Source organism: Coregonus clupeaformis, chromosome 27 (genome assembly GCF_020615455.1).
Source record: "Coregonus clupeaformis isolate EN_2021a chromosome 27, ASM2061545v1, whole genome shotgun sequence".
NCBI classification, from domain to species: domain Eukaryota; kingdom Metazoa; phylum Chordata; class Actinopteri; order Salmoniformes; family Salmonidae; genus Coregonus; species Coregonus clupeaformis.
In genome coordinates this window covers 48961772-49103283 of record NC_059218.1, presented here as the reverse complement: position 1 = coordinate 49103283, position 141512 = coordinate 48961772, and the positions used below count along the sequence as shown (strand labels likewise).

Sequence of the window (141512 nt, the reverse complement as noted above, 5' to 3'; positions counted from 1 at the left end):
TATATAGAATACACCTGTTAGTATAGAATATACCTGTTATATAGAATATACCTGTTATATAGAATAAACCTGTTATATAGAAGATACCTGTTATATAGAATATACCTGTTATATAGAATATACCTGTTAGTTGATGATCATTATTTATACAACGCTCTCTCTCTCTCTCTCTCTCTCTCTCTCTCTCTCTCTCTCTCTCTCTCTCTCTCTCTCTCTCTCTCTCCCCCTCTCTCCCTCTCTCTCTCTCTCTCTCTCTCTCTCTCTCTCTCTCTCTCTCTCTCTCTCTCTCTCTCTCTCTCTCAGATCAGAACTGTAAACCTGACCGACACCAACGGATTCAACGCTCCTCCCCCTCCTCTTCCTCCTCTTCCTCTCTCTGTCAACACAGCTTCACTGCCCCCCTGGTTCCCGCCCTCCTCAGATTGGTACAGTCTGCTATTAAGACAGACAGTCAGTCCTAGTGTACATATCCACTATATATAGTGTATGGGGCAGTAAGGGCCAGCTGTGAGTGTTGAGATGTATTATAATATAAACAGGGTTTTTAAAGCATCAGTTTGCCTGTATTAAAGGTTGGCAGTTTCTTTCAGGACCAAGCTGTATTCTGATCAGTGTTGTTTTGATGTCATTGTGACTGTTGTTTTGATTGACTGTTTTGTTTTCTATGGGTCATCCTGTCTTATGATTGGTTGATCATCACACCTCCTCCTCTTCATCCTCCAATCACGTTGTTTTTATTCCCCATCTTCTTCATATCAACCGTTAAACGATAGATGTGGCCCCAAAAAAAAAAAGTGGCAGGTAGGCGGAGCTTATACCTCACGGCCAATAGAACGGTTCAAAAGGGAGAAACTCCGCCTACCTGGCCTGCGGTGGGTGGAGGGTGAAGTTGCCCCTAGAAGCTGATCTTGGTTTCCTCAGTAATGGTTAAGGTTCAAATCAAATCAAATTGTATTTGTCACGTGCTTGGTAAACAACAGCCGTAGACTAACAGTGAAATGCTTCCTTACTTCCCAACAACGCAGAGACAAAAAATGAGAAATAATATACATTGAATAAATACTCAATGAGTAACGATAACTTGGCTATATACACGGGGTACCGGTACCCAGTGGTATAAAGTACTTAAGTAAAAATACTTTGAAGTACTAGATAAGTCGTTTTTTTTCTGTACTTTACTATTTATATTTTGGACAACTTTTACTTTTACTTCACTACATTCCTAAAGAAAATAATGTACTTTTTACTCCATAAATTTTCCCTGACACCCAAATGTACTCGTTACATTTTGAATGCTTGGCAGGGAAGGAAAATTGCCCAATTCACACACTTAAAGAGAACATCCCTGGTCATCCCTACTGCCTCTGATCTGGACTCACTGAACACAAACGCTTTGTTGGTAAATGGTGTCAGTGTTGGAGTGCGCCCCTGGCTATACGTCTGAGTGTTGGGGTGTGCCCCTGGCTATACGTCAATTTAAAAAACAAGAAAATCGTGCCGTCTGGTTTGCTTAATATAAGGAATTTGAAATTATTTACTTTTTATATATTTTAGCAATTACATTTACTTTTGATAATTAAGTACATTTAACAGACGCTCTTATCCAGAGCGACTTACAGTTAGTGAGTGCATACATTATTTTAAAAAATTTCATACTGGCCCCCCGTGGGAATCGACCCCACAACCCTGGCGTTGCAAACGCCATGCTCTACCAACTGAGCTACATCCCTGCCGGCCATTCCCTCCCCTACCCTAGACGACGCTGGGCCAATTGTGCACCGCCCCATGGGTCTCCCGGTCTCGGCCGGCTACGACAGAGCCTGGATTAGAACCAGGATCTCTAGTGGCACAGCTAGCACTGCGATGCAGTGCCTTAGACCACTGCACCACTTTTAGACTTTTACTCAAGTAGTATTTTACTAGGTGACCTTTACTTTTACTTGAGTCATTTTCTATTAAGGTATCATTACTTTTACTCAAGTATGACAATTGGGTACTTTTTCCATCACTGAGTTCATGAAAGTCTGTACACCCTACAGTACCGAGTCAATGTGCAGGGGTACGATGTAGTTGAGGTAGATATGTACATATAGGTATGGATAAAGTGACTAGACAACAGGATAGATAATAGACAGTAGCAGCAGTGTATGTGATGAGTCAAAAATGTTAGTGCAATAAGGATCAATGCAGATAGTCCGGGTAGCTATTTGGTTAACTATTTAACTCACTATTTAGCAATCTTATGACTTGGGGGTAGAAGCTGTTCAGGGTCCTGTTGGTTCCAGACTTGGTGCATCGGTACCGCTTGCCGTGCGGTAGCAGAGAGAACAGTCTATGACTAGGGTGGCTGGAGTATTTGACAATTTTTAGGGCCTTCCTCTGACACCGCCTGGTATAGAGGTCCTGGATGGCAGGAAGCTTGGCCCCAGTGATGTACTGGGCCGTACGCACTACCCTCTGTAGTGCCTTGCAGTCGGAGGCTGAGCAGTTGACGTTCCAGGCGGTGATGCAACCAGTCAGGATGCTCTCGATGGTGCAGCTGTAGAACCTTTTGAGGATCTGAGGGCCCATGCCAAATCTTTTCAGCCTCCTGAGGGGGAAGAGGTGTTGTCGTGCCCTCTTCACGACTGTGTTAGTGTGTGTGGACCATGATAATTCCTTAGTGATGTGGACACCTAGGAACTTTAAGCACTCAACTCGCTCCACTACAGCCCTGTCGATGTGGATGGGGGCGTGCTCGGCCCTCTGTTTCCTGTAGTCCACGATCAGCTCCTTTGTCTTGCTGACGTTGAGGGAGAGGTTGTTGTCCTGGCACCACACTACCAGGTCACTGACCATCCTATAGGCTGTCTCATTGTTGTCGTGATCAGGCCAACCACCATTGTGTCGTCAGTAAACCTAATAATGGTGTTGGAGTCATGCGCGGCCATGCAATCATGGGTGAACAGGGAGTACAGGAGGGGACTAAGCACGCACCTCTGAGGGGCACCCGTGTTGAGGGTCAGCGTGGCAGATGTGTTGTTACCTACCCTTACCACCTTGGGGCAGCCCGTCAGGAAGTCCAGGATCCAGTTGCAGAGGGAGGTGTTCAGTCCCAGGAGGGCACTGTGGTGTTGAACGCTGAGCTATAGTAAATGTAGTAGTCAATGAACAGCAGGTTCCTCCAGGTGTTAGAGGGGCAGTGTGGAGCGCAATAGAGATTGCGTAATCTGTGGATCTGTTGGGGCGGTGTGCGAATTGGAGTGGGTCCGGGGTGTCTGGGATGATGGTGTTGATGTGAGCCATGACCAGTCTTTCAAAGCATTTCATGGCTACAGATGTGAGTGCTACGGGGCTATAGTCATTTAGACAGGTTAATTGGTGTTCTTGTCTACAGGGACTATGGTGGTCTGCTTGAAACATGTTGGTATTACAGACTCAGTCAGGGACATGTTGAAAATGTCAGTAAAGAGACTTGCCAGTTGGTCAGCGCATGCTCTGAGTACACGTCCTGGTAATCCGTCTGGCCCCGTGGAATTGTGAATGTTAATCTGTTTAAGGCTACTGAGAGCAAGATCACACAGTCGTCCGGAACAACTGGTGCTCTCATGCATGGTTTAGTATTGCTTGCCTCGAAGTGAGCGTAGAAGCAATTTAGCTCATCTGGTTGGCTCGCGTCACTGGGCAGTTCAAGGCTGGGTTTCCCTTTGTAATACGTGATAGTTTGCCATCCCTGCCACATCCGACGAGCATCAGAGCCGGCGTAGTAGGATTCGAACTTAGTCCTGTATTGACGATTTGCCTGTTTGATGGTTCATCGGACGTCGTAGCGGGATTTCTTATAAGCGTCTGGATTAGTGTCCCGCTCCTTAAAAGTTGCAGCTCTAGCCTTTAGCTCAGTGTGGATGTTGCCTTTAATCCATGGCTTCTGGTTGGGGTATGTACGTACGGTCACTGTGGGAACGACATTGTCGATGCACTTATTAATGAATCCAGTGACTGATGTGATAAACTTCTCAATGTTATCGGATGAATCCCGGAACATATTCCAGTCTGCACTGGCGAAACAGTCCTGTAGCTTAGCATCCGCTTCATCAGACCACTTCCGTATTGTGAGCGCGTCACTGGTACTTCCTGTTTGAGTTTTTGCTTGTAAGCAGGAATCAGGAGGATAGAGTTATGGTCATATTTGCCAAATGGAGGGCGAGGGAGAGCTTTGTATGCATCTCTGTGTGTGGAGTAAAGGTGATCTAGAGTTTTTTCACCTCTAGTTGCAGAGGTGACATGCTGGTAAAAATGAGGTAAAACGGATTTCAGTTTTCCTGCTTTAAAATCACTGGCCATGAGAAACGCCACCTCTGGATTTGCATTTCCTTGTTTGTTGTGGCCCTATATAGTTCGTTGAGTGCGGTCTTAGTGCCAGCATCGGTTTGTGGTGGTAAATAGACAGCTATGAAAAATATAGATGAAAACTCTCTTGGTAGACAGTGTGGTCTACAGCTTATCGTGAGGTAGTCTAACTCAGGTGAGCTAAACCTTGAGACTTCCTTAACATTAGAGATTGCGCACCAGCAATTGTTAACAAATAAACACACAACTCCCCCTTCACCTCACCCGAAGCTGCCGTTCGGTCTTGACGATGCATAGAAAAACCAGATAGAACAAAACATTAAGAACACCATCCTAATATTGCGTCACACCCCCACCCCCCGCCTTTTGCCCTCAGAACAGCCTCAGTTTGTCGGGGCATGGACTCTACAAGGTGTTGAAAGCGTTCCACAGGGATGCTGGCCCATGGTGACTCCCACAGTTGTGTCAAGTTGGCTGAATGTCCTTTGGGTGGTGCACCATTCTTGATACACACAGGAAACTGTTGAGTGTGAAAAACCCAGCAGCGTTGCAGTTCTTGACACAAACCGGTGCGCCTGGCACCTACTACCACACCCCGTTCAAAGGCACTTCAATCTTTAGTCTTGCCCATTCACCCTCTGAATGGCACACATACACAATCGATGTCTCAGTTGTCTCAAGGCTTAAAAATCCCTCTTTAACCCGTCTCCTCCCCTTCATCTACACTGATTGAAGTGGATTTAACAAGTGACATCAATAAGGGATCATAGCTTTCACCTGGATTCACCTGGTCAGTCTATGTCATGGAAAGAGCAGGTGTTCCTAATGTTTTGTACACTCAGTGGATATTTTCCATGTCCTTGTTCAGTCATGAGCATAGTATATTCCAGTCCTTCAGGTCCCGTTGATAGGATAGTCTGGAATGGATCTGGTCCGTTGATAGGATAGTCTGGAATGGATCTGGTCCAGTTTGTTCTCCAGTGTTGGTACGTTCACCAATAGAACAGAGGGTAGAGGCGTTTTATTTACTCACTGACGTAGTGTCTTCAGGGAGCCCGTCTCTTCCTCTTTCTAGTCCTGGTTCAGAATGAGCACTACATCCACAGCTGCCGACTCGTTGAAGTAGAAATCTTAATCCAAGTTAGTGATCGCTGTTCTGATGTCCAGAAGCTGCTGTTTTCGGTCATAGGAAATTATCTGGGAAACATCACGTCATAGGAAATGATCTGGGAAACATCACGTAAAGGAAATAATCTGGGAAACATCACGTAAAGGAAATGATCTGGGAAACATCACGAAAAAAAAAAAAAAGTTAAGACCAGCATTTTTTTTTGGCAGAATTGGTCAGGAGCAAGACGCCAGCTTTCCACTGCAACACCATCATTATTATCGCAATCAGTTAGGATCGGGGGAGGGGAAGCTGATCCTAGATCTGTCCATAGCTGAAACTTCACCCTGGAGCAGTGCGGTTGGAACTGAATCAAGTGCATCCAATCCCTCCCCCTCCTCACCACCATAAGCCCCACCCACTGTAAGGGATGCTGGGAGTTGTAGGCGTCTGTTTGGAGTGTGTGACTGCAGCTGTGTGTGTCTTCTCCTGTTTTCTCTGCTGTATCCAGCGATAGCAATAATTCCCCTCACTCTACCTGTCTCTCTCTTTCTCTCTCTCTCTCTCTCTCTCTCTCTCTCTCTCTCTCTCTCTCTCTCTCTCTCTCTCTCTCTCTCTCTCTCTCTCTCTCTCTCTCTCTCTCTCTCTCTCTCTCTCTCTCTCTCTCCCCCCTCCCTCTCTCCCCCCCTCTCTCTCTCTCTCTCTCTATCTCGCCTCCCCTCTCTCTCTCTCTCTCCCCCCTGTCCCCCCCCTCTCTCTCTCTCTGCCTCTCTCTCTCTCTCTGCCTCTCTCTCTCCCTCTCCCTCTCCCTCTCCCTCTCTCTCTCTCTCTCTCTCTCTCCCTCTCCCTCTCCCTCTCCCTCTCCCTCTCCCTCTCTCTCTCCCTCTCTCTCTCTCTCTCTCTCTCTCTCTCTCTCTGCCTCTCCCTCTCCCTCTCTCTCTCTCTCTCTCTCTCTCTCTCTCTCTCTCATTCTTCTGTTATTGTCAATCTTCTTCTTCCCCCCATCCTTCTCGATCACAGCCCAGGCTAGGTTTGGTTCCTGTAGTGGTGTGATGTGTGTGTGTGTTTGGTGTAGCTGTCTGTATTACAGTATTTCTTCTGTTTAGGGGGAGGTAGAGGGGAGTGGGGGGGAGGTAGAGGGGAGGTGGGAGGTTGTAGGTAGGGCGGGGAGTAGAGGGGGGGTGAGGAGGAGTGTTTTGGGTGTGTGGGTTAGTCTCCTCCTCTCCTCCTCTCTTCCTCCTCTTCTCCCCCTCTCCTCCTCCTCCTCCCCCTCTCCTCCTCCTCCTTCTCCTTCTCCTCCTCTCCTCCCCCTCTCCTCCTCCTCCTCCTCCTCTCCTCCTCCTCTCCTCCTCCTCCTCCTCCTCCTCTCCCTCCTCCTCTCCTCCCCCTCTCCTCCTCCTCCTCCTCCTGTTCCTCCTCCTCCTCCTCCTCTCCTCCTCCCCCCTCTCCTCCTCCTCCCCCTCTCCTCCTCTCCTCCTCCTCTCCTCCTCCCCCTTCCCATCCTCCTCTCCTCCTCCTCCTCCTTCTCCCCCTCTCCTCCTCCTCTCCTCCTCCTCCCCCTCTCCTCCTCCTCCCCCTCTCCTCCTCCTCATCTCCTACCCCTCTCCTCCTCCTCCTCCTCCTCTCCTCCTCCCACTCCCCCTCTCCTCCTCCTCCTCCTCCTCCTCCTCCCCATCTCCTCCTCCTCCTCCCCATCTCCTCCTCCCCCTCTCTCCTCCTCCCTCCTCCTCTCCTCCTCCTCTCCTCCTCCTCCCCCTCTCCTCCTCCTCTCCTCCTCCCCCCTCTCCTCCTCCTCCCCCTCTCCTCCTCCTCCTCCTCCTCTCCTCCTCCCCCTCTCCTCCTCCTCTCCTCCTCCTCCCCATCTCCTCCTCCTCTCCTCCTCCTCTCCTCCTCCCCCCTCTCCTCCTCCTCTCCTCCTCCTCCTCTCCTCCTCCCCCTCTCCTCCTCCTCCCCCTCTCCTCCTCCTCTTTCTCTAGATCCTTCTCTTCCTCCATCAACACTGTACAAACGTTTTAACAATATTCTACCTTTCTCTGTCCATCTCGCCGTCCATCTCTCCATCCATCGAGCGTCTCCAGTTGTCTTCTGTGTGATATTCTGTATTTACTGATATTGTATATGTAAATTAAATTAATGTAGATGAACACACACACATATATATATATATCTATCTATCTATATGTCCCACTGTCCTGCCAGACCTACAGCACACCCATCCCCTCTACTCCCTAGCCCATACACCCTACTCCCTAGCCCCTACACCCTACTCCCTAGCCCCTACACCCTACTCCCTAGCCCATACACCCTACTCCCTAGCCCCTACACCCTAGCCCCTACACCCTACTCCCTACTCCCTACTCCCTAAACCCTACTCCCTAACCCTACACTGCTCCCTTCTATCCCAGGGACCACCTCTTGTTGGCAGGACGGTGTATAGATATATTTTTATTCTGAATGTTGTAGTACCTCTGTCATTACTCTGAGCCGCTAACATCTCTCACTTAAAGGGGAAGTCCAGATGGTGACTTAAAGGGGAAGTCCAGAGCTGGTCTCTTAAAGGGGAAGTCCAGAGACTGTCACTTAAAGAGGGAGTCCAGGTGGTCACTTAAAAAGTCCAGATGGTCACAAATAAAGTCCAGATGGTCACTTAAAAAGTCCAGATGGTCACTTAAAAAGTCCAGATGGTCACTTAAAAAGGAAGTCCAGAGCTGGTGAGTTGTAGGGGTAGTCTGGTTCAGAACGGGGATGTGTCACAAATGGGACCCTATTCCCTATATAGTGCACTACTTTAGACCAGACAATGGCACCCTATTCCCTGTATAGTGCACTACTTTAGACCAGAGAATGGCACCCTATTCCCTATATAGTGCACTACTTTAGACCAGAGAATGGCACCCTATTCCCTAAATAGTGCACTACTTTAGACCAGAGAATGGCACCCTATTCCCTATATAGTGCACTACTTTAGACCAGGGGCCATTGGGCTCTGGTCTAAAGGAAGTTACTATATAGGGAATAGGGTCCCATTTGGTAGGGAACTCTAGTCCGTTAAAGAGAAGTGCTCGGGAAAAGGAGGAGGGCCTAGATGAGGTCTGAGATGGTCTAAAACAGAATGATGATGTCCCAGGCTGACTACATCAACCAATGGTTGTGTGCCACGTCAATGACTGCTCAGTCAGATTGTTATATCATATGATGTGGTTAGCTGACATGTTAAACACCTATCCAGGCATTGTGAGATCTGGCAGGTGTCTGGCAATGTAGTCAGGCTGGAATGTGACAAGTGGTTTAGCTCTACTGTAGGACTAACTTGGGCCCAGTCCCAAACGGGGCCCTGGTATTTAGGGGCCCGTAGAGTCAGAAGACTCCCTTCACCTGGTGAGAGATGGTGGCTGACAGAGAGAGACAACCTCATAGATATTCTTGTTAGTTCCCTGGGTTTGTAAACAGAATAAATAATGATTTCAGAACCCCAGATTATTGATAATGAGTTCAGAAACCCAGACTGTTGATTTTTGTCTTCTCTCTCTCTCTCTCTCTCTCTCTCTCTCTCTCTCTCTCTCTCTCTCTCTCTCTCTCTCTCTCTCTCTCTCTCTCTCTCTCTCTCTCTCTCTCTCTCTCTCTCTCTCTCTCTCTCTCTCTCTCTCTCTCTCTCTCTCTCTCTCTCTCTCTCTCTCTCTCTCTCTCTCTCTCTCTCTCTCTCTCGCTCTCTCTCTCACTCCCTCGTTTCTGTTTCTTTTACTGTGAATTTGTGCCTTTTTGTCATCTTCTCTTCTCTTCCAATTACACTACATTGGAAATGTGAAAAAGTCAATAAAATAATCAAAAAGAGGACAGGTTGTATTGTTCATTAAGACTGGACTGTCCGGTTGATGTTCTGATTGGTTCTCTTCAGCAGCAGCATTACTCATCGTCATGGTTACCCCCCTCCCACCTTAGACCCGGTGCGACGCCAGAGAAGATCCCCCCCTGAATCATGTTCCTCCTCTTCCAATGTTCCCCCCACTGGAATGTCACATGACTCGGCAGCACACTCTATACCCTAACAGCTACACTCCTTCTCTCTCTCTCTCTCTCTCTCTCTCTCTCTCTCTCTCTCTCTCTCTCTCTCTCTCTCTCTCTCTCTCTCTCTCTCTCTCTCTCTCTCTCTCTCTCTCTCTCTCTCTCTCTCTCTCTCTCTCTCTCTCTCTCTCTCTCTCTCTCTCTCTCTCTCTCTCTCTCTCTCTCTCTCTCTCTCTCTCTCTCTCTCTCTCTCTCTCTCTCTCTCTCTCTCTCTCTCTCTCTCTCTCTCTCTCTCTCTCTCTCTCTCTCTCTCTCTCTCTCTCTCTCTCTCTCTCTCTCTCTCTCTCTCTCTCTCTCTCTCTCTCTCTCTCTCTCTCTCTCTCTCTCTCTCTCTCTCTCTCTCTCTCTCTCTCTCTCTCTCTCTCTCTCTCTCTCTCTCTCTCTCTCTCTCTCTCTCTCTCTCTCTCTCTCTCTCTCTCTCTCTCTCTCTCTCTCTCTCTCTCTCTCTCTCTCTCTCTCTCTCTCTCTCTCTCTCTCTCTCTCTCTCTCTCTCTCTCTCTCTCTCTCTCTCTCTCTCTCTCTCTCTCTCTCTCTCTCTCTCTCTCTCTCTCTCTCTCTCTCTCTCTCTCTCTCTCTCTCTCTCTCTCTCTCTCTCTCTCTCTGTGCCCAAATCATTCCCAATCAGTCAGGTCAGGGAGGAGGGTGGGAGGGAGCCTGGAGGACCCAGAGAGAGAGAGAGGAATCAGGATGGACCAGCAGAGAGATTACTCTAAACCCTGATTAGAGAGAGAGTGGTGAAGGGTGGGAGGAGAGGAGGGGGGAGGGAGGGAGGAGTTGGCATGATTTGACAATTTGTCAGGATTTTGTGAAAAAAGTTTTGACGTTATTGCCATGGCAACTCTGGGGCGAAGGGTCGGCTGTGAGGTCATATTGTGTATTTAAGCAATAAGGCCCGAGGGGATGTGGTATATGGCCAATATATTCTTACGCACGACGCAACGCAGAGTGCCTGGATACAGCCCTTAGCCGTGGTATATTGGCCATATACCACAAACCCCAGAGGTGCCTTATTGCTATTATAAACTGGTTACCAACGTAATTAGAGCAGTAAAAATAAATGTTTTGTCATATCCGTGGTACATGGTCTGATATACCATGGCTGTCAGCCAATCAGCATTCAGGGCTCGAACGACCCAGTTTATAATTACAGAAAGAGAGACAAAAACTAAAACCTAGCAGTATGTGGTCTGTCCTGGCAGACTGGAGCTGTGCCCGTATCTCTCTCTGAGTCTTGTAAGATGTGCCCTTGAGCAAGGCACTTAACCATAATTTGCTCCGGGGAGCCTTACTTCTATGGCTGACCCTGTAAAACAACACATTTCACCGCACCTATTATTATTATGTGATAATAAAACATATTTTTTTTATTGACATTTTTTATGCTAAAAATAATGTACAGGCAGTCCTAGTGGACTAGACCTAATAAATGCAAATCACAGGATTTCAAAATAAGAGTCCTGTGTTCTTAGAATGTAAGGATCTCATTGGGCAACTCCACAAGTGGAGGCTGCCGAGGGGAGGACGGCTCATAATAATGGCTGGAACAGAGCAAATGGAATGGCATCAAACACCTGGAACAGAGCAAATGGAATGGCATCAAACACCTGGAACAGAGCAAATGGAATGGCATCAAACACCTGGAACAGAGCAAATGGAATGGCATCAAACACCTGGAACAGAGCAAATGGAATGGCATCAAACACCTGGAACAGAGCAAATGGAATGGCATCAAACACCTGGAACAGAGCAAATGGAATGGCATCAAACACCTGGAACAGAGCAAATGGAATGGCATCAAACACCTGGAAACCATGTACTTGATACTATTCCACTTTTTTTCCGCTCCAGCCATTATCACGAGCCGGTTCTCCCCAATTGAGGTGCCACCAACCTCCTGTGAACTCCACGTGTACTAAATACTAAATAACAACCTGTCCAGTTAGAGAAACCCTTTATAGGATCACTGAGGAGTCATATAATTCATAACAGAACAACACATACAGTGACTTCAGAAAGAATTCACACCCCTAGACTTTTTCCACATTTTCTTGTTTGTGTTACAACTTGAATTTAAAATGGATTCAATTGAGATTTTGTGTCACATACCCCCATAATGTCAGTGTGGAATGATGTTTTTTCAATTCTTTTACAAATTAAATAAAAAAACGAAAAGCTGAAATATCTTGAGTCAATAAGTATTCAACCCCTTTGTTATGGCAAGACTAAAGAAGTTCAGGAGTAGAAACAAAATGTGTTAAACAAGTCACATAATAAGTTACATGTACTCACTGTGTGCAATAATAGTGTAAAACACGATTTTGAATGACTACCTCCCTCATCTCTGTACCCCACACATACAATTATCTTTAAGGTATCTCAGTCGAGCTGTAACGTATACGCTTGGAGTCAGGAAGCAGGTGCAGAAGGTAAGTTTAATGATAAGAAAGATAGATGAACAAAAACAGGAGAAGCGTACTGAACGTGAACAAAACCAATACTGCTTGAAGACTGAGGCTACTGAGGGCTACTGAAGGACGTTTTCCATTCATCCCCCTCCCGGATGCACTCCGCAGGTCCAGTTTAGTAAAACAAAACAGGCCCCCGCGGAGCTGGTCAATGGCGGCCAGCACCAACGGGAGAGGGTAGCGGTACTTGGTGGTGATGGAATTGAGGCCTCTGTAGTCGATGCACGGACTTAGACCTCCATCCTTCTTGGCCACGAAGAAGAAGCCTGCAAGCAGGTCAATGGCACAGTCCCAGGGGCGATGAGGAGGGAGTGGTGTAATAATGTTATATGATGTACTGTTTTATCTTTTGTTTTATATGTAATGAAAGTGCTTTAATATGTTTGGACCCCAGGAAGAGTAGCTAATGGGGATCCCTAATAAATACACAAATACAAATACAGGTGGCGTGGGTCTTGGAGAAAACCTCCCGGAGATCCTGGTAAACCTCTGGGATGTCGGGCTGGACCACAGGACTCTCAACCGCCGTGGAACCACAGGGTAAGGGAAAGCAGGTCTTCCGGCATCCGGGTGCCCAGGCAGGGATTTTCATCCTCGACCAGGAGATGGTGGGGTCATGACGTTGGAGCCACGGTAGGCCGAGGATGACATTGTATACGGGTGCGTTGATGATGAGGAAGGGAAGGCTTTCCTGGTGCCACGGTGAGGGTGAGGGGTGCTGTGATGTGGAGCCAGATCCCCAATGGTCGATTATCCAGGGCTTGGACCGGAAAAGGAGAGGAGAGCGGGTACGAGGTGATGTTCAGGGAGGAGGCGAGGGCCTGGCGCCAGAGTCCACTAGAGCTTTAGAAACAACACATGAGGGACAGCCAGCCAGTGAAATGGAAACCAGGAATGGTTTGGCGGAAAGCGAGGATGATGCAATACTCATGCCTACCCCGGGAGACGGATGATCACAGGGCTGCCCCTCTGTCCACCGGACACCACTGAAGCTGATGCCCCTCCTGCCCTTAAACAGCCAAACTGCATTCACACATCGAGTCTTCTCTTGAGTTGGACTCGGGATGGAACTACTGTTGACTATTTGAGCTTGTGTGTGGTTGTGGGGGTGGGGGTGGGGGTGGGGGTGGGGGTGGGGTTGTGTATGTGGGTGGGGGTGGGGGAGTGTAGGTCGATCTATGGGTGGAAGGGGAGAGAGGGGCAGAGGAGTTTGTTTGGGAGGGGTTGGGTGAGTGAGTGTCCCACATCTGTTGAATGCACTCACTATTGTAAGTCGCTAAATGGCTCAAATGTAATGGTTGACAAAAATGTCGAATTCCTACTTCATAGAAGTGCTTATATTATGGGGCCTCCCAAGTGGCGCAGCGCAGTGCTAGAGGCGTTACTGCAGACCTGGATTCATTCCCGGGCTGTGCCACAACATGGCGCACAATTGGAGGGTGACGCTTTGGGGCTTTGCGGTGGGGCTTTACTTGGCTCATCGCGCTCTAGCGACTCCTTGTGGCGGGCCGGGTGCCTACGGGCTGACCCCGGTCGCCAGTTGAACGGTGTTTCCTTTGAGACATAGGTGCGGCTGACTTCTGGGTTAAGCTGGCGGGTCTTAAGGAACGCGGTTAGGCGGGTCATGTTTCGGGGGACGCAAGACTCCACCTTCGCCTCTCCCGAGTCCGTTGGGGAGTTGCAGAGATTAGACAAGATAGAAAACGATGCAGTAGAACCAAGCCGAAGGCGTTAGAAATTATGTTGGCTGTGGATTGGGCTCTCCCACTCCGCGGTAGCCCAGGAAAGGGCCCGACCCGTCAACAGAGTGATAACGTAGGCCACCCGGCCCTGCTCCGTCGGGAAGGAGGAGGGTTGTAGGCTAAATATAAGGGAACACTGGGTGAAGAATTCCCTGCAGCCCTCTGGACGTCTGTCGTACCTCTCCGGAGGTGGTAGGCGGGGTTCCCGCGATGTCGCAGGCGAGACTGGAGACGCTGCTGCCGCGGCTTCAGCTCCGCCGGCTGCCGGGGGCTGGTCGGGTGTCCACCCGGCTCTGCACGGCGATCGTCAGCTGCCGGAGATTCTCAGTGATCTGCTGCAGTCTGCAAACGTGCTGGTTCAGCATGGCTCCCTGTGCTGCCTCTGCTGGGTCCATATTGGCTCAGTTTTCTGTAAGGGTTGGTGTGAGGTGTGACCCAGGTGCGGTGCAGGATAGACAGTAGGCTGTAGGCAAAGATGGTGAAACAAGGATCTTTACTGGTGGTCCCAAAAGCCAGGATACAAAACAATGGACTATTCACGAAAACAAATGAGGAGCACATTGGTCTACAAAAAACAGGCTGACAGCAAACAATACAAAATACTAACTATAACTGAAAACCACAAAGACACAGGGCGAACACTTCTCGAGAACCTGTACTTCCGTCTCGTGATCAGACACTGATACGTACTGCTTGACATCAAGGAACTAGCAGAGAAAACTGAGCAAGGGAACCCAGGGAAGTGAGGGCATAAATACACAGGTGAATCAGATAGACACAGGTGACACCAATAGGAAGACGATTAGTCCCGACTGAGTGAGGAGGTGCCTAAGGTTGTCGGAGGATGACACCTAGTGGGTCGCTCCGGAACTGCGACCCACTTCTGTAACAACCCAGATGGTAAATATAAAGATCCAGTCCATTTAAAAAACTGGAGACCCCTTACATTTCAGTGATGTGATGCCAAAATCCTAGCAAAATGCATAGCACATAGAGTTGAAAAGGTATTGTTGGGTATTATTCAGCCTAATCAGACAGGTTTTTTACATGGACAATACATTGGAGATAATATAACACATGTACAGGAAACAATAGAACACTATGAAAAAGTCCTGTGTAGCTCAGTTGGTAGAGCATGGCACTTGCAACGCCAGGGTTGTGGGTTCGATTCCCACGGGGGACCAGTATGAAAACATTATTTTTTTTAAATGTATGCGCTCACTAACTGTAAGTCGCTCTGGATAAGAGCGTCTGCTAAAATGACTAAAATGTAAAATGTAAAAAAACATGGGAAACCAGGCCTGGAATTCATAGCTGACTTTGAAAAGGCCTTTGATAAAGTATGACTGGAATTTATATATAAATGCCTGAACTATTTTAGCTTCGGAGAATCTCTTATACAATGGGTTAAAGTTATGTATAGTAACCCTAGGTGTAAAATTGTAAATAATGGCTACTTCTCAGAAAGTATTAAACTGTCAAGAGGAGTGAAACAAGGTTGTCCACTATCAGCATATCTATTTATTATGACCATCAAAATGCTATTAAAATCAGATCCAACAATAATAAGGAGCTAGAAAACGTAAAGACAAAGGTGTCATTGTGACTCATAGAGGATCTAGATCATTTTTCTAACCTCTCTGGATTAAAACCAAATTAGTGCACCATATTACGCATTGGATCTCTGAAAAATACAACTTTTACATTACCGTGTAGTTTACCAATAAAATTGTCAGATGGTGAAGTGGACATACTCGGTATTCAAATCCCGAAATAAATAAATTATCGCATTACAATACATTTGAATAGAAAGTTAGCCAAATTAGATAAGATTTTGCTACCATGCAAAGGAAAATACCTGTCAATTGGTGGAAAAATCACCCTGATAATTTATTTAGTCATTTCCCAGTTTACCTGTTTACTTATGACCCTGCCTACACCTAACGACTTGTTTTTTAAATGAGCAAAGATATTCCACTTTATTTGTAATGTCAAGCCAGACAAAATTAAACGGGCCTATTTATATAATGACTATGAATTCAGAGGGCAGAAATTATTAAATATTAAAGCATTAGCTCTCTCACTAAAGGCTTCAGTCATACAAAAACAATACATAAATTCGAACTGGTTTTCTAGCAGATTAGTAAGAATGGCTCACCCTGTGTTTCATGAATGGCCTTTTTCCCTTCATTCAGATTACAACCTCTCACTTTCGGTTATTTAAAAATGAAATAATCTCCAAAATATCACTATTTTTAAAACAAGCAATAGAAAGCTGGTTGGAATTTCAATTTAATCCACCAGAAAATATATAACAAATATTAGCACAAATACAGTATTATGGTTAAACTCAAATATACTAATTGATAAAGAAGTATTATTTTTGGACAAAATATAATCTTTGTAAATGATATTATGAGTGGCGACCCGTCATGCAGAGCCCCACCTGTTTTGAGCCCCACCTGTTTAGCCCAATTTATTTATTTTAAACTCAGTCACCGTTTCAGTGTAGTTGTCTAAATTATTTTCGCAAGCTACCCGGAACATATCCCAGTCCGCGTGATCAAAACAATTTTGAAGTGTGGATTCCGATTGGTCAGACCAGCATTGAATAGTCCTTAGCACGGGTACTTCCTGTTTGAGTTTCTGCCTATAGGAAGGGAGGAGCAAAATGGAGTCGTGGTCAGATTTGCCAAAAGGAGGGCGGGGGAGGGCCATATAACCATCCCGGAAGTTCGAATAGAAATGGTCGAGGATTTTAGCAGGGCGAGTACAACAGTCGATATGTTGATAGATAGGGTGGACTCCGGACTCTCCACTGACGTGGAACAACAAACCACCGGCAGGCAGATCTTCCAGGATGCTGACCTTCTAGGCAGAGTTGCAAAGAAAAAGTCCAGTGTTCTTTTGCTCATCTTAAACTTTTCTTTTTATTGGCCAGTCTGAGATATGGCTTTTTCTTTGCAACTCTGCCTAGAAGGTCAGCATACCGGAGTCACCTCTTCACTGTTGACATTGAGACTGGTGTTTTGCGGGTACTATTTAATGAAGCTGCCAGTTGAGGACCTGTGAGGCGTCTGTTTCTCAAACTAGACACTAATGTATTTGTCCTCTTGCTCAGTTGTGCACCGGGGCCTCCCACTCCTCTTTCTATTCTGGTTAGAGCCAGTTTGCGCTGTTCTGTGAAGGGAGTAGTAAAGAGCGTTGTACGAGCTCTTCAGTTTCTTGGCAATTTCTCACATGGAATAGCCTTCATTTCTCAGAACAAGAATAGACTGACGAGTTTCAGAAGAAAGTTATTTGTTTCTGGCCATTTTGAGCCTGTAATCGAACCCACAATTGCTGATGCTCCAGATACTCAACTAGTCTCAAGAAGGTCAGTTTTATTGCTTCTTTAATCAGCACAACAGTTTTCAGCTTTGCTAACATAATTGCAAAAGGGTTTTCTAATGATCAATTAGCCTTTTAAAATGATAAACTTGGATTAGCAAACACAACGTGCCATTGGAACAGAGGACTGATGGTTGCTGATAATGGGCCTCTGTACGCCTATGTAGATATTGCATTAAAAATCAGCCGTTTCCAGCTACATTAGCCATTTACAACATTAACAATGTTTACACTGTATTTCTGATCAATTTGATGTTATTTTAATGGACAAAAACATTGCTTTTCTTTCGAAAACAAGGAAATGTCTAAGTGACCCCAAACTTTTGAATGGTAGTGTACATCTGCACCATACGGGTTGCTAAATAGTTGGGGGGAGATTTTCAGTGTACCGATTCCACATGGTTTATACTGATACACAAAACGATGCCGGATTCAAAACGTAGAGTTTTTTAATAATAAATAATATGCCATTTAGCAGACGCTTTTATCCAAAGCGACTTACAGTCATGCGTGCATACATTTTTGTGTATGGGTGGTCCCGGGGATCGAACCCACTACCTTGGCGTTACAAGCGCCGTGCTCTACCAGCTGAGCTACAGAGGACCACAATATATATTATTATACAATATTCTTGCAACCAATAGAATGTTATATATATGGGGGATACAACCATCCCAACTCTGCAGATTTTGCTGCGATTAGACAGAATCATTAGATCACAGCTTGTTTTTGGTCGCAGGTTCAGGAATGGCTAAACAAATTCAACATTTACTTGGAGCTAACTCTACAAATAGCACTGCTGGGTGATTTGATAAGTCATGGTCAATCGATCAATCATATAATAATACCCTTAGCAAAGGTGTTTATCTTTAATTTACAATCTGTAGAAACTATGAGAATAGAAAGGTTCAGAAAGTTTGTGAAACATCCTAGCACAGTGGAAAAATATTTTGCTGCTTGAAATCAAAACTGGATGGTCTTCAGAGATAGATGAGAGGGGTTGACGGTAGCTGAAGGCTGGGACTAAAAACAAACAAAAGATAACTAATGTAAAATATGCTGTCCATGAAATGTATGTATGGGTGGTCCTCTGTAGCTCAATTGGTAGAGCATATTATTATATTATTATGTAGTATGTAGAAGCTGGAAGTGGAAGCCTAAGTATTGTTGTCCATTAGTTTACTCCAATTATGGGAGGGGTGGGAGGGTTAGGGGAAAATAATAAAGGAAAATATACAATGCCAAGAGTGTGCAAAGCTGTCATCAAGGCAAAGGGTAGCTATTTGAAGAATCTCAAATATAAAATATATTTTGATTTGTTTAACACTTTTTTGGTTACTACATGACTCCATATGTGTTATTTCATGGTTTTAATATCTTCACTATTATTCTACAATGTAGAAAATAGTAAAAAAATAAAGAAAAACCCTTGAATGAGTAGGTGTGTCCAACCTTTTGACTGGTATTGTATATGTAGGGGATTGGAAATGATGCAGACAATTAATTACATTGATAGAAGCCACAATCTATCTGCAATATTAAAGCTGAACTACCCCTAAACAAAATAATAAAAAATAAAAATAACAAAAAGACTCACAGCTGTAATCGTTGCCAAATGTCAATAACATGTATTGACTCAGGGGGTTGAATACTTATGTAATCAAGATATATTAGTGTGTTATTTTTCATAAATGTTTTTACCAATGTTAGAATTTTTCTTTCACTGACAGAGTATTGTGTCGTTGACAAAAAAATGACAATTAAATCTATTTTAATCCAAAATGTGGAAAAGGTCTGTATATTCTCTGAAGGCTCTGTACCCTGCGTTGGATTGTCTAGTTAACCCAATAGCTGGTGTATAATAACCCATTGATACTATTATTTATAGTTTTATTTACTTTTTTTTTTCTTCATTATTTCATAATAATAATAATAATAAACATTAAAAAACCTGTCGTTTTTAACAGTCACATATTCAGATACTAATGACAAATGACAGTGCTTTGTTTTGCAAAAAATGCATTCATTAAAAAGCTAACAAATAAATAATTACATTTCATATTCATTTTATGCATTTAAATAATAGCATTTCATTTCTGACAATCAAATCTGTCCCCTATACATTTTAGATTTATGGGGCATTACTACAACATACCAGTTAAATGAATACCTACTAGGAAATGAATGTGAAGGCAGCCAACACAGGGGCCTTCTTTATAAACACACAGACAGAGAAACACACACCGTCGAGACATTGGGAAAATTCTGGAAGGAAGGCTCCAGAAAATGGTCTTATAATAGTTAAGCTCTCACTAATGGTTCGAACAAATACAGCCTCTTACAAGGCACGCCTCAAAATATGTTACTGACCTAGAAACAACAACGCACCAACTATTGGTCAAAAGGTTTTTGGTGCTCCAAAATATGCTACGGTGCTGTATTTACATTTACATCATTTAGCAGACGCTCTTATCCAGAGCGACTTACAGTGAGAGAGTGCATACATGTTTTCATACTGGCCCCCGTGGGAATCGAACCCACAACGCTGGCGTTGCAAGCACCATGCTCTACCAACTGAGCTACACGGGACTGTATTGGTGGTGTTTGTCTCAGAGGTGACTCTGTTGAAGATAAGGAAAGCCTGGGAGCAGTGGTGTTTGTCTCAGAGGTGACTCTGTTGAAGATAAGGAAAGCCTGGGAGCAGTGGTGTTTGTCTCAGAGGTGACTGTTGAAGATAAGGAAAGCCTGGGAGCAGTGGTGTTTGTCTCAGAGGTGACTGTTGAAGATAAGGAAAGCCTGGGAGCAGTGGTGTTTGTCTCAGAGGTGACTGTTGAAGATAAGGAAAGCCTGGGAGCAGTGGTGTTTGTCTCAGAGGTGACTGTTGAAAATAAGGAAAGCCTGGGAGCAGTGGTGTTTGTCTCAGAGGTGACTGTTGAAGATAAGGAAAGCCTGGGAGCAGTGGTGTTTGTCTCAGAGGTGACTGTTGAAGATAAGGAAAGCCTGGGAGCAGTGGTGTTTGTCTCAGAGGTGACTCTGTTGAAGATAAGGAAAGCCTGGGAGTAGTGGTGTTTGTCTCAGAGGTGACTGTTGAAGATAAGGAAAGCCTGGGAGCAGTGGTGTTTGTCTCAGAGGTGACTGTTGAAGATAAGGAAAGCCTGGGAGCAATGGTGTTTGTCGCCCAACTGCAGGACAAAGAGCTCCTCCCTCCTCGCTGACTGCTCCAGATACTGCACCATGTTGGTTCAGACCTGGAAAAGTGCATCTGTCAAATATCTAACAGAGGTCAACTTTGTTTTAGACTATTATTTATGGCCCTCATCAACTGTCCAACAAAGCATGGAGGTAATCACTATTGAACTGCCTTCTTTTCCAAACATCCATCTGTAGAATGTGCAGGTTGGCAGCATTGTAGAGATTGGTATTGGATGCTGATTGGCTATTACTTCATTATTGTTTAACACTTACAGCTTGGCCACCTCACAGATGGGGAGAATAGTTTTACCGTCCGTACGGATCACCTTCAGGGCCACATTACACTTACGTTACATTGGATTAATTTATCAGATGCTCTTATCCAGAACGACTTACAGGAGCAATTAGGGTTAAATGCGTTCCACATGCGTCTGGGTGAAAACAACAGAATCAGAAGGTAGAACAAAAGCAGCAGAAGAAAGAGAAACTCCTCCCCAGATCACATGATGTCTTACCCAAGGTTTCTCAGGGTCTGGGTCACATGATGTCTTACCCAAGGTTTCCTCAGGGTCTGGGTCACATGATGTCTTACCCAAGGTTTCCTCAGGGTCTGGGTCACATGATGTCTTACCCAAGCTTTCCTCAGGGTCTGGGTCACATGATGTCTTACCCAAGCTCTCCTCAGGGTCTGGGTCACATGATGTCTTACCCAAGCTTTCCTCAGGGTCTGGGTCACATGATGTCTTACCCAAGCTTTCCTCAGGGTCTGGGTCACATGATGTCTTACCCAAGCTTTCCTCAGGGTCTGGGTCACATGATGTCTTACCCAAGCTCTCCTCAGGGTCTGGGTCACATGATGTCTTACCCAAGCTTTCCTCAGGGTCTGGGTCACATGATGTCTTACCCAAGCTTTCCTCAGGGTCTGGGTCACATTATGTCTTACCCAAGGTTTCCTCAGGGTCTGGGTCACATGATGTCTTACCCAAGGTTTCCTCAGGGTCTGGGTCACATGATGTCTTACCCAAGGTTTCCTCAGGGTCTGGGTCACATGATGTCTTACCCAAGCTTTCCTCAGGGTCTGGGTCACATGATGTCTTACCCAAGCTTTCCTCAGGGTCTGGGTCACATGATGCCTTACCCAAGCTTTCCTCAGGGTCTGGGTCACATGATGTCTTACCCAAGGTTTCCTCAGGGTCTGGGTCACATGATGTCTTACCCAAGGTTTCCTCAGGGTCTGGGTCACATGATGTCTTACCCAAGGTTTCCTCAGGGTCTGGGTCACATGATGTCTTACCAAAGGTTTCCTCAGGGTCTGGGTCACATGATGTCGTACCCAAGGTTTCCTCAGGGTCTGGGTCACATGATGTCTTACCCAAGGTTTCCTCAGGGTCTGGGTCACATGATGTCTTACCCAAGGTTTCCTCAGGGTCTGGGTCACATGATGTCCTACCCAAGCTTTCCTCAGGGTCTGGGTCACATGATGTCTTACCCAAGGTTTCCTCAGGGTCTGGGTCACATGATGTCTTACCCAAGGTTTCCTCAGGGTCTGGGTCACATGATGTCTTACCCAAGCTTTCCTCAGGGTCTGGGTCACATGATGTCTTACCCAAGGTTTCCTCAGGGTCTGGGTCACATGATGTCTTACCCAAGGTTTCCTCAGGGTCTGGGTCACATGATGTCTTACCCAAGGTTTCCTCAGGGTCTGGGTCACATGATGTCTTACCCAAGGTTTCCTCAGGGTCTGGGTCACATGATGTCTTACCCAAGGTTTCCTCAGGGTCTGGGTCACATGATGTCTTACCCAAGCTTTCCTCAGGGTCTGGGTCACATGATGTCTTACCCAAGGTTTCCTCAGGGTCTGGGTCACATGATGTCTTACCCAAGGTTTCCTCAGGGTCTGGGTCACATGATGTCTTACCCAAGCTTTCCTCAGGGTCTGGGTCACATGATGTCTTACCCAAGGTTTCCTCAGGGTCTGGGTCACATGATGTCTTACCCAAGGTTTCCTCAGGGTCTGGGTCACATGATGTCTTACCCAAGGTTTCCTCAGGGTCTGGGTCACATGATGTCTTACCCAAGGTTTCCTCAGGGTCTGGGTCACATGATGTCTTACCCAAGCTTTCCTCAGGGTCTGGGTCACATGATGTCTTACCCAAGCTTTCCTCAGGGTCTGGGTCACATGATGTCTTACCCAAGGTTTCCTCAGGGTCTGGGTCACATGATGTCCTACCCAAGCTTTCCTCAGGGTCTGGGTCACATGATGTCTTACCCAAGGTTTCCTCAGGGTCTGGGTCACATGATGTCTTACCCAAGGTTTCCTCAGGGTCTGGGTCACATGATGTCTTACCCAAGGTTTCCTCAGGGTCTGGATCACATGATGTCTTACCCAAGCTTTCCTCAGGGTCTGGGTCACATGATGTCTTACCCAAGCTTTCCTCAGGGTCTGGGTCACATGATGTCTTACCCAAGCTTTCCTCAGGGTCTGGATCACATTATGTCTTACCCAAGGTTTCCTCAGGGTCTGGGTTACATGATGTCTTACCCAAGCTTTCCTCAGGGTCTGGGTCACATGATGTCTTACCCAAGGTTTCCTCAGGGTCTGGGTCAGGTTTTACCCAGTGTCAAGGTTTCCTCAGGGTCTCTTCTCCTTTTTGGCAAAGAGGAGGACCTTCTCCACTGTCACTGGGAGCCAAAACTCATACAGCTGGTGGTTCGCCTCCTGGAACAAAATGTCAAAGTTCTGTTGTAACGAAATTGACATTTTGAACATGAAATTAGAACAGGTTACCTAATTACACATCTGGAATATATACACTAATAATTTACCATTGATTAATAAATTCAAGTTATACTAACCATTCCTCGGGTGTCATAGATTCTCGGCCACTCCAGCATTATCTCCTGTAGGGTTTTTCTGCTGTTCTCCCAAATCCATGCTGCATAATGTATTACGGTGGCCCTCATAAATGCTCTGACCTGGTTTGGTGAATCTCGCTGCCCTTTAGCCATTCCCTCATGCAGAACACCTCCGACTCTGTCAACTCTGATGGTGAGGGAAAACACAATCCTTATTACAAATGAATGATTTACTCTGAATACCTTATGGGTATTTAAAAAAAAACAAATTGTCAAGAGCTCTCATCTGGCATGGTAACTAAAATAGCAAATTCCTGAGAGGATTCCCTCTTCTCTGTCTGCACAGTATGAAAATGTATGCACCCACTAACTGTAAGTCGCTCTGGATAAGAGCGTCTGCTAAATGACTAAAAATGTAAAAAAAAATGTAATGCGCTCCCTTCCAAGGGCTCTCAGCTATTTCCTTCTGTTCCTCAGCTTGTCCTTTAAGTAGCCGGTGCCAGGATGTCGGTAGGCCAGGAGCGTACCACACCTCCTGTATGTTCATGAAGAAACAGAGGAAGAACCAGTCCAGAAACATGTCCATGTCCCTCGTTGTCTTTCAGAGATCAGTGCCAGGGACATGTCTTTTCTGGTGTCCGAAGTCTTAGTGTCTTAGTGGATAAATAATTATATCAGTCATTGCACACACGTTAAGCTATTTGATCAAGTGATCATTCAGGGATCCTTGTTAAGTGATCATTCAGGGATCCTTGTTAAGTTATCATTCAGTTATCCTTTTAAGTGATAATTCATGGATCCTTGTTAGGTGATAATTAATGGATCCTTGTTATATAATATAATATAATATGCCATTTAGCAGACGCTTTTATCCAAAGCGACTTACAGTCATGCGTACATACATATTTTATTGTGTATGGGTGGTCCCGGGGATCGAACCCACTACCTTGGCGTTACAAGCTCTACCAGCTGAGCTACTCACACCATGGAGGCCTCTTAGGACTGTCACCGGAATCACCTGGAATCGTCTGATTGCACTCGAAACAAGTTAAGCACATTTAGCAAAGTACAAGTACAGCGAGTGTACAAACGTTTATGTCTGAATTTAATTCTGTGAATAAGGTCGCAGATGCAGGAAACGGCCTTGATCTATCTCCTCCTCTGTTTCAATATTATTATTATTATTATTATTTTTTATTCCATAGAAAACATCCCACTCCTCTTCAATGGCTGTGCGAAGTTACTGATATTGACGGGAACTGGAACATGCTTTTTTAAATTTATTATTTCACCTTTATTTAACCAGGTAAGCCAGTTGAGAACAAGTTCTCATTTACAACTGCGACCTGGCCAAGATAAAGCAAAGCAGTGCGATAAAAACAACAACAGAGTTACATATGGGGTAAACAAAACATAAAGTCAAAAATACAACAGAAAATCTATATACAGTGTGTGCGAATGTAGTAAGTTATGGAGGTAAGGCAATAAATAGGCCATAGTGCAAAATAATTACAATTTCGTATTAACACTGGAATGATAGATGTGCAAAAGATGATGTGCAAATAGAGATACTGGGGTGCAAATTAGCAAAATGAATAACAATATGGGGATGAGGTAGTTGGGTGGGCTAATTTCAGAAAGGCTGTGTACAGGTGCAGTGATCGGTAAGCTGCTCTGACAACTGATGCTTAAAGTTAGTGAGGGAGATAAGTGTCTCCAGCTTCAGAGATTTTTGCAGTTCGTTCCAGTCATTGGCAGCAGAGAACTGGAAGGAATGGCGGCCAAAGGAGGTGTTGGCTTTGGGGATGACCAGTGAGATATACCTGCTGGAGCGCAGACTACGGGTGGGTGTTGCTATGGTGACCAGTGAGCTAAGATAAGACAGGGATTTGCCTAGCAGTGATTTATAGATGACCTGGAGCTTGTGGGTTTGGCGACGAATATGTAGTGAGGGCCAGCCAACAAGAGCGTACAGGTCACAATGGTGGGTAGTATATGGGGCTTTGGTGACAAAACGGATGGCACTGTGATAGACTACATCCAATTTGCTGAGTAGAGTGTTGGAGGCTATTTTGTAAATGACATTGCCGAAGTCAAGGATCGGTAGGATAGTCAGTTTTACGAGGGCATGTTTGGCAGCATGAGTGAAGGAGGCTTTGTTGCAAAATAGGAAGCCGATTCTAGATCAAACTTTTGATTGGAGATTCTTTATGTGAGTCTGGAAGGAGAGTTTACAGTCTAACCAGACACCTAGGTATTTGTAGTTGTCCACATACTCTAGGTCAGACCCACCGAGAGTAGTGATTCTAGTCGGGTGGGCGGGTGCAAGCAGCGTTCGGTTGAAGAGCATGCATTTAGTTTTACTAGTGTTTAAGAGCAGTTGGAGGCTACTGAAGGAGTGTTGTATGGCATTGAAGCTCGTTTGGAGGTTTGTTAACACAGTGTCCAATGAAGGGCCAGATGTATACAAAATGGTGTCGTCCGCATAGAGGTGGATCCGAGCGTCACCAGCAGCAAGAGCGACATCATTGATATACACAGAGAATAGAGTCGGCCCGAGAATTGAACCCTGTGGCACCCCCATAGAGACGGCCAGAGGTCCAGACAACAGGCCCTTCAATTTGACACATTGAACTCTATCTGAGAAGTAGTTGGTGAACCAGGCGAGGCAGTCATTAGAGAAACCAAGGCTATTTAGTCTGCCAATAAGAATGCGGTGGTTGACAGAGTCGAAAGCCTTGGCCAGGTCGATGAAGACGGCTGCGCAGTACTGTCTTTTATCGATCGCGTTTATAATATCGTTTAGGACCTTGAGCATGGCTGAGGTGCACCCATGACCAGCTCGGAAACCAGATTGCATAGCGGAGAAGGTACGGTGGGATTCGAAATGGTCGGTGATCTGTTTGTTAACTTGGCTTTCAAATACTTTCGAAAGGCAGGGCAGGATGGATATAGGTCTGTAACAGTTTGGATCTAGAGTGTCACCCCCTTTGAAGAGGGGGATGACTGCGGCAGCTTTCCAATCTCTGGGGATCTCAGACGATACGAAAGAGAGGTTGAACAGGCTAGTAATAGGGGTTGCGACAAATTCGACGGCTAATTTTAGAAAGAAAGGGTCCAGATTGTCTAGCCCAGCTGATTTGTAGGGGTCCAGATTTTTCAGCTCTTTCAGAACATCAGCTGTCTGAATTTGTGTGAAGGAGAAGCGGGGGGGGCATGGGCAAGTTGCAGTGGAGGGTGCAGAGCTGGTGGCCGGGGTAGTGGTAGCCAGGTGGAAAGCATGGCCAGCCGTAGCAAAATGCTTGTTGAAATTCTCGATTATTGTAGATTTATCGGTGGTGACAGTGTTTCCTAGCCTCAGTGCAGTGGGCAGTTGGGAAGGGGGGGCTCTTATTTTCCATGGACTTTACAGTGTCCCAAAACTTTTTGGAGTTAGTGCTACAGGATGCAAATTTCTGTTTGAAAAAGCTAGCCGTTGCTTTCCTAACTGATTGTGTATATTGGTTCCTGACTTCCCTAAAAAGTTGCATATCGTGGGGGCTGTTCGATGCTAATGCAGTACGCCACAGGATGTTTTTGTGCTGGTCAAGGGCAGTCAAGTCTGAGGAGAACCAGGGACTATATCTGTTTTTAGTTCTGAATTTTTTGAATGGGGCATGCTTATTTAAGATTGAGAGGAATGCACTTTTAAAGAACAACCAGGCATCCTCTACTGACGGAATGAGGTCAATATCCATCCAGGATACCTGGGCCAGGTCAATTAGAAAGGCCAGCGTTTGACAGTGATGAGGGGTGGTCGTTTGATCGCGGACCCATTACGGACGCAGGCAATAAGGCAGTGATTGCTGAGATCCTGGTTGAAGACAGCGGAAGTGTATTTAGAGGGTACATTTGTCAGGATGATATCTATGAGGGTGCCCATGTTTACAGATTTAGGGTTGTACCTGGTAGGTTCGTTGATAATTTGTGTGAGATTGAGGGCATCTAGTTTAGATTGTAGGTTGGCCGGGGTTTTAAGCATATCCCAGTTTAGGTCACCAAGCAGTACGAACTCTGAGGATAGATGGGGGGCAATCAGTTCACATATGGTGTCCAGGGCACAGCTCGGGGCTGAGGGGGGTCTGTAGCAAGCGGCATCAGTGAGAGACTTATTTCTGGAAAGGTGGATTTTTAGAAGTAGAAGCTCAAACTGTTTGGGCACAGACCTGGATAGTACAATACAGCTCTGCAGGCTATTTCTACAGTAGATTGCAACCCCACCCCCTTTGGCAGTTCTATCGAGACGGAAAATGTTGTAGTTGGGGATGGACATTTCTGAATTTTTGGTGGCCTTCCTAAGCCAGGATTCAGACACTGCTAGAACATCAGGGTTGGCAGAGTGTGCTAACGCAGTGAATAACTCAAACTTAGGGAGGAGGCTTCGGATGTTAACGTGCAAGAAACCAAGGCTTTTACGGTTACAGAAGTCAACAAATGATAACGCCTGGGGAGTAGGAGGGATACTGGGGGCTACAGGGCCTGGGTTAACCTCTACATCACCAGAGGAACAGAGGAGGAGTAGAATAAGGATATGGCTAAAGGCTATAAGAACTGGTCTTCTAGTGCGTTGGGTACAGAGAAAAAAGGGGCAGGTTTCCGGGCGTTGTAGAATAGATTCAGGGCATTATGTACAGAAAAGGATATGGAAGGATATGAGTACAGTGGAGGTTAACCTAAGCGTTGGGTAACGATGAAAGAGATAGCATCACTGGAGGCACCGATTGAGTCGGTCTCCGCGTGTATGGGGGGGTGGGACAAAGGAGCTATCTAAGGCAGGTTGAGCTGGGCTGGGGGATCTACAGTGAAATAGTACAATAAGAAATAACCGAAACAGCAATAAGCAAGGCATATTGACATGGGAGAGAGGCATAAAGCAATCACAGGTGTAATTCGAGAGAGCTAAGACAACAGTTGGTAATGGCGACAAGTTTGGGCTGAGGCTAAACATAAACAGGATGCAGTACAATAAAAAACGAACAGTCCAGCAGGCATCAGCTGTATAGCTGAGTTGTCATAAGGTCCGGTGAACAGCAATAGGATAGTTTGGAGGTAGTTCGGGGGCTGCTAAAGCACTAGCGAGCGAGAGGCCACGGCTAGCGTGTGCTAGCGGGCCGGGGCTAGCAGATGGATCTTCGTGGTCGACGTCGTAACGGGAAGCCTGTTGTAACCACATCAGACGATTTCGTCGGCAGACCAGTCGTGTTGGATCGGCGGGGCTCCGTGTCAACACTAGGAGGTCCCGTCCATTTGACAAAGAGGTAGATAGCCGGGAGATGGGCCTGGCTCAAGGCTAACTCAGGGCTGATTAGCCAACCACAAAACTTCTGTTTGGTTGCAGCTAGCTAGCTAGTAGTGATGAATCCGGTGTTAAAGGTTCAGTGATTCCGGCAGAAAAAAAGATATGTTCAGGGTCGATAACGCGCTGTGCAGACAGTGCAGACAGGCCGAATAATGGTCCAGGCTAGAGCTGGCTGGCTGGTAGGTAGTGCAGGCCACAGCCACGGACAATGGTGAAGACCGCTAACGATGGCTAATAGCAAGTAGCTAGTTAGCTGGCTAGCGATGATCCGGTGTTAAGGTCCAGTGGTTCCGGCAGAAAATCCGATATGCTCTGGCTCGATAGCGCGATGTGCAGCCTGGCCGACAATTGTCCAGGCTAGAGCTGGCTGGTAGGTAGTGCAGGCCATGGCCACGGACAATGGTGAAGACCGCTAATGGTGGCTAATAGCAAGTAGCTAGTTAGCTGGCTAGTTTCAGCCAGAGGTTCTGGATAAAAATGTATGAAGAAACAACAGAATCCGTTTCACATTGGGTGAGGCGGGTTGCAGGAAAGTATATTTAGTTAAAGGATGGAAAGTGAGATTCAGAAATACATACGAAAAAGACTAAAAAACTAAAAAACTAAAAAACAGGCTATTTACATAAAGGACACTACAGAAAACACGACCGTACTGCTATGCCATCTTGGATGCTGTCGTACACATTGATTCAGAGCATCCCAAACATGCTCAATGGGTGACATGTCTGGTGAGTATGCAGGCCATGGAAGAACTGGGACATTTTCAGCTTCCAATAATTTTTTACAGATCCTTGCGACATGGGGCCTTGCATTATCATGCTGAAACATGAGGTGATGGCGGCGGATGAATGGCACGACAGTGGGCCTCAGGATCTCGTCACGGTATCTCTGTGCATTCAAATTGCCATAGATAATATGCAATTGTGTTCGTTGTCCGTAGCTTATGCCTGCCCATACCATAACCCCACCGCCACCAAGGGGCACTCTGTTCACAATGTTGGCATCTGCAAACCACTCGCCCACATGACGGCATACACGCTGTCAGCCATCTGCCCGGTACAGTTAAAACCGGGGTTCATCCGTCAAGAGCACACTTCTCCAGCATGCCAGTGGCCATCGAAGGTGAGCATTTCCCCACTGAAGTCGGTTACGACGCCGAACTGTAGTCAGGGCAAGACCCTGGTGAGGACGATGAGCACGCAGATGAGCTTCTCTGAGACGGTTTCTGACAGTTTGTGCAGAAATTCTTCAGTTGTGCAAACCCACAGTTTCTCAGCTGTCCAGGTGGCTGATCTCAGACGACCCCGCAGGTGAAGAAGCCGGATGTGGTGGTCAATTCTGAACATTCAATTCAAACTCTGGCAACAGCTCTGGTGGACATTCCTGCAGTCAGGATGCCAATTGCACTCAAAACTTGAGACATCTGTGGCATTGTGTTGTGTGACAAAACTGCACATTTTAGAGTGGCCTTTTATTGTCCCCAGCACAAGGTGCACCTGTGTAATGATCACGCTGTTTAATCAGCTTCTTGATATGCCACACCTGTCAGGTGGATCAATTATCTTGGGAAAGGAGAAATGCTCAGTAACAGGGATGTAAACAAATTTGTGCACAGAATATGAGAGAAGAGAGAAAGAAGCCTTTTGTGTGTATGGAAAATTTCTGGGATCTTTAATTTCAGCTCATGAAACATGGGACCAACACTTCACATGTTGCGTTTATATTTTTGTTCAGTATGGAAACGTAGCTACAGTCCACTTAGCTAGCTAGGTAAGGTGAACTCTGATGGTGGGAGTAAGCTAATGTTAGCTAGGTTTACCCCAGCAGTTTCATGATAGCAATCTGGATAGCAATCTGGCCTTAATGGGCATGTATTATCCAGAAGAGGACTGGCCACCCCTCAGAGCCTGGTTCCTCTCTAGGTTTCTTCCTAGGTTCCTGCCTTTCTAGGGAGTTTTTCCTAGCCACCGTGCTTCTACATCTGCATTGCTCGCTGTTTGGGGTTTTAGGCTGGGTTTCTGTATAGCACTTAGTGACATCTGCTGATGTAAAAAGGGATTTATAAATACATTTGATTGATTGATAGTTAATGGCATCAACCTCATCAATCATTTATTGCCTTACCTCCTACATTCGCACACTCCGTATATATATTTCTGTTGTATTTTTGACTTTATGTTTTGCTTACCCCATATGTAACTCTGTGTTGTTGTTTTTATCGCACTGCTTTGCTTTATCTTGGCCAGGTCGCAGTTGTAAATGAGAACTTGTTCTCAACTGGCTTACCTGGTTAAATAAAGGTTTTTATTTTTTTATTTTTGTTTTTTTATCAGATGAAAGCTGGCAAATATATTAGTTCACCTATGTGTCCCTGGTAGCAGCTAGCTGACCCAAATTTTCGATGCCTGGAGATTCGTTTTTTTTTTCCTCCACACGGAAAAGCAGGAAATCTGGAGATTAGTTGTTTTCGGTAGCGGCCAGCACTGCCAAGATAGCAACAATAACAATTAGCCACAATAACAATTAGCAACAATAACAATTAGCAACAATAACAATTAGCCACAATAACAATTAGCAACAATAACAATTAGCAACAATAACAATTAGCCACAATAACAATTAGCAACAATAACAATTAGCAACAATAACAATTAGCAACAATAACAATTAGCCACAAAAGTGGAATTAGCGGTTCACCTTCAAAATAAAAATAAAAGTCCAGTATTGAAACTGATGCAAGCAGATACAAATAGTGGAATCATGCCATATTTGGACTAGATAGCTTAACAAGTTTGGAATATTGTTATATAAATTCAACAGAAGACAATAATTTGTTAATTTGAAGAAGAAGAAAAAAGGACAAATCAGTTGAAATCGCACTGTGGATGTATTAGACTTCAGAATTGCATTGGGGGAATAATTATATTTCACTGTACAGCCTCACCTGTGGAATGTGGATCAATTAAATGGGGTATCAGCCTATTCAGTGACACCCACAGAACACAACTGTATTATCCAAATCAAATCAAATCAAGCTTTATTGATACAGCACGTGCTTCACAGGAAAAAAACGAATAACAAACAAAAAGCTGAAATACTTACGACACAACAAACATAAAAAAACTAAGATAAAAAAACAAAAGAATGACACAAGCTGACTAAAAACCTTCAAGACAAGCAAAGCTACAAAGGTGTGTGTTAAGATCTTTAAAAAATTATGTCCATAGTTCTCAGGTTCTCTGGCAGACTATTCCAGAAGCTGGGGGCATAATAACTAAAGGCTGCCTCCCCATGCCTCTTGGTCCTAGACTTTGGGAGAATTAAAAGGCCAGTGCCAGAGGTCCTGAGGGACCTACTGGGTACATAACTTAAAAGCATGTCTGACATGTATTGGGGTGCACGATCATGGATTTATTTAAAAACCAATAGAAGAATCAAATCATTAATTCTAAAACTCACAGGCAGCCAGTGCAGAGACCTTAAAACCGGTGTAATGTGTGCTCTCCACCTGGTCTTGGTCAGTACCCGTGCAGCAGCATTCTGTATGTTTTGCAGTTGACCAATGGCTTTCTTAGGTAGACCAGCATTACAGTAGTCAAGCCTGCTCGGTCTTGATTTAGCTGGAGGAAGTTGTGAGTCATCCATGTATATAAATCACTAATACAGTCTAATCACTTATCCGTGCAGCTAAAATCCCCTGGTTACACAGAAATGTAAAGTTGTGTATCGTCTGCGTAGCAGTGAAAACCAATGCTGTGCTTTCTGATAACGCTGCCAAGGGGTAATATATATAAACTGAACAGTACCGGACCACATGGTCAACAGTGTTGAATGCCGCACTTAAATCTAAGAGTACAAGGACAGAGAGCTGTTTGGCATCTATGTTGGCTCTAAGATCATTTACCACTTTAACTAAGGCTCTGTGCTGTGGTCAGCCCCAAAACCAGATTGGACATTTTTTTTAATTGAGTTGCACTTAAAAAATAATTTTGCTGTTTGAAAACCAATTCCTCCAGACTTCTGCTTAAGAATGGAAGGTTGGAGATTGTCTGAAAAATGCTAAGAGCTGAATAATCTTTTTAGTGGAGTGGGGAAAGTGCCTGTGAAGCAGGGAGTGATTAACAATAGCTTGCACTTCTTCAGAAATGCAATTAAAAACTGTTTTGAAGAAGGTGGTGGGGATAGGATCGAGAAGGCAGGTAGAAGGCTTAAGTTGTGATATCACTTTCCTGAGCATGTCTGTGTCAACCAGGGAGAATAAATCCATAGTGCCTTTGCGTGGTAGGCTAGGGCACATATCATCAAAACTTCTCATCAGGTCTTGCTTGACTGATACCCAGCCTAACGTTGGTTATCTTATCTCTGAAATATGCGGGGGTAGGATTTATCAGGCCATCCAATGGTCGAGAAGAGAACTCAGAAATGATTCTTATTAATAGTGAGACTTCCAGATATGTACTTTAGGAATAGCTACTTTTTTAAAGTTTCTGTCAATCCATAATTATCGCAATGCTCCTAGAACAAAATACATGTTTGTGTTGGGCCTGTAAGCAAGATTAACCACTTAATCTTAACTGTATTAAGATTAAGTCATGGAATTAGGCAACAGAACATTCCCTAGCTGTACTGCTTGTTTGTAAGTCGGATTTTAGGTATAGGAAAGTATGCACTAACTGTAAAGTCGCTCTGGATAAGAGCGTCTGCTAAATTACTAAAATGTAAATGTCAAATGTCAAATAAAGTTAGAAAAATTAGCCCGTCTGGCATTTCATTTACTATTAAAATTATCAACTAAATCATCACAAGAGGAAGGCAGAATAGGTGATGGAGTGTTGTTCATACACTCAATAAAAATCTGTAGCAACTTCAGACGTAAGACAGCGTTCCCTAATAATGCGTTCAGTATTACCCTGTGTTGCTATGGGCAACAAGGTAGTAAAAAAATACACAGTGGTGATCAGATAAAGCAACATCAACAATAGAGGATATGTCAATAGAAAGCCCCTTGGTAATAACCAGGTCCAGAGTATGGCCGTAGAGGATATGTCAATAGAAAGCCCCTTGGTAATAACCAGGTCCAGAGTATGGCCATAGAGGATATGTCAATAGAAAGCCCCTTGGTAATAACCAGGTCCAGAGTATGGCCGTAGAGGATATGTCAATAGAAAGCCCCTTGGTAATAACCAGGTCCAGAGTATGGCCGTAGAGGATATGTCAACAGAAAGCCCCTTGGTAATAACCAGGTCCAGAGTATGGCCGTAGAGGATATGTCAACAGAAAGCCCCTTGGTAATAACCAGGTCCAGAGTATGGCCGTAGAGGATATGTTAATAGAAAGCCCCTTGGTAATAACCAGGTCCAGAGTATGGCCGTAGAGGATATGTCAATAGAAAGCCCCTTGGTAATAACCAGGTCCAGAGTATGGCCGTAGAGGATATGTCAATAGAAAGCCCCTTGGTAATAACCAGGTCCAGAGGATGGCCGTGGTTATGGGTGGGCCCAGTAACATGTTGGATAAAGTCCATAGAGCTCAAAAGATTCAGAAATTCAATGGCCTTGGAGTCAGCCTCTCCGTCAACATCAATATTAAAATCGCCCAACACAATGATTTTATCATAGTTTTCAAGGACAATAGACAATAGTTCAGATAAATCAGTAAAGAAAGTGGGGCAGTGCTTTGGTGGCCTATACAGGGTTATAGCCAGCACTGGTGGCTGACATTTAAACAGTATAGCATGACGCTCAAAAGACCCAAAGTCGCCAAACAAAATGTCCTGACAGCTGAGAGCATTAGTAAAAATAGAGGCTGTCCCCTCACCCTTTTTGCCTTTTCTGATAGAGTATGAAAAGCTGTAGTCTGGGGGGAGGCTTCAATAAGAGCGGCACTACAGTCTGAAGACAGCCATGTTTCAGTGAGAAACATGCAATCAACTTTGCGCTCAGTAATGAGGTCATTCACGAGAAAGGTTTTACTAGTGATTGCTCAAACATTTAAAAGCGCCATATTCAATGAGTGTCGGCCGCTCCGCCCCCTGGGGCATCTGCCTCGAGGTAACCAATGGAATAACAACCAAATTAGTAACGTTACAACCACGTTTTCTGACAGTCTCCAATCCATCAGAATGGTAGGAGATGACAGTTTGTATAAACTGACTAGAAGGCGGAGTTAAAGGAACATAAATTAGGTTACTCACAATAGCCATAGTTTCTCCAGGAGTTGATATGCTTTCCAAGTCTTCTGTTGCTTATTCTGACATGGGGTATCTGCCGACTCAGTGAAACCCACAGAACACAACTGTGAAGAGTTTACACAAATATTAGCTTTGTAACTCTTATTGCAGGACTTTGACTGTGGAAAATCACCTCACTATTCCGCCTATTGACCGGTGGGCTAATGTGGCTCATTTCACATTGGTGTTACAGTCCTGCAGTAAGAGCTACGACCTTAATATGTGTGTAAACTCTTCACAGTTGTGAACATTTCATGGACCCAAGATCCTAGGCAAGGATGTACAATGCATACTGTATGCCCCCAATTCAATTCTGAAGTCTAACACATCCACAGTGCGATTTCAACTGATTTTAATTGTTTTTGTCAAATTAAGTAATTATGTCTTTTGTTGAATTTATATAACAATATTCCAAACGTGTTAAGCATGATCTGGTCCAAATATGGCCCACTATTTGTATCTGTTTGCGTCAGTTTCAATGCAGGACTTTTATTTTGAAGGCAAACTGCAAATTTCACTAGTGTGGCTAATCATTTTTGTGGCTATCTTCACATAGGGTGGTGCAAAAGCGGGCAAAGGCGAGCAAGCAACACCAGGTGACATGGATCATCCAATGGTGTGTTAGATACCACCCACAGACATTTTATTGACACGCCCTCATTATCATATTGGAGGAAGAAATACAGGAATATATAAATTAATAAAATAAATAAAAGTTTTAATAATTAGATAATACATAGATAAATAATTAAATACATACAGATACTTAGAGAAAATGAAAGTCAGTATTTTTGTATTTCCTTGCTTATTTATTTAATTATGTGTGCATTTATTTAGTTATTATTGTGACAGGTGCGGTCCTCCATATGGAGTAAAACATCCATTTAAAATGTCAGAAGCAAACATTTTACATTTCTTTCAGGAGCCTACTCAACTTAAACCCAACTTGTTGTGTTATTTCTAAAACAACCCAACAAGCCGAAATTAACCCAACAGAGCGTTACGGTATTATAACAGCCTGCAGACGCTGGTGTCACGCATATGTTAGTCAGGCGGTGGTATCAAGACACGTCAGTCAGACGTCCAGTGGTAGGTGACCGTAGCTCACTCGTCAGTCAGACGTCCAGTGGTAGGTGACCGTAGCTCACTCGTCAGTCAGACGTCCAGTGGTAGGTGACCGTAGCTCACTCGTCAGTCAGACGTCCAGTGGTAGGTGACCGTAGCTCACTCGGCTCATTATCGTTTATCACTCAGGACGACACTGGTTATCTGCGTGCAGCGAGTCATCCGTTTTTACCGGACACCGCGGGACACACTCCACACACACACCCAGGTAGGCTAAGCACGCACGGGCGTGTGTTCATGTTGTCTTCGTGTTTTGTTGCAGCTGTAGTTTATATAATTGTTGATAATAGTTGTTGGAGAGTCCTCCCAAAATCGGATTTGGGAGAATGCAGAGAAGTTGATGCGCTCTAGTGGAGTTGCTACTCTCTCGTCTCTACTGTTAAAGTAACTATTTTCACAAGTCAGGGACCAGGAGAAACATATAGGAGAGACACGGTATGGCCTTATGGGGTATTATAGAGCGAATACCTATCCATGGTATGGATGATTATGTTATTGTTGTCTGTGTGAGCAGTATACCAATCAGGCCCACAGAGAAGAGAGAGAGGTGTGGGAGCATGATACTGTAAAGCAACAGTATCAACACAAGTCTTATCGTTCAACAGTATCAACACACGTCTTATCGTTCAACAGTACAGTGGTTCCTCATTTCAAAGATGCATCATACTGCAGTATAGTATGGGACGCTAAAGCATGCAGTGATATGCTTCGGTTGAGTCGCAGAGCTTGTAATGCTCAATTGAAACACCAGAGGGCATCTTTGAGCACATCTACTCCACCTAGACTTTTATTAAGGAAAACACTAAGATGTTGATGAACAAATACTGTATGCTTATTCTAGCGATATACAGTATATACATCATTACCTATTAGAAGGTTGTTAATGATTCATATGTGGATTATAATAGGGAGGCAGGTAGCTTAGTGGGTAAGAGCGTTGTGCCAGTAACCGAAAGGTCGCTGGTTCTAATCCCAGAGCCGACTAGGTGAAACATCTGCCGACGTGCCCTTAAGCAAGGCACTTAACCCTAATTGCTCCTGTAAGTCGCTCTGGATAAGAGTGTCTGCTAAATGACTAAAATGTAAAAATAATACATTGACATACTGTATTTGCAGGGGGTTGATACATTTCCATCAGGTGTGTGATATTGAGTTAGAAATGTCAAACTTGTGTCAGGTGAACTGTCTTTTGCTCTGATACTTTAGTTCAATGATTTGTAGTCAATGAACAGCGTTCTCACGTAAGTGTTCCTCTTGTCCAGGTGGGAAAGGGCAGTGTGGAGTGCAATAGAGATCTGTGGATCTGTTGGGGCGGTATGCAAATTGGAGTGGGTCTAGGGTTTCTGGGATAATGGTGTTGATGTGAGCCATAACCAGCCTTTCAAAGCACTTCATCTCCACAGAGGAACTCTTTCGCTTTGTCATTATGGGGTATTGTGTGTAGATTGATGAGGGAAAAAAATAATTTAATCCATTTTAGAATAAGGCTGTAATGTAACAAAATGTGGAAAAAGTCAAGGGGTCTGAATACTTTCCGAATGCACTGTATATACTGTATATGTAATTAAAAGTCTCGTGATAGTTTGGCTACATTTTCAGGGGCCTCCCTCATATCAGCATCGGTCTGGACATGACAGACTGTAGCCAATACCATAGACTATCACCTACACTTTGACATGACAGACTGTAGCCAATACCATAGACTATCACCTACACTGACATGACAGACTGTAGTCAATACCATAGACTATCACCTACACTTTGACATGACAGACTGTAGCCAATACCATAGACTATCACCTACACTTTGACATGACAGACTGTAGCCAATACCATAGACTATCACCTACACTTTGACATGACAGACTGTAGCCAATACCATAGACTATCACCTACACTTTGACATGACAGACTGTAGTCAATACCATAGACTATCACCTAGACTGACATGACAGACTGTAGTCAATACCATAGACTATCACCTACACTTTGACATGACAGACTGTAGTCAATACCATAGACTATCACCTAGACTGACATGACAGACTGTAGTCAATACCATAGACTATCACCTACACTTTGACATGACAGACTGTAGTCAATACCATAGACTATCACCTACACTTTGACATGACAGACTGTAGCCAATACCATAGACTATCACCTACACTTTGACATGACAGACTGTAGCCAATACCATAGACTATCACCTAGACTGACATGACAGACTGTAGTCAATACCATAGACTATCACCTACACTTTGACATGACAGACTGTAGCCAATACCATAGACTATCACCTACACTTTGACATGACAGACTGTAGTCAATACCATAGACTATCACCTACACTTTGACATGACAGACTGTAGTCAATACCATAGACTATCACCTAGACTGACATGACAGACTGTAGCCAATACCATAGACTATCACCTACACTTTGACATGACAGACTGTAGCCAATACCATAGACTATCACCTAGACTGACATGACAGACTGTAGTCAATACCATAGACTATCACCTACACTTTGACATGACAGACTGTAGTCAATACCATAGACTATCACCTACACTTTGACATGACAGACTGTAGTCAATACCATAGACTATCACCTACACTTTGACATGACAGACTGTAGCCAATACCATAGACTATCACCTAGACTGACATGACAGACTGTAGTCAATACCATAGACTATCACCTAGACTGACATGACAGACTGTAGTCAATACCATAGACTATCACCTAGACTGACATGACAGACTGTAGCCAATACCATAGACTATCACCTACACTTTGACATGACAGACTGTAGCCAATACCATAGACTATCACCTAGACTGACATGACAGACTGTAGTCAATACCATAGACTATCACCTAGACTGACATGACATACTGTAGCCAATACCATAGACTATCACCTACACTTTGACATGACAGACTGTAGTCAATACCATAGACTATCACCTAGACTGACATGACAGACTGTAGCCAATACCATAGACTATCACCTACACTTTGACATGACAGACTGTAGTCAATACCATAGACTATCACCTACACTTTGACATGACAGACTGTAGCCAATACCATAGACTATCACCTAGACTGACATGACAGACTGTAGTCAATACCATAGACTATCACCTACACTTTGACATGACAGACTGTAGTTAATACCATAGACTATCACCTAGACTGACATGGCAGACTGTAGCCAATACCATAGACTATCACCTACACTTTGACATGACAGACTGTAGTCAATACCATAGACTATCACCTACACTTTGACATGACAGACTGTAGTCAATACCATAGACTATCACCTAGACTGACATGACAGACTGTAGTCAATACCATAGACTATCACCTACACTTTGACATGACAGACTGTAGTCAATACCATAGACTATCACCTAGACTGACATGACAGACTGTAGTCAATACCATAGACTATCACCTACACTTTGACATGACAGACTGTAGCCAATACCATAGACTATCACCTAGACTGACATGACAGACTGTAGTCAATACCATAGACTATCACCTACACTTTGACATGACAGACTGTAGCCAATACCATAGACTATCACCTAGACTGACATGACAGACTGTAGCCAATACCATAGACTATCACCTACACTTTGACATGACAGACTGTAGCCAATACCATAGACTATCACCTACACTTTGACATGACAGACTGTAGTCAATACCATAGACTATCACCTACACTTTGACATGACAGACTGTAGCCAATACCATAGACTATCACCTACACTTTGACATGACAGACTGTAGCCAATACCATAGACTATCACCTAGACTGACATGACAGACTGTAGTCAATACCATAGACTATCACATAGACTGACATGACAGACTGTAGCCAATACCATAGACTATCACCTACACTTTGACATGACAGACTGTAACCAATACCATAGACTATCACCTACACTTTGACATGACAGACTGTAGCCAATACCATAGACTATCACCTAGACTGACATGACAGACTGTAGCCAATACCATAGACTATCACCTACACTTTGACATGACAGACTGTAGTCAATACCATAGACTATCACCTACACTTTGACATGACAGACTGTAGTCAATACCATAGACTATCACCTAGACTGACATGACAGACTGTAGTCAATACCATAGACTATCACCTAGACTGACATGACAGACTGTAGCCAATACCATAGACTATCACCTACACTTTGACATGACAGACTGTAGTCAATACCATAGACTATCACCTACACTTTGACATGACAGACTGTAGTCAATACCATAGACTATCACCTAGACTGACATGACAGACTGTAGCCAATACCATAGACTATCACCTACACTTTGACATGACAGACTGTAGCCAATACCATAGACTATCACCTACACTTTGACATGACAGACTGTAGTCAATACCATAGACTATCACCTAGACTGACATGACAGACTGTAGCCAATACCATAGACTATCACCTACACTTTGACATGACAGACTGTAGCCAATACCATAGACTATCACCTACACTTTGACATGACAGACTGTAGTCAATACCATAGACTATCACCTAGACTGACATGACAGACTGTAGTCAATACCATAGACTATCACCTAGACTGACATGACAGACTGTAGCCAATACCATAGACTATCACCTACACTTTGACATGACAGACTGTAGTCAATACCATAGACTATCACCTACACTTTGACATGACAGACTGTAGTCAATACCATAGACTATCACCTAGACTGACATGACAGACTGTAGCCAATACCATAGACTATCACCTACACTTTGACATGACAGACTGTAGTCAATACCATAGACTATCACCTACACTTTGACATGACAGACTGTAGCCAATACCATAGACTATCACCTAGACTGACATGACAGACTGTAGCCAATACCATAGACTATCACCTACACTTTGACATGACAGACTGTAGCCAATACCATAGACTATCACCTAGACTGACATGACAGACTGTAGTCAATACCATAGACTATCACCTACACTTTGACATGACAGACTGTAGCCAATACCATAGACTATCACCTAGACTGACATGACAGACTGTAGTCAATACCATAGACTATCACCTACACTTTGACATGACAGACTGTAGTCAATACCATAGACTATCACCTACACTTTGACATGACAGACTGTAGCCAATACCATAGACTATCACCTAGACTGACATGACAGACTGTAGTCAATACCATAGACTATCACCTACACTTTGACATGACAGACTGTAGTCAATACCATAGACTATCACCTACACTTTGACATGACAGACTGTAGCCAATACCATAGACTATCACCTACACTTTGACATGACAGACTGTAGCCAATACCATAGACTATCACCTAGACTGACATGACAGACTGTAGCCAATACCATAGACTATCACCTACACTTTGACATGACAGACTGTAGTCAATACCATAGACTATCACCTACACTTTGACATGACAGACTGTAGCCAATACCATAGACTATCACCTAGACTGACATGACAGACTGTAGTCAATACCATAGACTATCACCTACACTTTGACATGACAGACTGTAGTCAATACCATAGACTATCACCTAGACTGACATGACAGACTGTAGTCAATACCATAGACTATCACCTACACTTTGACATGACAGACTGTAGTCAATACCATAGACTATCACCTACACTTTGACATGACAGACTGTAGTCAATACCATAGACTATCACCTACACTTTGACATGACAGACTGTAGCCAATACCATAGACTATCACCTAGACTGACATGACAGACTGTAGTCAATACCATAGACTATCACCTACACTTTGACATGACAGACTGTAGCCAATACCATAGACTATCACCTAGACTGACATGACAGACTGTAGTCAATACCATAGACTATCACCTACACTTTGACATGACAGACTGTAGCCAATACCATAGACTATCACCTAGACTGACATGACAGACTGTAGTCAATACCATAGACTATCACCTACACTTTGACATGACAGACTGTAGTCAATACCATAGACTATCACCTACACTTTGACATGACAGACTGTAGCCAATACCATAGACTATCACCTACACTTTGACATGACAGACTGTAGTCAATACCATAGACTATCACCTACACTTTGACATGACAGACTGTAGTCAATACCATAGACTATCACCTACACTTTGACATGACAGACTGTAGCCAATACCATAGACTATCACCTACACTTTGACATGACAGACTGTAGCCAATACCATAGACTATCACCTAGACTGACATGACAGACTGTAGCCAATACCATAGACTATCACCTACACTTTGACATGACAGACTGTAGTCAATACCATAGACTATCACCTACACTTTGACATGACAGACTGTAGTCAATACCATAGACTATCACCTACACTTTGACATGACAGACTGTAGCCAATACCATAGACTATCACCTACACTTTGACATGACAGACTGTAGTCAATACCATAGACTATCACCTACACTTTGACATGACAGACTGTAGTCAATACCATAGACTATCACCTACACTTTGACATGGCAGACTGTAGTCAATACCATAGACTATCACCTAGACTGACATGACAGACTGTAGTCAATACCATAGACTATCACCTACACTTTGACATGGCAGACTGTAGTCAATACCATAGACTATCACCTAGACTGACATGACAGACTGTAGTCAATACCATAGACTATAACCTACACTTTGACATGGCAGACTGTAGTCAATACCATAGACTATCACCTACACTTTGACATGGCAGACTGTAGTCAATACCATAGACTATCACCTAGACTGACATGACAGACTGTAGTCAATACCATAGACTATCACCTACACTTTGACATGACAGACTGTAGTCAATACCATAGACTATCACCTACACTTTGACATGGCAGACTGTAGTCAATACCATAGACTATCACCTACACTTTGACATGGCAGACTGTAGTCAATACCATAGACTATCACCTACACTTTGACATGGCAGACTGTAGTCAATACCATAGACTATCACCTACACTTTGACATGGCAGACTGTAGTCAATACCATAGACTATCACCTACACTTTGACATGACAGACTGTAGCCAATACCATAGACTATCACCTACACTTTGACATGACAGACTGTAGTCAATACCATAGACTATCACCTACACTTTGACATGACAGACTGTAGCCAATACCATAGACTATCACCTACACTTTGACATGACAGACTGTAGTCAATACCATAGACTATCACCTAGACTGACATGACAGACTGTAGCCAATACCATAGACTATCAGCTACACTTTGACATGACAGACTGTAGTCAATACCATAGACTATCAGCTACACTTTGACATGACAGACTGTAGTCAATACCATAGACTATCACCTACACTTTGACATGACAGACTGTAGTCAATACCATAGACTATCACCTACACTTTGACATGACAGACTGTAGTCAATACCATAGACTATCACCCTAGACTGACACGACAGACTGTAGCCAATACCATAGACTATCACCTACACTGACATGACAGACTGTAGTCAATACCATAGACTATCACCTACACTTTGACATGACAGACTGTAGCCAATACCATAGACTATCATCTACACTTTGACATGACAGACTGTAGCCAATACCATAGACTATCAGCTACACTTTGACATGACAGACTGTAGTCAATACCATAGACTATCAGCTACACTTTGACATGACAGACTGTAGTCAATACCATAGACTATCACCTACACTTTGACATGACAGACTGTAGTCAATACCATAGACTATCACCTACACTTTGACATGACAGACTGTAGTCAATACCATAGACTATCACCTAGACTGACACGACAGACTGTAGCCAATACCATAGACTATCACCTACACTGACATGACAGACTGTAGTCAATACCATAGACTATCACCTACACTTTGACATGACAGACTGTAGCCAATACCATAGACTATCACCTACACTTTGACATGACAGACTGTAGTCAATACCATAGACTATCACCTACACTTTGACATGACAGACTGTAGCCAATACCATAGACTATCACCTACACTTTGACATGACAGACTGTAGCCAATACCATAGACTATCACCTACACTTTGACATGACAGACTGTAGTCAATACCATAGACTATCACCTACACTTTGACATGACAGACTGTAGTCAATACCATAGACTATCACCTACACTTTGACATGACAGACTGTAGTCAATACCATAGACTATCACCTACACTTTGACATGACAGACTGTAGTCAATACCATAGACTATCACCTACACTTTGACATGACAGACTGTAGTCAATACCATAGACTATCACCTACACTTTGACATGACAGACTGTAGTCAATACCATAGACTATCACCTACACTTTGACATGACAGACTGTAGTCAATACCATAGACTATCACCTACACTTTGACACGACAGACTGTAGTCAATACCATAGACTATCACCTACACTTTGACATGACAGACTGTAGTCAATACCATAGACTATCACCTACACTTTGACACGACAGACTGTAGTCAATACCATAGACTATCACCTAGACTGACATGACAGACTGTAGTCAATACCATAGACTATCACCTACACTTTGACATGACAGACTGTAGCCAATACCATAGACTATCACCTAGACTGACATGACAGACTGTAGCCAATACCACAGACTATCACCTACACTTTGACATGACAGACTGTAGTCAATACCATAGACTATCACCTACACTTTGACACGACAGACTGTAGCCAATACCATAGACTATCACCTAGACTGACATGACAGACTGTAGTCAATACCATAGACTATCACCTACACTTTGACATGACAGACTGTAGTTAATACCATAGACTATCACCTAGACTGACATGGCAGACTGTAGCCAATACCATAGACTATCACCTACACTTTGACATGACAGACTGTAGTCAATACCATAGACTATCACCTACACTTTGACATGACAGACTGTAGTCAATACCATAGACTATCACCTAGACTGACATGACAGACTGTAGTCAATACCATAGACTATCACCTACACTTTGACATGACAGACTGTAGTCAATACCATAGACTATCACCTAGACTGACATGACAGACTGTAGTCAATACCATAGACTATCACCTACACTTTGACATGACAGACTGTAGCCAATACCATAGACTATCACCTAGACTGACATGACAGACTGTAGTCAATACCATAGACTATCACCTACACTTTGACATGACAGACTGTAGCCAATACCATAGACTATCACCTAGACTGACATGACAGACTGTAGCCAATACCATAGACTATCACCTACACTTTGACATGACAGACTGTAGCCAATACCATAGACTATCACCTACACTTTGACATGACAGACTGTAGTCAATACCATAGACTATCACCTACACTTTGACATGACAGACTGTAGCCAATACCATAGACTATCACCTACACTTTGACATGACAGACTGTAGCCAATACCACAGACTATCACCTAGACTGACATGACAGACTGTAGTCAATACCATCGACTATCACATAGACTGACATGACAGACTGTAGCCAATACCATAGACTATCACCTACACTTTGACATGACAGACTGTAACCAATACCATAGACTATCACCTACACTTTGACATGACAGACTGTAGCCAATACCATAGACTATCACCTACACTTTGACATGGCAGACTGTAGCCAATACCATAGACTATCACCTAGACTGACATGACAGACTGTAGCCAATACCATAGACTATCACCTACACTTTGACATGACAGACTGTAGCCAATACCATAGACTATCACCTAGACTGACATGACAGACTGTAGCCAATACCATAGACTATCACCTACACTTTGACATGACAGACTGTAGTCAATACCACAGACTATCACCTAGACTGACATGACAGACTGTAGTCAATACCATAGACTATCACCTAGACTGACATGACAGACTGTAGTCAATACCATAGACTATCACCTACACTTTGACATGACAGACTGTAGCCAATACCATAGACTATCACCTAGACTGACATGACAGACTGTAGCCAATACCATAGACTATCACCTACACTTTGACATGACAGACTGCAGTCAATACCATAGACTATCACCTACACTTTGACATGACAGACTGTAGTCAATACCATAGACTATCACCTAGACTGACATGACAGACTGTAGTCAATACCATAGACTATCACCTAGACTGACATGACAGACTGTAGCCAATACCATAGACTATCACCTACACTTTGACATGACAGACTGTAGTCAATACCATAGACTATCACCTACACTTTGACATGACAGACTGTAGTCAATACCATAGACTATCACCTAGACTGACATGACAGACTGTAGCCAATACCATAGACTATCACCTACACTTTGACATGACAGACTGTAGCCAATACCATAGACTATCACCTACACTTTGACATGACAGACTGTAGTCAATACCATAGACTATCACCTAGACTGACATGACAGACTGTAGCCAATACCATAGACTATCACCTACACTTTGACATGACAGACTGTAGCCAATACCATAGACTATCACCTACACTTTGACATGACAGACTGTAGTCAATACCATAGACTATCACCTAGACTGACATGACAGACTGTAGTCAATACCATAGACTATCACCTAGACTGACATGACAGACTGTAGCCAATACCATAGACTATCACCTACACTTTGACATGACAGACTGTAGTCAATACCATAGACTATCACCTACACTTTGACATGACAGACTGTAGTCAATACCATAGACTATCACCTAGACTGACATGACAGACTGTAGCCAATACCATAGACTATCACCTACACTTTGACATGACAGACTGTAGTCAATACCATAGACTATCACCTACACTTTGACATGACAGACTGTAGCCAATACCATAGACTATCACCTAGACTGACATGACAGACTGTAGTCAATACCATAGACTATCACCTACACTTTGACATGACAGACTGTAGCCAATACCATAGACTATCACCTAGACTGACATGACAGACTGTAGTCAATACCATAGACTATCACCTACACTTTGACATGACAGACTGTAGCCAATACCATAGACTATCACCTAGACTGACATGACAGACTGTAGTCAATACCATAGACTATCACCTACACTTTGACATGACAGACTGTAGTCAATACCATAGACTATCACCTACACTTTGACATGACAGACTGTAGCCAATACCATAGACTATCACCTAGACTGACATGACAGACTGTAGCCAATACCATAGACTATCACCTACACTTTGACATGACAGACTGTAGTCAATACCATAGACTATCACCTACACTTTGACATGACAGACTGTAGCCAATACCATAGACTATCACCTACACTTTGACATGACAGACTGTAGCCAATACCATAGACTATCACCTAGACTGACATGACAGACTGTAGCCAATACCATAGACTATCACCTACACTTTGACATGACAGACTGTAGTCAATACCATAGACTATCACCTACACTTTGACATGACAGACTGTAGCCAATACCATAGACTATCACCTAGACTGACATGACAGACTGTAGTCAATACCATAGACTATCACCTACACTTTGACATGACAGACTGTAGTCAATACCATAGACTATCACCTAGACTGACATGACAGACTGTAGTCAATACCATAGACTATCACCTACACTTTGACATGACAGACTGTAGTCAATACCATAGACTATCACCTACACTTTGACATGACAGACTGTAGTCAATACCATAGACTATCACCTACACTTTGACATGACAGACTGTAGCCAATACCATAGACTATCACCTAGACTGACATGACAGACTGTAGTCAATACCATAGACTATCACCTACACTTTGACATGACAGACTGTAGCCAATACCATAGACTATCACCTAGACTGACATGACAGACTGTAGTCAATACCATAGACTATCACCTACACTTTGACATGACAGACTGTAGCCAATACCATAGACTATCACCTAGACTGACATGACAGACTGTAGTCAATACCATAGACTATCACCTACACTTTGACATGACAGACTGTAGTCAATACCATAGACTATCACCTACACTTTGACATGACAGACTGTAGCCAATACCATAGACTATCACCTACACTTTGACATGACAGACTGTAGTCAATACCATAGACTATCACCTACACTTTGACATGACAGACTGTAGTCAATACCATAGACTATCACCTACACTTTGACATGACAGACTGTAGCCAATACCATAGACTATCACCTACACTTTGACATGACAGACTGTAGCCAATACCATAGACTATCACCTAGACTGACATGACAGACTGTAGCCAATACCATAGACTATCACCTACACTTTGACATGACAGACTGTAGTCAATACCATAGACTATCACCTACACTTTGACATGACAGACTGTAGCCAATACCATAGACTATCACCTAGACTGACATGACAGACTGTAGTCAATACCATAGACTATCACCTACACTTTGACATGACAGACTGTAGTCAATACCATAGACTATCACCTAGACTGACATGACAGACTGTAGTCAATACCATAGACTATCACCTACACTTTGACATGACAGACTGTAGTCAATACCATAGACTATCACCTACACTTTGACATGACAGACTGTAGTCAATACCATAGACTATCACCTACACTTTGACATGACAGACTGTAGTCAATACCATAGACTATCACCTAGACTGACATGACAGACTGTAGCCAATACCATAGACTATCACCTACACTTTGACATGACAGACTGTAGCCAATACCATAGACTATCACCTACACTTTGACATGACAGACTGTAGTCAATACCATAGACTATCACCTAGACTGACATGACAGACTGTAGCCAATACCATAGACTATCACCTACACTTTGACATGACAGACTGTAGTCAATACCATAGACTATCACCTACACTTTGACATGACAGACTGTAGTCAATACCATAGACTATCACCTAGACTGACATGACAGACTGTAGCCAATACCATAGACTATCACCTACACTTTGACATGACAGACTGTAGTCAATACCATAGACTATCACCTACACTTTGACATGACAGACTGTAGCCAATACCATAGACTATCACCTAGACTGACATGACAGACTGTAGTCAATACCATAGACTATCACCTACACTTTGACATGACAGACTGTAGCCAATACCATAGACTATCACCTAGACTGACATGACAGACTGTAGCCAATACCATAGACTATCACCTACACTTTGACATGACAGACTGTAGTCAATACCATAGACTATCACCTAGACTGACATGACAGACTGTAGCCAATACCATAGACTATCACCTAGACTGACATGACAGACTGTAGTCAATACCATAGACTATCACCTAGACTGACATGACAGACTGTAGTCAATACCATAGACTATCACCTACACTTTGACATGACAGACTGTAGTCAATACCATAGACTATCACCTAGACTGACATGACAGACTGTAGCCAATACCATAGACTATCACCTAGACTGACATGACAGACTGTAGTCAATACCATAGACTATCACCTAGACTGACATGACAGACTGTAGTCAATACCATAGACTATCACCTACACTTTGACATGACAGACTGTAGTCAATACCATAGACTATCACCTAGACTGACATGACAGACTGTAGCCAATACCATAGACTATCACCTACACTTTGACATGACAGACTGTAGTCAATACCATAGACTATCACCTACACTTTGACATGACAGACTGCAGCTAATACCATAGACTATCACCTAGACTGACATGACAGACTGTAGCCAATACCATAGACTATCACCTACACTTTGACATGTAGGCTAATTATTTATGTACATTTACAAACATTTGTTTTTTTCTTAAGAGAATAGCCGCTGTTTTTTGGTTAATGGCCTTGGTGCCCTGGCAGATGGCCTTGGTGCCCTGGCAGATGGCACCTCTTGAAGGCCAAATGGCCTTGCCCCTAAAATCACAAAATTCCAGGCCTGGCTATACCTAAAACATCAATTTAAAGTCCCTAACAATATAAACCAACTCAACAAGTCCACTGTCCTGCTGATAGCCCATCAGGGGTGGATGGCTTCTTTTGTATTCCAATAATAGGTCAGGCTTCCGAACGGTTTACACCTGGCCCACAGATGAACAGTTTACACCTGGCCCACAGATGAACAGTTTACACCTGGCCCACAGATGAACGGTTTACACCTGGCCCACAGATGAACGGTTTACACCTGGCCCACAGATGAACAGTTTACACCTGGCCCACAGATGAACGGTTTACACCTGGCCCACAGATGAACAGTTTACACCTGGCCCACAGATGAACGGTTACACCTGGCCCACAGATGAACGATTTAAACCTGGCCCACAGATGAACGATTTAAACCTGGCCCACAGATGAACGATTTACACCTGGCCCACAGATGAACGGTTTACACCTGGCCCACAGATGAACGATTTACACCTGGCCCACAGATGAACGGTTCACACCTGGCCCACAAATGAACGGTTTACACCTGGCCCACAGATGAACGGTTTACACCTGGCCCACAGATGAACGGTTTACACCTGGCCCACAGATGAACGGTTTACACCTGGCCCACAGATGAACGCTTTACACCTGGCCCACAGATGAACAGTTTACACCTGGCCCACAGATGAACAGTTTACAGATGAGGCATCGCCAGCTGTGAACTCCACATCATGCTTCAGACAACCGAGGTGAATGTGACTGCAATGGTAAAACATTTCATAACTATAACTGCTAGCCCCGGCCCGCTAGCACACGCAATCAACAGCCGTGCTTCCTGCTCGTCTGTGCTGTAGCAGCCATTCAAACTGCTCCCAGTCTCACCAATTGCTGTTCACTGGACCTTATGATCACTCAGCTGCACAGCTGATGCCTGCTGGACTGTTCCTTTACACGGTACCCTGTCCTGTTTATCTGTTTAGCCTCAGCCCAAACTTTTGTCGCCATTACCAGTTGTTGTCTTAGCTCTCTCGAAAAACACCTGTGATTGCTTTATGCCTCTCTCCCATGTCAATATGCCTTGCTTATTGCTGTTTCGGTTATTTCTTATTGTACTATTTGACTGTAGAGCCCCCAGTCCAGCTCAACCTGCCTTAGATAGCTCCTTTGTCCCACCCCCCCATACAAGCGGAGACCGACTCAATCGGTGCCTCCAGTGATGCTATGTCTTTCATCGTTACCCAACGCTTAGGTTTACCTCCACTGTACTCATATCCTTTCATATCCTTTTCTGTACATAATGCCCTGAATCTATTCTACAACGCCCGGAAACCTGCCCCTTTTTTCTCTGTACCCAACGCACTAGAAGACCAGTTCTTAAAGCCTTTAGCCGTATCCTTATTCTACTCCTCCTCTGTTCCTCTGGTGATGTAGAGGCTAACCCAGGCCCTGTAGCCCCCAGTATCACCAAAAATTCAGAAATGTCCATCCCCAACTACAAAATGTTCCGTCTCGATAGAACTGCCAAAGGGGGTGGGGTTGCAATCTACTGTAGAGATAGCCTGCAGAGCTGTATCGTACTATCCAGGTCTGTGCCCAAACAGTTTGAGCTTCTACTTCTAAAAATCCACCTTTCCAGAAATAAGTCTATCACTGTTGCCGCTTGCTACAGACCCCCCTCAGCCCCCAGCTGTGCTCTGGACACCATATGTGAATTCATTGCCCCCCATCTATCCTCAGAGTTCGTACTGCTTGGTGACCTAAACTGGGATATGCATAACACCCCGGCCATCCTACAATCCAAACTAGATGCCCTCAATCTCACACAAATTATCAAGGAACCTACCAGGTACAACCCTAAATCCGTAAACATGGGCACCCTCATAGATATCATCCTGACAAATGTACCCTCTAAATACACCTCCGCTGTCTTCAACCAGGATCTCAGCGATCACTGCCTTATTGCCTGCGTCCGTAACGGGTCCGCGGTCAAACGACCAACCCTCATCACTGTCAAACGCTCCCTAAAACACTTTAGCGAGCAGGCCTTTCTAATTGACCTGGCCTGGGTATCCTGGATGGATATTGACCTCATTCCGTCAGTAGAGGATGCCTGATTGTTCTTTAAAAACGAAGAACAGATATAGCCCCTGGTTCACCCCAGACTTGACTGCCCTTAGCATCGAACAGCCCCCGCGATATGCAACTTTTCAGGGAAGTCAGGAAACAATATACACAATCAGTTAGGAAAGCAAAGGCTAGCTTTTTCAAACAGAAATTTGCATCCTGTAGCACTAACTCCAAAACATTTTGGGAGACTGTAAAGTCCATGGAGAATAAGAGCACCTCCTCCCAGCTGCCCACTGCACTGAGGCTAGGAAACACTGTCACCACCGATAAATCTACGATAATCGAGAATTTCAATAAGCATTTTGCTACGGCTGGCCATGCTTTCCACCTGGCTACCCCTACCCCAGCCACCAGCTCTGCCCCCTGCTGCAACCCCTGCGGCCAACGCAGCCGTCTTCATCGACCTGGCCAAGGCTTTCGACTCTGTCAATCACTGCATTCTTATTGGCACACTAAATAGCCTTGGTTTCTCAAATGACTGCCTCGCCTGGTTTACCAACTACTTCTCAGAGTTCAATGTGTCAAATCGGAGGGCCTGTTGTCTGGACCTCTGGCAGTCTCTATGGGGGTGCCACAGGGTTCAATTCTCGGGCCGACTCTATTCTCTGTGTATATCAATGATGTCGCTCTTGCTGCTGGTGACTCTCAGATCCACCTCTATGCAGACGACACCATTTTGTATACATCTGGCCCTTCATTGGACACTGTGTTAACAAACCTTCAAACAAGCTTCAATGCCATACAACACTCCTTCCGTAGCCTCCAACTGCTCCCAAACGCTAGTAAAACTAAATGCATGCTCTTCAATTGAACACTGCTTGCACCCGCCTGCCCGACTAGAATCCTAGGTGTCTGGTTAGACTGTAAACTCTCCTTCCAGACTCACATTAAGCATCTCCAATCCAAAGTTAAATCTAGAATCGGTTTCCTATTTCGCAACAAAGCCTCCTTCACTCATGCTGCCAAACATGCCCTCGTAAAACTGACTATCCTACCGATCCTTGACTTCGGCAATGTCATTTACAAAATAGCCTCCAACACTCTACTCAGCAAATTGGATGTAGTCTATCACAGTGCCATCCGTTTTGTCACCAAAGCCCCATATACTACCCACCATTGTGACCTGTACGCTCTCGTTGGCTGGCCCTCACTACATATTCGTCGCCAAACCCACTGGCTCCACGTCATCTATAAATCACTGCTAGGCAAATCCCCGCCTTATCTTAGCTAATTGGTCCCCATAGCAACACCCACCCGTCTGCGCTCCAGCAGGTATATCTCACTGATCATTCCCAAAGCCAACACCTCCTTTGGCCGCCATTCCTTCCAGTTCTCTGCTGCTAATGACTGGAACGAACTGCAAAAATCTCTGAAGCTGGAGACTCTTATCTCCATCACTAACTTTAAGCATCAGTTGTCAGAGCAGCTTACCGATCACTGCACCTGTACACAGCCCATCTGAAATTAGTCCACCCAACTACCTCATCCCCATATTGTTATTTATTTTGCTAATTTGCACCCCAGTATCTCTATTTGCACATCTTCTTCTGCACATCTATCATTCCAGTGTTAATACTAATTGTAACTATTTTGCACTATGGCCTATTTATTGCCTTACTGTCACGCTCTGGTTCCGGGACGTTGTTATTGAACCAGGGTGTGTTTGTATTGTTGGTTGTTGTGTGGGTTAGGTTGGGGATAGGGTGTGTTCGTTTTGTTGTGTGCTGTTTGGTTGGGGTGTCTAGGTGGTTGTCTTCCTTGTTTGTATTCATGTGACTCCCAATCGGAGGTAACGAGTGACAGCTGTCGGCTCGTTATCTCTGATTGGGAGCCATATTTAAACTGTGTGGTTTCACCTTGTATTTTGTGGGTTTTTGTTCCTTTCAGTCAGTGTTGCTGTTGGACTTCATTTGAGTCGTCTTTTGTTTTGGATACGTTATTTAATAAAGTCATGTTTCTTGGACACGCTGCGCCTTGGTCCGCTTCCTCTATTTATGACGACCGTGACAGAAAAACCCACCACAAAAAGACCAAGCAGCGTGTCAAGCGGCAACAGGACCTACCTACACAGGATTTATGGACTCCCCATAAAGGATTCATGGACATGGGAGGAGATTCTGGATGGTGAGGGGCCTTGGGATCAACCGGGAGAATATCGCCGTCCTCGTGAAGAGCGGGAGGCAGCTAAAGCCGAGAGCGGCGAGTATGAGGAGGCAGCACGGAGGCAAGGCTGGAAGCCCGAGAGTATTACCCAAAAATTTCTTGGGGGGGCTAGAAGGGAGTGTGGCGAAGTCAGGTAGGAGACCTGCGCCTACTCCCTGGACTGACCGTGGAGAGCGAGAGTACGGGCAGACACCGTGTTACGCAGTAGAGCGCATGGTGTCTCCTGTACGCAGGCATAGCCCGAGTTCGGTACATTCCGGCTCCACGTATCGGCCGGGCTAGACTGAGCATTGAGCCAGATGTCATGAGGCCGGCCCCACGCATCCGGTCACCAGTGCGTCTCCTCGGGCCGGCTTACATGGCACCAGCCTTACGCATGGTGTCCCCGGTTCGCCTACATAGCCCGGTGCGGGTTATTCCCACCTCCCTGTACTGGTCAGGCGACGGGAGCATACAACCAGGTAAGGTTGGTCAGGCTCAGTGCTCAAGGGAGCCAGTACGCCTGCACGGTCCGGTATTTCCGGCACCACCTCCTGTCTCCAGTCCAGTACCACCAGTGCCTACACCACGCACTAAGCCTCCTGTGTGTTCCCCGAGTCCTGTGCGTCCTGTTCCTGCTTCCCCGCACTAGCCCTGAGATGCGTGTCCTCAGCCCGGTACCTCCAGTTCGGCACCACGCATCAGGCCTACGGTGCGTCCCCAGGGCCAAGCATGCCCTGTTGCTTCTCCCCGCACTCAGCCCCTGAGATGCGTGTCCTCAGCCCGGTACCTCCAGTTCCGGCACCACGCACCAGGCCTACGGTGCGCCTCAGACGGCCAGAGTCTGCCGTCCGCCCAACGGCGCCTGAACTGCCCGTCTGCCCAACGGCGCCTGAACTGCCCGTCTGCCCTATGGCGCCTGAACTGCCCGTCTGCCAAAGCGTTGCATAAGCCGCCCATCTGTACTGAGCCTGCAAGCCGCCCGTCTGCCATGAGCCTTCAGAGCCGTCCGCCAGACCGGAGCCGCTAGAGCCTTCCGCCAGACAGGAGCCGCTAGAGCCTTTCGCCAGACAGGAGCAGCCAGAGCCTTCCGCCAGACAGGATCAGCCAGAGCCTTCCGCCAGACAGGATCAGCCAGAGCCTTCCGCCAGACAGGATCAGCCAGAGCCTTCCGCCAGACAGGATCAGCCAGAGCCTTCCGCCAGACAGGATCAGCCAGAGCCGTCCGCCAGACAGGATCAGCCAGAGCCGTCAGCCAGCCATGAGCAGCCAGATCCGTCAGCCAGCCGCGAGCAGCCAGATCCGTCAGCCAGCCATGAGCAGCCAGATCCGTCAGCCAGCCATGAGCCGTCCAGCCAGGATCCGCCAGAGCCCGTCCAGCCAGGATCCGCCAGAGCCGTCCAGCCAGGATCCGCCAGAGCCGTCCAGCCCGGATCCGCCAGCCAGCCAGGATCCGCCAGAGCCAGCCAGCCAGGATCCGCCATTTAGTCAGGTACTGTCCCTTAGCCCGGTGCTGCCCCTTAGCCCGGTGCTGCCCCTTTAGCCCTGGTGCTGCCCCTTAGCCCGGTGCTGCCCCTTATCCCGGTGCTGCCCCTTAGTCCGGTGCTGCCCCTTAGTCCGGTGTTGCCCCTTAGTCCAGGTGGGGTTAGTTGGAGGGTGGTCATTGGGAGGAGGCTACTGAAGCAGGTTGTGACTGTGGTGGGGTGGGGATCACGACCGAGGCCAGAGCGCCACCGTGGACAGACGCCCACCCAGACCCTCCCCTAGTCCTTATGTTGGTGCGCCCGGGGTTCGCACCTTTAGGGGGGGTACTGTCACGCTCTGGTTCCGGGACGTTGTTATTGAACCAGGGTGTGTTTGTATTGTTGGTTGTTGTGTGGGTTAGGTTGGGGATAGGGTGTGTTCGTTTTGTTGTGTGCTGTTTGGTTGGGGTGTCTAGGTGGTTGTCTTCCTTGTTTGTATTCATGTGACTCCCAATCGGAGGTAACGAGTGACAGCTGTCGGCTCGTTATCTCTGATTGGGAGCCATATTTAAACTGTGTGGTTTCACCTTGTATTTTGTGGGTTTTTGTTCCTTTCAGTCAGTGTTGCTGTTGGACTTCATTTGAGTCGTCTTTTGTTTTGGATACGTTATTTAATAAAGTCATGTTTCTTGGACACGCTGCGCCTTGGTCCGCTTCCTCTATTTACGACGACCGTGACACTTACCTCCATAACTTACTACATTTGCACACACTGTATATAGATTTTCTATTGTGTTATTGACTTTATGTTTTGTTTACCCCATATGTAACTTTGTGTTGTTGTTGTTTTTATCGCACTGCTTTGCTTTATCTTGGCCAGGTCGCATTTGTAAATGAGAACTTGTTCTCAACTGGTTTACCTGGTTAAATAACGGTGAAATAAAAAATAAATAAAAAAACAGGCCTCCACAATAGATCAATCCACTCAGACAGGCCTCCACAATGGATCAGTCCACTCAGACAGGCCTCCACAATGGATCAGTCCACTCAGACAGGCCTCCACAATGGATCAGTCCACTCAGACAGGCCTCCACAATGGATCAGTCCACTCAGACAGGCCTCCATAATGGATCAGTCCACTCAGACAGACCTCCACAATGGATCAGTCCACTCAGACAGGCCTCCACAATGGATCAGTCCACTCAGACAGGCCTCCACAATGGATCAGTCCACTCAGACAGGCCTCCACAATGGATCAGTCCACTCAGACAGGCCTCCACAATGGATCAGTCCACTCAGACAGGCCTCCACAATGGATCAGTCCACTCAGACAGGCCTCCACAATGGATCAGTCCACTCAGACAGGCCTCCACAATGGATCAGTCCACTCAGACAGGCCTCCACAATGGATCAGTCCACTCAGACAGGCCTCCACAATGGATCAGTCCACTCAGACAGGCCTCCACAATGGATCAGTCCACTCAGACAGGCCTCCACAATGGATCAATGATTGATTGATACAGTAGCCTATATACAGTGAGGGTAAAAAGTATTTGATCCCCTGCTGATTTTGTATGTTTGCCCACTGACAAAGACATGATCAGTCTATAATTTTAATGGTAGGTGTATTTGAACAGTGAGATACAGAATAACAACAAAAAAATCCAGAAAAACGCATGTCAAAAATGTTATAAATTGATTTGCTTTTTAATGAGGGAAATAAGTATTTGACCCATTCTCAATCAGAAAGATTTCTGGCTCCCAGGTGTCTTTTATACAGGTAAATAGCTGAGATTAGGAGCACACTCTTAAAGGGAGTGCTCCTAATCTCAGTTTGTTACCTGTATAAAAGACACCTGTCCACAGAAGCAATCAATCAATCAGATTTCAAACTCTCCACCATGGCCAAGACCAAAGAGCTCTCCAAGGATGTCAGGGACAAGATTGTAGACCTACACAAGGCTGGAATGGGCTACAAGACCATCGCCAAGCAGCTTGATGAGAAGGTGACAACAGTTGGTGCGATTATTCGCAAATGGAAGAAACACAAAATAACTGTCAATCTCCCTCGACCTGGGGCTCCATGCAAGATCTCACATCGTGGAGTTGCAATGATCATGAGAACGGTGAGGAATCAGCCCAGAACTACACGGGAGGATCTTGTCAATGATCTCAAGGCAGCTGAGACCATAGTCACCAAGAAAACAATTGGTAACACACTACGAATTGAAGGACTGAAATCCTGCAGCGCCCGCAAGGTCCCCCTGCTCAAGAAAGCACATATACATGCCCGTCTGAAGTTTGCCAATGAACATCTGAATGATTCAGAGGAGAACTGGGTGAAAGTGTTGTGGTCAGATGAGACCAAAATTGAGCTCTTTGGCATCAACTCAACTCGCCGTGTTTGGAGGAGGAGGAATGCTGCCAATGACCCCAAGAACACCATCCCCACCGTCAAACATGGAGGTGGAAACATTATGCTTTGGGGGTGTTTTTCTGCTAAGGGGACAGGACAACTTCACCGCATCAAAGGGACGATGGACGGGGCCATGTACCGTCAAATCTTGGGTGAGAACCTCCTTCCCTCAGCCTGGCATTGAAAATGGGTCGTGGATGGGTATTCCAGCATGACAATGACCCAAAACACACGGCCAAGGCAACAAAGGAGTCGCTCAAGAAGAAGCACATTAAGGTCCTGGAGTGGCCTAGCCAGTCTTTGACCTTAATCCCATAGAAAATCTGTGGAGGGAGCTGAAGGCTCGAGTTGCCAAACGTCAGCCTCGAAACCTTAATGACTTGGAGAAGATCTGCAAAGAGGAGTGGGACAAAATCCCTCCTGAGATGTGTGCAAACCTGGTGGCCAACTACAAGAAACGTCTGACCTCTGTGATTGCCAACAAGGGTTTTGCCACCAAGTACTAAGTCATGTTTTGCAGAGGGGTCAAATACTTATTTCCCTCATTAAAATGCAAATCAATGTATAACATTTTTTACATGCATTTTTCTGGATTTTGTTGTTGTTATTCTGTCTCTCACTGTTCAAATAAACCTACCATTAAAATTATAGACTGATCATGTCTTTGTCAGTGGGCAAACGTACAAAATCGGCAGGGGATCAAATACTTTTTTCCCTCACTGTATAAGTATTGAAATATAGGCCTAAGTAAGTTATGGTATTAAGACTTAACAGGACACACTCTTATGTCTATAGCTCAATGGTGGTTATACAAGGCTACTATACAAAGCCTACTAAACAGGCAACAGAAGCAGGATCTGTCTTATTTCTGTAGCACACTGAAGATTGTTTCAGAACCGCTTATAATAATCCAATAAGCCTTCTGGGAATGTTATGAAGTCCAAAAGTTATGGGCGGAGTTAGATAGTTGGCTGTCAGTATTTTTTGGAAATGTACTTTTAATCTGTTTGTCTGCATATTTGAAGACATGGTATATGAGGGTGCACTGTAATACACGATGGGTTGGATGATACTTTTCTTGTCAATTATCTTGTAAAAACATAAATACTGGAAATCAACAAATCCTCCATCATTAACACAATGGAAAGGTCAAATGCTTTATTTTCCAAATGTTGAAAGTGCGTGGGTGACAGAGAGAAACAAAATGGTGCAGTTTGAGGCCATGTGCTAGAGAGTGATGCAGGCACTGGAGATGGGGCTGTGAGCAGGTGGGTCTGAGCAGGTGGATCTGAGCAGGTGGGTCAGAGCAGGTGGGTCAGAGCAGGTGGGTCTGAGCAGGTGGATCTGAGCAGGTGGGTCAGAGCAGGTGGGTCTGGGCAGGTGGGTCTGAGCAGGTGGGTCTGAGCAGGTGGGTCTGAGCAGGTGGGTCTGAGCAGGTGGGTCTGAGCAGGTGGGTCTGAGCAGGTGGGTCAGAGCAGGTGGGTCTGAGCAGGTGGGTCTGAGCAGGTGGGTCAGAGCAGGTGGGTCAGAGCAGGTGGGTCAGAGCAGGTGGGTCAGAGCAGGTGGGTCTGAGCAGGTGGGTCTGGGCAGGTGGGTCTGAGCAGGTGGGTCTGGGCAGGTGGGTCTGAGCAGAGCAGGTGGGTCTGAGCAGAGCAGGTGGGTCTGGGCAGGTGGGTCTGGGCAGGTGGGTCTGAGCAGGTGGGTCTGGGCAGGTGGGTCTGAGCAGAGCAGGTGGGTCTGAGCAGAGCAGGTGGGTCTGAGCAGGTGGGTCTGGGCAGGTGGGTCTGGGCAGGTGGGTCTGGGCAGGTGGGTCTGAGCAGAGCAGGTGGGTCTGGGCAGGTGGGTCTGGGCAGGTGGGTCTGGGCATGTGGGTCTGAGCAGAGCAGGTGGGTCTGAGCAGAGCAGGTGGGTCTGAGCAGGTGGGTCTGGGCAGGTGGGTCTGGGCAGGTGGGTCTGAGCAGGTGGGTCTGAGCAGGTGAGTCTGGGCAGGTGGGTCTGGGCAGGTGGGTCTGAGCAGGTGGGTCTGAGCAGAGCAGGTGGGTCTGGGCAGGTGGGTCTGGGCAGGTGGGTCTGAGCAGAGCAGGTGGGTCTGGGCAGGTGGGTCTGAGCAGAGCAGGTGGGTCTGGGCAGGTGGGTCTGGGCAGGTGGGTCTGAGCAGGTGGGTCTGGGCAGGTGGGTCTGAGCAGAGCAGGTGGGTCTGAGCAGGTGGGTCTGAGCAGGTGGGTCTGGGCAGGTGGGTCTGAGCAGGTGGGTCTGAGCAGGTGAGTCTGGGCAGGTGAAGTAGTTGATGTTTGTGTGATGTTGTCGTTTGTACGTGTATGTTTACAGCTCGCAACATGAATCTAATTATTAATTATGAATAGGATTTATTTGTTTTCTTTCATTTACATGTTTCATTGTAACCACCTCACAAATAATTATACACATACACACACACACAACATGAGCAGATTAGTAAAAAAAATGTTTTGACCAAGTTAAAGACTATCAGAAAGAATATTGGCACTTATTTATTTTGATCCAAAGCCACGAATGAGTCACTCAGCTTTATGCTGACAAATATAGCTTCATGCTGCAAAATAGCCTCCTAAATAGGCCAAGCCTAAAGGGATATATTAAATAGCCTACTAAATAGGCCAAGCCTAAAGGAATATATTAAATAGCCGACTAAATAGGCCAAGCCTAAAGGAATACATTAAATTGCCTAAATAAACTGGTACATTTCATAAATAAAACAAATCAATTAAATAGCTCAGGTCTTGAAAAAATTGGCTACCTTTTTCCATCCGTATCGTCATCATCATCATCATCATCATCATCGCTGGACATCAGTAAAGAAGGACTCAATGTTTAAGAAACTCACTTTCTGTCTTTCTGTTTTTCGAGAAAGAGAAACCAAAAGACCAAAAGCATAACCAGCGTTCTAACTCCCCCTTGTGATAGTGTGGCACAATGATGGAATGACACAATTAACCACAAACTGCCACCATCTACCACAAACTGCCACCATCTACCACAAACTGCCACCATCTACCACAAACTGCCACCATCTACCACAAACTGCCACCATCTACCACAAACTGCCACCATCTACCACAAACGTGTCGCGACATAAAGCTCAAAACTTTTCATTGTGGAACCACTGTATTAACACAAATCTTATCGTTCAACAGTATCAACACAAGTCTTATCGTTCTGACCTGTATCAAGAGGAACTTAGTTGACAGTGGTTGTATGCTGCTATGGTTCTATATAGGCGGATAGGGCCAGGACGATACCAGTAATGCGATACTCATTAGTATCTTGGTGTAGCACATGGGGATGTGTGAAACGTACTCCTCAGCCTGAAGTGTCCCCACTTGCGGCAGCGAGTTGCTAAGACACTACAGGACAGTGGTCATATGTGCTAGCAAGGCAGAGGAGGGTGGTCACCAGGTTCACACCAGGACGAATCGGGAGGAAGTTCTACTCTCTAAGCAAGCAGTGTGACGTCCTTTACAGTGACAAGGAAACAAAACATGAAGCGAATTTAACTTTTTTTAGTGCTGGAAACAAGCATCATTATGTTGTCATCCAGAGTCACATTTATTTATTTTCCAAACCATATTTTCCATCTAGCAGGTTTTTAAAAGGACCAAAGAGTTCGGTCTGCTTTGGGTTTTCATTTTTGCCATGAATAAATATTGCGATACTGGTATGGTCCCGCCCCTGCCCCCTGTAGGCTGAAACTGTACTATAGGTAAAGCCACTAGCTGATTGGCTATGATGTTCAGCAGTTGCCAGGGTAACTGTAACTGTCTCACCAGCTTAGCAATAGCCAATCAGACGTAGGATGTGGTCAATGCATACATCTTCTTGACAGAGTACTAAGTCTGAGGACGTCCCTATATATATATATATATATCCCTATATAGTGCAGTACTTTGACCAGAACAGGAAATACAGTTCCATTTGTGAAGCGTCTGAATGCCGTACTGTAATGTTTGCGTGTTGCATGGCCCTCTGAATGTGGATTCAATCAATTAGAACCAGAATTAGGGTTGCAAATTTGCTAAAATTCTGATTACTTTCCTCAAATTCCCCGGTTTTCTAGAAATCCTGGTTGGAAAGATTCCTAAGGTATAGAGCAGAGTGGAGTTAGAGTTAGGTGGTGTTAACCATGGTTACTCATGACGATTAAACTGCAATTTTACTGATGGCATACAACGTCTAGGCATACTGTCGTAGCCGGCCGCGACCGGGAGACCCATGGGGCGGCGCACAATTGGCCCAGCGTAGGGGAGGGAATGGCCGGCAGGGATGTAGCTCAGTTGGTAGAGCATGGCGTTTGCAACGCCAGGGTTGTGGGTTCGATTCCCTCGGGGGGGCCAGTATGAAAAAAATATACAAAAAAATAATGTATGCACTCACTAACTTGTAAGTCGCTCTGGATAAGAGCATCTGCTAAATGACGTAAATGTAAATGTAATGTCAGCAGGTTTCCGGGAGGCTTTTGGCCCCAAAAATAAAAGGCAGTAAATAAAAAACTGGTTCTGGGAGAAGAAGAAGAAGAAGAAGAAGAAGAAGAAGAAGAAGGAGGAGAAGAAGAAGAAATCCCATCATGCAACATAATGCTTTTTAACCTATTCATTGATGGAAATAACAGTCGATGGAAATACATTTGACCAGTCATACTTATCGGTCTATAGGTTAATTTGCATAATTTAGTGGAATTAAATTGGCGTGTGTGTATTTTCGTTAGTCGTACAGAGCCTATGAGCGGAAAATCTGTCAGACAGCAGGAGAGCTGATGCTGCTGCTTCTCAAACAGCTGATTTGCTAAATTAAAAACGTGCTTTTATACGCCCAATCATCGCGTAACAATTCAAAAATGCAATTGCGTGTTAAAAAACTGTTTTGATGGCCATGATTAAAAATAGCTACTATTTTTATTTCTCAACTGGTAATTGAAGCTCGCTTCCCATTCGCCATTCAAGTGAACATAGGCAACGATAGGAAGGCTTCAGCTCGTCACACACCACTTTGCAATGAGCTGGAGGCAGTATGCATTTTGAAAACATACATTTTAATTGTTTGAAACCTGAACGTTTTACTTCATATTATGAGGCATATCCTACCTTGCTTTCAAAGTAAAATCCAACCAAACGTGCAGGCAATTATTTTATAAAGACTTCCATGTGCCATTGAAACCAGTAGCCTATTTCCTTCATGCTCAATTGGTTATCAACTTTCTTTCATTGTCCGGTAGCCAAAGGAACAACTCTAGTCATATTAGCAACCCCATGCTAGTTTATCTCCTCTTTCTACATTTCTAACAGATATTTTCATCTCTGTCTCATGAAACCGCTAGCATGTGCGGTGGCCTTTTGACAACGGTGTTTTCCCGCTAATTATGGAAGGAACATTCACCCGTAGTCTGCAGCCTTGTGCGCCTTGCTGCACTTATAATGTGAAGAAAAAATAGTTTACCACCATGTTGAGCTAAACGTTCTGATCTATTGCATCAGACTCATTACTTTAGATGTATTGTTATGTAGTCTAGGCCTACTGGTTGAATTAATTTGGGATCGTCCCACAACTGGCCCAGAGTCTGTTTGGAACAGGCTATTTATTTATCGCACAGAACGACAAGCTGACCAATAGAATTAGGTCGACTGTTCTACTATGGGGGATATTAGATTGACATAGTGATGTTGCTGTTCGTTACTCGTCTTGTTGGCTGAGGAAGAGTAAAGGTGGCAGTTATTCTAGCATTGAAATTCGGTAAGAAGGACGCACGCCGTTGCATCCTCGAGTTAAGATGGAATAACCATAATCTAAATGTGATTTCTGTCGTTCCGAGCACCGTGGGTGGGTGGACGCCCTAGTCAGGTTATGCACCCGGTAAATTTAGCAAATATCCGTTAAAATTAACATTCTGCCGGTCAAATGTCAAGAGCCAGATTTTCCTAACGGAAATCCTGGTTTGTGTGTGTGTGTCTGTGTGTAATATCTCTGGTGTGTGTGTAATATCTCTGGTGTGTATTTACAGGTGAGAAAATGAGTACGGTAAAGTACGGAGAAGGAGGAAGAGGAGGAATTGGCAACCTCAGGTTATACACCTCTACTGTGATTATATACCTCTACTGTAATTATATACCTCTACTGTGATTATATACCTCTACTGTGATTATATACCTCTACTGTAATTATATACCTCTACTGTGATTATATACCTCTACTGTAATTATATACCTTACCTCTACTGTGATTATATACCTCTACTGTAATTATATACCTCTACTGTGATTATATACCTCTACTGTAATTATATACCTCTACTGTGATTATATACCTCTACTGTAATTATATATACCTCTACTGTGATTATATACCTCTACTGTGATTATATACCTCTACTGTAATTATATACCTCTACTGTGATTATATACCTCTACTGTGATTATATACCTCTACTGTAATTATATACCTCTACTGTGATTATATACCTCTACTGTAATTATATACCTCTACTGTAATTATATACCTCTACTGTGATTATATACCTCTACTGTAATTATATACCTCTACTGTAATTATATATACCTCTACTGTGATTATATACCTCTACGGTGATTATATATACCTCTACTGTGATTATATATACCTCTACTGTAATTATATATACCTCTACTGTGATTATATACCTCTACTGTAATTATATATACCTCTACTGTGATTATATACCTCTACTGTAATTATATACCTCTACTGTGATTATATACCTCTACTGTGATTATATACCTCTACTGTGATTATATACCTCTACTGTAATTATATACCTCTACTGTGATTATATACCTCTACTGTGATTATATACCTCTACTGTAATTATATACCTCTACTGTGATTATATACCTCTACTGTGATTATATACCTCTACTGTAATTATATACCTCTACTGTGATTATATACCTCTACTGTAATTATATACCTCTACTGTAATTATATACCTCTACTGTGATTATATACCTCTACTGTAATTATATACCTCTACTGTAATTATATATACCTCTACTGTGATTATATACCTCTACGGTGATTATATATACAGTGGGGAAAAAAAGTATTTAGTCAGCCACCAATTGTGCAAGTTCTCCCACTTAAAAAGATGAGAGAGGCCTGTAATTTTCATCATAGGTACACGTCAACTATGACAGACAAATTGAGAAAACAAATTCCAGAAAATCACATTGTAGGATTTTTAATGAATTTATTTGCAAATTATGGTGGAAAATAAGTATTTGGTCACCTACAAACAAGCAAGATTTCTGGCTCTCATAGACCTGTAACTTCTTCTTTAAGAGGCTCTTCTGTCCTCCACTTGTTACCTGTATTAATGGCACCTGTTTGAACTTGTTATCAGTATAAAAGACACCTGTCCACAACCTCAAACAGTCACACTCCAAACTCCACTATGGCCAAGACCAAAGAGCTGTCAAAGGACACCAGAAACAAAATTGTAGACCTGCACCAGGCTGGGAAGACTGAATCTGCAATAGGTAAGCAGCTTGGTTTGAAGAAATCAACTGTGGGAGCAAATATTAGGAAATGGAAGACATACAAGACCACTGATAATCTCCCTCGATCTGGGGCTCCACGCAAGATCTCACCCCGTGGGGTCAAAATGATCACAAGAACGGTGAGCAAAAATCCCACAACCACACGGGGGGACCTAGTGAATGACCTGCAGAGAGCTGGGACCAAAGTAACAAAGCCTACCATCAGTAACACACTACGCCGCCAGGGACTCAAATCATGCAGTGCCAGACGTGTCCCCCTGCTTAAGCCAGTACATGTCCAGGCCCGTCTGAAGTTTGCTAGAGTGCATTTGGATGATCCAGAAGAGGATTGGGAGAATGTCATATGAAACCAAAATAGAACTTTTTGGTAAAAACTCAACTCGTCGTGTTTGGAGGACAAAGAATGCTGAGTTGCATCCAAAGAACACCATACCTACTGTGAAGCATGGGGGTGGAAACATCATGCTTTGGGGCAGTTTTTTCTGCAAATGGACCAGGACGACTGATTCGTGTAAAGGAAAGAATGAATGGGGCCATGTATCGTGAGATTTTGAGTGAAAACCTCCTTCCATCAGCAAGGGCATTGAAGATGAAACGTGGCTGGGTCTTTCAGCATGACAATGATCCCAAACAAACCGCCCGGGTACGAAGGAGTGGCTTCGTAAGAAGCATTTCAAGGTCCTGGAGTGGCCTAGCCAGTCTCCAGATCTCAACCCCATAGAAAATCTTTGGAGGGAGTTGAAAGTCTGTGTTGCCCAGCGACAGCCCCAAAACATCACTGCTCTAGAGGAGATCTGCATGGAGGAATGGGCCAAAATACCAGCAACAGTGTATGAAAACCTTGTGAAGACATACAGAAAACATTTGACCTGTGTCATTGCCAACAAAGGGTATATAACAAAGTATTGAGAAACTTTTGTTATTGACCAAATACTTATTTTCCACCATAATTTGCAAATAAATTCATAAAAAATCCTACAATGTGATTTTCTGGATTTTTTTTTCTCATTTTGTCTGTCATAGTTGACGTGTACCTATGATTAAATTTACAGGCCTCTCTCATCTTTTTAAGTGGGAGAACTTGCACAATTGGTGGCTGACTAAATACTTTTTTGCCCCACTGTACCTCTACTGTGATTATATATACCTCTACTGTAATTATATATACCTCTACTGTGATTATATACCTCTACTGTAATTATATATACCTCTACTGTGATTATATACCTCTACTGTAATTATATACCTCTACTGTGATTATATACCTCTACTGTGATTATATACCTCTACTGTGATTATATACCTCTACTGTAATTATATATACCTCTACTGTGATTATATACCTCTACTGTAATTATATACCTCTACTGTAATTATATACCTCTACTGTGATTATATACCTCTACTGTGATTATATACCTCTACTGTGATTATATACCTCTACTGTAATTATATACCTCTACTGTGATTATATACCTCTACTGTAATTATATACCTCTACTGTGATTATATACCTCTACTGTGATTATATACCTCTACTGTAATTATATACCTCTACTGTGATTATATACCTCTACTGTGATTATATACCTCTACTGTAATTATATACCTCTACTGTGATTATATACCTCTACTGTAATTATATACCTCTACTGTAATTATATACCTCTACTGTGATTATATACCTCTACTGTAATTATATACCTCTACTGTGATTATATATACCTCTACTGTAATTATATATACCTCTACTGTGATTATATACCTCTACTGTAATTATATATACCTCTACTGTGATTATATACCTCTACTGTAATTATATACCTCTACTGTGATTATATACCTCTACTGTGATTATATACCTCTACTGTGATTATATACCTCTACTGTAATTATATATACCTCTACTGTGATTATATACCTCTACTGTAATTATATACCTCTACTGTAATTATATACCTCTACTGTGATTATATACCTCTACTGTGATTATATACCTCTACTGTAATTATATATACCTCTACTGTGATTATATACCTCTACTGTAATTATATACCTCTACTGTGATTATATACCTCTACTGTAATTATATACCTCTACTGTAATTATATATACCTCTACTGTGATTATATACCTCTACTGTAATTATATACCTCTACTGTAATTATATACCTCTACTGTAATTATATTATTTACTGTGATTATGCATCAAATTGTTTAAATAATGGAACACATTTGTACTTATAACACAGTTGACCTGCATCACATTCATAAATTTCTACTTTCCTGTCCCGTTTTAAATACATACATTTTATTTCCACATAGAAACCTTTTATGCATGGCATATCTCAGTTGACTAGCTTTGACATTTTAGTCATTTAGCAGACGCTCTTATCCAGTGAGTGCATACATTTTTCATACTGCCCCCCCCGTGGGAATCGAACCCACAACCCTGGCATTGCAAGCACCATGCTCTACCAACTGAGCTACACAGGACCACACAGGGGAAGTCTCTCCTCCCGCATCAGTAGAGAACAGGGGGAGAGACTGAATAATGTGGCGCAGTGTAGAGACTTGGAGCGTTTTGTTTGGGTTCAAATCAGAGGCGAAAATAACTAATTTATTTGTTTTTCCAATCATGTCAATAACTGTTTTATCCCTCCCATCTAGTCCCAAATTACGTCCATTCAATTGATTGAAGATGTCACTAAAAACAAACATCTGATACGAACTCCTCATTAAGCATTTTCGATAGATATGTGTTGGCTTTCTTGTGGCGGCAATCAAAGAGAAAAGCAACCATTTCCTCCCTCAGCTCACACGGCCTGCTCAAAGCAAACCATTTCCTCCCTCAGCTCACACGGCCTGCTCAAAGCAACCATTTCCTCCCTCAGCTCACACGGGCTGCTCAAAGCAACCATTTCCTCCCTCAGCTCACACGGCCTGCTCAAAGCAACCATTTCCTCCCTCAGCTCACACGGCCTGCTCAAAGCAACTATTTCCTCCCTCGGCTCACACGGCCTGCTCAAAGCAACCATTTCCTCCCTCAGCTCACACGGCCTGCTCAAAGCAACCAATTCCTCCCTCAGCTCACACGGCCTGCTCAAAGCAACCATTTCCTCCCTCAGCTCACACGGCCTGCTCAAAGCAACCATTTCCTCCCTCGGCTGCTCTCTCTTTAAAAGCCTTGCTCAGCAGACTAATAAACAAGCCATGTTGCAGGCTAGATGTTGATCGGATAAAGTTTATGATAGCCATAACTGAGTAATGTTGTTCTATAACTCACCGCTGAGTAAAGAGCAACGCTCTGGTGTATCAGAGGGCCGTTCTAAATGGATAAACGGGCCAGATCTGGCCCGCGAGCCGCCAGTCTAAAAGCCCTGATTTAGAGTTACCCAACCTCCCTCCCTCTGTAAGGAGCTTAAAGGTGAACGACCTTGTGAATGGAACCTTCAGACTACAGAATGTTAAGATGGTTAGTTCTACAAGAGTTCTGTAACAATCCTTTATAGTACATAATCAGCCCTCATCAACCCCTGACCAGAGCAGATCAGAGAAGGGAAAGAATGTGTGTTAACAGTCTGCATGTGACAGAGTTACACACAGAGCAGGAGGGGTACAGGGGGGTAGAGGAGGGGGAGAGGGGGGAGGAGGGGGGGAGAGGTAGAGGGGGGAGGTGTAGAGGGGGAAAGGAGGTGTAGGGGGGAAGGAGGGTTAAAGGAGAGGTAGAGCGGAGGAAGGAGGGTTAAAGGAGAGGTAGAGCGGAGGAAGGAGGGGTAGAGGAGAGGTAGAGGGGAGGAAGGAGGGGTAGAGGAGAGGTAGAGCGGAGGAAGGAGGGGTAGAGGAGAGGTAGAGAGGGGAGGAGGGGGGGAGAGGTAGAGGGGGGGAGGTGTAGAGGGGGAAAGGAGGTGTAGGGGGGAAGGAGGGTTAAAGGAGAGGTAGAGCGGAGGAAGGAGGGGTAGAGGAGAGGTAGAGCGGAGGAAGGAGGGGTAGAGGAGAGGTAGAGCAGAGGAAGGAGGGATAGAGGAGAGGTAGAGAGGGGAGGAGGGGGGGAGAGGTAGAGGGGGGAGGTGTAGAGGGGGAAAGGAGGTGTAGGGGGGAAGGAGGGTTAAAGGAGAGGTAGAGCGGAGGAAGGAGGGGTAGAGGAGAGGTAGAGCGGAGGAAGGAGGGGTAGAGGAGAGGTAGAGAGGGGAGGAGGGGGGGAGAGGTAGAGGGGGGAGGAGGGTTAAAGGAGAGGTAGAGGGGAGGAAGGAGGGTTAAAGGAGAGGTAGAGGGGAGGAAGGAGGGTTAAAGGAGAGGTAGAGGGGAGGAAGGAGGGTTAAAGGAGAGGTAGAGGGGAGGAAGGAGGGTTAAAGGAGAGGTAGAGGGGAGGAAGGAGGGGTAGAGGAGAGGTAGAGGGGAGGAAGGAGGGGTAGAGGAGAGGTAGAGCGGAGGAAGGAGGGTTAAAGGAGAGGTAGAGGGGAGGAAGGAGGGTTAAAGGAGAGGTAGAGGGGAGGAAGGAGGGTTAAAGGAGAGGTAGAGGGGAGGAAGGAGGGTTAAAGGAGAGGTAGAGGGGAGGAAGGAGGGTTAAAGGAGAGGTAGAGGGGAGGAAGGAGGGGTAGAGGAGAGGTAGAGGGGAGGAAGGAGGGTTAAAGGAGAGGTAGAGGGGAGGAAGGAGGGGTAGAGGAGAGGTAGAGGGGAGGAAGGAGGGTTAAAGGAGAGGTAGAGGGGAGGAAGGAGGGTTAAAGGAGAGGTAGAGCTGAGGAAGGAGGGTTAAAGGAGAGGTAGAGCAGAGGAAGGAGGGATAGAGGAGAGGTAGAGGGGGGAGGAGGGGGGGAGAGGTAGAGCAGAGGAAGGAGGGGTAGAGGTGAGGTAGAGCAGAGGAAGGAGGGGTAGAGGAGAGGTAGAGGGGAGGAAGGAGGGTAACAGGGATTATCTAGCTTTGCTTTGGAAAGAGATATGCTCCCTTAATTCTCTCTCACTTCACTGTTTCTCTTTTCTGGTTCGGCTCTGTTCTCTCTTAATACTCTGTGTTTTCACGCATTTATTCTCCCTCTGGTCATCTGAGCACCACACAGGGTTAGGGTTAGGAGCACTACAGGGTTAGGATTAGGAGCACTACAGGTTTAGGGTTAGGAGCACTACAGGGTTAGGATTAGGAGCACTACAGGGTTAGGGTTAGGAGCACTACAGGGTTAGGATTAGGAGCACTACAGGGTTAGGATTAGGAGCACTACAGGGTTAGGGTTAGGAGCACTACAGGTTTAGGGTTAGGAGCACTACAGGGTTAGGATTAGGAGCACTACAGGGTTAGGAGCACTACAGGTATGGGTTAGGAGCACTACAGGGTTAGGGTTAGGAGCACTACAGGGTTAGGGTTAGGAGCACTACAGGGTTAGGGTTAGGAGCACTACAGGGTTAGAGCATCCAGGCTCTGTCGCAGCCGGCCACGACCGGGAGACTCATGGGCGGCGCACAATTGGCCCAGCGTCGTCCAGGGTAGGGGAGGGAATGGCTGGCAGGGATGTAGCTCAGTTGATAGAGCATGGCGTTTGCAATGCCAGGGTTGTGGGTTCGATTCCCACGGGGGGCCAGTATACAAAAATATGTATTCACTAACTGTAAGTCGCTCTGGATAAGAGCGTCTGCTAAATTAAAAAAAAAAAAAAAAAAGGTTTAGGGTTAGGAGCACTACACGGTTAGGAGCACTACAGGGTTAGGATTAGGAGCACTACACGGTTAGGAGCACTACAGGGTTAGGATTAGGAGCACTACACGGTTAGGAGCACTACAGGGTTAGGATTAGGAGCACTACAGGGTTAGGAGCACTACAGGGTTAGGGTTAGGAGCACTACAGGGTTAGGGTTAGGAGCACTACTGGGTTAGGATTAGGAGCACTACACGGTTAGGAGCACTACAGGGTTAGGGTTAGGAGCACTACAGGGTTAGGATTAGGAGCACTACACGGTTAGGAGCACTACAGGGTTAGGGTTAGGAGCACTACAGTGTTAGGGTTAGGAGCACTACAGGGTTAGGATTAGGAGCACTACAGGGTTAGGGTTAGGAGCACTACAGGGTTAGGGTTAGGAGCACTACAGGGTTAGGATTAGGAGCACTACAGGGTTAGGGTTAGGAGCACTACAGGGTTAGGGTTAGGAGCACTACAGGGTTAGGATTAGGAGCACTACTGACCACAACTACTGACCAAAACCATGTGCATAAATTAGCATATAAAACTTAACAACAATAATTGTAACTCTTGAACTGTTCAAGCTAGAGACACCAAACCAACTTTCACAGGTTTATGCTGTCCCAACTTCAAATTCTTTAAAAACTTTTATCAACTATAACTATATAAATGTGCATAAATTAGCATAAAATAACTCACCAACAGTAACTCTTGAACCATTCAAGCTAGAGACACCAAACCAACGTTTTAATGTGCAGGCCATCCTATACTATCGACCACCTGATCCTCCACCAGCTAGCAATCACACCACATCTTCTTCTAGCAATCACACCACATCTTCTTCTAGCAATCACACCACATCTTCTTCTAGCAATCACACCACATCTTCTTCTAGCAATCACACCACATCTTCTTCTAGCAATCACACCACATCTTCTTCTAGCAATCACACCACATCTTCTTCTAGCAATCACACCACATCTTCTTCTAGCAATCACACCACATCTTCTTCTAGCAATCACACCACATTTTCTTCTAGCAATCACACCACATCTTCTTCTAGCAATCACACCACATCTTCTTCTAGCAATCACACCACATCTTCAGGAAATGTACTATTCTAGTTGTTATTGGTTCCATCAAAGCAGCACTACAGTCAGAGGCTCCATGTGTATCAAGTGAATAAAAAATTAAGGAATTAAATTGGCTAAATGAGGAGTAGGCTACAATGATCAACCAACAGGTAGGCTGTTGTTTCATACGAATGGAGTTGTTGTAGACAAGGACGGGGAGTGCAGCAAAATAGACTCAATTAGCCTTGCTCGCACACACTTTTTCAGTTCTGCCCACAAATGTTTTATAGGATTGAGGTCAGGGCTTTGTGATGGCCACTCCAATACCTTGACTTTGTTGTCCTTAAGCCATTCTGCCACAACTTTGGAAGTATGCTTTGTGTCAATGTCCATTTGGAAGACCCATTTGCGACCAAGCTTTACCTTCCTGACTGATGTCTTGAGATGTTGCTTCAATATATTTACATAATTTTCCTTCCTCATGATGCCATCTATTTTGTGAAGTGCACCAGTCCCTCCTGCAGCAAAGCACCAATCACAGCATGATGCTGCCACCCCCGTGCTTCACGGTTGGGATGGTGATCTTCAGCTTGCAAGCAAACCCCCTTTTTCCCACAAACATGACGATGGTCATTATGGCCAAACAGTTATATTTTTGTTTCATCAGACCACATGACATTTGTCCAAAAAGTACGATCTTTGTCCCCATGTTCAGTTGCAAACTGTAGTCTGGCTTTTTGATGGCGGTTTTGGAGCAGTGGCTTCTTCCTTGAGCGGCCTTTCAGGTTATGTCGATATAGGACTCGTTTTGCTGGGGATATAGATACTTTTGTACCTGTTTCCTCCAGCATCTTCACAAGGTCCTTTGCTGTTGTTCTGGGATTGATTTGCACTTTTCGCACACCAAAGTACGTTCATCTCTAGGAGATAGAACGTGTCTCCTTCCTGAGCGGTATGACGCTTCATGGTCCCATGGTGTTTATACTTGCGTACTATTGTTTGTACAGATGAACATGGTACCTTCAGGCGTTTGGAAATTGCTCCCAAGGATGAACCAGACTTGTGGAGGTCTACCATTTTTTTTTCTGAGGTCTTGGCTCATTTCTTTTGATTTTCCCATGATGTCAAGCAAAGAGGCACTGAGTTTGAAGGCAGGCCTTGAAGTACCTCCAATTGACTCAAATTATGTCAATTAGCCTATCAGAAGCTTCTAAAGCCATGACATCATTTTCTGGAATTTTCCAAGCTGTTTAAAGGCACAGTCAACTTAGTGTATGTAAACTTCTGACCCACTGGAATTGTGATACAGTGAATTATAAGTGAAATAATCTGTCTGTAAACAATTGTTGGAAAAATTACTTGTGTCATGCACAAAGTAGATGTCCTAACCGACTTGCCAAAACTATAGTTTGTTAACAAGAAATTTGTGGAGTGGTTGAAAAACAAGTTTTAATGACTCCAACCTCAGTGTATGTAAACTTCCGACTTCAGCTGTAACCTACGGCAGCAACAAGTTTGTCTAACTAACACTAGTCGGTTTGGCTACTTTCTCTCTCCCTCTCTCCCTCCACGTCACACACACCAGCCCCTGCTCCTCTCCCGCCCCTCCACCACCCTTCTGCTGAAACAAGCGGAGTGCACCGGCTCTCTCCTGAGTTGCACGAGCAAGTCCCCATTGATGTGAGAAAATATACATATTTCTTTAAAACAGATGTATTTCGAGGTTCGACTATCAGGATATCCGTTTATTTTTTACATTATTCAAATAGTGAAATAATTTCAAATGCCCATCCCTATTATGATTCACGTCATTGTTTTGTTATGTAAATTATACCCCCATTTTCTTAATTACTGCTGTATGGCTGTAGCTCATTATACATCACACCCCATGCTGCTGCCTGTCCCTCTGTCCCTCTGTCCCTCTGTCCCTCTGTCCCTCTGTCCCTCTGTCCCTCTGTCCCTATGTCCCTCTGTCCCTCTGTCCCTCTGTCCCTCTGTCCCTCTGTCCCTATGTCCCTCTGTCCCTCTGTCCCTATGTCCCTCTGTCCCTCTGTCCCTCTGTCCCTCTGTCCCTCTGTCCCTCTGTCCCTCTGTCCCTATGTCCCTCTGTCCCTCTGTCCCTCTGTCCCTCTGTCCCTCTGTCCCTCTGTCCCTCTGTCCCTCTGTCCCTCTGTCCCTCTGTCCCTCTGTCCCTCTGTCCCGCTGTCCCTCTGTATGGCTGTAGCTGGTTATAGACCCCATGCTGCTGCATGTCCCTCTGACATGTTCCTTTGTCCTCAACAAGAACACCAGAGCAATAACAACATCATACACGACAAGACTTCTCTAGCTATGCCCTATTCCCCTAGCCTCTCTGGCCCTATTCCCCTACCCTCTCTGGCCCTATTCCCCTAGCCTCTCTGGCCCTATTCCCCTAGCCTCTCTGGCCCTATTCCCCTAGCCTCTCTGGCCCTATTCCCCTAGCCTCTTTAGCCCTATTCCCATAGCCTCTCTGGCCCTATTCCCCTAGCCTCTCTGGCCCTATTCCCCTAGCCTCTCTGGCCCTATTCCCCTAGCCTCTCTGGCCCTATTCCCCTAGCCTCTCTGGCCCTATTCCCCTAGCCTCTTTAGCCCTATTCCCATAGCCTCTCTGGCCCTATTCCCCTAGCCTCTCTGGCCCTATTCCCCTAGCCTCTCTGGCCCGATTCCCCTAGCCTCTTTGGCCCTATTCCCATAGCCTCTCTGGCCCTATTCCCCTAGCCTCTCTGGCCCTATTCCCCTAGCCTCTCTGGCCCTATTCCCCTAGCCTCTCTGGCCCTATTCCCCTAGCCTCTCTGGCCCGATTCCCCTACCCTCTCTGGCCCTATTCCCCTAGCCTCTCTGGCCCTATTCCCCTAGCCTCTTTGGCCCTATTCCCCTAGCCTCTCTGGCCCTATTCCCCTAGCCTCTCTGGCCCTATTCCCCTAGCCTCTCTGGCCCTATTCCCCTACCCTCTCTGGCCCTATTCCCCTAGCATCTCTGGCCCTATTCCCCTAGCCTCTCTGGCCCTATTCCCCTACCCTCTCTGGCCCTATTCCCCTAGCCTCTCTGACCCTATTCCCCTAGCCTATCTGGCCCTATTCCCCTACCCTCTCTGGCCCTATTCCCCTAGCCTCTCTGGCCCTATTCCCCTAGCCTCTCTGGCCCTATTCCCCTACCCTCTCTGGCCCTATTCCCCTAGCCTCTCTGGCCCTATTCCCCTAGCCTCTCTGGCCCTATTCCCCTACCCTCTCTGGCCCTATTCCCCTACCCTCTCTGGCCCTATTCCCCTAGCCTCTCTGGCCCTATTCCCCTAGCCTCTCTGGCCCTATTCCCCTACCCTCTCTGGCCCTATTCCCCTAGCCTCTCTGGCCCTATTCCCCTAGCCTCTCTGGCCCTATTCCCCTAGCCTCTCTGGCCCTATTCCCCTAGCCTCTCTGGCCCTATTCCCCTACCCTCTCTGGCCCTATTCCCCTAGCCTCTCTGGCCCTATTCCCCTACCCTCTCTGCCCTATTCCCCTAGCCTCTCTGGCCCTATTCCCTTAGTCTCTCTGGCCCTATTCCCTTAGTCTCTCTGGCACTATTCCCCTAGCCTCTCTGGCCCTATTCCCCTAGACCAGGGGTGTCAAACATATTGTCGGATATAACCAATTTTCAGTGCGGCCTTTCGGACCTCGTTGAAGACTGAATGTGGCCCTTTGAACCTCGTTGATTACTGAATGCGGCCCTTCGGACCTCGTTGAAGACTGAATGCGGCCCTTCGGACCTCGTTGAAGACTGAATGCGGGCCTTCGGACCTCGTTGAAGACTGAATGCGGCCCTTCGGACCTCGTTGAAGACTGAATGCGGCCCTTCGGACCTCGTTGAAGACTGAATGCGGGCCTTCGGACCTCGTTGAAGACTGAATGCGGCCCTTCGGACCTCGTTGAAGACTGAATGCGGCCCTCGGACCTCGTTGAAGACTGAATGCGGCCCTTCGGACCTCGTTGAAGACTGAATGCGGCCCCCGGGGCAAAATTAGTTTGATGCCCCTGACCTTTCCCCTATTCCCTATCCCAGAGACTCTGTTCCCTAACCCAGAGACTATTCCCTATCCCAGAGACTCTATTCCCTATCCCAGAGACTCTGTTCCCTATCCCAGAGACTATATTCCCTATCCCAGAGACTCTATTCCCTATCCCAGAGACTCTGTTCCCTATCCCTGAGACTATATTCCCTATCCCATAGACTCTATTCCCTATCCCAGAGACTCTATTCCCTATCCCAGAGACTCTATTCGCTATCCCAGAGACTATATTCCCTATCCCAGAGACTCTATTCCCTATCCCAGAGACTATATTCCCTATCCCAGAGACTCTATTCCCTATCCCATAGACTATATTCCCTATCCCAGAGACTCTATTCCCTATCCCAGAGACTCTATTCCCTATCCCAGAGACTCTATTCCCTATCCCAGAGACTATATTCCCTATCCCAGAGACTCTGTTCCCTATCCCAGAGACTCTATTCCCTATCCCAGAGACTATATTCCCTATCCCAGAGACTCTGTTCCCTATCCCAGAGACTCTATTCCCTATCCCAGAGACTCTATTCCCTATCCCAGAGACTCTGTTCCCTATCCCAGAGACTCTATTCCCTATCCCAGAGACTATATTCCCTATCCCAGAGACTCTGTTCCCTATCCCAGAGACTCTATTCCCTATCCCAGAGACTCTATTCCCTATCCCAGAGACTCTATTCCCTATCCCAGAGACTCTATTCCCTATCCCAGAGACTATATTCCATACCCAGGCTTACACCCTTTCATGCAGACATCTCTACCACAGGACGTTCTCTAACAGGACTAATAAATTATTTGGATTTAATTAAATACGGACAAAGGATCTGTGCAATACACCAGGATAGATTTAAACAGCTCAACTATATGGATGTTAGATATGTGTAACGTCAGCTCAACACGTTGTGTGTTTCTAAATCTAGGGAGATATTTGAGATTGTTGACCGTTGATTGCTGAGTGTTAACGCAGCCTTGGGGCTTTAGATCAATTGGATTAAAATAAATAATTGTATTTAAAAAACAACAACATACAGTAAACCACAGTTGTAGCAGAGGCTTAGTCATTTCCCCACCGCAGCTTTAAATACCTGATCTTTCACCTGGATCACTGGTCTAAAGAGTTCTATTGTGAACTCTCTCTTTTCATTTCCCATCTCTCTTCATGTCTGTCGTTCTCTCTCTCACTCGCTCTCTCGCGCTCTCTTTTTTATATTATATTTATACAATACCTTTTTGGAAAGTATTCAGACCCCTTGACTTTTTCTACATTTTGTTATGGTTACAGCCTTATTCTAAAATGGATTAAATTGTTTTTTTCCCCCCTCATCAATAGCCCATAATGACAAAGTAAAAACAGGTTTTGGGAAATGTGTGCGTACAGTGCATTCGGAAAGCATTCAGACCCCTTCACTTTTTCCACATTCGTTACAGCCTTATTCTAAAATAGATTAAATTGTTTTTTTCCCCTCAATCTATACACAATACCCCATAATGACAAAGTGAAGTTTATCAAACAGAAAAAACAGAAATATTACATTTACATAAGTATTCAGACCCTTTACTCAGTACTTTGTTGAAGCGCCTTTGGCAGCGATTACAGCCTCGAGTCTTCTTGGGTATGACGCTACAAGCTTGGCACACCTGTATTTGGGGAGTTTCTCCCATTCTTCTCTGCAGATCCTCTCAAGCTCTGTCAGGTTGGATGAGGAGCGTCGCTGCACAGCTATTTTCAGGTCTCTCCAGAGATGTTAGATCGGGTTCAAGTCTGGGCTCTGGCTGGGCCACTCAAGGACATTCAGAGACTTGTCCCAAACCCACTCCTGCGTTGTCTTTGCTGTGTGCTTAGTGTCGTTGTCCTGTTGGAAGGTGAACCTTCGCCCCAGTCTGAGGTCCTGAGCGCTCTGGAGCAGGTTTTTATCAAGGATCTCTCTGTACTTTGCTCCGTTCATCTTTGCCTCGATCCTGACTAGTCTCTCAGTCCCTGCTGCTGAAAAACATCCCCACAGCATGATGCTTCCACCACCATGCTTCACTGTAGGGATGGTGCCAGGTTTCCTCCAGACGTGATGCTTGGCATTCAGGCCAAAGAGTTCAATCAGATAATCTTGCCTTTTGGCAAACTCCAAGCGGGCTGTCATGTGCCTTTTACTGAGGAGTGGCTTCCGTCTGGTCACTCTACCATAAAGGCCAGATAGTTGTCCTTCTGGAAGGTTCTCCCATCTCCACAATGACCCAACACACCTCCAGGCTGTGTAAGGGCTATTTGACCAAGAAGGAGAGTGATGGAGTGCTGCATCAGATGACCTGGCCTCCACAATCCCCCGACCTCAACCCAATTGAGATGGTTTGGGATGAGTCGGACGGCAGAGTGAAGGAAAAGCAGCCAACAAGTGCTCAGCATATGTGGGAACTCCTTCAAGACTGTTGGAAAAGCATTCCAGGTGAAGCTGGTTGAGAGAATGCCAAGAGTGTGCAAAGATGTTATCAAGTCAAAGGGTGGCTATTTGAAGAATCTCAAATATAAAATATATTTTGATTTGTTTAACACTTTTTTGGTTACTACATGACTCCATATGTGTTATTTCATAGTTTTAATGTCTTCACTATTATTCTACAATGTAGAAAATAGTAGAAATAAAGAAAAACCCTTGAATGAGTAGGTGTGTTCAAAACTTTTGACTGGGACTGTATGCAAATAAGATATTTCTGTTTCTTATTTTTTTATACATTTGCAAACATTTCTAAAAACCTGTTTTCTCTTTGTCATTATAGGGTATAGGCACTGTATATATTTTTTACAATAATCAAAAAACATGAATCTCTCTCTCTCTCTTAGTAGTAACAGTTGTCAGTGTTATAGAGTAAAGCCAACATATTAAACCTCTTACAGTGTGTGACGCCACTCTAGTGTTGCCCAAGTCCTGAAACAATACCCTCTGTGATTGGGGATCACACACACACACACACACACACACACACACACACACACACACACACACACACACACACACACACACACACACCTTATCACGTGGCTCTCCCCTCTCCTAATCTCACACTTTCTCTTCATCACTCTTTCGCCTGCGTCCCCAAAACTCTGTCGCTCTCAGTCTGTCACTGCCGGTCACTCAGGCCAGCCAACCAGACACACACAGACAGGGAGTACAGGAAACACAGAGGACGGGACAGGACAGAGGACAGGACATACAGAGGACAGGACAGAGGACGGGACAGAGGACAGGACATAAAGGCTGTGCAGTTAATTCTGGAACAAGGCCAACTGTTCTGAGGGAGGATCTCCTGGATCTACTGAAAGACAACCCAGATTAGATCATCTCAGAAGATTCGAACCATCCAACTGAGACTGACAGTTTACTGCCAGGAGGAATCCACTAGCAAGCCAATCAACAAGAAGCAGAGAATCACAGACTGGGTTCTGTGAACGATCCAAAGAGGACCTGAAGAGAAAGACGCTGGTCTGAGTGGACCAATCAGAGAAGAGCAAGGAATCTAAACAATCTATCAGAGCTGATTATCCCTCCGCTGGAAGACTTTTCTCTTCCCTTCTTTCTCTTGTTCTGCAGACTGTATCCCTCCATCTCACCAACCAACCTCTCTGCCTGCTATCGCTCGGAGAGAGAGAAACACACTTACAGTCAGATCTAGCTATGTCTGAGTCAATGAAAATGGCGATGGATGCACTGTGTGTCTCTGACGGGGTTGGGTCGGGGGTCGGGGGTCGTGTGAGGTCAGACAGCACCTCGTCCCAGGGGTCAAAGGGCAGACTGCTGCTCCGACAGCGGCTGTCCCAGCTGCTGAACTGTGTAGAGGACCTGAGCTCTGATGATGAGGCTAACGAGGAAGTGTCCCGCACTCTGGATGAAGCCTTTCAGCTCTGTGGACGCATCAGCCCCCGAGACACCTTCAGGTTCACACAGACACGCACACACCCAGAGGGAAGCACACACACACACACACCCAGAGGGAAGCACACACATACACACACCCAGAGGGAAGCACACACATACACACCCAGAGAGAGAGAGAGACACACACACCAAGTACCTTAGTAGTTTTAAGTATCAAGGCTGGGTTCTAAGGCTGTGTTCTAAAGCTGGGTTCTGCAAATAACCTTTCTTCTGAAAATACACAGTTTGTTTATTATTTCTCTCTCTCTACTTCTTGCTTGTTTCTGATAGGCTGCACATGGTCACATGGAATGTGGCGACAGCAGAGCCTCCTGGTGATGTCACTTCCTTGCTGCAGCTGGAAGCCCAGCCCGCCACAGACCTCTACGTGATTGGGTGAGATCATGTCTGCTGGACAGCTATTCGATGTTGACTGTAAAATCTGTCTGTTTACTTGTATATAAGTGTATGTTTTATTAAAGTGTGTGTGTGTGTGTGTCAGTCTTCAGGAGGTGAATGCAGCTCCTCTGCGGTTTCTGTCAGACCTGCTGGTAGAAGACTCCTGGAGCCACCTTCTGATGAACACACTGGCCCATAGAGGCTACATCAAGGTAGTGTGTGTGTGTGTGTGTGTGTGTGTGTGTGTGTGTGTGTGTGTGTGTGTGTGTGTGTGTGTGTGTGTGTGTGTGTGTGTGTGTGTGTGTGTGTGTGTGTGTGTGTGTGTGTGAGAGAGAGCTGCACCAGTAAGTTGTGAGAAAACAATAGGAGGAATAAGTTGGTTCATTCATTCCGGTCCTGTTGCAGGTTGAGAAGACACACACAGGGCCCGTTGTCTCTGTCTAGTATTTATATAACAGGTCAGATCAGGGCCCGTTGTCTCTGTCTAGTATTTATGTAACAGGTCAGATCAGGACCCGTTGTCTCTGTCTAGTATTTATATAACAGGTCAGATCAGGGGCGTTGTCTCTGTCTAGTATTTATGTAACAGGTCAGAACAGGGCCCGTTGTCTCTGTCTAGTATTTATGTAACAGGTCAGATCAGGGCCCGTTGTCTCTGTCTAGTATTTATGTAACAGGTCAGATCAGGGCCCGTTGTCTCTGTCTAGTATTTATGTAACAGGTCAGATCAGGGCCCGTTGTCTCTGTCTAGTATTTATGTAACAGGTCAGATCAGGGCCCGTTGTCTCTTTCTAGTATTTATGTAACAGGTCAGATCAGTGCCCGTTGTCTCTGTCTAGTATTTATGTAACAGGTCAGATCAGGGCCCGTTGTCTCTGTCTAGTATTTATGTAACAGGTCAGATCAGGGCCCGTTGTCTCTGTCTAGAATTTATGTAACAGGTCAGATCAGGGCCCGTTGTCTCTGTCTAGTATTTATGTAACAGGTCAGATCAGGGCCCGTTGTCTCTGTCTAGTATTTATGTAACAGGTCAGATCAGGGCCCGTTGTCTCTATCTAGTATTTATGTAACAGGTCAGATCAGGGCCCGTTGTCTCTGTCTAGTATTTATGTAACAGGTCAGATCAGGACCCGTTGTCTCTGTCTAGTATTTATGTAACAGGTCAGATCAGGGCCCGTTGTCTCTGTCTAGTATTTATGTAACAGGTCAGATCAGGGCCCGTTGTCTCTGTCTAGTATTTATGTAACAGGTCAGATCAGGGCCCATTGTCTCTGTCTAGTATTTATATAACAGGTCAGATCAGGGGCGTTGTCTCTGTCTAGTATTTATGTAACAGGTCAGATCAGGGCCCGTTGTCTCTGTCTAGTATTTATATAACAGGTCAGATCAGGGGCGTTGTCTCTGTCTAGTATTTATGTAACAGGTCAGAACAGGGCCCGTTGTCTCTGTCTAGTATTTATGTAACAGGTCAGATCAGGGCCCGTTGTCTCTGTCTAGTATTTATGTAACAGGTCAGATCAGGGCCCGTTGTCTCTGTCTAGTATTTATGTAACAGGTCAGATCAGGGCCCATTGTCTCTGTCTAGTATTTATGTAACAGGTCAGATCAGGGCCCGTTGTCTCTGTCTAGTATTTATGTAACAGGTCAGATCAGTGCCCGTTGTCTCTGTCTAGTATTTATGTAACAGGTCAGATCAGGGCCCGTTGTCTCTGTCTAGTATTTATGTAACAGGTCAGATCAGGGCCCGTTGTCTCTGTCTAGAATTTATGTAACAGGTCAGATCAGGGCCCGTTGTCTCTGTCTAGTATTTATGTAACAGGTCAGATCAGGGCCCGTTGTCTCTGTCTAGTATTTATGTAACAGGTCAGATCAGGGCCCGTTGTCTCTATCTAGTATTTATGTAACAGGTCAGATCAGGGCCCGTTGTCTCTGTCTAGTATTTATGTAACAGGTCAGATCAGGACCCGTTGTCTCTGTCTAGTATTTATGTAACAGGTCAGATCAGGGCCCGTTGTCTCTGTCTAGTATTTATGTAACAGGTCAGATCAGGGCCCGTTGTCTCTGTCTAGTATTTATGTAACAGGTCAGATCAGGGCCCATTGTCTCTGTCTAGTATTTATATAACAGGTCAGATCAGGGCGTTGTCTCTGTCTAGTATTTATGTAACAGGTCAGATCAGGGCCCGTTGTCTCTGTCTAGTATTTATATAACAGGTCAGATCAGGGCGTTGTCTCTGTCTAGTATTTATGTAACAGGTCAGAACAGGGCCCGTTGTCTCTGTCTAGTATTTATGTAACAGGTCAGATCAGGGCCCGTTGTCTCTGTCTAGTATTTATGTAACAGGTCAGATCAGGGCCCGTTGTCTCTGTCTAGTATTTATGTAACAGGTCAGATCAGGGCCCATTGTCTCTGTCTAGTATTTATGTAACAGGTCAGATCAGGGCCCGTTGTCTCTGTCTAGTATTTATGTAACAGGTCAGATCAGTGCCCGTTGTCTCTGTCTAGTATTTATGTAACAGGTCAGATCAGGGCCCGTTGTCTCTGTCTAGTATTTATGTAACAGGTCAGATCAGGGCCCGTTGTCTCTGTCTAGAATTTATGTAACAGGTCAGATCAGGGCCCGTTGTCTCTGTCTAGTATTTATGTAACAGGTCAGATCAGGGCCCGTTGTCTCTGTCTAGTATTTATGTAACAGGTCAGATCAGGGCCCGTTGTCTCTATCTAGTATTTATGTAACAGGTCAGATCAGGGCCCGTTGTCTCTGTCTAGTATTTATGTAACAGGTCAGATCAGGACCCGTTGTCTCTGTCTAGTATTTATGTAACAGGTCAGATCAGGGCCCGTTGTCTCTGTCTAGTATTTATGTAACAGGTCAGATCAGGGCCCGTTGTCTCTGTCTAGTATTTATGTAACAGGTCAGATCAGGGCCCGTTGTCTCTGTCTAGTATTTATATAACAGGTCAGATCAGGGCCCGTTGTCTCTGTCTAGTATTTATGTAACAGGTCAGATCAGGGCCCGTTGTCTCTGTCTAGTATTTATGTAACAGGTCAGATCAGGGCCCGTTGTCTCTGTCTAGTATTTATATAACAGGTCAGATCAGGGTCCGTTGTCTCTGTCTAGTATTTATGTAACAGGTCAGATCAGGGCCCGTTGTCTCTGTCTAGTATTTATGTAACAGGCCAGATCAGTGCTCTTTGTCTCTGTCTAGTATTTATGTAACAGGTCAGATCAGTGCCTGCTGTCTCTGTCTAGTATTTATGTAACAGGTCAGATCAGGGCCCGTTGTCTCTGTGTAGTATTTATGTAACAGGTCAGATCAGGGCCTGTTGTCTCTGTCTAGTATTTATGTAACAGGTCAGATCAGGACCCGTTGTCTCTGTCTAGTATTTATGTAACAGGTCAGATCAGGACCCGTTGTCTCTGTCTAGTATTTATGTAACAGGTCAGATCAGGGCCCGTTGACTCTGTCTAGTATTTATGTAACAGGTCCGATCAGTGCCCGTTGTCTCTGTCTAGTATTTATGTAACAGGTCAGATCAGGGCCCGTTGTCTCTGTCTAGTATTTATGTAACAGGTCAGATCAGGACCCGTTGACTCTGTCTAGTATTTATGTAACAGGTCAGATCAGTGCTCTTTGTCTATGTCTAGTATTTATGTAACAGGTCAGATCAGGGCCCGTTGACTCTGTCTAGTATTTATGTAACAGGTCCGATCAGTGCCCGTTGTCTCTGTCTAGTATTTATGTAACAGGTCAGATCAGGGCCCGTTGTCTCTGTCTAGTATTTATGTAACAGGTCAGATCAGTGCCCGTTGTCTCTGTCTAGTATTTATGTAACAGGTCAGATCAGTGCCTGTTCTCTCTGTCTAGTATTTATGTAACAGGTCAGATCAGGACCCGTTGTCTCTGTCTAGTATTTATGTAACAGGTTAGATCAGTGCTCTTTATCTATGTCTAGTATTTATGTAACAGGTCAGATCAGTGCCTGTTCTCTCTGTCTAGTATTTATGTAACAGGTCAGATCAGGGCCCGTTGTCTCTGTCTAGTATTTATGTAACAGGTCAGATCAGTGCTCTTTGTCTCTGTCTAGTATTTATGTAACAGGTCAGATCAGTGCCTGTTGTCTCTGTCTAGTATTTATGTAACAGGTCAGATCAGGGCCTGTTGTCTCTGTCTAGTATTTATGTAACAGGTCAGATCAGTTTTCCGTTGTCTCTGTCTAGTATTTATGTAACAGGTCAGAACAGGGCTCGTTGTCTCTGTCTAGTATTTATGTAACAGGTCAGATCAGTTTCCCGTTGTCTCTGTCTAGTATTTATGTAACAGGTCAGATCAGGGCCTGTTGTTTCTGTCTATTATTTATGTAACAGGTCAGATCAGGGCCCGTTGTCTCTGTCTAGTATTTATGTAACAGGTCAGATCAGGGCTCGTTTTCTCTGTCTATTATTTCTGTAACAGATCAGATCAGGGCCCGTTTTCTCTGTCTATTATTTATGTAACAGGTCAGATCAGGGCCCGTTGTCACTATCTAGTATTTCTATAACAGGTCAGATCAGTTGTTTAATAATCACTACCTCCATTTTCTCTCTTTCTGTTTCCCCCCCTCTCTCCCTCTCCATCCCCCCCTTCTCTCTCTCTCTCACCCCTCTCTTTTCCCCTACAAGGTATCTTCAGTGAGGCTGCAGGGGCTGCTGTTGTTGGTCTTCTCTAAGCAGGTTCATGTCCCCTTCATCAGAGACATAGAGACTACCTACACACGGACCGGCATCTTCGGTTACTGGGTATGGACCTGATAGCTTTATTAACTCTATATGTGGGTTCGATTCCCACGGAGGGCCAGTATAAAAAAAATTAATAATGTATTCACTAACTGTAAGTCGCTCTGGATAAGAGCGTCTGCTAAATGACTAAAATGTAAATGTAAATGTATATACTGGGTATGGACCTGATAGCGTTATTAACTCTATATACTGGGATGGACCTGATAGCTTTATTAACTCTATATACTGGGGATGGACCTGATAGCTTTATTAACTCTATATACTGGGGATGGACCTGATAGCTTTATTAACTCTATATACTGGGTATGGACCTGATAGCTTTATTAACTCTATATATTGGGGATGGACCTGATAGCTTTATTAACTCTATATATTGGGGATGGACCTGATAGCTTTATTAACTCTATATACTGGGGATGGACCTGATAGCTTTATTAACTCTATATACTGGGGATGGACCTGATAGCTTTATTAACTCTATATACTGGGTATGGACCTGATAGCTTTATTAACTCTATATACTGGGTATGGACCTGATAGCTTTATTAACTCTATATACTGGGTATGGACCTGATAGCTTTATTAACTCTATATACTGGGTATGGACCTGATAGCTTTATTAACTCTATATGTGGGTTCGATTCCCACGGAGGGCCAGTATAAAAAAATGAATAATGTATTCACTAACTGTAAGTCGCTCTGGATAAGAGCGTCTGCTAAATGACTAAAATGTAAATGTAAATGTATATACTGGGTATGGACCTGATAGCGTTATTAACTCTATATACTGGGATGGACCTGATAGCTTTATTAACTCTATATACTGGGGATGGACCTGATAGCTTTATTAACTCTATATACTGGGATGGACCTGATAGCTTTATTAACTCTATATATTGGGGATGGACCTGATAGCTTTATTAACTCTATATACTGGGTATGGACCTGATAGCTTTATTAACTCTATATACTGGGGATGGACCTGATAGCTTTATTAACTCTATATACTGGGTATGGACCTGATAGCTTTATTAAATCTATATATTGGGTATGGACCTGATAGCTTTATTAACTCTACAGTGGGGAAAAAAAGTATTTAGTCAGCCACCAATTGTGCAAGTTCTCCCACTTAAAAAGATGAGAGAGGCCTGTAATTTTCATCATCGGTACACGTCAACTATGACAGACAAAATGAGAAAAAAAATTCCAGAAAATCACACTGTAGGATTTTTTATGAATTTATTTGCAAATTATGGTGGAAAATAAGTATTTGGTCAATAACAAAAGTTTCTCAATACTTTGTTATATACCCTTTGATGGCAATGACACAGGTCAAACGTTTTCTGTAAGTCTTCACAAGGTTTTCACACACTGTTGCTGGTATTTTGGCCCATTCCTCCATGCAGATCTCCTCTAGAGCAGTGATGTTTTGGGGGTTTCGCTGGGCAACACGGACTTTCAACTCCCTCCAAAGATTTTCTATGGGGTTGAGATCTGGAGACTGGCTAGGCCACTCCAGGACCTTGAAATGCTTCTTACGAAGCCACTCCTTCGTTGCCCGGGCGGTGTGTTTGGGATCATTGTCATGCTGAAAGACCCAGCCACGTTTCATCTTCAATGCCCTTGCTGATGGAAGGAGGTTTTCACTCAAAATGTCACGATACATGGCCCCATTCATTCTTTCCTTTACACGGATCAGTCGTCCTGGTCCCTTTGCAGAAAAACAGCCCCAAAGCATGATGTTTCCACCCCCATGCTTCACAGTAGGTATGGTTAGACACGGACGATCTGCTTGTGTGTTGATACGCTGGTGGTTGTTGTGGCTGAGTATTGGCGCTAAACCCTGCTGTTGGAGACCGGCATGCTAGCTGGCTGTGGCGTCTTATGACGAGGTGCCCGGACGTTTTTCACGGAATAATACTGCACCTAGTTAGCTAGCTGAATAAACTAGGTTAGTCTATTCCTAGAAAACATTGAACCGCTGTAGTTTACAACAATTATAGTTTCTGAGGTGGAAGTTGGGAGAGTTATATTTGGGAGTTGTGGTGAGGGAGGCCCCGCTCTCTCCTTTCTCAGATGTTTAGTTCATTTTATTCCGATCTCCTCTGCATTATTGTTGCCATCTGCTGCAGCCTGTCAACTATGCCTCTGCCTATCCCTGTTCTCTCCTCTCCGCACAGGCTACACAAACGCCTCACACCGCGTGGCTGCTGCCTCTCTAACCTGGTGGTCCCTGCACGCACGACCCACGTGGAGTTCCAGGTCTCAGGCAGCCTCTGGAACTGCCGTTCTGCTGCCAACAAGGCTGACTTCATCCCAGCCTATGCTAATCTCCAGTCCCTCGACTTCCTGGCGCTGACGGAAACATGGATTACCACTTAAAACACTGCTACTCCTACTGCTCTCTCCTCGTCTGACCATGTGTTCTCGCATACCCCGAGAGCATCTGGTCAGCGGGGTGGTGGCACAGGAATCCTCATCTCTCCCAAGTGGACATTCTCAATTTTTCCCCTGACCCATCTGTGTGTCTACTCATTTGAATTCAATGCTGTCACAGTCACTAGCCCATTTAAGCTTAATATCCTTGTCATCTATCGCCCTCCAGGTTCCCTTGGATAGTTCATCAATGAGCTTGATGCCTTGATAAGTTCCTTTCCTGAGGATGGCTCACCCCTCACAGTTCTGGGGGATTTCAACCTCCCTACGTCTACATTTGACTCATTTCTCTCTGCCTCCTTCTTTCCACTCCTCTCCTATTTTGACCTCACCCTCTCACCGTCCCCCCCCCTACTCACAAGGCAGGCAATACGCTTGACCTCATCTTTACTAGATGCTGTTCTTCTACTAATCTCACTGCAACTCCCCTCCAAGTCTGCGACCACTACTTTGTATCCTTTTCTCTCTCCCTCTCCTCCAACACTACTCACTCTGCCCCTACACAGATGGTAATGCGCCGTCGCAACCTTCGCTCTCTCTCTCCCGCTACTCTCTCCTCTTCCATCCTATCATCTCTTCCCTCTGCTCAATCCTTCTCCCTCCAATCTCCTGATTCTGCCTCCTCAACCCTCCTCTCCTCCCTTTCTGCATCCTTTGACTCTCTATGTCCCCTATCCTCCCGGCCGGCTCGGTCCTCCCCCTCCAGCTCCGTGGCTTGATGACTCATTGCGAGCTCACAGAACAGAGCTCCGGGCAGCTGAGCGGAAATGGAAGAAAACTAGACTCCCCTGCAGACCTGGCATCTTTTCACTCCCTCCTCTCTACATTTTCTTCATCTGTTTCTGCTGCTAAGGCCACTTTCTACCACTCTAAATTCCAAGCATCCGCCTCTAACCCCTAGGAAGCTCTTTTGCCACATTCTCCTCCCTGCTGAATCCCCCCTCCTCCTCTCTCTGTGGATGACTTCGTCAACCATTTTGAAAAGAAGGTTGACGACATCCGATCCTCGTTTGTTAAGTCAAATGACACTGCTGGTCCTGCTCACACTGCCCTACCCTATGCTTTGACTTCTTTCTCCCCTCTCTCTCCAGATAAAATCTTGCGACTTGTGACGGCAGGCCGCCCAACAACCTGCCCGCTTGACCCTATCCCCTCCTCTCTTCTCCAGACCATCTCCGGTGACCTTCTCCCTTACCTCACCTCGCTGATCAACTCATCCCTTGACCGCTGGCTATGTCCCTTCCGTCTTCAAGAGAGCGAGAGTTGCACCCCTTCTCAAAAAACCAACACTCGATCCCTCTGATGTCAACAACTACAGCCCAGTATCCCTTCTTTCTTTTCTCTCCAAAACTATTGAGCGTGCCGTCTTTAGCCAACTCTCTTGCTATCTCTCTCAGAATGACCTTCTTGATCCAAACCAGTCAGGTTTCAAGACTGGTCATTCAACTGAGACTGCTCTTCTCTGTGTCACAGAGGCTCTCCGCACTGCTAAAGCTAACTCTCTCTCCTCTGCTCTTGTCCTTCTAGACCTGTCTGCTGCCTTTGATACTGTGAACCATCAGATCCTCCTCTCCACCCTCTCCGAGCTGGGCATCTCCGGCGCAGCTCACTCTTGGATTGCGTCCTTACCTGACCGGTGCTCCTACCAAGTTGGAATGGCGGAAGCTGTCTCCGCACCACGTGCTCTCACCACTGGTGTCCCCCAGGGCTCAGTTCTAGGCCCTCTCCTATTCTCGCTATACACCAAGTCACTTGGCTCTGTCATATCCTCACATGGCCTCTCCTATCATTGCTACGCTGACAACACACAACTAATCTTCTCCTTTCCCTCTTCTGATAACCAGGTGGCGAATCGCATCTCTGCATGTCTGGCAGACATATCAGTATGGATGACGGATCACCACCTCAAGCTGAACCCTGGCAAGACGGAGCTGCTCTTCCTCCCGTGGAAGGACTGCCCGTTCCATGATCTCACCATCACGGTTGACAACTCCGTTGTGTCCTCCTCCCAGAGTGCGAAGAGCCTTGGCGTGACCCTGGACAACACCCTGTCGTTCTCCGCTAACATCAAGGCGGTGACCCGATCCTGTAGGTTCATGCTCTACAACATTCGGAGAGTACGACCCTGCCTTACACAGGAAGTGGCACAGGTCCTAATCCAGGCACTTGTCATCTCCCCGTCTGGATTACTGCAACTTCGCTGTTGGCTGGGCTCCCTGCCTGTGCCATTAAACCCCTACAACTCATCCAGAATGCCGCAGCCCGTCTGGTGTTCAACCTTCCCAAGTTCTCTCACGTCACCCCGCTCCTCCGCACACTCCACTGGCTTCCAGTTGAAGCTCGCATCTGCTACAAGACCATGGTGCCTGCCTACGGAGCTGTGAGGGGAACGGCACCTCCGTACCTTCAGGCTCTGATCAGTCCCTACACCCAAACGAGGGCACTGCGTTCATCCACCTCTAGCCTGCTGGCTCCCCTATCTCTGCGGAAGCATAGTTCCCTCTCAGCCCAGTCAAAACTGTTCGCTGCTCTGGCACCCCAATGGTGGAACAAGCTCCCTCACGACGCCAGGACAGCGGAGTCACTCACCACCTTCCGGAGACATTTGAAACCCCACCTCTTTAAGTAATACCTGGGATAGGATAAAGTAATCCTTCACCCCCCCTTTACTCCAAACCCCCCAAAAAAAAAAACATTGTAAAGTGGTTATCCCACTGGCTATAAGGTGAATGCACCTATTTGTAAGTCGCTCTGGATAAGAGCGTCTGCTAAATGACGTAAATGTAAATGTAAATGTGTTCTTTGGATGCAACTCAGCATTCTTTGTCCTCCAAACACGACGAGTTGAGTTTTTACCAAAAAGTTCTATTTTGGTTTCATCTGACCATATGACATTCTCCCAATCCTCTTCTGGATCATCCAAATGCACTCTAGCAAACTTCAGACGGGCCTGGACATGTACTGGCTTAAGCAGGGGGACACGTCTGGCACTGCAGGATTTGAGTCCCTGGCGGCGTAGTGTGTTACTGATGGTAGGCTTTGTTACTTTGGTCCCAGCTCTCTGCAGGTCATTCACTAGGTCCCCCGTGTGGTTCTGGGATTTTTGCTCACCGTTCTTGTGATCATTTTGACCCTACAGGGTGAGATCTTGCGTGGAGCCCCAGATCGAGGGAGATTATCAGTGGTCTTGTATGTCTTCCATTTCCTAATAATTGCTCCCACAGTTAATTTCTTCAAACCAAGCTGCGTACCTATTGCAGATTCAGTCTTCCCAGCCTGGTGCAGGTCTACAATTTTGTTTCTGGTGTCCTTTGACAGCTCTTTGGTCTTGGCCATAGTGGAGTTTGGAGTGTGACTGTTTGAGGTTGTGGACAGGTGTCTTTTATACTGATAACAAGTTCAAACAGGTGCCATTAATACAGGTAACGAGTGGAGGACAGAGGAGCCTCTTAAAGAAGAAGTTACAGGTCTGTGAGAGCCAGAAATCTTGCTTGTTTGTATGGACCTGATAGCTTTATTAACTCTATATACTGGGGATGGACCTGATAGCTTTATTAACTCTTTATCCTGGGTATGGACCTGATAGCTTTATTAACTCTATATACTGGGTATGGACCTGATAGTTTTATTAACTCTATATACTGGGTATGGACTTGATAGTTTTATTAACTCTATATACTGGGTATGGACCTGATAGCTTTATTAACTCTATATACTGGGGATGGACCTGATAGCTTTATTAACTCTATATACTGGGTATGGACCTGATAGCTTTATTAACTCTATATACTGGGTATGGACCTGATAGCTTTATTAACTCTATATATTGGGGATGGACCTGATAGCTTTATTAACTCTATATACTGGGTATGGACCTGATAGTTTTATTATCTCTATATACTGGGTATGGACCTGATAGCTTTATTAACTCTATATATTGGGGATGGACCTGATAGCTTTATTAACTCTATATACTGGGGATGAAGCTGATAGCTTTATTAACTCTATATACTGGGTATGGACCTGATAGCTTTATTAACTCTATATATTGGGGATGGACCTGATAGCTTTATTAACTCTATATACTGGGGATGGACCTGATAGCTTTAGTAACTCTATATACTGGGTATGGACCTGATAGATTTATTAACTCTATATACTGGGTATGGACCTGATAGCTTTATTAACTCTATATATTGGGGATGGACCTGATAGCTTTATTAACTCTATATACTGGGGATGGACCTGATAGCTTTATTAACTCTATATACTGGGTATGGAACTGATAGCTTTATTAACTCTATATACTGGGGATGGACCTGATAGCTTTATTAACTCTATATACTGGGGATGGACCTGATAGCTTTATTAACTCTATATACTGGGTATGGACCTGATAGCTTTATTAACTCTATATACTGGGGATGGACCTGATAGCTTTATTAACTCTATATACTGGGGATGGACCTGATAGCTTTATTAACTCTATATATTGGGGATGGACCTGATAGCTTTATTAACTTTATATACTGGGGATGGACCTGATAGCTTTATTAACTCTATATACTGGGTATGGACCTGATAGCTTTATTAACTCTATATACTGGGGATGGACCTGATAGCTTTATTAACTCTATATACTGGGGATGGACCTGATAGCTTTATTAACTCTATATACTGGGGATGGACATGATAGCTTTATTAACTCTATATACTGGGTATGGACCTGATAGCTTTATTAACTCTATTTACTGGGTATGGACCTGATAGTTTTATTAACTCTATATATTGGGTATGGACCTGATAGTTTTATTAACTCTATATACTGGGTATGGACCTGATAGTTTTATTAACTCTATATACTGGGGATGGACCTGATAGCTTTATTAACTCTATATACTGGGTATGGACCTGATAGCTTTATTAACTCTATATACTGGGGATGGACCTGATAGCTTTATTAACTCTATATACTGGGTATGGACCTGATAGCTTTATTAAATCTATATATTGGGGATGGACCTGATAGCTTTATTAACTCTATATATTGGGGATGGACCTGATAGCTTTATTAACTATATATACTGGGGATGGACCTGATATCTTTATTCTCTCTCTCAGGGTAATAAGGGCGGTGTATCCGTGCGGTTCTCCCTTTATGGTCACATGATGTGTTTTGTGAACTGCCACCTGACGGCTCATATGGGCAACGCTCTGCAGCGCGTTGATGAGTTTGAGTACATTCTGGAGACTCAGGACTTTGACCTGGACAACACACCCACCGTCCGAGACCACAAGTCAGTACCACACACACAGTCACACACACACGCACGAGCGCACACACACACACACACACACACACACAAACACACTTATCTCTCTCTCTCCCAGGGTGGTTTTCTGGTTTGGTGATCTGAACTTCCGAATCGCTGACCATGGAATGCACTTCCTCCGATCCTCCATCAACAGCGGACGCTTCAACCTTCTGTGGGAGAGGGACCAGGTAACACACAGACATGTGCCTCCCAAGTGGCGCAGTGGTCTACGGCACTGCATCGCAGTGCTAGCTGTGCCACTAGAGATCCTTGTTCGAATCCAGGCTCTGTCGTAGTCGGCCGCGACCGGGAGACCCATGGGGCGGCGCGCACAATTGGCCCAGCGTCGTCCAGGGTAGGGGAGGGAATGGCCGGCAGGGGATGTAGCTCAGTTGGTAGAGCATGGCGTTTGCAACGCCAGGGTTGTGGGTTCGATTCCCAGGGGGGGCCAGTATGAAAAATATAAATAATGTATGCACTCACTAACTGTAAGTCGCTCTGGATAAGAGCGTCTGCTAAATGACGTAAATGTAAAAAATTATACACACACATGATACAAGCACACACCATCTCTCTCTAACTCTGTTTGTTATCCTGTAGCTGTTAACGATGAAGAAAAAGGAACCGTTCCTGCAGGAGTTTGAGGAGGGACCTCTGAAGTTTAAACCTACATACAAGTTCGACCGCAACTCTGACACCTACGATACCAGGTAACACACTACACAGTCAAATACACTCCTGTACAGCACACACTTCATAAGCCAACTTGCTGTCTGACCAATGAGAGAGAGAGAGAGAGAGAGAGACCAAGAGGACACCAGATAAGACAGAAGAAAGTACACCAGCCAGGACAGACTGACCCTAGACCCCGGCACATAGACTATTGCAGCATAGACGCTGAGGACTGTGACGTCGGGGGACACTGTGACCCCTGGACAGGGCCAACCAGGCAGGATACAACCCCTCCCACTTTGCCAAAGACAATAAGGAGGCCTGCGTCTTGTGACCGTAGCGTACGTGTAGGTATGTACGGCAGGACCAAATCAGAGAGATAGGTAGGAGCAAGCCCATGTAATGTTTTGTAGGTTAGCAGTAAAACCTTGAAATCAGCCCTAGCCTTAACAGGAAGCCAGTGTAGAGAGGCTAGCACTGGAGTAATATGATCATTTTGGGGGGTTCTAGTCAAGATTCTAGCAGCCATGTTTAGCACTAACTGAAGTTTATTTAGTGCTTTATCCGGGTAGCCGGAGAGTAGAGCGTTGCAGTAGTCTAATCTAAAAGAGATAAAAGCATGAATTAGCTTTTATGCGTCATTTATGGACAAACGTTTCTGATTTTTGCAGTTACAGAGACAAAAGCTGCTCTTGAAAAATGTTTGATACGCTTTTCGAAAAAGAGGTCCTTCACAGTTTAGTTTCAGACGACTGTACAACCATTGAGATTCATTGACAGATCTGATAGCAGATCCCTTTGTTTATAGGGTCCTAAAACTAGTATCTCTGTTTTGTCCAAGTTAAAAGTACAGTATAAAAATTGCCAGCATCCACTTCCTCATGTCTGAAACCAAGGCTTCCAGGGTAGGCAATTTTGGTGGCTTCACCATGCTTCTTTGAAATGTACAGCTGTGTGTCGTCTGCATAGCAGTGAAAGTTGACAATTTTGTTTCCGTATGACATCACCAAGAGTTTATTAGGTACACCCATTTAGTACCGGGTCGGAACCCCCTTTGCCTTCTGAGCATGGAAACGTTGCTCAATTGGAACCCGGTGTGGTCGTCTGCTGCAATAGCCAAGGTGACAAGGTGACCTCCGTGACAAGGTGACCTCCGTGACAAGGACCGACGAGTTGTGAGTTACGAGATGCACACCACTGTTGTGCTGCGCCGTTATTTGCCTGTTTGTCGCCCGCCTGTTAGCTTGCATGATTCTTGCCATTCTCCTTTGACCTCTCATCAACGAGCTGTTTTCTCCCAGAGGACTGCCCGCTGACTGGATGTGTTTTGTTTGTCTCACCATTCTCGGTAAACCCTAGACACTGTCGTGCGTGAAAAGCCCAGGAGGCCGGCAGTTTCTAAGATACAGGCGCGCGCCTGGCACCGACGATCATACCATGCTCAAAGTTGCTTAGGTCACTTGTTTTGCCCATTCTACCATTCAATCGGAACAGTAACTGAATGCCTCGATGCCTGTCTGCCTGCTTTATATAGCAAGTCATGGCTATTTGTGAACAGGGTGGTGTACCTATTAAACTGGCCACTGAGTGTTTAGTGAAAACAATAGTGTTCCTAGAACGGAACCTTGAGGAACAGCGAAACGTACCATTAATTTGTCGGAGGATAAACCATCCACAGAGACAAATCTTTCCAACAGATGAGATCTAAACCAAGCAAGAACTTGACGTGTAGTCCAATTAGGGTTTACAATCTCTCCAAAGAATATGGTGATCGATGGTGTCGAAAGTGTCACTAAGGTCTAGGACAGGGTTCTTCAATTCCGGTCCTGGAGGGCCAAAACACCTCAGTTTTTCATCCTCTCCTTCTAATCAGGGGCTAATTTAGACCTGGGACACCAGGTGAGTGCAATTAACTACCAGGTAGATATAAAAAACAGAAGTGTTTCGGCCTTCCAGAATTGAAGAACCCTGGTCTAGGAGTATGAGGACAGACGCAGAGCCTTGGTCTGACGCCATTAAAAGGTCATTTGCCACCTTCACGAGTGCAGTCTCAGTGCTATGATGGGGTCTAAAACCAGACTGGAGCATTTTGTATACATTATTTTGTCTTCAGGAAGGCAGTGAGTTGCTGCACAACAGCTTTTTTTGATGATAGGAATGGGAGATTCGATATAGGTCGATAGTTTTAATTTTCCAGGACAAGGTTTGGCTTTTTCATGAGAGGCTTTATTACTGCCACTTTTAGTGAGTTTGGTACACATCCGGAGGATAGGGAGCCATTTATTATGTTTAACATAGGAGGGCCAAGCACAGGAAGTAGCTCTTTCAGTAGTTTAGTTGGAATAGGGTCTAGTAGGCAGCTGGAAGTTTTAGAGGCCATCACAATTTCTTATGAATGTGTCGAGAGATACAGGATTTAAAAACTTGAGTATCTCCATTGATCCGAGGTCTTGGCAGTTCTGTGCAGACTCAGGACAACTGAGTTTTTGGAGAAATACGCAGATTCAAAGAGGAGTCCGTAATTTGTTTTCTAATGTTCATGATCTTTTCATCGAAAAAGTTCATGAATTCATCACTGCTGAAGTGAAGGCCAACTTCACTTGAGGAATGTTGCTTTTTAGTTAGGTTTGCGAGAGTATAAAAAAATAACATTTTGAATTATTTTTATTCTCCTCAATCAGGTTGGAAAGTGGGCTGATCGAGCAGCAGTGAGGGCTCTTCGATATTGCACGGTAGTGTCTTTCCAAGCTAGTCGGAAGACTTTTAATTTGGCGCCATTTCCGTTCCAATTTTCTGTACGCTTGCTTCAGGTCACGTGTATTTTCTGTATACCAGGGAGCTAGTTTCTTGAGGCAATTTCTTTTAGTTTTTTGCTGTGCGACCGCATCTAGGGTATTAAGCAGGGTTAAGTTTAGGTCCTCGATTAGGTGAATTGCTGATTTTTGTACTCCGATGTCATTGGGAATCTTTATGTTGTCTGAGAATGTATAGTGCGACTTTTGATCATCCGTGGTTGGTTTGTAAGCAAATTAGTTGTTGCGATTACAAATGTAATAAGATGGTGGTCTGATTTTGAGGAAAAACATTTAGATCCACAATATGTATTCCACGGGACAAAACTAGATCCAGGTTGTGATTGTGTCAATGCGCAGGTCCTGAGACATGTTGATTCGATGATGGCTCCGAAAGCCTTTTGGAGTGGGTCTGTGGACATCTTCATGTGAATATTGATGTCACCCAAGAAATGTAATATCTGCCAAGACTACGAGGTCCGATAGGAATTCAGGGAACTCAGTGAGGAACTCTGTATACAGCTAGAGGAGTTAGAGCCCTGTCTATGTTGGTAGATAAGATGAGAGCACCCCTCCAGCTAGGATGGAGTCCATCACTCCTCAGCAGGCCAGGCTTGGTCCTGTAGCACCCCTCCAGCTAGGATGGAGTCCATCACTCCTCAGCAGGCCAGGCTTGGTCCTGTAGCACCCCTCCATCTAGGATGGAGTCCATCACTCCTCAGCAGGCCAGGCTTGTTCCTGTAGCACCCCTCCATCTAGGATGGAGTCCATCACTCCTCAGCAGGCCAGGCTTGGTCCTGTAGCACCCCTCCAGCTAGGATGGAGTCCGTCACTCCTCAGCAGGTCAGGCTTGGTCCTGTAGCACCCCTCCATCTAGGATGGAGTCCATCACTCCTCAGCAGGCCAGGCTTGGTCCTGCAACACCCTCCAGCTAGGATGGAGTCCATCACTCCTCAGCAGGCCAGGCTTGGTCCTGTAGCACCCCTCCAGCTAGGATGGAGTCCATCACTCCTCAGCAGGCCAGGCTTGGTCCTGTAGCACCCCTCCAGCTAGGATGGAGTCCATCACTCCTCAGCAGGCCAGGCTTGGTCCTGTAGCACCCCTCCAGCTAGGATGGAGTCCATCACTCCTCAGCAGGCCAGGCTTGGTCCTGTAGCACCCCTCCATCTAGGATGGAGTCCATCACTCCTCAGCAGGCCAGGCTTGGTCCTGTAGCACCCCTCCAGCTAGGATGGAGTCCGTCACTCCTCAGCAGGCCAGGCTTGGTCCTGTTTGTGGGTGAGTCCCAGAAAGAGGGCCAATTATCTACAAATCCTATATTTTGGGAGGAACAGGAAACAGTTTTCAACCAGTGATTGAGTTGTGAGACTCTGCTGTAGAGCTCATCACTCCCCCTAACTGGGAGGGGCCAGAGACAATTACTGCTGTAGAGCTCATCACTCCTCCCCCTAACTGGGAGGGGCCAGAGACAATTACTGCTGTAGAGCTCATCACTCCCCCTAACTGGGAGGGGCCAGAGACAATTACTGCTGTAGAGCTCATCACTCCTCCCCCTAACTGGGAGGGGCCAGAGACAATTACTGCTGTAGAGCTCATCACTCCTCCCCCTAACTGGGAGGGGCCAGAGACAATTACTGCTATAGAGCTCATCACTCCTCCCCCTAACTGGGAGGGGCCAGAGACAATTACTGCTGTAGAGCTCATCACTCCCCCTAACTGGGAGGGGCCAGAGACAATTACTGCTGTAGAGCTCATCACTCCTCCCCCTAACTGGGAGGGGCCAGAGACAATTACTGCTGTAGAGCTCATCACTCCTCCTAACTGGGAGGGGCCAGAGACAATTACTCTGCCGACACTGTACTTGATTTCTAGCTAGATGGTATCCTAGCTAGATGGTATCCTAGCTAGATGGTATCCTAGCTAGATGGTATCCTAGCTGGATGGTATCCTAGCTGGATGGTATCCTAGCTAGATGGTATCCTAGCTAGATGGTATCCTAGCTAGATGGTATCCTAGCTAGATTACACGCTGAAGTTATGTAGATTATTTGGATGGTATCCTAGCTAGATTACACGCTGAAGTTATGTAGATTATTTGGATGGTATCCTAGCTAGATTACACGCTGAAGTTATGTAGATTATTTGGATGGTATCCTAGCTAGATTACACGCTGAAGTTATGTAGATTATTTGGATGGTATCCTAGCTAGATTACACGCTGAAGTTATGTAGATTATTTGGATGGTATCCTAGCTAGATTACACGCTGAAGTTATGTAGATTATTTGGATGGTATCCTAGCTAGATTACACGCTGAAGTTATGTAGATTATTTGGATGGTATCCTAGCTAGATTACACGCTGAAGTTATGTAGATTATTTGGATGGTATCCTAGCTAGATTACACACTGAAGTTATGTAGATTATTTGGATGGTATCCTAGCTAGATTACACGCTGAAGTTATGTAGATTATTTGGATGGTATCCTAGCTAGATTACACGCTGAAGTTATGTTGTGCTTGGAGGCCTCTGACTGCTTCATCCTAACATCATTGGTGCCGACGTGGATAACAATATCCCTATACACTCTACGCTCGCCAGTTTTACCCTTAGCCAGCACCATCTTCAGATTAGCCTTTACGTCGGTAGCCAAGCCCCCTGGTAAACAGTGTATGATCCCTGGATGATTCTTCTTCAGTCTGATATTGTGGGTAATGGAGTCGCCAATGACTAGGGTTTTCAATTTGTCAGGGCTAATGGTGAGAGGCCTCGGTGGCTCAGACCCATTAACGGGTGGAAGAGAGACCTGAGAAGGCTCAGACCCCGTAACGGGTGGAGGAGAGACCTGAGAAGGCTCAGACCCATTAACGGGTGGAGGAGAGACCTGAGAAGGCTCAGACCCCGTAACGGGTGGAGGAGAGACCTGAGAAGGCTCAGACCCCGTAACGGGTGGAGGAGAGACCAGAGAAGGCTCAGACCCCGTAACGGGTGGAGGAGAGACCTGAGAAGGCTCAGACCCCGTAACAGGTGGAGGAGAGACCTGAGAAGGCTCAGACCCCGTAACGGGTGGAGGAGAGACCTGAGAAGGCTCAGACCCCGTAACGGGTGGAGGAGAGACCTGAGAAGGCTCAGACCCCGTAACGGGTGGAGGAGAGACCTGAGAAGGCTCAGACCCCGTAACGGGTGGAGGAGAGACCTGAGAAGGCTCAGACCCCGTAATGGGTGGAGGAGAGACCTGAGAAGGCTCAGGCTCAGACTCCGACTCGTTTTTTAGTGGTTGAAGGTTGAAGGTTTCTATCGGCTGTATGAGTGACCCCGGTTGACAATGCCGACAGCATTTCTTTCCAGCAGCCTGTACTTACTGGTGGCACAGATGCTGTTTCATTCTTTCCTACACTTACATTGCTCTTGCCTAACGACTGCATCTGAAGCTGTGCTTGCAACACGGCTATCCTCACCATAAGGCGATAGTTCTCCATTATAGTATGAGTACAGCGACTGCAATGAGAAGGCATAATGTTTCCCGTGTGTATCAAGAATGGTCCACCACACAAAAGGCATCCAGCCAACTTCACACAACTGTGGGAAGCATTGGAGTCAACCTGGGCCAGCATCTCTTTGGAACGCTTTCAGCACCATGTAGAGTCCTTGCCAGGACGAATTGAGGCTGTTCTGAGGGCAAAAGGTGACGCAACTCAATATTAGGAAGGTGTTCCTAATGTTTTGTACAGTCAGTCTAGAATGCTGAACTCGATAGGAGAAGTTTGGGTTGAGTCACGACACTGACCTTCAACAAGTTTGTTCAAACCTAAACATGCATGCTTACAGAATATTTAATTCAATCTTCTCATTGGCAGAATTGACATCTTTCAGTTGCCTGGTCTGATTGAGCTGATCTGCCCGGCTCTCCCACACAGTTCCCAGGCGGTCATTTCAGTCACTCATCAATCTTTTGAACTGTTGCGAAGCCAGAACTCTTGACTTGTAAACTAACCTCAATTAACAACAAAGTTTACGCTCTCCTACTTTCATATCGGCTATTGTTGCTATGTGCGCTGTTATTCATTAATCTGTGTTTCCACGCTCACGCACCAAAGACCGCAAATGTTATTACAAACGAATGCTATAACAAACGAATGCTATAAGAAACGAATGCTATAAGAAAGGAATGCTATAACAAACAAATGCTATAACAAACGAATGCTATAACAAACGAATGCTATAAGAAACTAATGCTATAACAAACGAATGCTATAACAAACGAATGCTATAAGAAACTAATGCTATAACAAACGAATGCTATAACAAACGAATGCTATAACAAACGAATGCTATAACAAACGAATGCTATAACAAACGAATGCTATAACAAACGAATGCTATAACAAACGAGTGCTCTAAGAAACTAATGCTATTAGAAACGAATGCTATAACAAACGAATGCTATAACAAACGAATGCTATAACAAACGAATGCTATAACAAACGAATGCTATAACAAACGAATGCTATAACAAACGAATGCTATAACAAATGAATGCTATAACAAACGAATGCTATAAGAAACGAATGCTATAACAAACGAATGCTATAACAAACGAATGCTATAACAAATGAATGCTATAACAAACGAATGCTATAAGAAACGAATGCTATAACAAATGAATGCTATAACAAATGAATGCTATAACAAACAAATGCTATAACAAACGAATTCTATAACAAACGAGTGCTATAAGAAACGAATGCTATTAGAAACGAATGCTATAACAAACGAATGCTATAACAAACGAATGCTATAACAAACGAGTGCTATAACAAACGAATGCTATAAGAAACGAATGCTATAACAAATGAGTGCTATAACAAACGAATGCTATAACAAACGAATGCTATAACAAACGAATGCTATAAGAAACGAATGCTATAACAAATGAATGCTATAACAAACGAATGCTATAACAAACGAATGCTATAACAAACGAATGCTATAACAAACGAATGCTATAACAAACGAATGCTATAACAAACGAGTGCTATAACAAACGAATGCTATAACAAACGAATGCTATAACAAACGAGTGCTATAACAAACGAATGCTATAAGAAACGAATGCTATAACAAACGAGTGCTATAACAAACGAGTGCTATAACAAACGAATGCTATAACAAACGAATGCTATAAGAAACGAATGCTATAACAAACGAATGCTATAACAAACGAATGCTATAACAAACGAATGCTATAACAAACGAATGCTATAACAAACGAGTGCTATAACAAACGAGTGCTATAACAAACGAATGCTATAACAAACGAGTGCTATAAGAAACTAATGCTATTAGAAACGAATTCTATAACAAACGAATGCTATAACAAACGAATGCTATAACAAATGAATGCTATAACAAACGAATGCTATAACAAACGAATGCTATAAGAAACGAGTGCTATAAGAAATGGATGCTATAACAAACGAATGCTATAACAAACGAATGCTATAAGAAACGAATGCTATAACAAACGAGTGCTATAACAAACGAATGCTATAACAAACGAATGCTATAACAAACAAATGCTATAAGAAACGAGTGCTATAACAAACGAATGCTATAACAAACAAATGCAATTACAAACTAATGCTGTAACAAACGAATGCTATAACAAACGAATGCTATAACAAACGAACGCTATAACAAACGAGTGCTATAACAAACGAATGCTATAACAAACGAGTGCTATAACAAACGAGTGCTATAAGAAACGAATGCTTGTCGTGAAATCTACTTCCTGGACGATGTGAATCTACTTCCTGGACGTCGTGATTGGAGGAAACATTGTTTAACCTGTAGCCAAGGCTTTATATCCTGTATGGTTAATTGTGGTTAGCGTTTGGTTACAACCTGCCACAATATCGATGTTGCAAGCTAAGGTATAGGATATTAGGCCTAGCTGGACCAGGCTATCTGAGCCTAGCTGGACCAGGCTATCTGAGCCTAGCTGGACCAGGCTATCTGAGCCTAGCTGGACCAGGCTATCTGAGCCTAGCTGGACCAGGCTATCTGAGCCTAGCTGGACCAGGCTATCTGAGCCTAGCTGGACCAGGCTATCTGAGCCTAGCTGGACCAGGCTATCTGAATGTCCACATGATGGTAGTTAGAGGTAGAGGTAGCTGGATGGATGGAAGATGGTATCCTACATATTCATTATTTAATAGAAGCAAATACACAGACTATTTTGAGAGAGAGACAGTATAAAGAGGAGGATGTGTATTAAACCCTCCCAACTCTCTGAGTCACCTGATCTCATAGTGACATCACTTCCTGTGTTCTTTGATTGGCCAGTGGTAAGAAGAGGAAGCCAGCATGGACCGACCGCATTCTGTGGCGCATCAAACCCAAAACCCCGCCCCCTGAGGATGACGAGGAGGAGAAGGCGTCGACCTCCACCCAACACTCGGATGACGGACAGGAGGAGTATCCAATCAAAGTGCTACAGGACACCTACACCTGCGACCCCAGCTACGGGGTCAGCGACCACAAACCTGTCATAGGAATCTTTAACCTGGAGGTAGGAACACACAACACACAGACACACACACACACACAAAGAGATACACACAGAGACACACATAACCCCTGTCCTCTCCCTGTAGATGAGGAAGCGTAGTGACAGGGCACTTGTCAGTGTGTGTCCAGAGGGCCAGTGGAGCGCTGACCAGGAAGCTGAGCTGTCCTACACCATCCTGGAAGACTTCATGTCCTCTACCTGGGACTGGATAGGACTCTACAAGGTGAGGGGGGAGGAAAGAGGTGTAGTGGGAGACAATGAGGAGTAAGAGAGAGAGTGGTGGGGGAGAGAGAGAGAGGGGTGGGGGAGAGAGAGAGAGGGAGGTGGGGCGAGAGAGAGAGAGGTGGGGGAGAGAGAGAGGGTGGGGAGAGAGAGAGGGGTGGGGGGAGAGAGAGAGGGGTGGGGGAGAGAGAGAGTGGTGGGGGAGAGAGAGAGGGAGGTGGGGAGAGAGAGAGGGGTGGGGGGAGAGAGAGAGGGTGGGGGAGAGAGAGAGTGGTGGGGGAGAGAGAGAGAGGTGGGGGAGAGAGAGGGAGGTGGGGGAGAGAGAGAGAGGTGGGGGAGAAAGAGGGAGGTGGGGGAGAGAGAGTGTGGTGGGGGAGAGAGAGGTGGGGAGAGAGAGAGAGGTGGGGGAGAGAGAGAGAGGTGGGGGGAGAGAGAGAGTGGTGGGGAGAGAGAGAGGGAGGTGGGGGAAGAGAGGTGGGGGAGAAAGAGGGAGGTGGGGGAGAGAGAGTGTGGTGGGGAGAGAGAGGGGGGAGAGAGAGAGAGAGGTGGGGAGAGAGAGAGAGAGGTGGGGGAGAGAGAGAGTGGTGGGGGAGAGAGAGAGTGGTGGGGAGAGAGAGAGGGGTGGGGGAGAGAGAGAGAGGTGGGGAGAAAGAGGAGGTGGGGAGAGAGAGAGAGGGAGAGAGAGAGTGGTGGGGGAGAAAGAGAGGTGGGGGAGAGAGAGGGGTGGGGGAGAGAGAGAGGGGTGGGGGAGAGAGAGAGAGGTGGGGGAGAAAGAGGGAGGTGGGGGGAGAGAGAGAGAGGTGGGGGAGAAAGAGGGAGGTGGGGGGAGAGAGATAGTGTGGTGGGGGAGAGAGAGGTGGGGAGAGAGAGAGAGAGAGAGGTGGGGGAGAGAGAGAGAGAGGTGGGGAGAGAGAGAGGGTGGGAGAGAGAGAGAGGGGGGAGAGAGAGGTGGGGGAGAGAGAGAGAGAGGTGGGGGAGAGAGAGAGAGAGGTGGGGGAGAGAGAGAGAGAGGGAGAGAGAGAGGTGGGGGAGAGAGAGAGAGGTGGGGGAGAGAGAGAGAGTTGGGGGAGAGAGAGAGGTGGGGGAGAGAGAGAGAGAGAGAGAGGTGGGGAGAGAGAGAGAGGTGGGAGAGAGAGAGAGAGAGGTGGGGGAGAGAGAGTGGTGGGGGAGAGAGAGAGAGTTGGGGGAGAGAGAGAGGTGGGGGAGAGAGAGAGAGAGAGAGAGGTGGGGGAGAGAGAGAGGTGGGGGAGAGAGAGAGAGAGGTGGGGGAGAGAGAGAGAGGTGGGGGAGATAGAGAGAGTGGTGGGGGAGAGAGAGAGAGTGGTGGGGAGAGAGAGAGAGAGGTGGGGGAGAGAGAGAGTGTGTGGGAGAGAGAGAGAGTTGGGGGAGAGAGAGGTGGGGAGAGAGAGAGAGAGAGAGAGAGGTGGGGGGAGAGAGAGAGAGAGAGAGAGGTGGGGGAGAGAGAGTGGTGGGGGAGAGAGAGAGAGAGAGAGAGGTGGGGGAGAGAGAGAGGTGGGGGAGAGAGAGAGGTGGGGGAGAGAGAGAGAGGTGGGGGAGAGAGAGAGAGTGGGGAGAGAGAGAGAGGGTGGGGGGAGAGAGAGAGAGGGAGAGAGAGAGAGTGGGAGAGAGAGTGGGGGAGAGAGAGAGAGAGAGGTGGGGGAGAGAGAGAGAGTGGTGAGATAGAGAGAGTGGAGGGGAGAGAGAGTGGTGGGGGAGAGAGAGAGAGAGAGAGAGAGAGAGGTGGGGGAGAGAGAGAGATGAGAGAGAGAGAGAGGGTGGGAGAGAGAGAGAGTGGGGGGAGAGAGAGAGAGGTGGGGAGAGAGAGAGAGAGGTGGGGGGAGAGAGAGAGAGAGAGGTGAGGAGAGAGAGGGTAGAGAGAGAGAGAGTGGTGGAGAGAGAGAGAGAGGTGGGGGAGAGAGAGAGAGAGGTGGGGGGGGAGAGAGAGAGAGTGGTGGGGGAGAGAGAGAGAGAGGTGGGGGAGAGAGAGAGAGAGGTGGGGGAGAGAGAGAGATGGTGGGGAGAGAGAGAGAGAGGGGAGAGAGAGAGAGAGGTGGGGGAGAGAGAGAGAGGTGGAGAGAGAGAGAGAGGTGGGGGAGAGAGAGAGAGAGAGGTGGGGGAGAGAGAGAGAGGGTGGGGAGAGAGAGAGAGAGGTGGGGAGAGAGAGAGAGAGTGGGGGAAGAGAGAGAGAGGTGGGGAAGAGAGAGAGAGAGGTGGGGAGAGAGAGAGAGTGGTGGGGAGAGAGAGAGAGAGGTGGGGGGAGAGAGAGAGAGAGAGTGGGGAGAGAGAGAGAGAGGTGGGGGAGAGAGAGAGAGAGTGGGAGAGAGAGAGTGGTGGGGGGAGAGAGAGAGGGAGAGAGAGAGTGGTGGGGGAGAGAGAGAGAGGTGGGGGAGAGAGAGAGGTGGGGAGAGAGAGAGAGTGGGGGAGAGAGAGAGAGGTGGGGGAGAGAGAGAGAGGTGGGGAGAGAGAGAGTGGTGGGGAGAGAGAGAGAGAGGTGAGAGAGAGAGTGAGTGGGGAGAGAGAGAGAGAGGTGGGGGAGAGAGAGAGAGGGGGAGAGAGGGTGTGGGGAGAGAGAGAGAGGTGGGGGAGAGAGAGAGAGAGAGGTGGGGAGAGAGAGAGAGGTGGGAGAGAGAGAGAGAGAGGTGGGGGAGAGAGAGTGGTGGGGAGAGAGAGAGAGAGAGAGGTGGGGGAGAGAGAGGGTGGGGGAGAGAGAGAGAGAGGTGGGGGAGAGAGAGGTGGGGAGAGAGAGTGAGAGAGAGAGAGAGTGGGGGAGAGAGAGAGAGAGGTGGGGAGAGAGGAGAAGAGAGAGAGAGAGGTGGGGGAGAGAGAGAGAGAGAGAGAGAGAGGTGGGGGAGAGAGAGAGAGAGAGGGAGAGAGAGAGGTGGGGAGAGAGAGAGAGAGAGGTGGGGGAGAGAGAGAGGTGGGGGGAGAGAGAGAGAGAGAGAGGTGGGGGGAGAGAGAGAGGTGGGGGGAGAGAGAGAGAGAGGTGGGGAGAGAGAGAGTGGTGGAGAGAGAGAGAGAGGTGGGGGAGAGAGAGAGAGAGAGAGAGAGAGAGAGAGAGGTGGGGGAGAGAGAGAGAGAGAGAGGGTGGGGAGAGAGGAGAGAGAGGTGGGGGGAGAGAGAGAGATGGGGGAGAGAGAGGAGTGGGGGAGAGAGAGAGAGAGAGAGGTGGGGGAGAGAGAGAGAGAGGTGGGGAGAGAGAGAGAGAGTGGGAGAGAGAGAGAGTGGTGGGGGGAGAGAGAGAGAGAGGTTGGGGGAGAGAGAGAGAGATGAGAGAGAGAGGTGGGGAGAGAGAGAGAGGTGGGGGAGAGAGAGAGAGAGAGTGGTGGGGGAGGGAGGAAGAGAGAGAGAGAGTGGTGGGGGAGAGAGAGAGAGAGAGAGAGAGAGAGAGAGAGAGAGAGGTGGGGGAGAGAGAGAGAGAGAGAGAGAGAGAGAGAGGTGGGGAGAGAGAGAGAGAGGTGGGGGAGAGAGAGGTGGGGGAGAGAGAGAGTGGGGAGAGAGAGAGAGGTGGGGGAGAGAGAGAGAGAGAGAGAGAGGGAGAGAGAGAGAGGTGGGGAGAGAGAGAGAGTGGGAGAGAGAGAGAGGTGGGGGAGAGAGAGAGGTGAGGAGAGAGAGTGGTGGGGGAGAGAGAGAGTGGGGAGAGAGAGAGAGGTGGGGGAGAGAGAGAGGTGAGAGAGAGAGGAGAGAGAGAGAGAGAGAGAGAGAGTGGTGGGAGAGAGAGAGAGAGAGAGAGGTGGGGAGAGAGAGAGGTGGGGAGAGAGAGAGAGAGAGTGGGGAGAGAGAGAGGTGGAGAGAGAGAGAGAGGGAGAGAGAGAGGTGGGGGAGAGAGAGAGAGTGAGTGGGAGAGAGAGAGGTGGGGGGAGAGAGAGAGAGAGAGAGAGAGAGAGAGAGAGAGGTGGGGGAGAGAGAGAGAGAGAGAGGGAGAGAGAGAGAGGTGGGAGAGAGAGAGAGAGAGAGAGGGGAGAGAGAGAGAGAGAGAGAGAGAGAGGTGGGAGAGAGAGAGGTGGGGAGAGAGAGAGAGAGAGGGGGAGAGAGAGAGGTGGGGGAGAGAGAGAGAGAGAGAGAGAGAGAGAGAGTGGGGAGAGAGAGAGAGAGAGAGAGAGGGGAGAGAGAGAGGTGGGAGAGAGAGAGAGAGGTGGGGGAGAGAGAGAGAGAGAGAGAGAGAGAGAGAGAGGTGGGGGAGAGAGAGAGGGAGAGAGAGAGAGAGAGAGGTGGGGAGAGAGAGAGGTGGGGGAGAGAGAGAGAGAGAGAGTGGGGAGAGAGAGAGGTGGGAGAGAGAGAGAGAGAGAGGTGGGGGAGGAGAGTGGGAGAGAGAGAGAGAGGTGGGGGAGAGAGAGAGAGAGGAGAGGTGGGGGAGAGAGAGAGGGGAGAGAGAGAGAGGTGGGGGAGGAGAGAGAGAGAGAGAGAGAGAGGTGGGGGAGAGAGAGAGAGAGAGAGAGAGAGAGAGAGGTGGGGGAGAGAGAGAGAGTGGGAGAGAGAGAGAGGTGGGGGAGAGAGAGTGGGGAGAGAGAGAGAGAGGTGGGGGAGAGAGAGAGAGAGAGAGAGGTGGGGGAGAGAGAGAGAGAGGAGGGGGAGAGAGAGAGGTGGGGGGAGAGAGAGAGAGAGAGAGAGGTGGGGGAGAGAGAGAGAGAGAGAGAGGGAGAGAGAGAGAGAGAGAGAGAGAGAGAGAGAGAGAGAGGTGGGGAGAGAGAGAGAGAGAGAGGTGGGGGAGAGAGAGAGAGGAGGAAGAGAGAGAGAGGTGGGGAGAGAGAGAGAGAGGTGGGGAGAGAGAGAGAGAGAGAGAGAGAGAGAGAGAGAGGTGGGGGGAGAGAGAGAGATGGGGGAGAGAGAGAGGTGGGGAGAGAGAGAGAGAGAGAGGTGGGGAGAGAGAGAGAGAGAGAGGTGGGGGAGAGAGAGAGAGGTGGGGGAGAGAGAGAGAGAGAGGTGGGGGAGAGAGAGAGAGAGGTGGGGGAGAGAGAGAGAGAGGTGGGGGAAGAGTAGAGAGAGAGAGAGAGGTGGGGAGAGAGAGTAGAGAGAGAGAGAGGTGGGGAGAGAGAGAGAGAGGTGGGGGGAGAGAGAGGTGGGGGAGAAGAGAGAGAGGTGGGGGAGAGAGAGAGAGAGGTGGGGGAGAGAGAGAGTGGGGGGAGAGAGAGATGGGGAAGAGAGAGAGGTGGGGAGAGAGAGAGAGAGGTGGGGGAGATAGAGAGAGTGGTGGGGGAGAGAGAGAGAGAGAGGTGGGAGAGAGAGAGAGTGGTGGGGGAGAGAGAGCGAGGTGGGGGAGAGTGAGAGAGACAGAGAGAGAGAGAGAGAGGTGGGGAAGTGAGAGAGAGTTGGTTGGGGAGAGAGAGATTTTTTATAAAACTTTTATTTTATACTCAAGTGTTAACACAAATAATGGCACACTGCCTTTTCAGAAATTAAACAACTAATGTCATTCCTAAATAAAAAATTAAAACATACATATAAATTAAATAAAAATACAAAAAAGCATATACAGTGAGGGAAAAAAGTATTTGATCCCCTGCTGATTTTGTACGTTTTCCCACTGACAAAGTAATGATCAGTCTATAATTTTAATGGTAGGTTTATTTGAACAGTGAGAGACAGAATAACAACAACAAAATCCAGAAAAACACATGTAAAAACTGTTATAAATTGATTTGCATTTTAATGAGGGAAATAAGTATTTGACCCCCTCTCAATCAGAAAGATTTCTGGCTCCCAGGTGTCTTTTATACAGGTAACGAGCTGAGAATAGGAGCACACTCTTAAAGTCAGTGCTTCTAATCTCAGCTTGTTACCTGTATAAAAGATACCTGTCCACAGAAGCAATCAATCAATCAGATTCCAAACTCTCCACCATGGCCAAGACCAAAGAGCTCTCCAAGGATGTCAGGGACAAGATTGTAGACCTACACAAGGCTGGAATGGGCTACAAGACCATCGCCAAGCAGCTTGGTGAGAAGGTGACAACAGTTGGTGTGATTATTCGCAAATGGAAGAAATACAAAATAACTGTCAATCTCTCTCGGCCTGGGGCTCCATGCAAGATCTCACCTCGTGGAGTTGCAATGATCATGAGAACGGTGAGGAATCAGCCCAGAACTACACGGGAGGATCTTGTCAATGATCTCAAGGCAGCTGGGACCATAGTCACCAAGAAAACAATTGATAAAACACTACGCCGTGAAAGACTGAAATCCTGCAGCACCCGCAAGGACCCCCTGCTGAATCAAATCAAATCAAATCAAATTTTATTGGTCACATGCTCCGAATACAACAGGTGCAGACATTACAGTGAAATGCTTACTTACAGCCCTTAACCAACAGTGCATTTATTTTAAACAAAAAAAGTAAGAATAAAACAACAACAAAAAAAGTGTTGAGAAAAAAAGAGCAGAAGTAAAATAAAGTGACAGTAGGGAGGCTATATATACAGTAAAATAAAGTGACAGTAGGGAGGCTATATATACAGGGGGGTACCGTTGCAGAGTCAATGTGCGGGGGCACCGGCTAGTTGAGGTAGTTGAGGTGATATGTACATGTGGGTAGAGTTAAAGTGACTATGCATAAATACTTAACAGAGTAGCAGCAGCGTAAAAAGGATGGGGTGGGGGGCAGTGCAAATAGTCCGGGTAGCCATGATTAGCTGTTCAGGAGTCTTATGGCTTGGGGGTAGAAGCTGTTGAGAAGTCTTTTGGACCTAGACTTGGCACTCCGGTACCGCTTGCCGTGCGGTAGCAGAGAGAACAGTCTATGACTAGGGTGGCTGGAGTCTTTGACAATTTTGAGGGCCTTCCTCTGACACCGCCTGGTATAGAGGTCCTGGATGGCAGGGAGCTTTGCCCCAGTGATGTACTGGGCCGTACGCACTACCCTCTGTAGTGCCTTGAGGTCAGAGGCCAAGCAGTTGCCATACCAGGCGGTGATGCAACCAGTCAGGATGCTCTCGATGGTGCAGCTGTAAAAAAATTTGAGGATCTGAGGACCCATGCCAAATCTTTTTAGTCTCCTGAGGGGGAATAGGCTTTGTCGTGCCCTCTTCACGACTGTCTTGGTGTGTTTGGACCATGATAGTTCGTTGGTGATGTGGACACCAAGGAACTTGAAGCTCTCAAACTGTTCCACTACAGCCCCGTCGATGAGAATGGGGGCGTGCTCAGTCTCTTTTTTTTTCCTGTAGTCCACAATCATCTCCTTTGTCTTGGTCACGTTGAGGGAGAGGTTGTTGTCCTGGCACCACACGGCCAGATCTCTGACCTCCTCCCTATAGGCTGTCTCATCGTTGTCGGTGATCAGGCCTACCACTGTTGTGTCGTCGGCAAACTTAATGATGGTGTTGGAGTCGTGCCTGGCCATGCAGTCAAGAAAGCACATATACAGGCCCGTCTGAAGTTTGCCAATGAACATCTGAATGATTCAGAGGAGAACTGGGTGAAAGTGTTGTGGTCAGATGAGACCAAAATCGAGCTCTTTGGCATCAACTCAACTTGCCGTGTTTGGAGGAGGAGGAATGCTGCCTATGACCCCAAGAACACCATCCCCACTGTCAAACATGGAGGTGGAAACATTATGCTTTGGGGGTGTTTTTCTGCTAAGGGGACAGGACAACTTCACCGCATCAAAGGGACGATGGACAGGGCCATTTACCGTCAAATCTTGGGTGAGAACCTCTTTCCCTCAGCCAGGGCATTGAAAATGGTAGTGGATGGGTATTCCAGCATGACAATGACCCAAAACACACGGCCAAGGCAACAAAGGAGTGGCTCAAGAAGAAGCACATTAAGGTCCTGGAGTGGCCTAGCCAGTCTCCAGACCTTAATCCCATAGAAAATCTGTGGAGGGAGCTGAAGGTTCGAGTTGCCAAACTTCAGCCTTAAACCTTAATGACTTGGAGAAGATCTGCAAAGAGGAGTGGGACAAAATCCCTCCTGAGATGTGTGCAAACCTGGGGGCCAACTACAAGAAACGTCTGAACTCTGTGATTGCCAACAAGGGTTTTGCCACCAAGTACTAAGTCATGTTTTGCAGAGGGGTCAAATACTTATTTCCATCATTAAAATGCAAATCAATGTATAAAATTTTTGACATGCGCTTTTCTGGATTTTGTTGTTGTTATTCTGTCTCTCACTGTTCAAATAAACCTACTATTAAAATTATAGACTGATCATGTCTTTGTCAGTGGGCAAACGTACAAAATCAGCAGGGGATCAAATACTTTTTTCCCTCACTGTATATACATTCAACTCATTTCATCAACAAAAAATAGTTTCCCCTCCTCCACAAAATAAACCGCTCCTTCGTAAGCCCACTTCTCCTCAAACAATGCGAAATATTTTACAGCCGAGAAGAACTCAAAATTCACTTTTATTCTCGCTTTCACTGATCCTTTAAAAACACATATTACTTCCTGCCCATATCCCGTGTCTATCTAATGTTTCCTACTCAGAAAAATTGACATCTTGGCTTGTCCCAAAATAAAATGTAACAGTTAACATTTTATTTTCTGTTGCTTACTATATTGAACCCCCCAAAATAAAAACAGTGTTATTGAAAATCTGCCCTACAGCTTTAAACAAAGACTCCAGTATTTCCAAGAGAGGTTTTATCCTCTCACACTCCATAAAACAGTGAAAAATGGTTTCTCTTATATTACAAAAATGACATCCATCTCCAACATCTGAGTTAATAACAGATACAAAAGCATTAACTGCAATGATGCCATGCAAAACCCTCCATTGCATATCCCCAGTACCCTTTTGTAACGGAGGCTTGTACAGTGCTCTCCATGCTGGCTTTACCTTGTCATCAATGCCCAATTTTACCCTCCATGGAGTGTCTTTTCTATTTTTAAATGTATCTTTATTCAACACCTTGACACACCCCCTATATAAGTATTTCCCATTCACCTCATCCAAACCCACCTCTTCCAACCCTCTCAAATCCAGTAATAAAGCCTTTCTTTCTGACTCTGGGATATTGGGTGTAATCCCTAGTCTTGGAAATGAGACGTTTTCATCTTGTACCTTCTTCTTGTGACTATTCAGCATACCCCACTCTTCTGCTGACAGAGCCTTCCTGCAGCTTCCCAGCAGTTGTCCGACAATCCTTTCCGACCTCACCCCCAAATGTTCAGCCACCCATCTTCCATCCATTAAGGCGGACCCAGCCATGGCCATTAACTGTTTTAAGGTGATGATTTTGCCCTTCACCAGAATCTTGGAGAAATGTGGAACAGCTGCAGTTGTACAATCCAGTCTTGCCCCATACACCAGAGGTTCCTCCAACAGCCAATGCAACTCTGCTGAAGTGCGTCTGGACACCTTCATTATGCTCCACACCCTAAGAAGGCCTCTGTAAAACGGAGATACTCCCTCCCTAGAAATCTGGCTACTATCAACCAAAAATAAAGCCTCCTTTAAACCTAATCTCCCAACCTGCTGTAATACAAGACCTGCCACCCCTCTCCAAACCACATTTTCCGGTCCATAAAGCAACCTTTGAATAAACTGAAACCGGAAAGCAGCAGCCCTACTAGCAATATGTACAAGACCTTGTCCCCCCTCCTCTTTTGACAAATACAAAAAACACTTTGTGGAACCCGATGATATTTATCCCAAAAGAAATCTACAATAATTGCCTGTATCTTAGCCAGTAGGCCAGATGGTGGCTCTAAAACTGAAAACCGATGCCACAGTGCAGAGGCAATCACATTGTTAACTATAATAGTGCGGCCCCTATATGACATACGAGATAACAACCAACGCAATCTCCTCATCCTCCCTTCCACCATTTCAACCACCTCAATCCAATTTTTTTCCATTGTCCCCTCATCTCCTAGGTACACCCCAAGATACTTAAAACCTCCCTTACACCATTCCAGCCCCCCTGGCAAAGCCATGATCCCTCCAGACCATTCTCCAATCTGTAAAGCACAACTTTTTTCCCAATTTACCTTTGCAGAGTATATTCCCCTAAAACGATCAACCATTAGACTCAAACTATCCACCTCCGCTTGATTTTTCACTAAAATAACTACATCATCAGCATAGGCTGAGAGACGAATAGGAGGAATATCCTCTGAAAGGTACACCCCTTCAATGCGACTTCTAATGCTAATTAGTAGTGGCTCTATAGCAATGGCATATAACATTCCTGACAAAGAACACCCCTGCCTAATACCTCTACACACTTTAAAAGGAGCACTCAAGCCACCGTTAACTTTCAGTACACTTTCAATGTCCCCATATATCACCCTGATCATGGCAATAAACCCAGAGCTGAAACCAAACGCCTCAAAAGTGTGCCCTAAGTATTAATGTTCAACTCGGTCAAATGCCTTTTCCTGATCAGTTGAAATTAGACCAGCATCCAACCCAATAGCCCTAGAGACGTCCAAAAAATCCTGAATCAGAGAAATGTTATCCCCTATCTGCCTGCAGGGAACACAGTAGGACTGGTCCGTATGATTTGCCCCATCACCTCCCTCAGTCTGTTGGACAAAGCCTTTGACAGGATCTTATAATCAGTGCACAATAAAGCCACTGGCCTCCAGTTCTTCACCTCCCTAGGGTCACCCCTTTTTGGGCAGTAGGGTGAGGACAGCCCTTCTGCAGCTTATCGGTAGTAACCCTCCGGTCAAACTATCATTAACTACTGCTAGCCAATCCTCTCCCAACATAGCCCAAAAATACTTAAAAAAGTCAACGGGAAGCCCATCAATGCCTGGTGCCCTTCCATTTTCCATGCCTTTTAATGCAGTGTATAGCTCCTGCAAAGACAATGGTTGCTCTAGCTCAACCTGAGCTTCTGCAGCCACCTGTGGGAGCCCATCAAGGAACTGCTGTGGCACTGTTTTATCCTCTTTGTACTCACACTTGTAGAGCTCAGCATAGAACTCTACTGCCCTCTTTCTAATTTCACTAGGGCTAGTGAGCTCCTGTCCAACAGCTGATTTGAGACAATGAATATAATAATAATAATATGCCATTTAGCAGACGCTTTTATCCAAAGCGACTTACAGTCATGCGTGCATACATTTTTGTGTATGGGTGGTCCCAGGGATCGAACCCACTATCTTGGCGTTACAAGCGCCGTGCTCTACCAGCTGAGCTACAGAGGACCACGAATAATTATTCTTTGTCCATTCTTTTTCTCTAAACCAAAGAAAAATGTGGATGAGGCATCCATTTCAGAGATTCCCTGAAACGTACTTAATAATAATAATATGCCATTTAGCAGACGCTTTTATCCAAAGCAACTTACAGTCATGTGTGCATACATTTTTACGAATGGGTGCCCCCTATGCTCTGATACCCAGCAGGTCTGCCAATGCAGCTTTTTTCCTCTTGAGGGCCTGAGTATGGCCTCGATCTCCTGTGGTCTCAACCAACGTCAGGAGTTCCACTACTTCAGACTCTAGGGCGTTCATTGATCTGGTGATGTCTTTGGTGACATTCCTCGTGTATTGATTACAGAATTGTTGAATCTGGATTTTCCCTATATCCCACCACTGTTGAAGGGATACAAAACTGGCCTTTTGAGACCTCCACCTCTCCCAGAAAAAACTAAAACATTTCCTGAAGTGAGCATCACTCAATAAAGTAATATTAAAATACCAGTATGCGCTTTTGGGTTTTACAGCGTTAATGGACACCACCTCTACTATTAAACAATGATCAGAAAATCCCACTGGGGTTATCACACTTGATTTACATACCTGAGATTGATGCTCAAAACCATACAACCTATCTAACCTGGCCATAGAGATGGTGTTCTCTCTCACATGCGCCCAGGTGTACTGTCTCGTGCCTCCATGTTGACTCCGCCAAATATCACACAGTTCATGTGTTACAATGAGGCGTTTTAAAAGTCCTTGAGGCTATATGAGGTTCTTTGTGATTTCTATCTAAATCACTGACTGTGCAGTTAAAATCCCCAGCAATAAATACATAATCTTCAGTATTACATTTCTCAATGGTATTTGATAATGTCTCTAAAAAACATACCCTCTCAACTGCCACCACTGGGGCATATACATTTATCAGACACATAGTGATGTTTTCATACCTCGCTCTAACTTTTAATAACCTCCCCTCAACTACCTCTTCAACCTCATATGACAAAGGTAAAAACCCTTTTGAGAACAAGATGGCCACACCTCCACTTTATGAGTTTTTATGACTACACACCACTGCCCCCCCCACTCCTGTTGCCACATAACTTCATTTTCAATATTACTCTGCATTTCTTGTAGAAAAATTATGTCACTTCCCTTTCCCCTAGTTAACTCATACACTACGGCTCTTTTTTTAACGTCTCTCGCCCCATTTACGGTTAAAGAAGAAATCTTAAAACTTCTCATGGATGAAAAACAAATACAGAGGAAGACACAGAAACCACATCTCTTTCTAGAGTTAAGGCTGTGACTGAACTCTTTCATTTCCTTTAGAATTTATAATATAATATAATATAATATGCCATTTAGCAGACGCTTTTATCCAAAGCGACTTACAGTCGTGCGTGCATACATTTTTGTGTATGGGTGGTCCCGGGGATCGAACCCACTACCTTGGCGTTACAAGCGCCATGCTCTACCAGCTGAGCTACAGAGGACCACGTATCACTCTCGCGACCACTTTCTAGCTATTTCAGGGCTTGTCAAACCTCCCCCTGTTATTTTTTACATCAGAAACTTTGCTGATTCAATAAACAATTCACTTTCAGGAAAAAAATATGTTACATTATAATCCTGCATATATTTCTTCCCTTTTGTCAACTTCAGAAATTGACGTACCTTCTCAATCCCATACCTCCCTTCCACCCCATTTCTCTCGCTATTTTGTTGTGGCGCATCAGATGACTCACTCTCGCTATCCTCCCCAGAAGAAAACTCCACCATCTCTACAACCAGTTTATCTTCAACTGATTTATCAATCTCTACCTTCCTCTTAGAATTAGACCCTTCACCACCCAATCAATTCTTCCTCTTACTCCTCGGTACTTTGAAAACAGCTGCTTCCTTTTCCATTATTTCTTATTTCAATCTCCTCTTGACCACCAATTTCATTTTCCAGTGGTGTGAGGTATGCATGTGTGTGTGTGTGTGTGTGTGTGTGTGTGTGTGTGTGTGTGTGTGTGTGTGTGTGTGTGTGTGTGTGTAGGTATGCACGTGTGTGTGTGTGTGTGTGTGTGTGTGTGTGTGTGTGTGTGTGTGTGTGTGTGTGTGTGTGTGAGGTATGCACGTGTGTGTGTGTGTGTGTGTGTGTGTGTGTGTGTGTGTGTGTGTGTGAGGTATGCATGTGTGTGTGTGTTTGTGTGTGTGTGTGTGAGGTATGCACGTGTGTGTGTGTGTGTGTGTGTGTGTGTGTGTGTGTGTGTGTGTGTGTGTGTGTGAGGTATGCATGTGTGTGTGTGTGTGTGTGTGTGTGTGTGTGTGTGTGTGTGTGTGTGTGTGTGTGTGTGTGTGTGTGTGTGAGGTATGCATGTGTGTGTGTGTGTGTGTGTGTGTGTGTGTGTGTGTGTGTGTGTGTGTGTGTGTGTGTGTGTGTGTGTGAGGTATGCATGTGTGTGTGTGTGTGTGTGTGTGTGTGTGTGTGTGTGTGTGTGTGTGTGTGTGTGTGTGTGTGTGTGTAGGTATGCATGTGTGTGTGTGTGTGTGTGTGTGTGTGTGTGTGTGTGTGTGTGTGAGGTATGCATGTGTGTGTGTGTGTGTGTGTGTGTGTGTGTGTGTGTGCTTGTTATCAACTGTAACCATAGTTACAACCCTGTGAACACATCCTTGTCTGCCCCCTGCTGGTTGAATAATGACAGACAGTCTCAACTAGGGACTAAGGGCCTTTACAGTGTAGTGGTCGATAGTCAATGTCTTTAACCTGCTTCCACCTTTAAGGAGTATTAAGGATTAATGTCTAAAACCCTCGACTCTTTAACCTGCTTCCACCTTTAAGGAGTATTAAGGATGATTTATCCTGGCTAGGATCCTATACATACTTTACCCAATCATTTTTACAGTGGATTCCACTGTACTCCAGAAACTCAAAGGCCTGAATAAAACAACAAATCATGGTTTAGGACAACAAAACCAAGTTTATGAAACATCCCAAACAGGTATCACAAATCACACAAGCATAATATGATAAGCAACATTAAGATACCTTCTAACACCCCGTTACGCTGCCAACCACAATGTGTTTTCTATTACAATTTTATGAGAAGCACCATTTTTAAGAACAAGAAAAAATGAACAATCCAATAGTTTTTGTCAAGGTGATCGGAAAGATTAAAAACTCTAACAGCTACTTACATCTATCAATAAGGTCATCTTAAGGATTCCTTCTAAACGTTACTTTAACTTAATAAATGAAAATAAAATTAGAAAAACTAAAAAGCAACAGCAAAAACATGAACTGTGTGTGTGTGTGTGTGTGTGTGTGTGCGGTAGTGTGTGTGTGTGTGTGTGTGTGTGTGTGTGTATGTGTGTGTGTGGTATGAACTGTGTGTGTGTGTGTGTGTGTGTGTTTGTGTGAGGAATGGTGTGTCTGTGGTATGAACTGTTTGTGTGTGTCTCCCTCTGCAGGTGGGTTTTAAGACTGCGTCAGACTACGCTACCTTCGTCTGGGTCAAAGATGAACTAGCAGAGGTCAACGAGGTCATGCAGGTACAGAATAGTGTGTGTTGTTGAGGTGTGTGCAATATTGTATGATGGACCTCTGTAGCTCAATTGATAGAGCATGGCGCTTGTAACGCCAGGGTAGTGGGGTTTGATCCCCGGGACCACCCATACGTAAAAATGTATGCGCACATGACTGTAAGTCACTTTGGATAAAAGCGTCTGCTAAATGGCATATTATTATTATTATTATGATGTCCCAGTATCCTGTATTAACATGTTTCCTGTATTAACGTGTGTGGGTCTTTGTGTGTGTGTGTGTGTGTGGGTCTTTGTGTGTGTGTGTGTGTGTGTGTGTGTGTGTGGGGGGTCTTTGTGTGTGTGTGGGGGTCTTTGTGTGTGTGTGTGTGTGTGTGGGTCTTTGTGTGTGTGTGTGTGTGGGTCTTTTGTGTGTGTGTGTGTGTGTGTGTGTGGGGGGGGGTCTTTGTGTGTGTGTGTGTGTGTGGGGGGGGTCTTTGTGTGTGTGTGTGTGTGTGTGGGGGTCTTTGTGTGTGTGTGTGTGTGTGTGTGTGTGTGTGTGTGTGTGTGTGTGTGTGTGTGTGTGTGTGTGTGTGTGTAGGTGTGTGTGAATAAGGATGAGGTCCCACTAGTAGGAGGACAGTATGTTCTGGGATACTACAGTTACAACATGGGGAGCGTCGTAGGATTCAGCCGCAACTTCCAGGTGAGTGGATGGTCCCTCAGGCTATGGCAATCAGATACATATATAATACACCATATAGCCTACACTGCCTTGCAAAAGTATTCATCCCCCTTGGCGTGTTTCCTATTTCGTTGCATTACAACCTGTAATTTAAATTGATTTTTATTTGGAGTTCATGTAATGGACATACACAAAATAGTCCAAATTGGTGAAGTGAAATTAAAAAAATAACTTAATAAATAACGGAAAAGTGGTGCGTGCATATGTATTCACCCCCTTTGCTATGAAGCCCCTAAATAAGATCTGGTGCAACCTTTTACCTTCAGAAGTCACATAATTAGTTAAATAAAGTCCACCTGTGTGCAATCTAAGTGTCACATGATCTGTCACATGATCTCAGTAAATATACACCTGTTCTGAAAGGCCCCAGAGTCTGCAACACCACTAAGCAAGGGGCACCACCAAGCAAGCGGCACCATGAAGACCAAGGAGCTCTCCAAACAGGTCAGGGACAAAGTTGTGGAGAAGTACAGATCAGGGTTGGGTTACAAAAAAATATCAGAAACTTTGAACATCCCACGGAGCACCATTAAATCCATTATTAAAAAATTTAAAGAATGTGGCACCACAACAAACCTGCCAAGAGAGGGCCGCCCACCAAAACTCACGGACCAGGCAAGGAGGGCATTAATCAGAGAGGCAACAAAGAGACCAAAGATAACCCTGAAGGAGCTGCAAAGCTCCACAGCGGAGATTGGAGTATCTGTCCATACGACCACTTTAAGCCGTACACTCCACAGAGCTGGGCTTTACGGAGGAGTGGCCAGAAAAAAGCCATTGCTTAAAGAAAAAAATAAGCACGCATGTTTGGTGTTCGCCAAAAGGCATGTGGGAGACTCCCCAAACATATGGAAGAAGGTACTCTGGTCAGATGAGACTAAAATTGAGCTTTTTGGCCATCAAGGAAAACGCTATGTCTGGCGCAAACCCAACACCTCTCATCACCCTGAGAACACCATCCCCACAGTGAAGCATGGTGGTGGCAGCATCATGCTGTGGGGATGTTTTTCATCGGCAGGGACTGGGAAACTGGTCAGAATTGAAGGAATGATGGATGGCGTTAAATACAGGGAAATTCTTGAGGGAAACCTGTTTCAGTCTTCCAGAGATTTGAGACTGGGACGGAGGTTCACCTTCCAGCAGGACAAATGACCCTAAGCATACTGCTAAAGCAACACTCAAGTGGTTTAAGGGGAAACATTTACATGTATTGGAATGGCCTAGTCAAAGCCCAGACCTCAATCCAATTGAGAATCTGTTGTATGACTTAAAGATTGCTGTACACCAGCGGAACCCATCCAACTTGAAGGAGCTGGAGCAGTTTTGCCTTGAAGAATAAAAAAAAAAAATCCCAGTGGCTAGATGTGCCAAGCTTATAGAGACATACCCCTAGAGACTTGCAGCTCTAATTGTTGCAAAAGGTGTCTCTACAAAGTATTGACTTTTTGGGGGTGAATAGTTATGCACGCTCAAGTTTTCTTGTTTGTTTCACAATAAAACATATTTTGCATCTTCAAAGTGGTAGGCATGTCGTGTAAATGAAATGATACAACCCCCCCCCAAAAAATCCAGTTTAATTCCAGGTTGTAAGGCAACAAAATAGGAAAAAGGCCAAGGGGGGTGAATACTTTCGCAAGTCACTGTATATATGTGCGGTTTATCCCTCACCTAGAATAATTCCCAGCTTTGTGATTTGTATTTATTTATGTGAGCGTTATGTGTAAACAGAAGTTGGGAATTGATTGAGCTATTTTCTTGAAAAAAATATTATCTTATTTGTGAGTATTTCTCACGGTCTCTACCTCCCCTGTCGTTCAGTGACCACATAGACGTTCCTCTTTGGGTAGCCATGTCTTTATGTGTCTCCCTTTTTCTACAGAAAATTGGTGGTCGCTGAGCCTGTATTTGGTCAGGATCTGTCTCTGTTTTGTATCTCTGACAGAGTAGAGATATTCTGCCAGTTTGTATTCTCTATTCAGGGCCAAATAGCAATTTAGTTTATTCTGTGTTTTTGTTTCATTTTCCCAATTTGTCAAATAGGAGATTTACATTACTGTAACAATTTGATTGATTTCCTTGTGTGTTTAGATATTAGGGTAGTTTAGTGTTTTTAACAGCTGACATAGGGGACTCTTTTCGGGGTTCAGCTCTTCCAGTGATTTGAATTGTAAGGATGTTTTGGGGCCTAATTTCAAATGGTGCCAAAATGTTAGTGTCCTTTTCTATTATTTACAATTAAAGGGAATATTCTGAGTTTTGCTCTGCATCCATTATTTGGTACTTTCTTTTGGATATTTAGGATCATTCTGCAGATGATATATTTATTATTATATTTTATATATATTCTGTATGAAGGTTTTCTATTGTTTTTTTCTCCCAATGCCTATAATTGTAATTGGACCCCAATTTTTGAGAATATTATTTTTATGGAGTAAAATGCTTTGCAGGCTTTTTCTTTTAGTGCATTCACTGCCAGATCAAATCCACCAGAGGCTGTTCCAGAGATTTGACTGTTTTTTTTGTCCCAGGTAGTTGGATATGTTCAACCACGGTATTTCCTCATTTGAAGGAGTGTCTGCTGCTCTGATTTGAAAATCATGACTTTGGTTTTCTGAACGTTGTTGATTGTCCAGTTGTTGCCAAACAATGTTAAGTTGTTCCTGTTAGTGACAGAAGGACAAGATCACCTGGGTAGAGCAGGAACCTGAATCTTAATCTTTGGGGTTTGCAGTACAGGACAACAATCGGTCTCTCTCTCATGACTCTCATCCAGCCATGTCTCTCTCTCTCTCTCTGTCTGTCTCTCTCTCTCTCTCTCTCTCTCTCTCTCTCTCTCTCTCTCTCTCTCTCTCGCTCTCGCTCTCTCTCTGTCTCTGTCTCTGTCTCTCTCGCTCTCTTTCTCTTTCTCTCTCGCTCTCTTTCTCGCTCTCTCTCTCTCTCTCTCTCTCTCTCTCTGTCTCTGTCTCTGTCTCTCTCTCTCTCTCTCGCAATTTTTTTCCAATTTCAATTTAAGGGCTTTATTGGCATGGGAAATGTGTGTTAACATTGCCAAAGCAAGTGAAGTAGATAGTAAACAAAAGTGAAATCAACAATAAATATTAACAGTAAACATTACACTCAGAAGTTCCAAAAGAATAAAGACATTTCAAATGTCATATTATGTCTATATACAGTGTTATAATGATGTGCAAATAGTTAAAGTACAAAAGGGAAAATAAATCAACATAAATATAGGTTGTATTTACATTGGTGTTTGTTCTTCACTGGTTGCCCTTTTCTTGTGGCAACAGGTCACAAATCTTGCTGCTGTGATGACACATTGTGGTATTTCACCGAATAGATATGGGAGTTTATCAAAATTGGGTTTGTTTTCAAATTCTTTGTGGGTCTGTGTAATCTGAGGGAAATATGTGTCTCTAATATGGTCATATATTTGGCAGGAGGTTAGGAAGTGCAGCTCAGTTTCCACCTCATTTTGTGGGCAGTGTGCACATAGCCTGTCTTCTCTTGAGAGCCAGGTCTGCCTACGGCGGCCTTTCTCAATAGCAAGGCTATGCTCACTGAGTCAGTACATAGTCAAAGCTTTCCTTAAGTTTGGGTCAGTCACAGTGGTCAGGTATTCTGCCACTGTGTACTCTCTGTTTAGGGCCAAATAGCATTCTAGTTTGCTCTGTTTTTTGTTAATTATTTCTCTCTATCTCTCCCTCTCTCGCTCTCTCGCTCTCTCTCTCTCTCTCTCTCTCTCTCACTCTCTCGCTCTCTCTCTCTCTCTCACTCGCTCTCTCTCTCTCTGTCTTTATCCCCTCTCGCTAACCCCCCCCCCCGTCTAGATCGTGGAGTCTAAGAGGGCGGTTATGGAGGGGCTGGTTCCACAGGATGTCAACGGGTTGAACAAATAAACCCCACATCATCATCATAACACCTCATTGACACACACATACATACACACCTCCTTGGCCCTGACCCCAAAACCACACAGTCGCTGGAAATCACACTGCTGTGCCGCCACGCACGCACGCATGCACACACACACACGTGGAGATGACAATCTTCATTCCAAGTATCAAAAAAAAAATGCTACAATGTGCCCCAATGAACATGAGCCAGAGGGGTATACTAAAAAGCAAGATCAATGAGTTAGCAGCTAACTTTGATAAACAATTAGAAATAACTATTGATTTTCTGGTTCATTAAGAAAGCTAAACTGTGATAGACGATCCGAGTCAATAAGACCATGCCCATTTCAAGCTTATTTTTCTAAAAAATAAAAATATATTTAGGCAAGGTAGCTGGCTAACTGTTTCATCCTGCTTTGTAGTATACCTGGGGTGAAGAGAGAGAGAGACAGAACAGGTGGAAGGATACCTGGGGTGAAGAGAGAGAGAGACAGAACAGGTGGTAGTATCCCTGGGGTGAAGAGAGAGAGAGACAGAACAGGTGGAAGGATACCTGGGGTGAAGAGAGAGAGAGACAGAACAGGTGGAAGGATACCTGGGGTGAAGAGAGAGAGAGACAGAACAGGTGGAAGGATACCTGGGGTGAAGAGAGAGAGAGACAGAACAGGTGGAAGGATACCTGAGGTGAAGAGAGAGAGAGACAGAACAGGTGGAAGGATACCTGGGGTGAAGAGAGAGAGACAGAACAGGTGGAAGGATACCTGGGGTGAAGAGAGAGAGAGACAGAACAGGTGGAAGGATACCTGGGGTGAAGAGAGAGAGAGACAGAACAGATGGAAGGATACCTGGGATAGTTTTACTCTCATCATCAATATACATGAGTTCATAAAGCTATATTGAGACATTCTAAATGAATAGTATATTTGAATGTGATGTATTGAATTCTGTCTGTAATGTTGCTCTCTATAATCTCCAGGATGCTGTTTGTCTGTGTGTCTAAAGAATGAAACACAAATCGCACAACTTATGTTCAAACATACAGTACCAGTCAAAGGTTTGGACACCTACTCATTCCAGGGTTTTTCTTTATTTTTACTATTTTCTACATTGTAGAATAATAGTGAAGACATCAAAACTATGAAATAGCACATATGGAATCATGTAGTAACCAAAAAAGTGTTAAACAAACCAAAATATATTTTATATTTGAGATTCTTCAAAGTAGCCACCCTTTGCCTTGATGACAGCTTTGCACACTCTTGGCATTCTCTCAACCAGCTTCATGAGGAATGCATTTCAATTAACAGACGTGCCTTTTTAAAAAGTTAATTTGTGGAATTTCTTTCCTTCTTAATGCGTTTGAGCCAATCAGTTGTGTTGTGACAAGGTAGGGGGGGTATACAGAAGATAGCCCTATTTGGTAAAAGACCAAGTCCATATTATGGCAAGAACCACTCAAATAAGCAAAGAGAAATGACAGTCCATCATTACTTTAACACATGAAGGTCAATCAATGCGGAAAATCTCAAGAACTTTGAAAGTTTCTTCAAGTGCAGTCGCAAAAACCATCAAGCGCTATGATGAAACTGGCTCTCATGAGGACCGCCACAGGAAAGGAAGACCCAGAGTTACCTCTGCTGCAGAGGATAAGTTTATTAGAGTTACCAGCCTCAGAAATTGCAGCCCAAATAAATGCTTCACAGAGTTCAAGTAACAGACACATCTCAACATCAACTGTTCAGAGGAGACTGAGTGAGTCAGGCCTTCAGGCCGAATTGCTGCAAAGAAACCACTACTAAAAGACACCAATAAGAAGAAGTGACTTGCTTGGGCCAAGAAACACGAGCAATGGACATTTGACCGGTGGAAATCTGTCCTTTGGTCTGATGAGTCCAAATGTCAGATTTTTTTTCTCCAACCGCTATATCTTTGCGAGACGCAGAGTAGGTGAACGGATGTAGGTGAACGGATGATCTCCGCATGTGTGGTTCCCACTTTGAAGCATGGAGGAGGAGGTGTGATGGTGTGGGGGTGCTTTGCTGGTGACACTGTCTGTGATTTATTTAGAATTCAAGGCACACTTAACCAGCATGGCTACCACAGCATTCTGCAGTGATACGCCATCCCATCTGGTTTGCGCTTAGAGGGACTATCATTTGTTTTTCAACAGGACAATGACCCAACACATCTCCAGGCTGTGTAAGGGCTATTTGACCAAGAAGTAGAGCGATGAGTTGGACGGCAGAGTGAAGGAAAAGCAGCCAACAAGTGCTCAGCATATGTGGGAACTCCTTCAAGACAGCATTCCAAGTGAAGCTGGTTGAGAGAATGCCAAGAGTGTGCAAAGCTGTCATCAAGGCAAAGGGTGGCTATTTGAAGAATCTAACAAATATTTTCATTTGTCTAACACCTTTTTGGTTACTACATGATTCCATATGTGTTATTTCATAGTTTTGATGTCTTCACTATTATTCTACAATGTAGAAAATAGTAAAAATAAAGAAAAACCCTTGAATGAGTAGGTGTGTCCAAACTTTTTGACCGGTACTGTATGTTCAAAATGTTAATGGCATTGTATAATTGTTTTGTTTGTGTGTTTATGTTGATGTGTTTGTGTGTGAGTGCGTATGTATGCCACAATATTTGTCTGATTGATACTAGCCGACGTAGTATTGTACCTCTGGACTATCTATTGATGTTATTATCATCATATAGAGAATAGTTATACTCTACACATCATCTGTTTATGTTTACTGTGTGTTATTTACAACAACATACCGACCAATCATCTACCTTTGCTGTGTGTTTTTTCGACCAATCATCTACCTTTGCTGTGTGTTTTTTCGACCAATCATCTACCTTTGTTATAACTGTACCTTAAATGTCCTTAAATCATTTATGAATATCTATATATGTCTAAATACAGTATGTACAGTGAGGGGGAAAAAGTATTTGATCCCCTGTTGATTTTGTACGTTTGCCCACTGACAAAGAAATGATCAGTCTATAATTTTAATGGTAGGTTTATTTGAACAGTGAGAGACAGAATAACAACAACAAAATCCAGAAAAATGCATGTCAAAAATGTTATAAATTGATTTGCATTTTAATGAGGGAAATAAGTATTTGACCCCTCTGCAAAACATGACTTAGTACTTGGTGGCAAAACCCTTGTTGGCAATCACAGAGGTCAGATGTTTCTTGTAGTTGGCCACCAGGTTTGCACACATCTCAGGAGGGATTTTGTCCCACTCCTCTTTGCAGATCTTCTCCAAGTCCATCGTCGGCCGCAATCATCTATCTTTGTTATAAATGTTAAATCATTTATGAATATCTATATATGTCTAAATACATTATGTACTGTATGTCATTTATCTCTACATGAATTTGTCTCTGAAAGATTCCTTTAGTATGTTGTTGATTTGGGATTAAACTACCTTCTACTACTCATGAAAATAAAACAATGGCTGGATTTTCTTAGTGATGTAACAATTGTATTTACATGCACATTTTATATTGTAGGAAATCTTATTAAAACTGTCAAAAACAATTCTGGACTGTGAACTGTGTTTACATTTTGAGGCAATTGGTAGATGGATTTGTAAACCAGATCAGTTAAAAACTGATGGGTTGGTAAACTAGATCAGTTACAAACTGATGGGTTGGTAAACTAGATCAGTTACAAACTGATGGGTTGGTAAACTAGATCAGTTACAAACGGATGGGTTGGTAAACTAGATCAGTTACAAACTGATGGGTTGGTAAACTAGATCAGTTACAAACTGATGGGTTGGTAAACTAGATCAGTTACAAACTGATGGGTTGGTAAACTAGATCAGTTACAAACTGATGGGTTGGTAAACTAGATCAGTTACAAACGGATGGGTTGGTAAACTAGATCAGTTACAAACTGATGGGTTGGTAAACTAGATCAGTTACAAACTGATGGGTTGGTAAACTAGATCAGTTAAAAACTGATGGGTTGGTAAACTAGATCAGTTACAAACTGATGGGTTGGTAAACTAGATCAGTTACAAACTGATGGGTTGGTAAACTAGATCAGTTACAAACTGATGGGTTGGTAAACTAGATCAGTTACAAACTGATGGGTTGGTAAACTAGATCAGTTACAAACTGATGGGTTGGTAAACTAGATCAGTTACAAACTGATGGGTTGGTAAACTAGATCAGTTACAAACTGATGGGTTGGTAAACTAGATCAGTTACAAACTGATGGGTTGGTAAACTAGATCAGTTACAAACTGATGGGTTGGTAAACTAGATCAGTTACAAACTGATGGGTTGGTAAACTAGATCAGTTACAAACTGATGGGTTGGTAAACTAGAAAGGCCTAATAGATTCATACAAATCTATTTACTAAACACTTCACTTCATAACACTGATGACATTGTTCACTACATCTCATAGCACTTTTAAAACGATGACATTGCTAGGAAACACTGTCACCACCGATAAATCTACAATAATCGAGAATTTCAACAAGCATTTTGCTACGGCTGGCCATGCTTTCCACCTGGCTACCAGCTCTGCACCCTCCGCTGCAACTTGCCCATGCCCCCCCTGCTTCTCCTTCACACAAATTCAGACTGCTGATGTTTTGAAAGAGCTGAAAAATCTGGACCCCTACAAATCAGCTGGGCTAGACAATCTGGACCCTTTCTTTCTAAAATTTGCCGTCGAAATTGTCGCAACCCCTATTACTAGCCTGTTCAACCTCTCTTTCGTAACGTCTGAGATCCCCAGAGATTGGAAAGCTGCCGCAGTCATCCCCCTCTTCAAAGGGGGTGACACTCTAGATCCAAACCTTTATAGACCTATATCCATCCTGCCCTGCCTTTCGAAAGTATTTGAAAGCCAAGTTAACAAACAGATCACCGACCATTTCGAATCCCACCGTACCTTCTCCGCTATGCAATCTGGTTTCCGAGCTGGTCATGGGTGCACCTCAGCCACGCTCAAGGTCCTAAACGATACTATAACCGTGATCGATAAAAGACAGTACTGTACAGCCGTCTTCATCATCAATCACTGCATTCTTATTGGCAGACTAAATAGCCTTGGTTTCTCAAATGACTGCCTCGCCTGGTTCACCAACTACTTTTCAGATAGAGTTCAATGTGACAAATTGGAGGGCCTGTTGTCTGGACCTCTGACAGTCTCTATGGGGGTGCCACAGGGTTCAATTCTCAGGCCGACTCTATTCTCTGTGTATATCAATGATGTCGCTCTTGCTGCTGGTGACTCTCAGATCCACCTCTACGCAGACGACACCATTTTGTATACATCTGGTCCTTCATTGGACACTGTGTTAACAAACCTCCAAATGAGCTTCAATGCCATACAGCACTCCTTCCGTAGCCTCCAACTGCTCTTAAACACTAGTAAAACTAAATGCATGCTCTTCAATCGAACGCTGCTTGCATCCGCCCACCCGACTAGAATCACTACTCTCGACGGGTCTGACTTAGAATATGTGGACAACTACAAATACCTAGGTGTTTGGTTAGACCGTAAACTCTCCTTCCAGACTCACATTAAGCATCTCCAATCAAAAGTTAGATCTAGAATCGGCTTCCTATTTCGCAACAAAGCCTCCTTGCACTCATGCTGCCAAACATGCCCTCGTAAAACTGACTATCCTACCGATCCTTGACTTCGGTGATGTCATTTACAAAATAGCCTCCAACACTCTACTCAGCAAATTGGATGTAGTCAATCACAGTGCCATCCGTTTTGTCACCAAAGCCCCATATACTACCCACCATTGTGACCTGTACGCTCTCGTTGGCTGGCCCTCACTACATATTCGTCGCCAAACCCACTGGCTCCAGGTCATCTATAAATCACTGCCAGGCAAATCCCTGCCTTATCTTAGCTCATTGGTCACCATAGCAACACCCACCCGTAGTCTGCGCTCCAGCAGGTATATCTCACTGGTCATCCCCAAAGCCAACACCTCCTTTGGCCGCCATTCCTTCCAGTTCTCTGCTGCCAATGACTGGAACGAACTGCAAAAATCTCTGAAGCTGGAGACTCTTATCTCCCTCACTAACTTTAAGCATCAGTTGTCAGAGCAGCTTACCGATCACTGCACCTGTACACAGCCCATCTGTAATTAACCCACCCAACTACCTCATCCCCATATTGTTATTTATTTTGCTCATTTGCACCCCAGTATCTTTATTTGCACATCATCTTCTGCACATCTATCATTCCAGTGTTAATACTACATTTTAATTATTTTGCACTATGGCCTATTTATTGCCTTACCTCCATAACTTACTACATTTGCACACACTATTGACTGTACGTTTTGTTTACCCCATATGTAACTCTGTGTTGTTGTTGTTTTTATCGCACTGCTTTGCTTTATCTTGGCCAGGTCGCAGTTGTAAATGAGAACTTGTTCTCAACTTGCTTACCTGGTTAAATAAAGGTGAAATAAAATGTTAAAAATAACACTTTTACAATGATAACATTTTTCACTAGGTATCATAATACTTTTACACTAATGACATTGTTCACTAGGTCTCATAATGCTAATGATATTGTTCACTATGTCTCATAACACTAATGACATTGTTCACTATGTCTCATAACACTGATGACATTGTTCACTATGTCTCATAACACTGATGACATTGTTCACTATGTCTCATAACACTGATGACGTTGTTCGTGAGTCTAATAATACTGATGACATTGATCACTAGGTTTCATAACACTTTTACAATGATGACATTGTTCACTAGGTTTCATAACACTTTTACAATGATGACATTGTTCACTGGGTCTCATAACACTGATGACATTGTTCACTAGGTCTCAAAACACTGAAGACATTGTTCCCTAGGTCTCATAACACGTTTACAATGATTACATTTTTCACTAGGTCTCATAACACTTTTACAATGATGACATTGTTCAGTAGGTCTCATAACACTAATGACATTGTTCGCTAGGTCTAATAATACTGATGACATTGTTATCTAGGTCTCATAATAGATTTACAATGATGACATTGTTCACTCAGTTTCATAACACTTTTACAATGATGACATTGTTCACTATGTCTCAAATCAAATCAAATTGTATTTGCCACATGCGCCGAATACAACCGGTGTAGACATTACAGTGAAATGCTTACTTACAAGCCCTTAACCAACAAAGTGATTTTTAAAGATTTTTTTTTTTAAGTGTAAAAAAAAAAAGAAAAAAAAACTTAAGTAAGTAAATTACAGTAGGGGACACCGGCTAGTCGAGGTAATTGAGGTAATACGTACATGTGGGTAGAGTTAAAGTGACTATGCATAAATCATTAACAGAGTAGCAGCAGCGTAAAAGAGGGGGGTGGGGGTGGGGGTGGGGGAGGGGGGGGCAGTGCAAAAAGTCTGGGTAGCCATGATTAGCTGTTCAGGAGTCTTATGGCTTGGGGGTAGAAGCTGTTGAGAAGCCTTTTGGACCTAGACTTGGCACTCCGGTACCGCTTGCCGTGGGGTAGCAGAGAGAACAGTCTATGACTAGGGTGGCTGGAGTCTTTGACAATTTGTAGGGCTTTCCTCTGACACCACCTGGTATAGAGGTCCTGGATGGCAGGAAGCTTGGCCCCAGTGATGTAATGGGCCGTACGCACTACCCTCTGTAGTGCCTTGCGGTCGGTGGTCGAGCAGTTGCCATACCAGGCAGTGATGCAACCAGTCAGGATGCTCTCGATGGTGCAGCTGTAGAACTTTTTGAGGATCTGAGGACCCATACCAAATCTTTTCAGTCTCTTGAGGGGGAATAGGCTTTGTCGTGCCCTCTTCATGACTGTCTTGGTTTGTTTGGACAATGATAGTTCGTTGGTAATGTGGACACCAAGGAACTTGAAGCTCTCAACCTGTTCCACTACAGCCCCGTCGATGAGAATGGGGGCGTGCTCAGTCCTCTTTTTGTCTTGATCACGTTGAGGGAGAGGTTGTTATCCTGGCGCCACACGGCCAGGTCTCGGACCTCCTCCCTATAGGCTGTCTCATCGTTGTCGGCAACTGTTGTGTCGTCAGCAAACTTAATGATGGTGTTGGAGTCTTGCCTGGCCAAGCAGTCATGGGTGAACAGGGAGTACAGGAGGGGACTGAGCACGCACCCCTGAGGGTCCCCTGTGTTGAGGATCAGCGTGGCAGATGTGTTGTTACCTACCCTTACCACCTGGGGGCGGCCCGTCAGGAAGTCCAGGATCCAGTTGCAGAGGGAGGTGTTTAGTCCCAGGATCCTTAGCTTAGTGATGAGCTTTGAGGGCACTATGGTGTTGAACGCTGAGCTGTAGTCAATGAACAGCATTCTCACGTAGGTGTTCCTCTTGTCCAGGTGGGAAAGGGCAGTGTGGAGTGCAATAGAGATTGCATCATCTGTGGATCTGTTGGGGCGGTATGCAAATTGGAGTGGGTCTAGGGTTTCTGGGATAAGGGTTTTGATGTGAGCCATGACCAGCCTTTCAAAGCACTTCATGGCTACAGACGTGAGAGCTAAGGGTCGGTAGTCATTTAGGCAGGTTATCTTAGTGTCCTTGGGCACAGGGACTATGGTGGTCTGCTTGAAACATGTTGGTATTACAGACTCAGTCAGAGACATGTTGAAAATGTCAATGAAGACACTTGCCAGTTGGTCAGCACATGCTCGGAGTACACGTATGGTAATCCGTCTGGCCCTGCGGCCTTGTGAATGTTGAATTGCTAAAAAATCTTACTCACATCGGCTACGGAGAGCGTGATCACATAGTCATCCAGAACAGCTGGTGCTCTCATGCATGCTTCGGTGTTGCTTGCCTCGAAGTGAGCATAGAAGTGATTTAGCTCGTCTGGTAGGCTTGTGTCACTGGGCAGCTCGCGGCTGTGCTTCCTTTTGTAGTCTGTAATAGTTTTCAAGCCCTGCCGCATCCGACGAGTGTCAAAAAAATATCAGAGCTGGTGTAGTATGATTCAATCTTAGTCCGGTATTGACTCTTTGCCTGTTTGATGGTTCGTCAGAGGGCATAGTGGGATTTCTTATAGGCGTCCGGCTTAGAGTCCCACTCCTTGAAAGCGGCAGCTCTACCCTTTAGCTCAGTGCGGATGTTACCTGTAATCTATGGCTTCTGGTTGGGGTATGTACGTACGGTCACTGTGGGGACGACGTCATCGATGCACTTATTGATGAAGCCAGTGACTGATGTGGTGTACTCCTCAATGCTATCTGAAGAATCCCGGAACATATTCCAGTCTGTGCTAACAAAACAGTCCTGTAGCTTAGCATCTGCATTATCTGACCACTTTTTTATTAACCGAGTCACTGGTGCTTCCTGCTTCAGTTTTTGCTTATAAGCAGGAATCAAGAGGATAGAATTATGGTCAGATTTTCCAAATGGAGGGCGAGGGAGAGCTTTGTATGCGTGTCTGTGTGTGGAGTGAAGGTGGTCTAGAGTTTTTTTCCCCCTCTGGTTGCACATTTAACATGCTGGTAGAAATGAGGTAGAACGAATTTAAGTTTCCCTGCATTAAAGTCCCCGGCCACTAGGAGCACTGCCTCTGGATGAGCGTTTTCCTGTTGACTTATGGCCTTATACAGCTCATTGAGTGCGGTCTTAGTGCCAGCAACGGTTTGTGGTGGTAAATAGACAGCTACAAAAAATATAGATGAAAACTCTCTTGGTAAATAGTGTGGTCTACAGCTTATCATGAGATACTCTACCTCAGGCGAGCAAAACATCGAGACTTCCTTAGTATTAGATTTTATGCACCAAGTGTTGTTTACAAATATACACAGACCGCCACCCCTTGTCTTACCGGAGTCAGCCGTTCTATCCTGCCGATGTAGCGTATATCCCGTCAGCTGTGTGTTGTCCATGTCGTCGTTCAGCCACGACTCGGTGAAACATAAGATATTACAGTTTTTAATGTCCCGTTGGTAGGATAACCGTAATCTTAGGTTGTCCAATTTGTTCTCAAATGATTGAACATTGGCTAATAGGATTGATGGAAGAGGCAGTTTACTCGCTTGCCGTCGGATCCTTTCAAGGCACTTCGATTTACGTCCACGATATCTCTGTCTCTTTCTCATGCGAATGACAGGGATTTGGGCCTTGTCGGGTGTCTGTAGGATATCCTTCGCGTCCAGCTCATTGAAGAAAAAATCTTCGTCCAATACGAGGTGAGTAATCGCTGTCCTGATATCCAGAACTTCTTTTTGGTCATAAGAAACTGTGGCAGAAACATTATGGACAGAATAAATTACAAATAATACGAAAAAACACACATAATAGTACAATTGGTTAGAGGGCGCCACCTATCATAACACTAATGACATTGCTCACTAGGTCTAATAATACTGATGACATTGTTCACTAGGTCTCATAACACTAATGACATTGTTCACTAGGTCTAATAATACTGATGACATTGTTCACTAGGTCTCATAACACTGATGACATTGTTATCTAGGTCTCATAACACTTATATAATGATTACATTTTTCACTAGGTATCATAATACTTTTACACTGATTACATTGAAAGTATTCACCCCCTTGGCATTTTTCCTATTTTGTTGCCTTAAAACCTGGAATTAAAATGGATTTTTTGGGGGTTTGTATCATTTGATTTACACATCATGCCAACCACTTTGAAGATGCAAAATATTTTTTCTTGTGAAACAAACAAGAAATAAGACAAATAAGCTTAGAGCTGCAAGTCTCTTGGGGTATGTCTCTATGAGCTTGGCACATCTAGCCACTGGGATTTCTGCCCATTCTTCAAGGCAAAACTGCTCCAGCTCCTTCAAGTTGGATGGGTTCCGCTGGTGTACAGCAATCTTTAAGTCATATCAGTTGGTAGAACATGGCGCTTGCAACACCAGGGTTATGGGTTCGTTTCCCACGGGGGGCCAGTATGAAAACATGTATGCACTCACTAACTGTAAGTCGCTCTGGATAAGAGCGTCTGCTAAATGACTAAAATGTAAATACCACAGATTCTCAAATGGATTGAGGTCTGGGCTTTGACTAGGCCATTCCAAGACATTTAAATGTTTCCCCTTAAACCACTCGAGTGTTGCTTTAGCAGTATGCTTAGGGTCATTTGTCCTGCTGGAAGGTGAACCACCGTCCCAGTCTCAAATCTCTGGAAGACTGAAACAGGTTTCCCTCAAGAATTTCCCTGTATTTAGCGCTTTCCATCATTCCTTCAATTCTGACCAGTTTCCCAGTCCCTGCCAATGAAAAACATCCCCACAGCATGATGATGCCACCACCATGCTTCACTGTGGGGATGGTGTTCTCGGGGGTGATGAGAGGTGTTGGGTTTGGCCAGACATAGCGTTTTTCTTGATGGCCAGAAAGCTCAATTTTTGTCTCATCTGACCAGAGTACCTTCTTCAATATGTTTGGGGAGTCTCCCACATGCCTTTTGGCGAACACCAAACATGCATGCTTATTTTTTTCTTTAAGCAATGGCTTTTTTCTGGCCACTCTTCCGTAAAGCCCAGCTCTGTGGAGAGTACGGCTTAAAGTGGTCGTATGGACAGATACTCCAATCTCCGCTGTGGAGCTTTGCAGCTCCTTCAGGGTTATCTTTGGTCTCTTTGTTGCCTCTCTGATGAATGCCTTCCTTGCCTGGTCCGTGAGTTTTGGTGGGTGGCCCTCTCTTGGCAGGTTTGTTGTGGTGCCATATTCTTTGCATTTTTTAATAATGGATTTAATGGTGCTCCGTGGGATGTTCAAAGTTTATGATATTTATTTGTAACACAACCCTGATCTGTACTTCTCCACAACTTTGTCCCTGACCTGTTTGGAGAGCTCCTTGGTCTTCATGGTGCCGCTTGCTTGGTGGTGCCCCTTGCTTAGTGGTGTTGAAGACTCTGGGGCCTTTTAGAACAGGTGTATATATACTGAGATCATGTGACAGATCATGTGACACTTAGACACACACAGGTGGACTTTATTTAACTAATTATGTGTAATTAAGTAATTTTTTTCATTTCAATTCACCAATTTGGACTATTTTGTGTATGTCCATTACATGAAATCCAAATAAAAATCTATTTAAATTACAGGTTGTAATGCATCAAAATCAGAAAAAAGGCAAGGGGGATGTATACTTTTGCAAGGCACTGTACGTCTCATAACCCTTTTACAATGATGACATTGTTCACTAGGTCTCATAACACTAATGACATTGTTCACTAGGTCTCATAACACTGATGATATTGTTCCCTAGTTCTAATAGTACTGATTACATTGTTATCTAGGTCTCATAATAGATGTACAATGATGACATTCTTCACTAGGTTTCATAACACTTTTACAATGATGACATTGTTCACTAGGTCACATAACACTATTGACATTGTTCACTAGGTCTTATAACACTGATGATATTGTTCACTAGGTTTAATGATACTTTTACACTGATGACATTGTTCACTAAGTCTCATAATACTTATATAATTAAGACATCTTACACTAGGTCTCATGACACTAATGAGATTGTTCACTAGGTCTCATTACGCTAATGTTATTATTCACTAGGTCTCATAATACTTTTACACTGATGACATTGTTCACTGCGTATCATAATACTGGTACCATTGTTAACTAGCCTAGCTCTCATTATATTTTTACAATGATGACATTGTTTAGACATTCATTAGTACTCATCACTCTTAAAGCTCTCATAAATTGATGCCATTGTTCATTAGGTCTCACCGTACTGATGATATTGCTCACTAGGTCTCATAAAACTTTTACACTGATGAAATTGTTAACTACGTTTCATAACACTGATGATATTGTTCACTAGGCTAATAATACTTTTCCTTCTCATTTCTGAAACATTGTTCAATCTCACATATTACATTGATGACATTGACTAGGCTCATAACACTGATGATATTGTTCACTAGGCTAATAATACTTTTACACTGATGACATTGTTCACAAGTTCTCATTATACTGAAGACATTGTTCAATTGGTCTCACAATAATTTTACATTGATGACATTGTTTACTAGGTCTCATAACGCTGATGACATTGTTCACTAGTTCTCATAATAGTTTACACTGATGATATTGTTCACAAGTTCTCATTATACTGAAGACATTGTTCAATTGGTCTCACAATAATTTTACATTGATGACATTGTTTACTAGGTCTCATAACAAAGATGACATTGTTCACTAGGTCTCATAATACTTCTACACTGATGACATTGTTCACTGCGTATCATAATACTGGTAACATTGTTCTCTCGTCTCATTTTACTTTAACACTGATTACATTGTTCTCTAGTTCTCATAACACTGATGACTTTGTTCACAAGTTCTCATTATACTGAAGACATTGTTCAATTGGTCTCACAATAATTTTACACTGATGACATTGTTCACTAGGTCTCATAATACTTTTCAACTAATGACATTGTTCACTGGGTCTCATAATACTGATTACATTGTTCACTAGCTCTCATAACACTTTTACATTGTTCACTAGGTCTTATAACCTTTACATTTTAGTCATTTAGCAGACGCTCTTATCCAGAGCGACTTACAGTTAGTGAGTGCATACATTTTCTATACTGGTATATGGTATATTATATAGGGTATGTGGTGTGTTATATAGGGTATATGGTGTGTTATATAGGGTATATGGTGTGTTATATAGGGTATATGGTGTGATATATAGGGTATATGGTGTGTTATATAGGGTATATGGTGTGTTATATAGGGTATGTGGTGTGTTATATAGGGTATATGGTGTGTTATATTATATGGATAGGGTATATGGTGTGTTATATAGGTATATTTGTTATATAGTTGTATATATGGTATATGGTGTGTTATATAGGGTATATGGTGTGTTATATAGTATATGGTGTGTTATATAGGGTATATGGTGTGTTATATATGGTATATGGTGTGTTATATAGGGTATATGGTGTGTTATATAGGGTATATGGTGTGTTATTCAACTCTTCTGTTCAACTCTTAATGATCGGCTATGAAAAGCCAACTGAGAGACCTGAGCCCCTAGGACCATACGTCGGGACTACCGGCCGTGGTGACTCCTTGCTGTCCCCAGTCCGCCTGGCCTTGCTGCTATTCCAGTTTCAACTGTTCTGCCTGCGGTTATGGAACCCCTACCTGTCCCAGACCTGCTGTTTTCAACTCTTAATGATCGGCTATGAAAAGCCAACTGAGATTTATTCCTGATTATTATTTGACCATGCTTGTCACTTATGAACATTTTTGAACATCTTGGCATGGTTCTGTTATAATCTTCACCCGGCACAGCCAGAAGAGGACTGGCCACCCCTCATAGCCTGGTTCCTCTCTAGGTTTCTTCCTAGGTTTTCGCCTTTCTAGGGAGTTTTTCCTAGCCACCGTGCTTCTACACCTGCATTACTAGCTGTTTGGGGTTTTAGGCTGGGTTTCTGTACAGCACTTCGAGATATTAGCTGATGTAAGAAGGGCTATATAAAATAAAATTGATTGATTGATTGTTATATATGGTATATGGTGTGTTATATATGGTATATTGTGTGTTAAATAGGGTATATGGTGTGTTATATAGGGTATATGGTGTGTTAAATAGGGTATATGGTGTGTTATATAGGGTATATGGTGTGTTATATAGGGTATATGGTGTGTTATATAGGGTATATAGTATGTTATATAGGGTATATGGTGTGTTATATAGGGTATATGGTGTGTTATATAGGGTATATGGTGTGTTATATAGGGTATATGGTGTGTTATATAGGGTATATGGTGTGTTATATAGGGTATATGGTGTGTTATATAGGGTATATAGGGTATATGTGTGTTATATGGGGTATATGGTGTGTTATATAGGGTATATGGTGTGTTATATAGGGTATATGGTGTGTTATATAGGGTATATGGTGTGTTATATAGGGTATATGGTGTGTTATATAGGGTATATGGTGTGTTATATAGGGTATATGGTGTGTAATATAGGGTATATGGTGTGTTATATAGGGTATATGGTGTGTTAAATAGGGTATATGGTGTGTTATATAGGGTATATGGTGTGTTATATAGGGTATGTGGTGTGTTATATAGGGTATATGGTGTGTTATATAGGGTATATGGTGTGTTATATAGGGTATATGGTGTGTTATATAGGGTATATGGTGTGTTATATAGGGTATATGGTGTGTTATATATGGTATATGGTGTGTTATATAGGGTATATGGTGTGTTATATAGGGTATATGGTGTGTTATTCAACTCTTCTGTTCAACTCTTAATGATCGGCTATGAAAAGCCAACTGAGAGACCTGAGCACCTAGGACCATACGTCAGGACTACCGGCCGTGGTGACTCCTTGCTGTCCCCAGTCCGCCTGGCCTTGCTGCTATTCCAGTTTCAACTGTTCTGCCTGCGGTTATGGAACCCCTACCTGTCCCAGACCTGCTGTTTTCAACTCTTAATGATCGGCTATGAAAAGCCAACTGAGATTTATTCCTGATTATTATTTGACCATGCTTGTCACTTATGAACATTTTTGAACATCTTGGCATGGTTCTGTTATAATCTTCACCCGGCACAGCCAGAAGAGGACTGGCCACCCTCATAGCCTGGTTCCTCTCTAGGTTTCTTCCTAGGTTTTCGCCTTTCTAGGGAGTTTTTCCTAGCCACCGTGCTTCTACACCTGCATTACTAGCTGTTTGGGGTTTTAGGCTGGGTTTCTGTACAGCACTTCGAGATATTAGCTGATGTAAGAAGGGCTATATAAAATAAAATTGATTGATTGATTGTTATATATGGTATATGGTGTGTTATATATGGTATATTGTGTGTTAAATAGGGTATATGGTGTGTTATATAGGGTATATGGTGTGTTAAATAGGGTATATGGTGTGTTATATAGGGTATATGGTGTGTTATATAGGGTATATGGTGTGTTATATAGGGTATATAGTATGTTATATAGGGTATATGGTGTGTTATATAGGGTATATGGTGTGTTATATAGGGTATATGGTGTGTTATATAGGGTATATGGTGTGTTATATAGGGTATATGGTGTGTTATATAGGGTATATGGTGTGTTATATAGGGTATATAGGGTATATGTGTGTTATATGGGTATATGGTGTGTTATATAGGGTATATGGTGTGTTATATAGGGTATATGGTGTGTTATATAGGGTATATGGTGTGTTATATAGGGTATATGGTGTGTTATATAGGGTATATGGTGTGTTATATAGGGTATATGGTGTGTAATATAGGTATATGGTGTGTTATATAGGGTATATGGTGTGTTAAATAGGTATATGGTGTGTTATATAGGGTATATGGTGTGTTATATATGGTGTGTTATATAGGGTATATGGTGTGTTATATAGGGTATATGGTGTGTTATATAGGGTATATGGTGTGTTATATAGGGTATATGGTGTGTTATATAGGGTATATGGTGTGTTATATAGGGTATATGGTGTGTTATATAGGGTATATGGTGTGTTATATGGGGTATATGGTGTGTTATATGGGGTATATGGTGTGTTATATAGGGTATATGGTGTGTTATATAGGGTATATGGTGTGTTATATAGGGTATATGGTGTGTTATATAGGGTATATGGTGTGTTATATAGGGTATATGGTGTGTTATATAGGGTATATGGTGTGTTATATAGGGTATATGGTGTGTAATATAGGGTATATGGTGTGTTATAAAGGGTATATGGTGTGTTATATAGGGTATATGGTGTGTTATATAGGGTATATGGTGTGTTATATAGGGTATATGGTGTATTATATAGGGTATATGGTGTGTTTATGGTGTGTTATATAGGGTATATGGTGTATTATATAGGATATATGGTGTGTTATATAGGGTATATGGTGTGATATATAGGGTATATGGTGTGTTAAATAGGGTATATGGTGTGTTATATAGGGTATATGGTGTGTTATATAGGGTATATGGTGTGTTATATAGGGTATATGGTGTGTTATATAGGGTATATGGTGTGTTATATAGGGTATATGGTGTGTCATATAGGGTATATGGTGTGTTATATATGGTATATGGTGATATATATAGGGTATATGGTGTGTTATATAGGGTATATGGTGTGTTATATATGGTATATGGTGTGTTATATAGGGTATATGGTGTGTTAAATAGGGTATATGGTGTGTTATATAGGGTATATGGTGTGTTAAATAGGGTATATGGTGTGTTATATAGGGTATATGGTGTGTTATATAGGGTATATGGTGTGTAATATAGGGTATATGGTGTGTTATATAGGGTATATGGTGTGTTATATAGGGTATATGGCGTGTTATATAGGGTATATGGTGTGTTATATAGGGTATATGGCGTGTTATATAGGGTATATGGTATGTATTTATATAGGGTATATGGTGTGTTATATAGGGTATATGTGTGTTATAGGTATATGGTTTATATAGTGTGTATATAGGGTATATGGTGTGTTATATAGGTGTGTTATATAGGGTATATGTGTTATATAGGGTATATGGTGTGGTTATATAGGGTATATGGTGTGTTATATAGGGTATATGGTGTGTTATATAGGGTATATGGTGTGTTATATAGGGTATATGGTGTGTTATATAGGGTATATAGGTGTGTTATATAGGGTATATGGTGTGTTATATAGGGTATATGGTGTGTTATATAGGGTATATGGTGTGTTATATAGGGTATATGGTGTGTTATATAGGGTATATGGTGTGTTATATAGGGTATATGGTGTGTTATATAGGTATATGGTGTGTTATATAGGGTATATGTGTGTTATATAGGGTATATGGTGTGTTATATAGGGTATATGGTGTGTTATATAGGGTATATGGTGTGTTATATAGGGTATATGGTGTGTTATATAGGGTATATGGTGTGTTATATAGGGTATATGGTGTGTTATATAGGGTATATGGTGTGTTATATAGGGTATATGGTGTGTTATATAGGGTATATGGTGTGTTATATAGGGTATATGGTGTGTTATATAGGGTATATGGTGTGTTATATAGGGTATATGGTGTGTTATATAGGGTATATGGTGTGTTATATGAGGGTATATGGTGTGTTATATAGGGTATATGGTGTGTTATATAGGGTATATGGTGTGTTATATAGGGTATATGGTGTGTTATATAGGTATATGGTGTGTTATATAGGGTATATGGTGTGTTATATAGGGTATATGGTGTGTTATATAGGGTATATGGTGTGTTATATAGGGTATATGGTGTGTTATATAGGGTATATGGTGTATATATAGGGTATATGGTGTGTTATATAGGGTATATGGTGTGTTATATAGGGTATATGGTGTGTTATATAGGGTATATGGTGTGTTATATAGGGTATATGGTGTGTTATATAGGGTATATGGTGTGTTATATAGGGTATATGGTGTGTTATATAGGGTATATGGTGTGTTATATAGGGTATATGGTGTGTTATATAGGGTATATGGTGTGTTATATAGGGTATATGGTGTGTTATATAGGGTATATGGTGTGTTATATATGGTATATGGTGTGTTATATAGGGTATATGGTGTGTTATATAGGGTATATGGTGTGTTATATAGGGTATATGGTGTGTTATATAGGGTATATGGTGTGTTATAT

General features: G+C 44.6%; 2 protein-coding genes across 3 annotated transcripts in view; both read left to right on the top strand.

The window, feature by feature from the left end:
• Positions 1 to 396, top strand: part of LOC121542070 (phosphatidylinositol transfer protein alpha isoform-like) — a 56028-nt gene extending 55632 nt beyond the window's left edge. The window contains exon 12 of the mRNA XM_041851514.2: positions 304 to 396. The gene's annotated coding sequence lies outside the window, so the exon portion shown is untranslated. The remainder of the gene's footprint in view (positions 1 to 303) is intronic.
• A 35376-nt stretch (positions 397 to 35772) lies between these two features.
• On the top strand, positions 35773 to 123319 carry inpp5kb (inositol polyphosphate-5-phosphatase Kb). Of its 2 annotated transcripts, XM_041851516.2 has the most exons (13): positions 35773 to 36044; positions 64174 to 64234; positions 80699 to 80803; positions 80910 to 81018; positions 85470 to 85586; positions 93144 to 93319; positions 93414 to 93525; positions 93938 to 94047; positions 103143 to 103368; positions 103454 to 103591; positions 118145 to 118225; positions 118797 to 118901; positions 122771 to 123319. In XM_041851516.2, exons 2-13 carry the CDS (start codon positions 64182 to 64184, stop codon positions 122837 to 122839), a joined length of 1401 nt encoding a protein of 466 aa, XP_041707450.1. In that variant the 5' UTR covers positions 35773 to 36044; positions 64174 to 64181; the 3' UTR covers positions 122840 to 123319. The 2 variants fall into 2 exon arrangements, with proteins under 2 accessions (XP_041707450.1, XP_041707449.1); XM_041851515.2 differs by lacking the exons at positions 35773 to 36044; positions 64174 to 64234 and adding an exon at positions 79598 to 80427.
• The last annotated feature ends 18193 nt before the right edge of the window (positions 123320 to 141512 follow it).

What these genes read in the sequence shown, in the direction of transcription:
- inpp5kb (XM_041851515.2), top strand. Translation starts at nt 80,168, where the DNA reads ATGTCTGAGTCAATGAAAATGGCGATGGATGCACTGTGTGTCTCTGAC. An exon ending in AGCCCCCGAGACACCTTCAG is followed by an intron (nt 80,428 to 80,698) that starts GTTCACACAGAC and finishes TGTTTCTGATAG; the next exon opens with GCTGCACATGGTCACATGGA. An exon ending in TCTGACACCTACGATACCAG is followed by an intron (nt 94,048 to 103,142) that starts GTAACACACTAC and finishes TTGATTGGCCAG; the next exon opens with TGGTAAGAAGAGGAAGCCAG.